The 144,179-nt window shown below is 40.8% G+C and overlaps 1 protein-coding gene across 1 annotated transcript; it reads left to right on the top strand.

The window, feature by feature from the left end:
- Positions 1–24,449: 24,449 nt before the first annotated feature.
- hs3st4 (heparan sulfate (glucosamine) 3-O-sulfotransferase 4) lies at positions 24,450–116,252 on the top strand (the record flags this gene model as incomplete). The annotated part of the gene is made up of 2 exons (XM_080044025.1): positions 24,450–25,087; positions 115,592–116,252. Exons 1-2 carry the CDS (start codon positions 24,486–24,488, stop codon positions 116,250–116,252), a joined length of 1,263 nt encoding a protein of 420 aa, XP_079900151.1. The 5' UTR covers positions 24,450–24,485.
- Between the last annotated feature and the right edge of the window lie 27,927 nt (positions 116,253–144,179).

Consider the following 144,179-nt stretch of genomic DNA (forward strand, 5'->3'; position numbering starts at 1 on the left):
GGTACACAAAATTGTAGTAGCTACTACATACCTACTACATAGTTTTTTTTTTTTTGTGCTACCTATGTGTTAGGTAGCACAAAAAAAAAACCCTATGTAGTAGGTAGCACATAGGGTTTTTTTTTTTTGTGCTACCAATGTGTTAGGTAGCACAAAAAAAAAACCCCCTATGTGTTACCTACTACATAGTTTTTTTTTTGTGCTACCTATGTGTTAGGTAGCACAAAAAAAAAAACCCTATGTGTTACCTACTACATAGTTTTTTTTTTTGCGCTACCTATGTGTTAGGTAGCACAAAAAAAAAACCCTATGTGTTACCTACTACATAGTTTTTTTTTTGTGCTACCTAACACATAGGTAGCACAAAAAAAAACCCCTATGTGCTACCTACTACATAGGGTTTTTTTTTGTGCTACCTAACACATAGGTAGCACAAAAAAAAAAACTATGTAGTAGGTAACACATAGGGTTTTTTTTTTGTGCTACCTAACACATAGGTAGCACAAAAAAAAAACCCCTATGTGCTACCTAACACATAGGGTTTTTTTTTTTTTGTGCTACCTAACACATAGGTAGCACAAAAAAAAAAAAACTATGTAGTAGGTAACACATAGGGTTTTTTTTTTGTGCTACCTAACACATAGGTAGCACAAAAAAAAAAACCCTATGTGCTACCTACTACATAGGGGTTTTTTTTGTGCTACCTAACACATAGGTAGCACAAAAAAAAAAAAACCCTATGTGCTACCTAACACATAGTGTTTTTTTTTTGTGCTACCTAACACATAGGTAGCGCAAAAAAAAAAAAAACTATGTAGTAGGTAACACATAGGGTTTTTTTTTTGTGCTACCTAACACATAGGTAGCACAAAAAAAAAAAACCTATGTGCTACCTACTACATAGGGGTTTTTTTTTGTTGTGCTACCTAACACATAGGTAGCACAAAAAAAAAAACTATGTAGTAGGTAACACATAGGGGTTTTTTTTTTGTGCTACCTAAAGGTGAGAACACACCGGGCGCGTTGGGTGTGGTGGGCGCGTTGAAAAATCCTATTTTTGCATAGGGAACCATTGGTTGGGGCGCGAGGATCCGTTGGCCGCGGCAAAGCGTTGCTTTGGGCACTTTGGGCGCGTTGCCAAAGCGTCACCGCGCCGGCAAAGCGTCAAAAAGCGTCACCGCGCCGGCAAAGCTTAAAAAAAAAGATGAAAATATTGAACTTTCAACGCTCCGGCGCGTGACGTTTAGCCGCGTTGGCCAATCAGCGGTGAGCTTGACCCTACGTCACTGGCAGAGAGCCGGAGGACAGAAAAATCTGAGACAAAATGGAGGCGCAAATAATCACCGCTGTGTGTGCGAGACCGTGACAACACAGAGGCAAACACCGAGTAGGAAATGTATTTACGGCTGGCTGCCTGGTGCTGTATGAAGCAGCTCGGGGTTACAAGACGTGGGGAAAGTGAACCAGGAGCAAATAATCACCGCTGTGTGTGCGAGACTGTATAAACACCGTGGAGTTAATGCGGCTGGCTGGTGATATGAAGCCGCTCGGGAGGGGAAAGTGAGCCAGGAGAATGGGCTTCCTGGTTAATTCAGTGAATATGTGTGGCTGTGCTTAAGCCGATAAACCAAGTTAGCACCGGTCGGATAGCGTTAGCTAACTCACCCGGCTGTGCGCGGCCACCACCTCCATATAATGAACCCAAACATAACGGCTAAATCCGGGGAACTTTCACATCGAGTACAGCGAAGCACCGGTGTTTATGCCTGCCCTATAGGCTATCTACGCCAGCCACGGTCCCGTCACAGCCAGGTAATGTAGGCTACTTGCCTTTATTTTCTACTGCCCTGTGCACAATGCTGCTGTAAATGTGTTTGGTATGGTGCTGCCTTGCTGTTTGTGTTCATTTCCGAGTGGCGTGAATCTGCAATGCTGTTTTAAGGCTATTTGTTCCGTTCACTTGCTGTTTATTTGTTTTTTGGCACAATTGTTGGCCGTGTAGGTGTTGTTTTTGTGTGGACATGAACGCTGTTGTGTCGGGTCGGATCTGATCGCAGCCATGGTTGATTAGGGGAATAAATATATCGGGGGAGACTAGCTGCGTAGCTCCGTTCCTCGGACTCCCACAAAAGATAGAGCGCAGCGATGGGGATTATCTCAGCCATGGTTGATCAGAATTAGAAAAAGCGGGGGGAAATAAGTTTCGTGCGGGCTCATCTTCGTAGGCCATGACGTAGGCGCGTTGCTTTTGGGCGCGTTGGACCATTTTTTGACACAAAATGACCACGCGCCAGATCGGGCGCGTTGGTCGCTTTGGCCCAAAGCGCCAACGCGCCCGGTGTGTTCTCAGCTTAACACATAGGTAGCACAAAAAAAAAAAAACCCTATGTGCTACCTAACACATAGGGTTTTTTTTTTTGTGCTACCTAACACATAGGTAGCGCAAAAAAAAAAAAACTATGTAGTAGGTAACACATAGGGTTTTTTTTTTTTGTGCTACCTAACACATAGGCAGCACAAAAAAAAAAACCCTATGTGCTACCTACTACATAGGGGTTTTTTTTTGTGCTACCTAACACATAGGTAGCACAAAAAAAAAAAACTATGTAGTAGGTATGTAGTAGCTACTACAATTTTGTGTACCTTATTGTAAAGTGTTACCACCTTCCTGGTTACACTTTACAATAAGGGTTCATTAATTATAAGCTAATAAGCAATAAGCATTATCTAAGCATTAACTAACCATTAACAACTGCTAAGTTAATACTTAATAAGCATTAATTAAGCATATACTAACTTCTGTGCTTAAATAATGCTTAATTAAGCATTAGTTAACTAATCATAGTTAATGCTCACTAACCATTAATAATGCATTAAAAGTTAGTGGATGCTTAAAAAGTAGTATGCATTAACTAACCCCTCCTAACCTAAGCATCGACTAACAGTTACTTAATGTACCCTTATTGTAAAGTGTTAGCACATTTCCTAACTAGCACTAAAAGATAAGCTGAAGCTAAGGATAGGATTGTCATTAGTTTTGCAGGTATATGCCTATTCAGTCATGAACCAAGGATTTGAAAAAAAATTATACATCATTCATTAATATTAATAATTTTGACCAGATCACAGCGCTACATGAAAAGTCAGGGGATCAGGGATATGAAATACATGAATGAACTCATAGACAAACTAGACATACCCACTTTAGCAAAAGCCCAAACAGAAGCACTAGACACTCACAACAGAAGAATTCTACACACAGCACTGAAGTTAATACCCCCCAACAAAGCACCAGGACCAGATAGCTTCCCCGCTGAGTTTTAGACATTTCTGGACCACCATTTCACCACTTCATCAGAGTCAGGGGTTGTCCATTGTGAAATAAAACAAATTATATAAGAATGCAACCCTGTGGTGAACACAATTGTCTTTACCAAATTGTTTGGCAGTTCATTTAATAGTTAGACTGTTAAACGTCAACCTCATGGTGGCGCTAAAGGAAAACGTATACCACCAAAGGATCTATTGCCACCATCATTCAAGTCATTGGCTTTTTATCCCCTGGGCACCATGAATATTTGTAGTGAATTTAAATGAAGACAAAGACCAACCGACAGACAGACAAGCACACAGTCATTTCCGCATCTTTAGGGCATCTTTAGCTTGTTGCATTACATGTGCCAGCAAAACATGTTAAACGCCTTTATAAGCTTAACATGTATTCTGAGCTTTCGGGGCTGCTATAAACCATGGCAACAGCAGGGTAGTAGGCGGTTAAGAAAATGATTATCCCAAGATAGCTTTTATACCACAGTAGGAAATTCATAAAGCATTCATAAAGTTATACAGTACATTATAATGGAAGCATTGGTTGGGAGCAGCTGATTTGATGGGCCACACTGCACCTGTTTCCAGCAGAGAGCATTTTACTATCATACTCTGCAAGTTGGCTGTGTGCTGAATATTAGGTTAGAAGGTAAAATGATACAGAGTAAGCGGATGTTTAACAAGGCAGTCGTTTTTACCCTTGTTTGATATTTTTAATGACTGTGGACACGTAGACCAAGTTGAATTGATGTTATATAGAAAGGTCAATCATGAGCAATGGTTTAAAGCTTCTATGAAAGTATATGGCTTGCCCGCTCTGCCTGTGGCTGAGAGCAGTTACGCCAACCATTATGAGAAGCCAAACTGATTTCCCTGTGTGAAGAAATATGACTCAACAGCATCTTTCAAAATATATTATTAGCGCATTAATAATTGCACGGGGTTATTGGCCAAGTTGTGCTGCCCTACCTACAAATCATCACTTTGTGGAGGGGGAGAAACGAAAATACATTTACATATGCATGACCAGCAGAATGCAGATGCGTTTCCCTGCCAGCACTATTAAGCGGTGTTCTCCATTCATCTCACATGGTTTGTGAACAGTGTGGCATTCTAATTCGGTCACTTCAGAGGAGTGGTGCCCACTCTATGCTGCTCAAGCCCTTGGGTCAGAGTCTACATCTCTTATCCGCTGCAGGAGTTGAGGGCACCGGAGCGATTTGTTTGTAAAAACCCAACTGGTACTATAGGCGAGGCAAAAATAGTCTGACACTCAAATAAATGATGGAAACATGGGGTGTCATTCCCTATTGCTGGAATGTCAAACTTAAAAATGAAACAAGGTTCAGTTTAGTAATAACATGCAGCCACGCTGTAGCCCATCCAACAGAAATATGTTTTGTTCTAATAGCAGAATCATATAGCAGGAATAAAACGGGTGTAACAGATCTGTATGTAGTTTTACTTTCCACAAAGTGAGAAGCAAAAGGACTTCAATTTAACAATCCACTTAGCAAACAATGTGGACATATTCCACATGGCCCTCACCCACATGCCCACACAAGCACAGACATATGAATACAATCAGACACACACACACACACACACACACACACACACACACACACACACACACACACACACACACACACACACACACACACACACTCTCTCTCTCTCTCTTGGTTGTCCATCGATTTTGATGATGACGTCCACTTTTAACCTTTTCGTAAACATTTTTTAAATTTTAAATAAACAAAAACATACTTCTTCACTTACTTACTTTACTTTCCCTATCCTATCATATGGCTACCACAGCCCAAACAGCACAGCCACCTTCAACAGACCCAGGCTCTGTACAAACAAGCTCCAGGTAGTGTCAATGCTTATTCTACCTATCCTATACTACTACAAGGCTATCACAGCCTAAAAAAACAGCAACGCACCTTCAACAGACCCAGGCTCCGTACTAGTAAGCTCCAGGTAGTGACAATGCCGATTCTACAGATCCTATCATATGGCTAACACAGCCTAAAAATAGCATAGCCACCTTCAACAGACCCAGGCTCCGTACTAGTAAGCTCCAGGTAGTGACAATGCCCATACTACCATCCCCATTTTTCCACATCTATCTATGAGATTTAATGTGGCTAGACCTACATAACCTCTGACAAGTAGGACATGTAAATGTGTCAGTAGACACTGTGGGCTCCACAGGAGTTTTCCTCCTGTCCCTCTTCTGCTGTCTCCTGGCTGTCCTGTCCTCCTCCAGCCTACGGGTCCCCTCCTTACACACCTGCCGCCATGTGGTGCGGTCAGCAGCAGTAACTTCAAGGTCCTCAGGGCTGATGTTACATTTCTTCAATGTGGTCTTCATCTGGTCATTGTAGCGCTTTTTCTGCCCCCCAGCCGAGCGTTGGCCATGAGTTAACTGGCCGTACAACACTCTGCGGGGCAGTCGGTCCTGGGGCATTCTCACCACATGTCCAAGCCATCTCAGCTGGTGCTCGGTGACCAGAGCCTCAATACTTCTACAGTTGGTCTTCGCGAAGATTTCAGAATGAGGAATATGATGACGCCAAGTGATGCCAAGGATACGCTGCAGACACCGCATGTGAAAGTTCTCCAGGGACCTGAGGTGGCGGCTGTAAGTGACCCAGGCCCCACAGCCGTACAGCAGAGTGCTGATACAGACAGCATGGTACACAGACACCTTGGTGTGGAGGTTTAAGTCCTTGTTTTGAAAGACCCGGTGTCACAGTCTACCAAAGGCAGCAGACGCTTGCCTGATGCGGTTCTGGACCTCTTCATCAATGCTGCAGTCATCAGAGAGCATACTTCCCAGGTATTTAAATGACGGTACCACTGATAGCTGTTCCTCAGCAACAGTAAAGACAGGCATAGTGGAAGGGGGGCTGGCACTCCATTGACAAATAACCTCTGTTTTGGTGGTGTTGATGATTAAACCCATCCTGCTGTATGCTCTGGCTGCAGCATTAAGGACAGACTGGAGCTCTTCTGGAGAGTTAGCAATAAATGCGCAATCATCTGCATATTGCAGTTCAAGGATCCTTTCATCAAGCAGTTTGGTGGTAGCTTGGAATCTCCTGATATTAAAAAGGTTTCCATCCAGTCTGAAGTCTACATGCACACCACTGCTATTCTCAATCTCCTTATGGAGAAGCTGAGTAACACAGAGAAGGAATATGTTAAAGAGCACAGGTGCCAGCACACAGCCCTGCTTGACGCCTGTACGAACAGGGAAAGGAGCGGACTCTTTTCCTCCCATGGTCACTCTAGCAGTCATATCATCATGGAACTGACGGAGGATGAACTGACGGAGGATGTTAACACATTTTTTGGGACAGCCAAACTTTAGGAGGATGTCCCACAAAAGTTCTCTCTGAACAGAGTCAAATGCTTTGGAGAGGTCGACAAAAGCTATAAAAACATCCTGATGTTGTTCCCGGCACTTCTCTTGAAGTTGCCGTGCTGTAAAGATCATGTCGACCGTACTCCTGCTTTTTCTGAAGCCACATTGTGATTCAGGCAGCATTGACTCTGAGATGTTACTTACCAATCTGTTCAACATAACCTTAGCCAGGACCTTACCAGCCACAGCCAGTAGTAAAATACCCCTACTATTGCCACAGATAGCCTTATCACCCTTGTTCTTATAAATTGTGACAATGTTGGCATCTTTCCATTGTTGAGGAATTTTCTCTTCAGTCCAGAATTCAATGATATACTGATAAAGAGTTGTTGTACATTGGAATCCTCCCTGCTTAAGGAGCTCAGCTGGGATCTTGTCATTTCCAGAAGACTTGTTGTTCCTGAGGGAACAGATAGCTGACTGAACCTCCGAAAAGCTTGGTGGCTGATTAAGAGTGTCAATTTGGGGGCTATCAGGCAATTCTTCTAAAACAGTGAGGTCCACATCAGCCTCCTGATTAAGGAGACAATCAAAATGATCGGCCCACCTCAACAGAATGTCATTTTGATCTTTCAAAAGTGTCAGACCGTCTGCTGACTTCAAAGGAGTAATAGAGCGATTTGTTGGGCCATATATAGTTTTTAAAGCATTGTAAAAATGATGCATGTCATTTATATTGGCATAATACTGAATTTCTTCAGCCTTTTTCACCCACCACTCGTTCTTTGCGATCCGAGTGGTCCTCTGAACTTCCTGCCTTGCTTTCTTCCATTGCTCCCTTGCAATACTGCAGGATGGATTTCTGAGGGCTTTACGATGCAATCTATGCATATTCTCAAGCATGTCATGGATGGTGTCAGAGTTTTCATCAAACCAATCTTGGTGATTCTTACTCTTAAAGCCGACTGTTTGGGCTGCTGCGTCATAGAGAGCAGAGCTAATGGAGGTCCACTTCTGCTCCAAAGTTTCTGACTTTACTGACAACTCCATGTCCTTCAGTTTCCCAGCAACAGAGCTACGGAAATCATTTCTGACATGTTCGTTCTGAAGGCGGGTGCAATTCAGCTGCCTCCTGTTACTTCCTCTTCGCCGCATGGGAGGGCGAACTGTCATGCGTATCTTAGCCACAATCATACGATGATCTGTCCAGCAGTCTGCACCCCTCATGGCACGGGTGATGATTACATCACTGATGTCACATCGTCTAACAATGACATAGTCAATCAGGTGCCAGTGTTTTGAGCGGGGGTGCATCCATGAGGTTTTGTATTTGTTCTTCTGTTGGAAAAGTGTATTTGTTATTGTTAAGTTGTGCTCAGAGCACAGAGTGAATAGTCTCATGCCATTTGCATTAATCTGACCGATACCATGTTTGCCAAGTACTCCATCCCATACCCTGTCGTTCTGTCCCACTCGAGCATTAAAGTCCCCAAGCAAAATAATCTTATCAGTTTTAGGGATCCGACCAAGAACTTCGTCAAGGGACTGGTAAAACTTATCCTTGTCTGCATTCCCAGATGGGAGGGTTGGTGCATAAGCACTAACAAGTGTGGCAAAACGATTTTTGACAAGGGGGATACGGAGGTTCATAAGCCTTTCACTAATGCCAACATGTGTTTCAGTGAGTCTTGGCAGTAAACTGTTCTTAATGGCTAAGCCCACACCATGCTGATGCTGACCACCTGAGGGGTAGCCTTTCCAAAAAAATGTGTAGCCCATCCCTTCCTCTGTTAAGGATCCATCATCCAGGAGCCTAGTCTCACTCAAAGCGGCAATAGAGACAGTGCATGAAATAGGCCACGCCCATCGTGGGGGAAAACATTGAACAGCGCTCCATCCACTTTGTATTGAAAGAGACCTGTCTTCTGCAAACAAACTTAATCAAACATCCATTTAAGAAAAAAACTTTACTTTCTTGAAAGCCACGACTCTTGTCTGTCTATACGAGCTGTTTTTGTGAAAAATAATTGAGTAGTTTTCAATATTGAGGTGTTTTTGTCCGGTCTGACCGGGTCGGACCCATAGTGGGGGAAACCGTTGAAAACCGTTCCATTCTCTTTGTATTGAAGGAGACCTGTCTTCTGCAAACAAACTTAATTAAAACGTAATCGAACATCCATTTAACAAAAAACCGTTACTTTCTTTAAAGCCACGACTCTTGTCTGTCCATACGAGCTGTTTTTGTGAAAAATTATTGAGTAATTTTCAATATTGAGGTGTTTTTTCCCGTCCGTGAGGGTTAGCCTATGGTTAGCCTACAGCAGAAGGCTAACATTAGCCTAGCATTCAGCATACATTAGTTAAGAGTTTTGTCTCGATATTGAAAATTACTCAATACTTTTTCACCAAAACAGCTCGTATAGACAGACAAGAGTCGTGGCTTTAAAGAAAGTAACGTGTATTTGTGAAAGGCATGTCGTATTACGTTATTTTTCAGTTTGTTTGCCGAATACGGGTGTCATTCAATATAAAGTGAATGGAGCGCTGTGTATTGTTTTCCCCCACGATGGGCGTGGCCTCCGATTATGACGCGTTCCGCACTGTCTCTATGTCTATATCATAGCGCTTGAGCTCAGCAGCAACTAATGCTGTTCTTCTATGGGGTCTGTCAGTACCTATTGTATCAAGGAGAGTCCGTACGTTCCATGTAGCCAGTTTCAAAAACACACACACACACACACACACACACACACACACACACACACACACACAGACACACACACACACACACACACACACACACACACACACACACACACACATACAGTATAGACAGACAAAACCACAGAGGGAGGGCCTCTTCCAAACCTTGATGCCAAATCTGATTCTATGGCTGCGTATCATATAGAGCACATCCTTGTAATTATGTTTATCTTAGTCACAACATATGCAAATGCATCATATTGGAAGATGTCTTCATACTGGAAGAAGACATTTTGATAGACAGCCAACAGGGGGAAAAAAAACCTGTGTTCTCTTGTTGCCTTTTATAGAGTCTCTAGTCGTTTTTACAGATCATTCAGATATTTTAAAAGTACAAGCTGCAAAATGCTATGTTTTATACGTATTCATGCGGTGCCAAGTTTCTGATGTGCTCTGCTGCGTACTTGTTTACGTCTTGGAGACAGAATATGTGATTTATAGTTAGAGTGGTGGGGGTGGCAGCAGGGGAAGCTGTTATGTTCTTCCTTTGCTGCTTGTCGTGCGCCGCTGCTGTTCTCTCCAGCTTGCTGTACGTTCACCCTGATATGCACCCTCAGGCAGTATGCCTTTCATTATTAGGGGGCCAAGCCCGAGTAGGGCTGGGACCGCGTTTTGCACAGCAACGCGGTTCCCAAGCCCTGCGGGGCAGGGAACCCTATTGTTCTTGCTGGGACTTTTATTAGGGGGCCAAGCCCGAGAAGGGCTGGGACCGCGTTTTGCAGAGCAACGCGGTTCCCAAGCCCTGCGGGGCAGGGAACCCTATTGTTTTTGCTGGGATTATTCTTTATTCTTTATTCTTTATTCTTATTCTTCCATGCGTAAAAGTGGTGCTGCAGCCCAAACCGTAAAGGGTTGGGACATGCCACTTGCATGGCTTATCCAGGTCCATGGTACGTACGCAGACAAAAAATTTAGACATCCCGGCCACTAGGTGGCGCTCCAACAGCAGAAAAACACGTTTGGGGCTATAACTTCCACACCGAAAGTCCGACAGTCAAAAACTCTATATCCACAGATGCCCACAAGTCAGCTGCATCTTTTGAGATAGGCCACGCCCATTTGCGTATATATACATTTTTTGCTACATCGCAAAAACTGTGTCAGTCACCAAAACATACTCCTCCTACAGTTTTCGCCCGATTTGGACGAAACCAAAAGCATTATGTTCTACCGACTCCCACGAGCAAAAGTTGGTCAAATAATTTTTCTACGACCATCGGAAGACCAAACGGTAGCGCTTTAAAGATTTACGAAAATCCCTTAAAAAAAAAAAAAAAAGGGATTTTCTTGAAACTCAAGGGAGACTATCATGGGGCATACCTGAGCCTATGGCAAAAATATGGGCAAGAAATTCCTATGTGGGCCGGACTTATTAAAAAAAAGAGTTTTTCAATTTTTTTGCCTGTTTTCGCCATTTTCTAAGTCTTTAGGCGGGAAAATGGGAAAATTCAAAAAAGTGTCTTTACAATGGAGAGGTTGACAATTTGATTTTGCTATAACTCCCCAACCGAACATCGCACATTCAAAAACTTGACATCCACTTGTTTGGTACATTGAGCTGCATCTTTCTATCTAACGTAGTTTTGCGAATGTCATCCATAGGGGGCGCCAAAACCACAAAAAGCAAAGAAAACGCGTTTGGGGCTATAACTCCCACACCGAACATCGCACATTCAAAAACTTTACATCTCCGGATTCCGTGAAGCGAGGGGCCGGCGCCGCGGACGACAACGCCCGATCCCGAGTCGCGTGGGAGGCTTGGCCCCCGTTCACAACTGCTTGCAGTTCTAGTTATTCTTTATTCTTCCATGCGTAAAAGTGGTGCTGCAGCCCAAACCGTAAAGGGTTTGGACATGCCACTTGCATGGCTTATCCAGGTCCATGGTACGTACGCAGAGGAAAAAATTCAGACATGCCGGCCACTAGGTGGCGCTATAACAGCAGAAAAACGCATTAGGGGCTATAACTCCCGCACCGAAAGTCCGACAGTCAAAAACTTTATATCCACAGATGCCCACAAGTCAGCTGCATCTTTTGAGATAGGCCACGCCCATTTGCGTATATATACATTTTTCGCCACATCGCAAAAACTGTGTCGGTCACCAAAACATACTCCTCCTACAGTTTTCGCCCGATTTGGACGAAACCAAAAGCATTATGCTCTACCGACTCCCACGAGCAAAAGTTGGTCAATTAGTTTTTCTACGACCATCGGAAGACCAAACGGTAGCGCTTTAAAAATTTGCGAAAATCCGTAAAAAAAAAAAAAAAGAGGGATTTTCTTGAAACTCAAGGGAGACTATCATGGGGCATACTTGAGTCTATCGAAGAATTATGGGCAAGAAATTCCTTTGTGGGCCGGACTTATTAAAAAAAAGAGTTTTTCAATTTTTTTGCCTGTTTTCGCCATTTCCTAAGTCTTTAGGCGGGAAAATGGGAAAATTCAAAAAAGTGTCTTTACAATGGAGAGGTTGAGAATTTGATTTTGCTCATAACTCCCCAACCGAACATCGCACATTCAAAAACTTGACATCCACTTGTTCGGTACATTGAGCCGCATCTTTCTATCTAACGTAATTTTGCGAATGTCATCCATAGGGGGCGCCAAAACCACAAAAAGCAAAGAAAACGCGTTTGGGGCTATAACTTCCACACCGAACATCCCACAGTCAAACACTTTATATCCACAGATGCCCACAAGTCAGCTGCATCTTTTGAGATAGGCCACGCCTATTTGCATATGGGATTTTCTTTCGCTACATCGCAAAAAGGGTGTCAGTCACCAAAACACACTCCTCCTACAGTTTTTGTCCGATTTCGACGAAACCAAAAGCATTATGCTCTACCGACTCCCACGAGCAAATGTTGTGTAAATAAATTTTCTACGACCATCGGAAGACCAAACGGTAGCGCTTTAAAGATTTGCACATTAGCTACCTTTAACCAAACTGCTCCTAAATCCAAAACGATTTATCCTATTAACACCAAACTTCACACATGTGTTTGTCCTATGGTTCTCAGGCTGGTTCTACTTTTTCCTTAAATTGCTCCAAAAGGGGGCGCCAAAAACACACTTGAGCATCTTTCTCTGCCATTATTTTTGCCTTTTGGTCTATAACTCCCAAACCAAACATCCCACATTCAAAAACTTTACATCCCCGGATTCCGTGAAGCGAGGGGCCGGCGCCGCGGACGACGACGCCCGATCCCGAGTCGCGTGGGAGGCTTGGCCCCCGTTCACAACTGCTCGCAGTTCTAGTTTCTTTTGAAACTTTCATCTGAAGTCTCTGAGGGATTAGCCCTCTTGATTCCTGACACAGTCAATGAAAAACAAGCCTCATATACAGGGAGGCTTACAGCCAGAACAGCTGTGCTCAGCCCTCCCCTCGCCGCTCAATGTGAAGCCGTATCATGGTTAACACAACAAGTTTTATTGAGCTTTACAGCAACGTTACAATGGCAGACAGACAGACACACTATGCAAATAGCTCATGAACATTAGCGGAACATTTAGCAGCTATGTAGCCAGATATTTCCCTCAAGAGTTGGTAGCTTTGTGTAGTGAATAAAATATAAATGTTATGTTAAAAGGAAAGGGCTGAAGTAAATTGGAGCTGATAACAGGAGATAATAGCAGCAAACTGTAGGCTACTATTGTCTGACTATGTTTGTGGAAAACTTTTTTCCAGTGTTAGATGAAGATGCAGTTTAAATGGCCCCTCATTAATACAATGTTTTTTCTCTGCAATCACCAGTTTATTATAGTAGGAACACTTTACACCGAGAAACACTGTCTGACGTAAGGTCAAACTCTCATTTCAGACTCCGTCTTTTTGAAGTCGCAGCACATGATCATCAGCAGGATCAATGTTAGCTTTAAGTGTGTTTGAATGGTGAAATGTTGCAATATGGGCTCCTCACACTGTAAAATCTGAGTTATTAAACACCTGAGTCCCCCTGGGGTTTTACAAGCTGTGTAATGACGCACTTCCTCCCCGTTCTCCTGTGAGCTTACTTTTGTCAGCACTTTCATTACTTTGCACTTTGCCACTAAGCAGGTGGAGCTAATCTATCTAGTTTGCCCTTCAGTTATGGTTTACTGTCCAGGGGACTGGACACAAGTGTCTCCAATAATCCCTTAATTAGGCAATGATGGACTATTCATTTAGTATGCAAAGCTGCAAATCTCCCCCATCCACTGAGCGGAGCCCTCTGCAGTCATACGGAGGCCAACGCTAATGATCTCAGCAAGTGGCAGCAATCCATTGGAGCGCTGCAGCAAGCGCACATTAATCTTGCGGGTGATCCGGTTGATGAATGACCCTGGCCCAGAAGCCCTGGCAGATCCCACCTTAATTATGCTGAGGGAGCCACACCTGGGAGGCACCACGGGGACGTCTTGCTAACTCAGGGAACAACGACTCAGGAGAAGAAGGCCTGCAGTCCACCGGCAGCTCGCTCCACACATACAGCTCCAGACGTCACGCTGATGCCTTGGGAACACGGTGACATGTCATCATCAATTGAACAAACTTTTGATAGGTCATTAGAGGAAAGTTATTTTTTTTTGGACAGCTCCAAAAAAAAAAAAACTCAAGCTTTTTGTGCAACCCTTGCAATGTGTTTTCTATGATTCTGTGCTTTTGTGCTTCGGAAAGAACATTTTCACCCCGGCACTAATTGCACTCCATTATTTGGCTGAGCTATGTTATTAGAAAAAAACTTACAGCAGGTCAAGTGTTGCATCAGTCTAACATCAACTCACTCAAGATAGCACAATGGCACAATGGGGGATGAATAAAAAAAAAATTCATCAAAGCGCCGTTAACAATACATGAAAAGGCATAAAAACACTAATTCCTCTGCAAACTATTTGATCCAGCACAACAAAGAAATACATGGCCACCCTCCTCCAAAACAGAAATTTAAATCTACAAAATCCCTGATCTTTTAGGGAGCATTCCAGGGTCCCTTTAAAATGGTTGTTATCTTCCCTTTTAAAAGGATCAGATTTCCCTTAAGATTTTCATAATGCCAAATACTGTTGTGTAATAACGACATCCTTTTTTGGTTTTAACTCTTTGACTCGGGAGTAAGGTGTTTGAATCGTGGTTGCTGAGTCACTTGTAGTGTGTGGGGAGTAGATAAGAGGTGGAGATTGGGCAGAGTCTTGAAATTAGTTTTTGGTCCGAAATAGAGTGTCCATCATTTTGTGCTGTTAAAAAAGAAACCTTGCCTGGTCCTTCTTTGATAAATCAAAAGTGTTGAAGTTTGAAGACATCTATTTTTAACTACACTTAATAGGCTTAACATGTTCTGGATTTTACCTTGATGGTAAAATGGGCCACATGGATATAGTTCACTAAGGTCCTTCTGGTGGAATCGCACTGGTCCTGTTATGGAAATCCCAATCCATGTGAACTGAGAGCCGCCTCGATTTACACCTTCCTCATTTTCCCTCCGGTAATTGTCGACTGTTCCTCAGATCCTCATTGGATGCTATTAAACATGTGACCCATCCATACAGGTTATTGGATTATCTGGCACAACAAACTCCAACAGGGATAATTTGTCTCTTGTCTTGCAGCAAACCCACTGGGACATACCTGATATAGCAAATTTGTGAAATCTCATTATTTACTGTTTGAAACAAGGATCAATACAATGCTTGGTTTTATTCATACATGTCGGATGTGAGGATTGTTCCTTTTCCAAACGTCTATCTATCTATCTATCTATCTATCTATCTATCTATCTATCTATCTATCTATCTATCTATCTATCTATCTATCTATCTATCTATCTATCTATCTATCTATCTATCTATCTATCTATCTATCTATCTATCTATCTATCTATCTATCTATCTATCTATCTATCTATCTATCTATCTATCCAATATATGTGTTTTTTTTGTGTGTGCCTATTTGTGAATCGATGCAACATAGGCCAATCGCTGCATCACAAACATCCAACAAATTGATACAACTGCATTCCCGCACAATAAAGTTAGGATCCAAAAGGTCAGCTGGAAATGGGACAAAGCCCAGAGGAGTTCTCTTAAGGGCCAGCAGAATTTAATACACATCCATCACTTTTTATCATCTAATTAGTCCACAGTGTGGCAGCCGGGACAACATTGGAGGGAAGCAGAATTATTGATCAAGTAACGGATAGTATCTATCATTTCACCTCCCCATCGACACTCCGGCCATTTAAAAACAGGGAAGACAATATAACCGCGGCAAAGTGCGATGAGAACCCCGAGTGCCATTCAAACCGGAGGCTATTTGTTTGTTCTCCTCGGTTAGACCATCAATGAATAAACTTGTTGTTCTGACTTTGAAGTGCAACAACTACTGGGAAAATAAATAGCGCAACTAGAAGGAAAATAGCAATCTGCATTTAGCATTGTAATGTTAAAGGCGCTCAGCGGAATTTTCAGTTTTTGTTAATCCTTGCACCCCCTTTGGATAAAAGTGGTAGTGTTTTTACAAGGCCAGCTGTCCTATAAGCATACCCATGACACAGGTATAAAGAAACACTATTTAAAGATAGCATTCTTTGCACTGATCGTCTCGTTTTTTGTTACATGTCATTTCTGATCATCTGAGGAAAAATTTGACTTTTTCCAAAATATTTAAAAGTTCCTCGTAGCACAATATAAAAATGTAGTTTTTCGATTCAAATTCAGGATATCTAACAGTTTGCACTGTATGTACTTTAGGTTACTCAACTACAAAAAAACAATAATAACACTTTGCCTCGAGGGGACAACTCATAATCCATAGGTAATCATTGAAGGTTGATATATGTAACTAACTTTTATACAGAGAATAAGTAGATATTTTATTATTAAAGCCATAAATAAGAGACTTTCCATTGATGTATGTTACACGGTCACATAGTGGCAACCACATGAGATAAAAAAATTGTTGTTTAGCTTTGTTTGGATTGATGGCTATTGTGTTGCGGAAATATTAACACAACTTAATACATCAATTTTCATAATTCATCACAATATACAGTATGATTTCATTTGTTCAGTAAATACGACCTATGTCAAGTGTGCATTTGGCCATAACCACAGGGGGAACACATGCTGTGATGAAACAGGAAATGGATGACTGGGTATGTTATTGTTGTATTTTCCTAAATTAAGGCCTGCATCAGAATCAACAGCAAATTCCATAGCTGCCATCTCTAAAGAGAAGGAAACATAATATGACTTTTAAGGTGTGTCCCATCTATAGGTGAACAACAGTGTGACCTTCAGAAGACTGAAGGTTTGTGGTTGAACCTCCATCTCTCTTTCTCAAAAATAATTGTTGAGCATCAAATATACCAAACTTAGAATGGAAAATATGATGTGATTCCTGGATACTGAAATCATGCATCCTCCAAATGTAGCCAAACAAACATTTAGCTGCCTTTACCGGTCCCATTTTGAGCAACCCTTATAATTGGACTGGCCCTGTCAACACATTATAACGTATATTGTTTTGGAATTGCAGATTTTGACGGACTGAGCTTCAGAACTGGGGCACAGCTACACATATCTCCAACGAGACTTGTAATGTTAGGAGAGACAGATTGATATTTTCAGTCACTACGCACATAAGTCATTCAGAAAGCTGACCCTGCTTAGTTGAGCAAAAAAAGTTAGGCATTTCAAAAAACAGCTTTCTTGCAAGAATAATAGGCTAAAGTCAAAATGAACTAATCCGGTTTCAAACGGCCCATTTAGAAATAGAGTGTTCGCACCTATAGAGGGATTACGACAATAGGACGGTGTCAGAGTATGAATGTTTTTGAAGAATGACCTCTCAATGAAGACCGCTCAAAAATCAAGGCCAAACATCTACAAACAATTTTTCTTCATTTACAAAATGATCTCATCAGGGGCAAATGATTGTAGTTATAAATCACAATCATGCGAAATTGTACATTGCACAGGAACAAGCCTAATGGCTAACCAAATCAATAGCTGTCAGCTCCCACAATTAACCATAATTATTATTACTTTAAATGTACCAGTTTTCTCCCTATTTGGCACCTCCTTCCTTTCTGTCAACAAGATGTGCCTCACTCAGAACAGTAATCCAAAACATTCAAACATTTTATTAAGTTGGCCTCAAGTTTGTGAAGCAAAAGAGAATTTTTTTCAAAAGCTGCAATATTAAATCTGTTATGCTATTATGCCATTATGTTCAAATCTTATTTTGTTGCTGAACTTTGCAATTGTTCGAGTTCAATAGCAAGGCCATTGCACCATTTCATCCTTTAACATAACAAAAACATTCATACTTACATACCATACATACAACATAGTCAAATGAACCATTAGTTATCCCTTGATTTTCAAAAAAAATTTGGGTTGCAGAGTTTAAAATCAATCAATATGATTTTAGCATTTGACCCTCGAGTGAATTTTGGTAGCCTGGAAATCCAGACCCATACCTAAAACGATAGAGGGTCTGGCCACGATCAACAGTAATTCACAACTCAAGGGGCGGCTCCTACTCGTGTATTTCAAATGCTACTGCACGCAATTGGATAGCACTATAACCAATCAGAGCAATGAACAAGGTGACATATTAAGCCCCGTTTGTTTAGTGAACGGCGAGATTAACTCTTAAATTAAACTTTTGCTGTGTTCGGTCGGCAAAACAGAACATTCCTCTTACTTGCTTATGAAAGATTTGAGTGCCGTCAACCAAATCGTAAAGGGTTGAGGCCAAAGCCTTCTAAAACTCAAACAACATATCCGCAGCCATCTTTGATGTTTATTATCACAGCTTAAACGGCGTATGTCCAGCACTGTTGTCATGCAGTTACGTCCACCCCTGAGCACGCCTGAGCACCATACATAGGGCTCTGGCCCGCCCATATCAGAAAGAACAATTTGATTGGTAGCTCAGGATTTCTTGACATATTTAATGAGCTTCAATGGAGAGTGTCAAGACCAACAGGCACAGCAAATTTTATTTGCCAGCGCCTAGTGGCAGGTCTGGATTTCCAGGCTAGAATTTTGTTGCATTCCTTAAAGCTTTAGTGCGTACCTTCTGTCGCCCCCATGAGGAATTCTGAGCAATTACAACAACACTGTTGATGCATCTACATGAGGTAAGCCTTCGTGATTGCACATGGATTTTATACCTTCTACTCTGCGTCCAGGTTTTTTCATAGCAGTGAATCAACAGCTGAAACATTTTGTTGGTGCTTCTTGAGCTCCTGAGCCAGTGTCGGGTGGATGACACCAGTTTGTAAATGCTGCTATAACGTGAAACACAGAGTTAACTTTGTTTAGGGAACAGGCTTGATCAATGTTGTGTCAACTCATTTGGCAATGGCTTTAATGTAATGAACATTCATTTATAAGCATAAAGTTACATATTACAGCTTTAAGGTCCTGAGATGTGCCAAATGGAAGAAAAAGAGAAGTCGTCCTCGTACTATAAGCGGCAGAAACCTTTGGATCAGGTCATCATTTTTTGTTCCGGCCGGGTGATGACCTAAGCATGCTGCTAAATCCAGGGCTGCAGACTGGAGTTATGAGCTCAAAACACTGAGTGTAACTCCGGTCTGCCTCCACCTTATTCCCATTCTCTCTCTGCCCTTACTCACATAACTCACTGCACTGTTTACAACTATTCAAACACCCTGTACATGTGTTGTATTTCCAATAACTTACAATCATAGGGAAACATTTTAACAGGAAAATCTGTTATATTTTCAGAAAATCCATCTGTTTGGAGTCTGCAGAGGAAACTAATATGTTCATATTATATTTATAGCTTAGTCTTACTTTTTTACTGTATATCTGATCATTTTTTATATATTTAAAACACTATTACAACCATGAATTCAAGTACAATTAAGTACAATCTTTTTAAGGCATTTGTACAGTTTTTAATTACTTTAATTGTCATCGAACACACCCAAATGAACAGCACATGAGTGCACAGCAGTAGAGTGGGACACATACAGTATTTGCACATTGTGTTTGTGTTTATACATCCCAGGTTTTGTTTATACTCTATGCATGGCCCCAGGCTTTCAGGTCTCTGGATGCATGAAATGCATGTCATGGCTCATTATGTAGTTCGGCTTGCCTTCTCATATGCATTAACTAGATTTCTGATTATATTTGGTACGCTAATGAAAACCAAATGTTTCCCTCAGAGGTTTGCGTGTGCTGATCCAGATGCATTTGCTAGACCCAGAAATACAAGGAAGGGGATTCTCACATCCCTCATTGGGTGGCAACATGTACATGTGATTGGTCGTGAAAAAAATTTGGTATTCTTTTTAGGTGTTTCTATAGAAATTCTGTCTTTTTCTCAGCAGTTTCAAATTATGTTCCCCACAATATACTTCTACATTAAAATGTAAAACAAAAAATATATACTATATACTTGTTTTTTATGTTTTGTGTGTTCTTTTTATGGACCTTGAGTCTGACAATAAAGATGATGATGATACTACAAAGTGTTTTAAACATTATTTGCTGCTAATGGCCCACTACAGATTGAGACATCTTTGTCTCTCCAGTCTTCCTGCAGATACATTCTTCAAAGAAATTCATGAGGAAGCATGCCTTCAAGTATCACTCGCAGACATTTTCCTCATGAATTTTGTTTTCTATATTAAATGCAGAAAAAACAAGACTGTAGACTCTACTGAGCCTGAGCCAGCACAACACAACACAGTCTAGACTATAGCTTTGCCAAGTTCTTTTATCCAATAGTTATTTTACATTCGATATATTTCTTAATAAGAGTAAAACATATCTCCGGGACTTAAATGTGTGTCCACAACTTATTCAGAGGTCTCACATTTATAATTGTGCAGTGTAGCGGGTTGAAAGCATTTGGGGCTTTAGAAAATGTTTTGTTTGTTTTATTGTATTTTGTCAAATTCTTGTATAGTGGTACCTCAGTAGTCGATTTCCTAACTGATGGAGGGATGGCTGCTTGTATCCATTCTGTCATCATTTGCCTAATTGCAGCCTGATAAACCATCTCTGCCGTCAGCCTTGGTGAAACAACAGAGTGTGTTAATGGGCACAGTAGTACTCTGACTTAAATTACACTGAGCACTGTTAACGGTCCAGAGACGCCCGTACCTGCCAAAACCTCCCCGCAAAGGCCGTTCATCTCAGCTCCACCAGACAGGCTCAGAGTTCAGAATCAAGTCATATCATGTGAGATAGCTCCAAATCCCAAAGTGGTGCAGGAGCTCCCGAGCTGTGACTGTATATCGAGAAAGTGCCATGGGAAATGACAGCACAGGAACTGTATGCGTTTTAGGATTTTTTTCCGACCGCAATTATTTAGCAGTCTCTTGTTTTGTTTTTTTTGCACACATGAGTCTCTCCAAAGTTCTTTGTGTTGCACCTTGTGATGCAGAAAGCTTGTTGGCCACATTAGTTGACCAAGAAGCCGTGACAGTTTGGTGCTTAACCACGTCCCTGCTAACTCCCTCCAGGCTGTCCAGGGCTGCATCCCCATAGACAATGCACTGACCAGCAGTTACTGGCATAGGGCTGCCTAGTCTGATTTTGAAAGCTTAAAGTCCTGAAAAAAAGGCTCATTATCCCTATACCTGCACATTATTATCTAAGATACTTTATCTCTTATACTGATATTAAGGAGAAGTTAATGTTTATTCATCTGGAGTTCCATTAAATGTGGAGTGGATTTGCCTTCTCTTTGTGATATCTCTTTGAAAACATGGTGCACCTGATGTGTCATATGTGCATAAAAGACCTACACCTGCCCTGCACTAGAATACAGTAGACTCAGTGCTGCAGCCGCCTCTGAAGCCTGTGCGGTTTGCTCATAAATGAGATGAATACTTTTCCATGAACTGTGAGTGGATATGTGTCAGGATTGAAAACCATAATTACAGTAGAAGTGCGGACACATTGCATAGCCAAAACATATTTTTAATTCCAGGTGTAAATGTATTATGGATAATTCATATCTGAATACAATCTAGGCACGGGGTGGAATGCTAATGCAGAGCTGCAAAGAGGGCCACTATGCTTCACTTGGCTCAGCGTCTCAGTGTTATGCCGGTAGATTGTGACCACAGTGATTAGCTTGTGTCGTATTTTAATGAAACAAGGAGATTGGGGAATCGTGTTCTACCTCCCCGAGTGAGTAAATTACTGATGGTTCACTTGAAATGGAAGACAGCAACGTTTTCAAAGCTTAAGTACTGCTTTAATCCTGTTAGGACCTGTTGACCGTACATAGGTAAGGGAGAAAAGGCTCATTTGTTTCTTGGCCTTTTGACACCAGCGGTAAATTATCTTCTCAACAAAGCAGCTGCCTGGACGTAAACTAAACTTCAATTCACTCCATTTTCTCCTGAGTAACTGCCTGTTTGTATTTGCAAATAGACACAATCTGAGCAGTGAGCGCCGGGACAAACAGTGTCTGAGCGATTTATGAATGGCTCAGATAACAGACACAACAAAGGGAAGATGAATGTGGTCAATATATTTCCTCTGGTGCACTGATGATAATCTGTCATCAGCGTTTGAGTGGCAGCAGCCATCTTAATACCACTTCACTTGTGTTGTTAACACTGAAGCGTTCCCGTGTCCGAGCATGCTCAGAAATCTCTGCACGGTGACCCTTGGACAGGTATAGGGCGTCTGATGACAGTGGGGATTTACGAACGGGGTAGTTCGTACAAGAGAGCTCTCTGCTTTCTCCGAGTGGCAATTTACGAATACAACAATTCCAACCAACCCATTGAGCTCTCCTACGCTCTCTTGACTGCCAAACTCCCAGTAACCATTGTCCTCCATAAACACTTGTCCAAGCTTTCCTCCTCCTCACCCAATCACCTGTGTTGCGTATGTGCAGGCCCTTGTAAGCAAATAATTATGGATTTTGAAATTGGCTGGAACATAGCGGAATTGACCGATCTTTATAAAATATCATCAATTTCAGCCACGCAATAATGTTTTGAATCCCATCAGGATACACAGTACACACAAACTGCATCTCTCAGAGGTTTGAGATAACTCAGCTCATTTGGCCATGAAAATATAAATGATGGATTTCTTCATGTGACTGAGAAAGAGCGGTCCTATAAAGAATAACGATAATGTTATTTTTTAACATTGTAATCTAATACATTTCAATTACAAAAATAAATTTCTCTCTGTTCTAGTAGCTCTCATTGGAAGACATAGATTTTTCTGAAATGCACCGGCTGAATGCAAAAGAGCTCCCTTTGTGTTGTCCATTAGTAACACTATGATAAAAATGACTCTGTGTCATCCCTGGTTTGCATGTCACGTCGGCTTTAGACGGTTAGAGGAGCCACATTTGGTCAAGCAACACATACATACGTATATTTAACGTTGTGTGTTAGAGATGTTGAGAAAGAAATATCTCTAACGGTGGCTTGCTGTTGTGAGAGCCAGGCGTTGCAAATTATGTGGGACCGGGCACTTGGTGTGACGCTGGCTCTGCCGGTGTGTTGGAGGTGTGTGATGAATGGGATTCTCTAATACAGGGAGACATTTCGGTGGCGTGCAATTTTAAATCCTCATATTGCAGCAACAAAGTGCACGAGTTAAGGTCTAGTGAATATTCTCATCAGTAATTATAGTCTGCACCCATGTATAATACATTCAGTGTATAATACCTCTAAGCAGCATCCCTGTCCTCAGCATAATGCAAAACATAGGATGTTCTTTTTTCCAATTTACTCGCATTTTGAAATATGTGGAGAACTACACCCCCCATGAATCACCATTCTAACTACAAACACAGTGTTCCTCCTTAACCAGTTTGATTCATATAACCTGATTTTGTGCACCAGGATAAACTTATTCTGTTTTTTATTTGTTTTTGTTTTTTTGTAAATTAACTTATGCATTGCTCCACAGAAAACCAGCAGGGTGCAGACATGAGCCTTCTGTAAAATGTAATCTCTATCAAAATAATCTTTTTGGCGATGAGGGTTTTTTTAGAGTGAACTTTACACAGCATGAAACAATTCACAATGTAATAAGCCCCTCACGTATTCCAGCACTGCCGTTCCTTCCTCTGCAAGTAGTCTATAGTCACACACGAGTGAGGAGATGCAGCTTTCCAACGAGACTATTTCAAATCAAGCAAATCTGACGTTCATAGCTCTACTTGTGCACGGATAGAGGAGAGGGGGGAAAAAAGTGGGTGTACACACTAGTTGTGCTGTGTGGCTCCACAGTGATTCAGTTCAGATGAGCTCACCCAGCCGATGCGCACACAAACCGTAGGATCCGACCAATCTGAGAAGGCGCAAGGACGGCAAGCAGCAGCAGAAGCAGCAGCCTGGTGGTTATAGTGGGGAGATACAGTGGATAGCTTTGTGCGAAAAGGGGCTGCCGACTTTCTACTACACGAAGTAAATAGGGAAGACGCGTAAAAGGTGTGTGCGCCCATTCGTCTCCTGTTTGGAAAGATTAAACGGATTTGTATTGCCTGGATGGATGAAAATTCACTCTTGTATCGCACGCTGGACTGGACTTCGGGCAGATGAGAAGAAAGCCTATACTTTAAACAGTCTCCTGTTTCAATTTCTTTCCATGTTTTCTTTCCCACATTTTTCATACAATGCCAGGATTTGGTCCATCATACTCCATGTCCAGTTCTAACCGGGCTGCTCAATTGGAAGGACGCCAGACCTCCAGCCTCTCAAATCTGCAAGTTCAGTCCAATAAATTGTGACATTGTCTGTCAAGCCTTGGAATAAGAAATCGATACTCAAGGGGGAAAAGAGAGACGCGATATTCATCCGGAATTGTTAACGATCTATTTACCCCTCTCTATCCCTTATAAATATGCGACTTGGTTGGATTGGGTTGATTTGGTTCGCCGGCTTCACGCTTTTTTGAAGCTGGAGCGGCAGCGCTTGATAGTGACTGATTATTGCTGTTGATTTTTGTGTCCATGCAATACTCGGGGTGGAAACATGTCTGGCCACTTCTTTGAGGGGATCACTGCTATCAGAGATGGCATTTTGGTCCAACACTTCGGTCTTCACCTCTAAAGTGCCCCGGAAAATCTTATTCATGTTCACCCTCTCCCTCTCTGTCACCTACTTGTTCTATAGCTTGATGAGCTGCTACAACTCGCTGCAGTTCCCGCTGCAAGAGAACTACGTGTATCAGGGCAGGCTGGTGACGGAGGAGACAACTTTTGGCACATTGAGGGAGAAAGTTTATTCCGCTTCCCAGGGCTTTACGCAAGTGACCGGGGCCGAGAGAAGCAGCACCGCGGTGCCGGGCGTAAAGGACCATGCCGAGGCCGAGCAGAGGACGGTGGAGTGGATTAGGACTCAGGCGTCTCCGACTAAAGAGGCGGCGGCGGCGTATCGCACCACCGCGCTGGAGAGGGAGCACCAGGAATTCAGCACCACGGACAGCGAACTCAGGGTGAACTGCACCATGGATTACGGAGAGAAGAAACTTCCCCAAGCCATCATCATCGGGGTGAAGAAAGGGGGCACCCGAGCCCTGCTGGAGGCGCTCAGGGTGCACCCGGACGTCAGAGCCGTGGGCAATGAGCCACATTTCTTTGACAGGAACTACGAGAGAGGGTTCGACTGGTACCGGTGAGTTATCATTTTTTTCAGTCGTATTTCTTGTTAACACTGCGTTAGTGTGATGTGTGTGTGCATGTGCATGTTTTAGCCATTACCATTCATTCAAAACATGTCACTGTGGTTTTAGTGCTTTCCAGTAATCGGCTTCTTCCTGTCAATAAGGTTTGGAAATCAACTTGCGGTAGACATGCACTTTTGAGAGAGAGAGAGAGAGAGATAATCCATCCCCATGAACAATATTTCAATTGAGTGTGTTGCATGGCAATCCAAACTTTTCAAGTCAATGTGCACATACTATGCCAAAATAACAATGCCACAAAAAAAGTATTAATTCCTCTTACTGTAATGAATTTTCCCAATTCCCCAGTATGATTTGCATAAGATACACGGAAATGGGAGACGATGGCAGCCAGCTGGTTGGGGTAAATCAATTTAAAACAACAGCAGTGGAAAAACCAGTTCAGCAGAGATGCACACTTGAGGTTGAAATATCTAAAACTGGATAAAACTGTGTATGCTCCTTTGACAAACTGAAATAATCAGACTCAGAGTTGGGAGTTTAACAGACCTTAAACAGTTTCCATTGAAGACTTTTTTGAAACATAAAGAACTGAACCCCATCTGAAGATCTGCAGCGGCCTTAAACTGAACTTTTTCCCAGTAAAGATATTACACTGTGGGACAGGTCTGTCATTTATCAAGTGATGTTCTGTCAAAAAGTTAGTTGAAGCTTGGACCTTCATCAAACAGGGTCACACAATATATTTCCAACTCAAGTGTGCAAATATGTTATTACGTTTTTTGGCCAAATGAGGCACAGTGAGCAAATAATCATGCGTTGGTCATTTTTCATCATTAACGTAATGTTGGTCATCATTTCCAGATGCCATTTTTGACCCTGATCAAGATATGTTGGCTTATTATTCAGTTCATAGCTCAGTTTTTATCAAACACGTGCACACACACACACACACACACACACACACACTCACACACACACGCACACACACACACACACACACACACACGCGCTTACAGAATATAGCAGGAAGACAAGGGGGTATTTTTCATGTATGTGCTATATATACTGCAAAAGGCATATATTATGTTGAGGGAGCATGTCTGAGAACTACTGAAGCATTTCAGTATTATATCCTTCCTCGCAAAAGAACATGCAACCCATCAATTACCAGAGCTCCCGCTTTCCTGAAATTGCAAATAATCTAACATGTGATAGCGCTGCATTCTTTCCAACACTGTTTAAAAAAAATGCATTGCAGCTGGTTCTCGAAGGAGTGCGAATCGTTTATACCACATTGTGTGTGATGTTTGGCATTCACTTTGAGCATTAGCCAGAGAAGTCCTTGTTTACCATTGTTAATGAGAAGAAGGAAAAACAATTTGAGAGTTCATCCATGGTCAGTTGGTCACGGCTCAGTTAGGTGCTGTTCTAACATAACGGTGTTGTGACCAGGGGAATGTTCTGATGAAGTCAATGAGCTGATGGCAATGACGCTGACTCAAAGTCCCCCTTCAGCTTTTCTCTCTCGGCAGAAGCCGGGTCTGTCACGCCGGTGTTTGGGTTTGCGGTAGCATCTGCTTCTAGCTCGCTGCATAGACACGGGAGCTCTCGGCTGTTCATTTAGCTTGTGTTAATGCAAGCTGTTTCATTACGCGTACGGTGGAAGGCTCATTAGACAGGAAGATGGCATGCTTACATAAATAATAATAAGTGTGCCGGTGTGCTTTAGGGCCCCTGAGCCAACCCAGAACCCCCAAAGGAGCCTTAACTCTTTTATATCTTCCATCGCCCTGGGTTGAACAGTCACCTCACAATGGTGCATTCAGGAGGAAACATTCAGGCCACATTTTGCACTAATGGGTGCAACCATTTAAAGTTAATTGTTAAATGGTTAAAAAAAACTGAGTTATTATTAGAGTTGTAGCCACTATTTCAAAACCCCGACACTGATGTCAAAATTAATTCAGGCCAGGGTTGTTTGTTTGTTTTTAAATGATGCATTATACTGCATCTCTCCTCTCTCTCTCTCTCTCTCTCTCTCTCTCTCTCTCTCTCTCTCTCTCTCTCTCTCTCTCTCTCTCTCTGTGGTGCTCTGGCTAATGTGCACTTAATGGAAGTGAAATTATGATCAGTTACAGATGTTTGCAACCCATTCCACATTGGTGTAGTTGAATGAGACCAGTAACCTCGTAAAATGTGATTCATAAATGTGGGCCTGTCTTCAAAACACCTGCTCCACATTTTGATGGGTATGATAGAGAAACTATATTGGGCAATATTGTAACCCAAAGGCATCTTGTAAGCTCCTACATTTACGCACATGCTCGTTCTGTCTGATATAAACACAGTGAATCCAATGATGTCTGTGTGCTATTGGACGAGATGGACTGGTATTGACTGGCCATATTTGTCCTTTACAGTTGATCCTACACATATTCAGCTCTAGGGATCAGAGGGAATTGGGGCTGAGTGTTTGTGTTGTTGATTACTTTTCTGTTACTTTGTGTGATGCTCTGGAGGGGGGGGGGGGCAGCCATGAAGTGATAATATACAGTGTGGATTCATTCAGGTTCGCCTGCAGCCTTTTGCAACACTCAGTGGTTCACTGAAGGTCATGTGCAGTATGGATAGTCCACTTCAATAAGACGGTTCAACAAAAAGCAGACTTTGTTTTTTTGTTTTTTTTAAGATATATACAGTAGGCTATATATATTTTTTTAATATTTTTTTATTTTTTTTACTAGACGGTTTTGGAGTGACATAGATAAAATGGAGGAGGGGGGGGGGGGGTTAAGCCACTACACTACGAGCGCCCCTCAGACTTGACTTTGATTTTTTTATATAGAGAAATGTGAAAACACTGAATATTTTAATGCCACCCATTATTTCAATCTTGACACTTTCTAGACACTTATTAGGGAGCTGTGTGATAAATGCTTTTTATTTCCTCTTTGCTATGGCTTAGGCAAAGCATTCAAAAGAATCAGCTCCTCCCTGAATATGATCATTATCCTGGCAAGTGTTTGACATGGTCAAACGTCAGTGACAGCGGAAGAAAGAAAAAAAAATATATGTGCTCTTTTATGTAGGCAGCAGTGAACGCCCACTCCTATCCCACAGTCAATGTGTTGAGAGGTAAAGAGACCGCCAGGCTTTCACTGGAGTAAATCCAGGCAGCAACTTGTCTGTAAATGGTTATAAGGGATTTATGTTTGTTACATAAAGGACTAACCCTACTGCAATTCATCACGTTTTAAGAGTAATTAGCTATTGATTTTGAAAAAACTGCAAGTGAAACATGTTCTACTGTTATGTTGTCATTTTATACTCCATATTTATTTTAGAATACTGACCCATTGCCGACACCAGTAAAGCTAGAAGCTGCAAGAATTGATCCAAAATACAAAAGTTACTCAAAATTTGAGATTAAATTATAAGTTTTCCCATTTCCCATTAAGGACACATGAAGGGAGACGATACTTTCAGCCCCTTTGCTTTTGTTCTGTTGCATTTTGTTTGAAAACATTTAGGCTGTGAAGTATTTTCTCCACGTTGATCCCTCCTGGATTTGGCATGAAAAAAGGTTTTTAGCCTTTTATATAAACACAGAGTTCTGTGTCCATAAAAAAGTTCTGCACAAAATGTGTATACGCATCTAGTATTCACATCAGGATTCCAAGTTTTATAGCTCTGGCATGAGTCTTCATAGACGGGCACAGATTGGCGATTGGTGCTGTACTTTCCGGTTTTTAGCACTCTTGGACAGTTTCTCCGGTGCGTTTCGGGGCTGACTTGAACAAGCAATAAGCAATGTAGCGCCACCATTACCACTCACAGTGGACCTTCAACAGCCAATTGGCGCTTCTAATGTTGCTTCTATTTCTGAGTAAAGAGGATGAGCCACCAGTGTGAGGATTTAACTTATCCATCTCTCTTGAGCAACTCTAAACCTGGTGCACACACACACACATCCTGGAAGAGGGAACGTTTGACGCATGATGACCAATACAGCAAATGCTACTTCAGCTCTGTGCCAGTGTTCCTTTACTTCAGCGGAAATACTATGCTCATCATAAATTCCTCTAAACAATGTCATTGATTATTGATCATTCACAAAGATTTATGTTGGCTGGAGATGAGCTTTTTCAACCGTAATTCACACCATTTAGTAACTGTACTAACGAGGGCTTATTAGTGAGGTGACTGCTTGGTATTTTCAGCAATTTTGCAAAAGGCCAAACAAATACTGTGCACATTAGTATTAAGAAATAGAGTCTGACAGGGGCAACTGCCTGCACGAAGATAAATATCATAAACATTTTGAATTGCTGTCTGAGGTAGAAAAACATTGTGTGATCAATTAGAATGGAATTTTGCTGTGCAGTTATCTGATTTGTACAAATGATTAATGATAGGAAAATATAAAATGTTTAGCACCTTTACATTTGTGTTAACTTGCAGACTAGAAGTGGCAGTCTTATCCACCCTACCTACTTCTTAAAACATAAAACCTTCCTGGAAAAAAGGGAGCATTGTTCATTTTAGATTAATTCCAATTGAAAAGCATTTGTGACCGGATCAAATAATACGGCACGAGGCACAGGGTTTCTCATCTGCTGAGGCTCAATGGAATTCTGCTTGGCATTGATGTGTGAACTGGACAGTCAGCAAAGTGCCAGCAGTTATGTCAGTCTGTTCAGCAGGCATAAGAATGGCTTTATTCTCGCTGACAGAAGCCAGTATGGGCCAATTGTGTTGAGAAATGTGAAGTGTTTAATTATGGAATTATGTAATAAATATACAGTATATATTAAAATATTTTAAATGTTGAAGCCTGCACAACTCTTCAAACATTGCTCTAATTTATATTTAAAAGCTAATATTATGTTATATTATATTATAATGAAAAGTGCCTTTCATAGTATATGTGTTTGCATACTAGCTTAGTATCTGCATTCGTAGGGGTGCAAAGTTGAACTGATACTTATCAAAAAATCGATTGAAGAGTCAGAGAGGCAACTACATCGACACAGACCAACAGGTCTGAACAACATTCTGTGTAAAATGAATCAAAAATCAATATGGCTGTGAAACATACAGTATATCTAAACAGATTCAAGTAGTTCTATGTTCTGTGTCCTTGTGATGCTGGTGTGTGTCTGTTTGTGTGCATGTGTGCAACTCCATCATTCAGCTATATCGCTTAACACACTGTAAGACATCTAATACAAAATAAATAAAAAATATTACTTAAGAACTGTGTTAAGCAAAACGTGCAACAACAATGTACTATACTACTGGTGGCACAATACAGAATGGTGGTGCACCGATGGATACATTCATTTATAGAATTTGATTGCATCAGCTTTGATTTGCAATGAAATGCATCTGCATTGGATTAGATTGAGCATGTAGATACACATTTGATCATCTGAGAGGGCAACAAAACACACACACACACACACACACAAGACACACATCTACTTCACATCTAATCCACTAAAATGAGTTCAAATACAATCCGCAGAAATCAGTTGTCCAGCCATTTAATATGGGTGGATGAACGAGCCTGTTTTTACAAATTACGTCTCGTCCTATAATAATTGGCCCCAAAACCATAAATTATCCTTCTCTAATAAAGTCCCTCAATAAAAGACTTAACAGGATATAAAATCAATTTATGTACTGCACTTCATCAAACAACTGCCACGCTGGAGTATATACCTCAAGGTAACGGCATGCCCCAAGACAAGACAATATACAGGCATGTTACGAAGGGGCATTTGTCCCTCTCTCTGTAACATGAGTGAATATCCTGCAAAGCACAAGTAGCCATCGAGAATAAGTTATCACTCTGTCTGCCAGCCCTCTGCTACACCACACTACAGCTGCCACCTTCTGGAACACTGAGTTTCACCACAGACTCGATGGATTTGACCTGCAGTGTTAGAGGACTTATTGCCAGGCTTACCTGTTTATGAGGCGAATGCATCATCTATCAAAATCATAGCCTCACAGTCGGGGACTTGGGCAGCATTTAATTAAAAGCACATTCTGAGAGGAGAAAAAAGACGAAGCAACAGCAGGTCATATTCTAAACTAACTTTAGTGGGAAGCACTCAGGTGACTTTCAATGCACTGCAACACAATCCGGAGCCTGATTTACCAGAAACAATGAATACAAATTAATGTGAAACTATTCCAAAGAGATGATGCTTTTATCTGGTCAAAATGTGAGAAAAACAACTGGTTTAGCAAAGGTCTGCATCATGTGCACAACGCTCCATGGGTATCCTTTGTTTCCCCTTGAAAAAAGTATTTACACAAAAGATAAATCAGCCATTTGTGAACCGGAAGCAAAGTTTAACCGAGTTGTGCAAGATGTAATATTGCCGCGTTATTAAAATGACATTTTAACCCCATATGCAATAAAGTTGAGAGGATGTGCCTATAAATCTTTAGAGTGGTTTTCATCCTTTCAGGAACGAGTCAGTGATTGCCTCCAGATAGGTGATGATTACTCCCTGTAGACAGTTTTTCGTTTTTCATTCTAGCATACTCTATACTATTTTACTTTTGCCGCTGATTTCTTCCAATCATCTTTTGTTGATGCTTCATAAGACGTGGTCCATTCAAAAGGATGTCACAAAGAAAAAGCCCTGCCATTGCCAAGGACTTCTCTCAATGTGCAAGCTGTAATGTCTTCTAATCAATAGATCCCACGCAGCTACAACACTTTTCCCTTGACCAAGGTCATCCTGTTTTTCAGTGTGTTCACTTCATCACCTTTTTCAAAGAATCTGACCCTTCTTTTGTGAAGACATGACATTCAACTTTTTTATATATAACTATATATATACTGTATATAACGGCTATTCATGGGAGCAGTGTCAGTGTATCACATCTGAAGCGGCTACCATGGGACTTTGAAGGAACACAGTTTACTGCAGCACAAGGCTTTAGTGTATATACCTGTAACCTCCGGTCATAAGAAAAGGGACCCGTTGACAGGAAGTGTGTAATGGAGACATGGATCCACTGCAGAGCCCAACAGCAGTAAAGCCCAAATCCAGTCTGTTTATCCCTTGTTTAGCCGCGCTTTCCCTTCTCTCAGCTGCTCTGTGGGCAGCTTACAGCCCCTGTCTCCTGCCACCTGACTGTGAGCCCGCGTGACTCCACTCGGCTTGGGAGATGGTAGGGAGAGCAAGGTGGGCCAAAAGATCGCAGAGCAGGCAAGATGCCCATGCCCTCCAGCTTGGGCCCTGCGTGCGTGCGTGCGTGCGTGCGTGTGTGTGTGTGTGTGTGTGTGTGTGTGTGTGTGTGTGTGTGTGTGTGTGTAGGTAAGTGTGTGTATGTGTGTTTGTGTGTGTGTGTGTGTGTGTGTGTGTGTGTGCTGCAGTATGCCTCCCCCCTGTCCCACGTCTATCCCAACATGGGAGGATCTGCCCACGCCTGATAAGACAGCGCCAAGACACTCACAAGGACGCCATCTTCCGAGTGCTCCGGTGCCAGTGTGCTGCTGCAAGTTGTGGAATTAAACTTTTTTAATTAGCAGCATATACCCCTGTGCTATATCACTAGTGAGAGTGGATCGCTAACACACAGCACAAACGCCTCTTTCTCAGTCCCCGCCCTCTTTTCACTTGATTAAACCCCGCCCCCCACCCGCCCCCCCGAGGTTTCCAGTCACCGCAGGAGCAATCATGTTTATTTTTCTCTTTCGAGCATCTCTTTAGATACAACAAAGCACAAAGAAAATTGCTCATTATAAACCTACATCTAGAAAGGGCTAACCTTTTCTTCTCCTGCTCTGCCATACACACACACACACACACACACACACACACACACACACACACACACACACACACACACACACACACACACACACACACACGCACCGTGTAGATCAATGTATTGAGCAATAAACCTTCTATACTTCCATGTTGAATCAACCATATGATGAAGTAATCTTCTCCGTGTGTAGGAAGTGGCTCCTTAGTGTAATAATAAGACACTCCTCAGTGATGATCAAACACGCAGCTGACTGTTAAGTTTAATAGTGGAGTACCAGTGAACGCCTGTGCACAAGCCCATCTTTTACCCATGATATCATTCTAGAGACATAGCGAATTGTCTCTTCTGTTGAAAGAATTTAAACATAATCCATCCTGGTTTCAGTCATATGTGGGATATGGAAAGGCTCATGGTGGAATGTTGGATCTGTGCCATACAAAGATTATGATCTTGAGCTGCTCTATATAAAAACAAGAGATAACTTCTGTTATATATTGGCACTGTATAACTAAAATGGACTTGATTTTACCTGGTTATTAATATGATTCTCGCTAAAACTTGGTTTGTGAAGGTCTGTGCAGTATGGCATTTAACCTTTAAACATCTCGGTCTCATTTCTATGGACTTTGCCTCATGGATGTTCACCACATTTTTTTTGGAATTATTGAACAATCAGGTGGATGTATTTTTGTAATACACTGCAGATTTGAATTGCTAAGCTGCAACTGCTTCCGTGCTGCTAATTAGTACAACCATTACAATACTATTCTCTGGGTTCTCACATTTGCTGCAGCAGATATCTTAATGTGGTGGGTAAACACACACTGTGCCGATGGCAGGGCTGAATATGCCTTTCAGAGGGATTTTCCCTTTCCTCTCTGTGGCGTTTTGTTTTGGCTGAATAGAGGCTCCTTTTATCATTCCATTCCAGGATTTCGAATTGGTTTGATCTTATTCGAGCAATCTCTATTGTGACATGGGAATTATGGAAGAAGTAATACTGCTCCATCCCGTCTGCATAAGGAGAGAGAAAACCTCTTGAGCAGTTAATGGGTATAGCCAATTTCATCCTGCCTTTGGTCCTGTTCAGAATTCATGTGCATTCCTCCTTTCTCTCTCTCTCTCTCTCACACACACACACACACACATTCATCTCTTTGTCTTGCCCCGCTGTAGCTACACTCCAATGCTTTCAAGTGGAAGTCTATTTTACTTATGGTTAGAATTTAATTCACATTTTTTTTACCCCATTCCATTGCTATGAAGTGGCCGTGGGTGATGGTTCACCATCAAGGCTCATATTCACTTTATTTTTGTGTCCAACAAAAGAGCCAGATAACATTCAGAGCAGCCTTCTCCTGCGTTGTTAGGGGGGAAAGAAAGGAGGGCTTATCCTTGTGTTTTTGTTCCGCAATATAGACAGATTACCTGAAAAACTATAGCTTCGTCTCTTAAATGATTTATTTTGGACCCATAGTATAAGCTCAGTCATTTTATGCTCAAAGGGATTCATCACTCCAAGAAGATGATTTGCATGCAACAGAATTGCAATGATGTGCCTCTACTCTGGAAGAACAATTGTTCTGTTCTGCAGAGGCCTGGTGTACAGACATCTTTAAATCTCAGCAAGTATTCTACCTAGGGAAAAATACGTGTGTCAATCATACTTGTCAAGATTCCAATTTGCCTTCCACATTTCCTGAAGCGCTTGCGCAGCTCATGCTCCTTATTGGCTGCAAGGGATGTGGTCTCATGACACAAGCTGATGCATTCTGTTCAGTCAAAGGGAGAGACCCTGACAGAAATGGTCATGGAGCCAAGATACGGGGACTGCTGGGAGTATGTTTCAAATGTGTGTCCACATGAGCTCAGGTGTCTCTGGGTTATGCCGAGGAATGGAAATGTTAGCTTCTACCACTAGCACAGGCAGCATTAACATATGACCATTATGCAGTACACATGCAGCAATGTGCAGTGTATGGCTGTTTTTCTTTTTCCTATCAGAAAAAACCTTGGACATTTTTTGAAAACTGAAAAGTTAGCAACCAACAATGACTGATAAACAAATGCCATTTCGGTCATTTTTGAAAGTTCTAATTTTTCACCAGTTACCTTCGAACCCCCTCCCCCAAGGATTTGAAAATAAAAGTTAAAACCATTTATGGAGGTGTGTTTTTTCTTCTTTTTTATTTATCCGGGCCAAGTGCATCATGGTGCTCTCTGCAGTATCACAGTTCAGCAGTAACCTGACAGGCTTAATTCAATTACGGCCGTGTGATGTGTCGAGACTCCGGAGGTGCGAGCTAATTCCTCTGTTTACACCCCTGAGTCACTGTCACAAACAAAGACAAACACATTCATTGGCTTCCAGGATCTTGTTTGCTGTGATTGTCCCATCGCCTTTGAAGTTTCTCATCGCTTTATGTTGTTTACTTATTCATGCTCTTTCTTTCCCTCAAATCACCATGGGGTGTTCCGCTTGAATAATCTTAGCGCATGTATGAGCTTATTAGTAGATGTGTAAACTGAATGCAACACCCGTCTTCCATACAATACAGACCCTGGCATGCTTGGTTGGTTGGCGCTTTGAGGAGGATGTCTACAATAATAAGGAAAAATAAAAAAAACAGGTCTCATAACTCTGGGATTAGTATGTTGGAAATCGTTAACACATGCTGTGGCATTTGCCAAACTCCCCTGAGACATGGATTAAACCACTGAAATTAAAAAAGGTCACTTTTAGGGATTATGATAATTGTTAATGGCTGTATCAGGAGGGGATTGTTTTCCCCGGATCATTTGGATTACTGGCAATAGAGATTTAGAAGAGCGTCGACGTGTTCTGCAATCCTAATGAGGTTGTTACCTGCCCTGGACCATGAAGACCACTCTTCCACATGTAGGGCCTTTGATATGTGTGATGTATTGTCTTCTATACACCACGCAAGAACACACGATACATTCAGAAATAAATTGTGATACAGACAAAGAGACAGAGAGATATTTTTTAATATTTTAAACAAGTATTTTTAGTTAACATTTCTTTGGGTCTTTTTTTTCATAAGGGAGTTCATGTGAACTGCACTCAGTTAGTCATTCCATGCATTTTAAGTATGCCCATGGCAAATCTCCCAATAGTCGCTTTCTACTCTGATCGACCTCTAGTTTGTTTCATGTCTACAAGACAGGAGGAGGCAGAATTCTAAGTATGAATAGATTTTTGAATGAGCATACATTTACTTTTAAACACCTGCTGTACACACATGGGGGCTGTGCTGTGCAGCAAACAGGCTGTCTTAATTGATTTGAGTAATGAACAAGGACATGCTTTCTGTGTTCTGACTCAAGGTCGTTTTGCCATCACAGTCTTCAGCTGTGTCCTCTGGTCTCTATAAAAGGACCAACTTACCATGAAAGTGTATCTGGGCCGAGGTGAGAAGGTAGCTGCTGTGACTAATGGGTTTATTTGATTTAATTTATTGCCTCTGCCGCTGCATCATATGAGACATGCTGGTCACTGTGAGATTGAGGTTTCTTCATGAATGAAAGAGAGGATTAACCCCTTTTCCAAAAGGGCAAAATACACTCTCATGTCATGGTGGATTGCCGTGCCTGGATAGCTGGATGTATAAATCTGCAGAACTAAATGAATATAGGTTTGTGGTGAAAAGCGACTCTCAGGCTTATTTAGTACAAGCCTTCTAATCAGCGTCACGCTGGGACTATGCTTGCCGGGCTGGGAACTTGTAATAAATGAGGGATTTGTCAACACCGTTGGATGCAGGAAAGCAGTGTCTTAATTCCAGCGTGTCAGCCGGAAGGCACTTCAGCCTATTGGTCCGAAGAAATGTTTAGCTTACTGCTATCTTTTTCATCTATTATGCATTTGTATGGATTGAGGATGGCATTCTGTTTTCACACTCAGCATATTGTAATAATGAATTCATCCTTAATACAATTATGTTGGCTACATGTCAGACCATATCTGCCTCTTAACACATTGTCTCCAATTAACATATTCAAAATTTCTGATTCTATCTTTGGAATACAAATGAAGCCGTCCCAGCAGCTGCCGGCTCTGTGTTGCCTCTGTTCAGAGCTAATGGCTTTCTCTAGTAACTTTGTTTTGTTACACACCTCAGTTTCTCAGGAATAAGCACGTGCGCTCTGCACATTGGTTGGACTCAACAAAGGCTTCTGGGTTTAGAAAAACTAATGTGCCGTGATAATTAGTTAAGCAACGGAGCAACGCCAGAGGTAGGAATTTCACACCTTGAGTTTAATAAAATAAAGTGTCATTTGCTTTGGTTGTACTGTGCATATGTTTCTTCATGTCATTTCATGGTCATCATGTTGTATTATTTGAACATATGCTTATTCACACACTGGAACAATGGCAGCTATTTATTTTGAAACATATGTATATGATAGGATAGTGTAGACCATAATTCCCATATTTGATAATAGGATTTTATAGGATTTATGCACAGATTGTACTTCATATTTTTCTAATATGTGGTTTGAGGAGTTTACAATATCCTTGTTAACTCATGGAGGAACACATTAGTTTTTACATTTTCAAACAGGCATCAGCATGAAGCAATAATGCTTTCTCTGAATTTCTCGGAACACAACTAAAAGTATGGGTAACACTTTACAATAAGGATACATTAATTAATGGTTAGTTAATGCTTAATAAGGGTTAAATCACCATTAGTTAACTGTTAACTAATGTGTCCAGAAAGTGTTTACTAATTGTGTTCATGTTAACTAAGGTATTAATTAATACATTATTTATTTTTTATAAATATCCTATATTAACCTTAGTTAATACATTAATTAAGCATGAATCAAAAGTTAACAAATGTCATTTTTGTAACATTACTTAAGCATAATTAACGATTTATTAATGCTCTTTGTGACCCTTATTGTAAAGTGGGAACAATGTATCCATTTTACTAAAGGTTTTTCAAAATCCTGTGGGAAACACTGTGTGTGTGGTTTTTAAAAGTCATTAGACTGGGTTTTGTGTTCAAGCACATGTAACCTTTAAACGTTTAGGTCATTTATTGACATAACTATTGTGGGCTTATCTGGCTCAGAGAGGGACCAGTCACTAATACGTTTTCCGCTCTAGTCAAACAAAGCTTTTACACATTTATATTGTAAGACCCCTCTCAGGGGGCTTAGAACACCTTTAAGACCCTAGAGATTCTATCCTTCAATGTTGTTGGTTGCAGGTAATTTCCTTCACCTGGCTTCCCAGGTGTAAAGTACTTCTTGATGTTCAGAGTGAAAACCAGCAGGCATTTAGATCCAAACGGCTTGGATTTAAAACTACCCCCACAAATACTTAACTACTTCCAAACTGAGCTACTCTAATTGCTCTCCATACATTCAGGAAATTACTTATAAAAAAACATAATTTAGTATTACATTTCTTTATAAAAGCAGCCAGAACAATGTGAGATTAATTTTTTAATCTCACATATTTTTTTTCTAATGTCCTTTGGCATTCGTTGGTTCACAAAGGAATGTCAGCATAGGTACGGTGGCAATTTATTCTGACTACTAATGAGACCGTGGGTTGCACAGACACTTTGATATCACAGAGGCTATGCCCCCTGCCCTGGATAAGTGCTAACCCACGGAGTCAGACATGGCCCTTTTTCTCAATAACTTGATAGCCATTTCTTTCGTAAGTCTTTCTTTTCTTTCGGCAAAATCTGAAAAGCACAACAATGTCCGTCGCACATTCTGTCACTTTTTTGAAAGAAGCCAGAAAAACCATGCAGTGAAAATTAATGCAATCATCCAGCCTCCCATTGTTTTGACGCTATTACACAAAAGAAATGTCAGCACTTAGAGGTATGAGTATTAAAAACAGGGAACAATTGCTCACCACTAACTAATGTGCAATATGTGGTAGAATATCTGTAAGTGGAGGAAGTTTGGTGAATAAGAAGCATTGTTTTAGGAGTATGTAATAACCTTGAACCATAAGGTTTACTTTATCATTTTCAAAAGGATTAAACAATGTACCAACATGTGCATGTTCAGCATTGAGTCGTGTTCCACTGCTCTTCCATCAGGCCAAAGTTGCATTGCATTTTTCAAGAGTTAACTTGATCTTCACTGAAGGTTTAAGAAATATCTGGATTCCCTACAATGTGCCTCAGAAACCGTTTTACTTTAGTAAATGCATGGCTATAATATACAACAAACTCATTAGCTATTGGTAGTTAAGCATAATTCCACCATCACCGAATTAAAAGGAAACAGCCAGTTGTTGTTTACATCGCAGGAACATGTTGATGAAGCATTTCAACTCACATACACTGAGTGCATATGAGCTGCATGGAAAAGTGGAAGAGTCTGTGAGTGAATAAAAAAGTGTAAAGGCTCAGGGGCACGTCGTCAGTTGACAAACGGATCAAGTAGAGTTGAGTGGAAGTCAAGAGAACGTGTGGGGGCTGCATTCCATAACTGTTGGTTGCATATTGCAAACCGCTCTGGGGAATTACAGTAAGTGATATGATGCACTGCTTTGGCCATAATGACTATTAAGTGAGAGGAAAGTTGTGGAGCAGATGGTTGCTGGGTGTGAGCACACCACTGTTGGCATTTTACCAAATTAAGACAACGTCACTGAAAAGTCTTGACGATTGAAAAACTAATTTGCATATTTGTGATCTTCGGGGAATTTGTTCTAGAAGTTTGTCTAGAACTTACAAATATGTTACCTCAAAGGTTTGCCAGATGGTATCAACTGTGTAGATCTGTCGTCATCATAGAGTGGTGACTGACTAATTATTGCTCCTGCCTCAAGTATAAAACGTGTTCAACAGACATGTTTTCATTCAGATGGATTAGATGTGATACACAGTGGCAGTATCATATCCAATGTTTAAATGAGCAAAAGTTATTGTTATAGCCAATAGAGTTTCCATATTGCCCATATTTTTTTTAATAGATAGTTGATAGCAGGTACCTTGTGTATACCTGCTGTCTAAAAGTTTGTAGTTATGTAGTTCCATAAACAGTTAGCTGAACTTTGCATGATATGTTGGTCATTTTAGCCAAGCTGTCCATATAGCTTCAAGAATTGCTGTGCTGGTCTGTTAGGTACTCGACCGCTTTCATAGACGCAGGTATTTAGACATGCATGCTCCCCAAAGGGTTACATTGTAATTACTCTTTTGATCCCTGAACCTTTCTTCTAGTGGCATCATCAAGAATATAATTACTTCGGTGCTCCTGTATCTTTTCCACCAGCACCACTGTGAGGTTGACATTTGTAGTTGTATTACTTTATTTGACACAAACATTCAGGTTATCTGCAAGATGAAATGTAGTCACTTTAAAAGGTGCTCCGAGGAACTTTAAGTTTGTGTTCATTCTCGCACCCCCTTTGGATAAAAGCGGTAGCGTTTTTACTACGCCAGCTGTTGTTCATGGGTGAGCGTACCCACAAACTTTAATAACAATAACAAAACTTTTTAAAAATAGCATTTGTTGCAATGATCGTCTCGTTTGCTGAAAGATTTGAATGATTCGGAAATATCTAAAAGTTCCAAATGTTATCACTATCCTACTAACATGCAAAATTAAGATGGTAAACACCTCACTGAGCCGTATCTGTATAACATACACTGCTGATATACTGAGAACATTAGCAGGAGTTTACCTTTGTGTCCAGTTTGGCAAAAGAATGAAACCAACAGAAATAAAAATAAAGTCAGATGTTTTGTATCACATGATGTCTAACCTTAAAACATCGGGAATGAACAGTTAGAAGTTGCTGTTTTTGAACTGACACCCGGTGCTGGAGTCCCCCTTGGCCTTTACTGTAAAGCGAAGCCTCTGGGTGTGAATTCAGCCTCATCTATGCCAGTGTTATGGTTGCTTTGTTTGTTTTGGAGCAAGTTCAGAGAATGAGCTGGCCTCTGTATAACTGCATTCCCTAATGCCTTGATTTAATGCACTCTCAGAGGTCAGATATTGTGCTGGCAGCCACAGACCACTTCCTTCAACACCGCCCCATTAATAACAACAAATAAATCAGAGCCGACTGTGGATTTCCTCACTTGCATATTGGAGCTATTTGGGAGTGCTATTGGGACATCTTTATTACGTAGAGGAGGTATATTTCCAAGCATATGTTTACTCCTCAATCCGCAGTCTAAAACGTGTGGTCCATGTCCAAATTAATTAAAGGTACTTTTCCCTGCGGGATACTTACACTTACTTGCATTCCATTAAAAATTGTCAGAGGGCCTCAAATTGATTTGTGATTCATAAGACCATTTAATGTTCACTCACTCAGCAAACTGTTCAACGCAAAACAACACAACTTTGTTTTGTTTAAGGTGATCTCATGAAAGAATGCAGACAAACAAACAGTACACACCATATTGATGCTTTGATATAGTTTGTAACATGATGGTACATTTTCTCATATTTGACCAATTATGTGAGATTCAGGTTTGTAACTAACCTGTTTGAAGTCAAACAAAGGCTAAAATGAAATTTAAAAAGGTGCTAGTTTTGCCATTACAGCCACCTAGTTTTTGCACATACATACAATATGAGATTTTTTTTCATCATTTGATGACAGGTGTTATAATTGTTGTTAGCATGTGTTTATCTTGCTCAGTATAATCAACAATATCCAGGTAAACACATTTTGTTTGGATGAAGTGCAAAGCCTTGCATTTCTTTTGAGAATCACGTTTGAACCAGCCAAATGTCTCCTCTACTATAGATAAATAAATAAAGAAGAAGAAAAAGCATTCACAGAACGCTGGTTCTATGCATGCACAGTCATTTGTATTGTTTATGTACCATTAATCTTCCACAGCTTTCTCCCCCTGTTACTTTTCACATGAAAGCATAAATTGCTTCAGGCTACTCTCATGCAACAACGGCTCCTACTGTCCACACTGTAATAGAGAAAAGCAGGCATCATAAGTGCTCCCCGAGAGTAAAAGAATCCATCTCCAAAGGAGGAAATAAATTGCAATAATTGCACAGGTGTGTGTGTGTGTGTGTGTGTGTGTGTGTGTGTGTGTGTGTGTGTGTGTGTGTGTGTGTGTGTGAGCATGAGGACAGTATATGCTCTATATGGAAAGTCAATGATTCTGTGATGACTCCCCACTTTTGTAAAGGAAAACTAAATGTGTTAGTCTGCCCAACGGTATGATCAACATCATTAGCCAGTCTACTGTTTCTCCCCTTGCCATTAAAAATGAACAAACCCACTATGGCTTCAACACTTGGCAGCAGGGACTTCGTCTTGACTTGCAAGGCAGCCAATGAAATGTTTTGGGCGGGGGCGGTTATTCTCTCAGATGTTAAGATGTATGAATAATGCAAAAAGCTATTCCAATGTCTATCACTATATGTGATATAATTCATTGCATATTTGAAATCAGGCCTGATAACATGGGGGGCTGATTCTTTCAAACATTTGAGCAAAAAATAGATGTGTTTTTTTTCAGTTGTTTTCGATCACAATAATGTCATTGCAAAACTACAGTCAGTTGAAGTTGACGCTAAGAATACAACTGAGGGAGTGAGAGCGAATGGATTGTTTGCTTTTACTTCCATGCTCAACTAAATTATGCACTGGAGCATTGTTTATCCATCAAACCAGGCCCTGTTCCAGCAATTCAATCACAAAAAAAAAAAAGAAATCAGAATTAATTGGCAACACCAAAGTGGAGACACAGCAAACAGATAACTTTCTTCCTCTGTCCACGATGCAAATAATATGCAGTGTGGGAAAACGCAGCGCCAGCCATCTTTTATGTCTCGTCCCCTCGGTTCCTATGCCAAAACTCAGTTGCTCTGTGGAGTCTTTAACCTCTGTGCCCTCGGCTCCCCACGGCTCTGGCAGGAATATACCGACTCAAATGAATGCGGTAGTGGAGCAAGCGACTGAGGAGCTAAATGAAGGATTGTGAATGACGGTCTGATAATTGGGGTCTGCTGTAGCGCCCCGTGCTCTCTCTGATCTGGGGACATGGAGAGAATGGGAGTCGGAGAAGAGAGGGAGGGAGAGGACGGGAGAGCTTACGCAGCAAAATAACCCCATTTGAAGTAGAGAAACACTTCACCCTTTACCTTTTGCTCTTATAATAGCCCTTTAGAACGCCCTTAAGTGGCTTGCTTAGATATGTTTGGTGTGGCTTACCTGTTTTTGAAAGTTACTCTTCGACCATGCTATCGGCGGTGGCGCTCGCGGAGAGTGCTCGCTCTCTTCTGCATGCAGGGGAGGGGGGTGGGGGGGGTGGTTGCTAAGTGGTGCACCTTGGCGAGGGCCGTGTTTACCCATGAGCACTCAACGCAGTGACACATGCTTTCACTTTGACTAATAAATCATTGAAGGTCTGATGTGCATCGATGGAACTGCGTTGTCAGTTTTGATTCTTGATTAGCATTTCTGTCACTTCGCCTTACGTTTAACATAACTCCAGCTGTGCTTGCTCAATTCACGCTGCCCATGGGCCACGGCTATGACGAGCCATTCCTCAAACTGTCAAGCCTGCCGTGGCAACACATCGACAAATGTGCAAATTCACTTGAGTATCTGATATACAGTAAATGGAACGCTCTGCAAGGGGTATTTGAACGGTGTATAGAATAAACAAGAATTGGAGTCTACACCTGCACCCTTTCCCTTGTTTTCAAGCAGCAAATAAATCCTTGAAAATGTCAGCTTTTTCTTTTTGCATATAGCGGCAGTGCTTGGGTAAGCTAAGCTGGGATGTTCACATGGTCAACTGAAACTTCTTAGGAGCGTATAAAACGTGTGCTACAAAAACATTACTTGCACCAGTTCATTCATCACGCTGCATTGACTGCGTGTTTGCTTTAGTTTGTCACGCCATTCTCGGTTAAATATGGCCTCAAACCCCTATAGATCTGCGGTTTCCAAGAGTCTTAGGTTCCAACAGTCCTAATGTAAAACAGTTAAAAAAATCACACGTCCTGCCATGTTGTAGTGCACTGTCCCATGAACTATAGCTAAAGCTTTTAGCCCCTGCTGCATGTATGCTTTACATTCATGCTTTATTTATATACAGTATGACTCACTGATTAAAGGGCGCTGTTTGCATGCCCAGTAATTGCTGTGTGTATGATATATAGAGTAGCATGCAGTATGTGGTTCACAGCTCCCCTCAGAATATTATGTAAACAGTGTGTCCCTGCACAGATATGGGAATTACCGGCGTGCCTCAGCGTATGCTAACCTGCGTTGGGCTCAGTCCTCCCCATCTGTCAAGCTCTGCTGTTCAAAACAGTGAGAGGGACCGATCTGTCTGTGACACCGACTGTAGAGCAAAAACATTGGGTTGTCTTTTCTCATATTATATATTGTTACATCCCTAACAATAAGACATCCTCTCTGTATGCTGACAACATGTAATAGTTGGTTACACTTTCATTGTTTTGTAAATATTATTCTGTTTTAATCTTGTTGTGTAAATGTTTCGGGAAGGAGTTGTGGTGAACATAGTGTATTCTGCTCTCAGCTCAACCAGACGCTCTCTCACTCACAAACCCTAACCTAGCTGATAAAAAAAACACCCCGACATGTTTTTTTTCTCCAGCGTGAATATGTATTACACATTGTGCTTTGAGAAAGTGATTTTTTTTGGCTTTTCAAAGGATCTGACCTAATGTAGCAGTGACCCTGGAATTCAACTGTCGTTTAATTGAAGTACCGTAGGTGCTTGGGGCAAATATATTTTGCACACTGTTTAAATGTTAATCAACGACCGCGTATGTTAATTTCCACCTTCACTCTTGTCCTCATTCATCCTGGCTGTAGTGATACCTGTCTGAGAAAATGCCCGCTGCATCCCTCCTGATAGAGGCAGGCCTGTCCCTTCACTGTTAACAGTTTAAAGCTATCGGGACAGAGCCTGAGGTGGGATGCACTTCACTGCAGTACGTGGGGGGAAATCGCAAATAGTAGGTCAATAAGTCAGTTAGCCTAAACTAAAATCACAAACTAAAAACTATCCATGAATGGTACAGTATGGCAGTGGATATAAACAATAAATAATTGGCAGACAAGTGTTGATATCAGTGCATTACAGGTATGGTATGCTGTTTATTTTCTATTTATTTTAATTTTTGTTACGCTTATATTGCAAAGAGCAGACCTTGAATAAGGCCAAATGAAAAGGAATTATGGATCACCGATGAATTTAAAAAAATGTTACCTCAGAGTGGGATGAGCACTTTACTCACAGCTCTTCATGAGATGATTCTGTAATATTATGGATTGTTTGATTGTTATATATGAATGAGCACAGACAGTTAATACATTTGTGACAAAGGCACGTCTTTGCTTCTTCTTCTTCATTTTCTTCTTTTGAACCAGAGGGCATCTGGTTCTTTCATGTTTTGATCACTTTGATTCTGTAGTGTTGGGACTTAACTGGAGCGGATTCTTCTGTACAAACGGCGTGAGGATCAATGCGTGATACATAGGTTTCCATGGCAACGGTAACTCCTCTTTCTCCCTCCACTTGCCAGCTAATCAAAATCAGCTCTTGACACTACACAACAGATTAGCCAAAGAACTACCCTCCTTGAATCAAGGAATGCACATGCAATTGGCTATTCTGCGATGGCAGGCGAATTTGGCGAGGAATATGAATAAATAGGAATGCAAAGTTAGTTTTAATCTGCACAATCACCTAGTGAGCTTTTTGATTGCTAAAATCAGCCATGCAGAAAAACAAAAGGTGTGGCTGTGCCTCTTGAATATGCTTAACTAGCTTAACTAGGGTTTCATTAATACGACTATCACTGTGGTGACATCAATACTGCTCAGTAATTAATGATTTGACATAATTTATATGGAAATGTACCTCATAATGGAAGGATGGATGGACGTGTTGCTTAATCTATTTAGATTTAGGCTGTGAGCGCCTCTAAATGTGTAGACAAGCTGATATACTGTATGCACAGCAGTCCTACTGTGAAAGTCAGCACTTACTGTAGGAAATTCAAAGCAACGTATACCCACTCAGGTGTGTCAGAGACATACCAGTTGTATTTAAATGGCTTATATTGCTATTCACTTTTTAATTTTACAGCTACATAAAAGGTAAACAATTCTCATGTCCAACTTATTAAGGAATGAAACCAATACTATTCCACCTTTGTCTGCAGTATATATATACACTGTATATAAATATATAAACAGTATATAGGCCTACGTTATTATTTAAGAAGAATACATCACATAATAGAAGAGAGAGGACCAAATAGAGGTATCGTTTCTTACATAACAACAACAAAAAATGTTGTATTCATTTGTGGTTGTGTTTGATATACTTGTCCATATACAGTAATAGCAGTATTACCTCAACAGACAAGTTTAGGTTTGGTGGTTTTCTCTGATTTTGTTTCCAAGGTTGGTCAGAGAATAATCTGTGGGCCTTGACCCGTGCTTACAGGCTCATGGCCTACATTGTATTGAACAAATTAAATCATCTTTGTTTTCCCCTCTGAGGGCCTCTGAAAACTGAAACATAATGGATAGAAACTGTTTTTGAGGAAAACAATTATCTTGGGTATGGTGTCCTCTTGCTGTAGCTCCTGTCTACATTACAGTGGTATCCTCGTGTGTCCATCTAAGCATAGGGTTGGATCTATACACTAAATCACTTTGTTTAAAATGCAGCAGTATTCGTGGAGACCGGCCCTGTGAAGTCAGTCAGTGAGAGATGAAAGCGTGACATAGCTTTCAAATCGTCTCATCTTTAGAACAAAGACACATCATACTGCAACCAAGAAGTCTGCAGTCTGCGGTAAACGTGAGGGTCTTTACAGACAACAGCAGCTCGTGCTGTCCAGACATTATACACGTGATTATCATTACATCATTAATCTGAAAATCTTCAAAGTATAAAATCAGCAAAATTACATAACTGAATCTAACATTGATAGAAATCAGCATTGTCAGGTAAAATTTTACAATTGCATTATTTTCCTTCGTTGTATTATGTACTTATGATGGTTTATGGGAGTGTATTCACTTGAATGACTAGCATGTAATAGAAATGTATGGATGCCTGTGTATGAATGTATGTGTATATATGTATTATTCATATGTGTGGGTGTATGTATAGTTAACATTTTTATGAATATGCATCCAATTGGGCAATTGAACATACCATTATGAAATCGCATAATAATGGCAATGTCAATGAGTTTGAGTGGGTGTGGATAAGAGGTTGTATTACGTAGATATGTATTACAACTCCTTGTCTTAAATTGTTGAAGAATGTAGTTGGTTTATTTATCAAAAAAGAAAAAAAAATCTTTGTTTGGTTCATTAATTCACAAATTATTATTTTTTCTTTATTTATTTTTATTTCCCCCCACACCCACCACATGTTGAAATAAATAAATAAATAAAGTGTAATTAAAACCACTTCCGACAACAGGTAAAATTGTCCACAGCGAAAAATAGTTAAATGTTAATTGTACTCTTTTTTTTATTTTTTTACCATCAGGGTTTATGACTCTGCCTTCATAGCTATATACAGTGTATGGTTGTTGACTGTATAGCTCCAGTAATATAATTTCCAGGGCTTGCAGCTGTACATCTGCCCTGCTGTTACAGGCTCTGACAGGTTTAGTGGCACAACTGCATTAACCCATAGCTGAGGGGAAAGAGCTGAGTCGGCCAGTCTCTCCCCCTGGCATTACATTCTCTCAGGCTGATCTCACACTGGACACAAACCTCACACTTTGATCTGCTGAGTGAGTTCTGTCAGAGTGTCTTATAGCTGCTCCCCAGTCTGCTCTTGAGCTCACATGTTTGGCTTGTTTTGATGGGAACAAAAGAAAAGAGTTGAAAGATTTGGGTTAAAAAAAAAATCTCTGCCACTGTGAGGAAAAAAAATTATTCCAAAATTGCACTATTATCAATAATGTAACTTGTATTATCGTCTATTTTTCCCAGATTAACATGTGCTTATTCCATTTATCAGCAAAGGTGAGAAATATGTATTAGCTCAGTCAGATCCCTTTCTATAGAAAAGTGTGCAAAGCATTTTGGATAGTCATCTCCATTTCAGAGATACCGTCGCAAAAAAAAACTCACAAAAGTTGCATATCCTCTCCATTCTTTAATCTGGTAATTGTAATGTAGGACTTTTACACTTATTTCGAGGTATGATACAAGAAAAAAGCCCTCTCTTTGAAGGAACCAGTCCACCAGGGGCGTCAGCTCACCCAATACCATACAGGGGCACAATAGGGCACCAAAAAAAAATGCGAGCGCGCGAAGCGCGCAAGCTAAAAAAATTTTGGGCAATTATTTATTTAAAAAAAGCATGGGCACAGATAATTAATGCAAGCACGCGAGCAAATATTTTATAGCACTTATTTATTATCATAAAGCGTATCTTCATTAAATATCTGTCAGCAAACATGAACTTGAAAACTGAAAACTTGAAATGTGCAACTGTAAAAGGAAAAACAAAAAAACACCTCTACATACATACATGTCTGTGTTTATCATTTCTATTTCAGACCATCCTATGATGGTGTGATGGTGATGATCCTATGAGGTGTGTATATCATGGCCAGAAAGATAGGGGAGCTGTTCATTTTTTTAACAGTAAACGGTAGCGCCTCTGCTTCATTTTTGCGAAGCTGTCGATCAATTGTGACTGGCTTAATTTGGAGAGTTCTCCTCGCTCAACCGACATGATGGCAAGATGATGAAGCCTATCTTGCCCCATTGTGCTCCTCAACCAAGTGTGAAGGCGTCTCAGTACGCTGAATGTCCTTTCACAACTGCAGCTGTTAGACATTCTATGCTTCCAGAGGATAAAAATGTAACGCTTACGGCCCCCACACACATCCTACCTCTACTGCGCGTCTACCTCGCGTCTGCGTCTGACTTTTTGTCACAGAAATCAACGTAGAGCGGGCACACATCCAACCTCAGACGCACTGCTGAGGCGCGTCGGAGGCACGTCTGCAGCGACGCTCCCCTTCACCTCAGGAGGCTCGCCTATTTTTTTCTGAGAGCAGCGCGTCTCTCTCGCGTCTCTGTGCTTTAACTGATAGAGAAATACTCTGCTGACAGTCATACCAGCAGCATTCATAGTTACACGTTTACCCGGTGTGTTTATTTCAAAATAAAACATCCCTCAGTCGTATACGCGAATAATCCCTTTATTTCACGATTTAATTGTGCAATCAAAATCCGAGGGATTTAAAACCTAATTTTCAATCAGTTCTGGCATTTCATTTTTGGATAAATGACACATATAGAGATCCAATATAGTGAAGAAATAAAAAAGATCATGATGAGCGCAACAGTTTTCCGTTGCTCTATCTGTGTCTACGGCCTTCTTCTTCCCCGACCACACCCCCCTCTCTCTCTCCCGTATAAATCAGTAAAGTGATTTTTGAAATACTCTGCTGAGAGTCATATTGACTTCATACTGGCAGCTTTCGCTGTAGTTTCACCATTTCCTGGTGTGTCCCCTTCAAAATAAAACTTCCAACAAGCGAAAATATGGCAAAAAAAATTTAAAAAATGGCAATGGGGCGAACGGATTACTGTCCAGACTCAATATAAATCATATGCATCATAGATGACATGAAATAACTTCATTTTTAATGGGAATTATCTATGAAAACTCTATGTAGAAAGATAGGGCTTTTAGAAGCAGCGCTGCAGCAGCAGCTGCTGAGACGTTGCATGTGTGTCCGAGAAAAATCCGAGAGAGGCAGCAGTAAGGTAACGCGACGCGCTCCAGAGGTAGACGCAGGATGTGTGTGGAGGCCGTTACTGTTTACTTCACTTCACGCCGGCCGGAGTGAATGGTCGCTGACGCTGTGCTGGACAGGTTCAAAAAGTCGATATCAAGGAGAATGATTCTCTCCTCAGTGTGTGCAGCGGCCGGCCAATGAGGGGGGCACCATGCATATAGGCCTATTTTAAGAAAAAAAAATGCAAGCATGCATTCTGTAGATTGCCAGATGAGTCAGACTTAAATAAAAAAAAATTAAAGGTATAAATAAATTAATTAATTAAAAAATCAGTGCCCCAGGCATACCCAGGCACCGCAGATCCACAACAGGGCACGTGCCCCGGTGAAAAGGGTCTGCCGACGCCGATGCAGTCCACCAAGTTCCGGTTGCAGGTATTTGAGCAGGCAAAAGGAAAGCTAAGTCGGAGAGACGCAAATGTAATATATTCAATAACAATCCCTTTTCACACATTTGCATATTCTGTCCTTTTATCATTTGAAATGAGGTTTAATTTCATTATTGGATGATTTTTTTCTACTGACGCCGCAGCTATAGAGTTGCCATGCCAATTTGGTTACTGTTAACAGCATTGGAGGTCATATATTTGGAGCGATTGTTACTCAAAGTCTGTGTAATTATAGTGTTGAATAGCCAATTAAAATTCCTGTTAGAGGTTGAGATGGTCCTTTATTTACCTTCTCTCAGTGGACTTTCTTTTCTTTCGTCATCTTTAAAAGCTTTGTAAGACTACACCCATCTGCGCAAGAAACACACACACACACACACACACACACACACACACACACACACGCAGTCACTGCTGCCACGTCTGCGCTTGTCATGCTGGTTTAATAAGTGATAGCATAGAATTAGAGGAAAGACAATACTGGGTGTTTGCACTCCCCCATACTGGGGTAATGGCACGGGAAAGCTGATTAAATACCAGGGGAGCTTCCGTCCAGCCAGCTTAATCTGGCCAATACATAATGTGGGTGAATGCTCTTCCATAGTGTTCACACCCGCCTATAACCAAAGAATGGAATCAGCCACACATCCCACACACGCCAGTCTTTTCTTTCTCTGCAATTTCTTAAAACATTTCCCGTCACACACAGTAATTACATCCATTGGGGAGAGAGCTTTAAGTGTTAACATTGCACTTTGTGTTATTTAGGGAAACGCAGCCAATAGACACCTACATCTACAGGGACAATCCCTCCAAATGCGTCAAAGGCCTGCACCTATACAGTAGTATTATCAGCGCTGAAAATCCAGTCCCCAAGGTGGAACTGTGAGAAGGTGGGAGGGGGATGTGTGGATCTCAAAATAAATCGGATGAGTGAAAAGACAGACCGAACAAATGTGAGGGGCTCACTCAACATATGTGCCTTTGTTTGTGAGATTGTTGTGTGTGAAAGAGGATTTGTTGTGAATTTATAATGTAGATTTTAATGTTAGGGATAATTTGGTATTTAAAGCAGCTGAAAACATTGCTGTATAACAAATGATTTACTTCATAGCAGTACTTTATTATTGCTTTCCATTACATTATTGTTTGTAATTTAATACATATGCCTACTCTATTTTCTTTGTTCTTTATTTGCTTTATTAACTTATTATTTTGTAAGGGGGGATCCTGAATTCCATAAAACATAAGGCACAACTAGTTGTCAATTATTATAAAGTTACAGTAATTAACAATACTTTGCAATTGTACCACACACATCATTTTAAAAGTCCCATATTTGATGTGAATTTAAAAAAAAGTTATGATATATAGGCTTCGCAAATGGAATGCCGCATTGGATGTCACCAAGCTACTGCTGGAACTGCGTCAAACCCTCTACACTTTTAAACGTGCACTGTCCTATTTGCCTGGCTTTAGTCAATAACAGCCACAGTGTACGTGCACGGTCCCAGTGACCCCCAGGGGTTCTCCCAAAGATGCCACACCGGGCCCCTGATGCTATAGAAAGAGCTAGAAAGCCACAGCTGAGATCTTTTCTCATTGCAGTGCACTCAGCACGTTGGGCACATAATGCCTTGAGTGCTTGCCTGAGCTACATGACATCACTCAGCTCAGGCACTCTCCAATTCTACTTTCTTTTCTGTTAGCCAAGATAACGAGAAGAGAATAACTGGAAGAGGGAGAAAAAAAGGTGGAATAAAGGGTTTTTTGTAGGCAGGGCGAAAGCAGGCACAGGCTGGCCCGGGGCAGAGCACACTAGAGAGCTCTCTCTGGTACACACTAATCTGACCACCCACTAGTCGTGACCTGTGTATTCCCTGTGTGAGCAGCATACTCCAGGACAAGCCCACCCCTCCATCACTGTCACACGCTGCACTAATGAGTGCCAGAGGGCACAAGGTCAATGACTAAGCTGATTTGCCTGCTGATAAGTGATCGCCACTAAGGTTCCGTGGTGAAACTGAAAAGAAGCCCCAGCATTTGTCAGACAAGCAAAATCTGTCCACCCCCCCTTCCCCTTTAAAAACATGTTGGTAAAAAGTGATTGCCCACCTCGGCCTCATTCCATATTCTCCACAGTGGGACATAAGCAAATACCTACTATTACTTCTACATTACTTAGAGAACACAATGTTACCGTCGGAGTAATCACACCCCAGACGTTTTTTTTTTAACCTTTAAGTGTTTGGTGCATTAAATCCCAACTCTTTATCATTCTCCGTATACAGGAGTCTTTGTTATTCCTAGTGACAGAGTAAGTGATTTAAGAGTTTAATGGCTCCTCCGTGATTTCAGCATGCCATTCACATAGGTAAGTGGTAACAGCTCCCCCCAAACTCATTTACATGTGATTATGCAGCTGTTACTGTAAAAAAGAAAGAGAGCTTGGGCCGTAATTGTCTAACTTTTAGCATGTAATTACATAGCAATTTGATTTCTGTAATCTGAGGTGCTATATTGAGAGCTACGTGGCAAAATTAATTAAAGCAAGAGGTGTGCTGTCTTCATGCACACCCTTGTTCTGTGCTCACATCCCCACCACTTCTCACATTTGTCTTGTTAATGAAGTCTGTGTTTCACCTTTCTATGTAACACTAAGGAAGTTCTTAAGGGGGCCAAAGGTATGCATTCTATAGCTCTCCTTGAAGATGTATTGTACACCACACTGTCAGGGGACGTGCATAGAAGTAGGAGAGGGGGGGGGGGGCTGGAGTAATTATCGTATACCAAGAAGAGCTGAACACATTATCTTTTTCTTGTTGCGTTCTATAGATAGCTCCTTGTCATCATGTTTCCAGCTGATCTTGTTTCTCTTTTAACTTCAACAGAAAACAAAGTATCAAAGTATTGTTGACTTATCTATCCTTAACAAATGAGGCCCACATTCCAGAGAAAAGTCAGAGCTTAGTATATCATTGTACATTCACACTGGATGCCTTCATTTTGGCAAGACATTGTGGGTGTATTGGCAGTTCTCGGGAAGACTGGCAGTAGCCGTAATCGATGAGGTCATCCGGTGTCAGCGGGGGAAGACAGATGACGAGGCCCAAAAGGCTGTCTGTCCATCAGGGGAGCACGCACGCCTAATGTCCCAGGGCCCGAGACTGTACCTGAACTACACATATGCATAAACGAGAAGGTTGTTTGAATTAATTGATGCCTCCTAGAAGTTAATTCAATCATCACGGAAAAGCTTAGTGTCATTAGAAGGTGGTTAAATAATGCAGCACGTACACAAGGAAGAGCAGGTATGCTGTAGGTTATTTTGTGCTACCACTCAAGAGGATTTCTGAAAGATGTATCAGTTTGGTCTTAGGCGTTTTACATCAAAACAGTTCCAGGCCCACTTCATAGGAAACTAACGCAGATATCAGTTTCAGTAAACGGTCAGTGAAATAAGTTTATATTCTACTAAGGAGCATTAATAATATAGGGCAAGCTCTAGGTAAAAATGTTCTCCTAATAGTTATCTGAAGTCCCACAGACCAATAGTCATCCAGCAGTTTTTAGTCAACAACTTATTGTTGCTAGACACTGTTGTAGTGTAGATAATGTGCAATTAAAGTCATGTAGTGATTCTGGATTTATTTTGATATCATGGCACTTGATTTATTCTAGTATGAGGACAGAGACGCCAGCATATGCTTCTGCAGGTGGTGTTGATTATGAACCAAACAGCAAGACTATGAAACCTCAATCCATTGCAATTCCTTCTTAATGTTGTCAGCATTGGAAGAAACAGTGCATACAAAACACCTTGTAGTTACAGAGGGGAAAAGAAACACTGCCAATATGAAAAATATATACTTGTGCTTCACAGATTCTGTACACTTATGACTGGATCTTTCTTTCAAAATCCAATAATAGACGTTTTTTTTTTTACATTTTATTACATCCCAAAAGGGCATGCAAAATTCATATGTGGTCTTAAATTATTCATTTAAGTTGAAACGTGTGTCTTGGGAAAAAAAATACAAAATAAATATACTGACAATTTAATACTAGTGCTTGTGATGTTCCAGTTAGGAAATGTGTTTTCTATTGGACATTCCTTCAACTCTTTGTGCCTATCAATTCCTACCACTTGGGTAGACAAAAAGGGGACTGGTTTGTGTCAGTTTGCGCATATTTATTCTGAAAACCAAATCTTTAAACAGCCAACATGTTGGGGTATTTAGGAAGTGTGCCTACATCAAGGGTCCAGGACATAAAAATAACAAAAAACAACTATAGTTTCAGAAAACTAACATAGTAGGGGAGAACGGGGGAATCTGAGGCATCGGGTAATGTGAGCCACCCCCTGTATCTAGGCAACGGAAAACATTTGTGGTCATGTGAGATATATGTTTTCAAGCCCCTCTCATTTCTCCATGGCCCTGAAAGAGAGGACCTCATGGTGCTGTAGTAAGCATGTTTTTTTTCACCAAAATAGGTATTTTGCATGTAAAAGTAAATTGTCTTGCTGTCAACTTAATCAACTGTTGTGCCAAAGCAAATGTATTCACGTAGAAAAACTTCTATCATACGTGTTTATGAACTACCAACATATGAAACCATGTGATGCTGATAACTGAAGATTAGCCTGAAATGCTAAGAGAGGTAGTTTTTTCTCAAATTGTGGTGGTGGGGGAAAGTGAGCCAAATGCTGTGGGGGAAAGTGAGCCACTGTCTCACTTCCCCCCGCCCCCCCATGAGGCACAAGTTAAGTTTAGTCTTAAACATAGTAATATTACATGACATATGTTTTATTTTAATGTCATACACATTGTAGAAAAGCCATCATGCCAAGGAAATACACCAGGAAGACGACCTGGGGCAACCACACGGAAAGAGCATCTTCTCATATTTCCCTGTAACCTTCAGGGCTGGAATGTAGAGTAGGCCTAGTTGTAGAGTATGACAGGCTGATGTTATAATCCAGTTGGGTCTTCTCCTGTGTTCTGAGTCTAGGCTGTTCTTGCTGGTTCTGATGTTCCTATGCTTTGACCCCCAGACACTAGCTGGCTCTAAGGGTCCTGTGTTCTGACCCCCAGACTGTGTTCTAATCTAACTGGTTCTATCTTTCATTTGAATCTTATTAAAACCTTTTGAATTATAATATGTTGCATTTGATTTTGTTCAGAGTTACTTTCAAGTGTTTGGAAAATTTGCTTTGCCTAATTGACCAAACCCCATCATTCTTTTACTAGTCCGACATTAGTTCTGGAATGTGTGGCTAGCTTTCAGGATTCTTACTGTTACAATATGTGTTGTTATGGTAGTTTCAGAGTGGAAAAAGTAAGTGGATCAGTTTACCCCACAGCTGGGGTAAAGTGAGCCACATGACAACTTTTTTTAAAACAATCATATTTTCACTGCCCTTTATCTTGAAAAAATTCTGCTAATGCCCATTTCTAGGAAACATCCTGAATTAATGGGAAATGTGTACATTTGAGTGATAAATCATTTTAGCTCGCTTAGAAGGGAGCAAATGTAAAAAGTGGCTCAGATTACCCCAATCTCCCCTATATAAACGTTATTCAAATTTAAACATGCCAAAGCTCTTTTCACACACTTTTTATTTTAAATAATTTTCCTGTTTTCCTTGAAACCTTTTATGGTGTGTGCATATTGTTGCCAGCCCATGAATGATGCATGTATACAGGTAGGAGCTGTAAAGGGGGCTTTCTAATAGTGACCCGAGCGTCACCTTGCTCGCTCCCAGGGACTGAAAGGCGGGGGTGAGGGGGCTGTTGAAGTGGCAGCCTGAAAACCGCGCTGACATTTCGGAGTGAGTGATCCACAACAAATGTCCATTAACGGTGCGTTTGGTTCCATTGCAAGTCTGTTGTATTCTTTCAGCCGAGCACAGGTCATCCCGGCTATGCCAACAGAGGCGATGCTTCACCAAGCTGCACAAATTAGCTTTCCATTTTCACTCTGTGGCCGTGTCTGAACTGCCATACTAGCGTCCTACATCCTACATACTCATGCATACTCTCTACTCAAAGATCGATTGTGTATGCGAGCTGCGTCTAAACGTTCTCAGTTGAAGTATACTCAAGCAATGAAGAATTTATTCTTCTTCTTATAAGATTCAGGCAGTTTAGACATTGTTAAGCTTATAACCGCCCTCTACAGGTTAGATATTGAACTAGATTTTTACAGTCCTGTGTTCATCATCTGTGTTTTAGACCTCTTGTTTTATAATAATGATGTTTTGAGGCGGAGGATCCCTCCGACGCTCTCTGTCCGGCTCATCAGCACTCAGCTGTCTGTGAGTTGAGCTGGACGAGCCGCGGTGTGTGGGACAGCGATCTGTTCTGATCTCTCTCCACTATCAGACTCACAACACTCATTTCACTTAGTGACTCTAATGTTGTTAGGTATTTATCTTCATCTCTTATCTATTGTAAGAGTGTATGAATGACTGCACGTACAGTTGTCAGATCGCGGAACCCCAAACAATGTTGTTGCCTAGCAACTTGCTCGAAAATATTTCATTTTCCTGGGCGGGTAGAATTGACCCAGTGCATTGTGGGGCGGTTGAGTAGGAAAAGTATACGATCGATTCATACCCAAAATCTTCCCGGAAGTTAGTACTCATCCGGGAATTTCTCACATACCCAAACTCGCATACCCAACCGTCACATACTCAAATTGAAGTCAAAATGAGTATGAGTAGGACGTTAGTATGGCAGTTCAGACACGGCCTGTATGAAAGACGCTGTTTAAAAAATAAATAAATAAATAGTTTCACGTTGATAAGTGGCACAACCACATGGGTATAGTCTCACATTGTAGTGATGGTGAATTAATGCCCTACTGGTGCAAAGTATACACTAAGCATACCACCTGTGTGTTTGCTAAAAGACTGGAGGAATAGGAAACTATTAAATGTGGGTTTAATAGTTATGAAACACAATGTTTTTGCAGCTCCCTCTGCCTCATAAAAATTAAAGTAAATGTGGATATGGCCTAGGGAATTTGTTTTTCTTCTGCAATGACTGTCCCTCTGCTTATAAAAAGCTTTAAGTGGACGACATGAGATCATTTTGGTGCTTCTTAATCCAAAGCAGTGACTTAGGGTCCATGTCTCCATAATGATTGAATCAATTGTTTTGCTAAATTAAATGTGATATACTGTGCAAAGATCTTGCAAAATGTATGTTATTGCACACAGTATAGGTTCCATCTGATGTGTGCTGCTGTTAAACCAAGCATGGTTCTCACAATGGTGGTGGTACTGTATCACACTTTAGAACCGTTACCATAAATGCACAGACAACTAAAGCTGAAACAATAAATTAGCTAATCAATTGATGGTGTGACAAAAAAATTAATGAGCGACTGTTTTGATACTCGGTTCATCGTTTCAGATGCAGTTTTTTTCAAACTAAGAATGCGTTGCTCTTCTTTGACATATTGAATAATAAACTGAATACATTTGTGTTTTTTGACAGTTGAAAAAAAACAAGACATTTGTACATTTTATCTTTGCCTCTCGCAAATTATAATAGGATTTTTTCCCCTATATTTTATGGTCAAAATGATGAATGGATTATTTGAGAAAATTATCGGCAGGATATTTGATCATGAAAATAATCATCAGTGCAACAGACTGAAGCAAACGTCTAATTATGATGATCATGAGGCAAGATCTGAAGTTATCAAAAGTGACTATTTCCCCCGATTTTTCTAAGTGGATTAATGGATTTTTGTACGCAACGAGGAGCGGAGATACTGCTATCTCTGTAATAGTGCAGGCTGAGTAGAGTATGCGTATCATATCTGTGTATTCAGATTGGACTGATTCATGACCTTGGGAAGCGCCAAGCCAATGTGCCATTGTGCCATTTAGTCTCTGGGAGAAGAAAAATTAACCCATTGTATATTTCTTGGAGACATTCAGAGAAATCATGATAATGGGATTAACCTCTGCATATAAGACTTAGGGTGTATTCACACATGCCGTGTTTAGTTCAGTTGAAACGAACTCAGATGCACTTCTGCCTTTGGTGCGCATCTTTCAGACAGGTGTGAATACAGCAATCGCACACGGGGGCGGACCAAACAAACGCTCCGAGACCCAGTTGAAGAGGTGGTCTCGATGCGCTTCAAAACGCACTCTGCTGCAGTTCGTTTGTGGTGTGAATTTGGCCGGACTCGATCCGACCCAATTGCAGGAAGCACTGTGCCTTTTCTTTTTTAATAAATCGCTGTCAGCTTCACATTATAGGAAAGTGTTGCTGTCGCCATTGTTAGGAAGATTAGTTGTTGTTTGACCGGGAGCCCCGAGCGAATAAATTACATTTGATAGACAGGACGCGTAAACATGCTGATGTGTTCAGCGATCAGATGAAGGAGAGGGGAGCGTCTCCCGAACAGTGACAACAGGTTCACGCTGCGCTTTGTATGAAGTGCGTGTTTTTACTTTGCATCCCATGTTACGGTACCGTCAATATCATCCCCGTGTCAGTTTGGAGCTGAGCCGCGCCGAACTCACACCCAGCTGACACACTGTCAGCTTGAGCCTATTCCTCGCGAGCCGCGCGTCCAGCAGCAAAAATACAGTAAATATTATGTTTCACATCGTAGGCTACAAGCCACACATTGACACAGGCCTACATATTATAACCATATGAAACAACACTAATTTTATGTTTTTTTTATTTTATTTATGGGCTAGATGTAGGCCTATTTATTTATTTATTATTTTTAACCCCATATCGTATCAGTTATATATTTCGCAGTTTTTACTTCGTTTTTCCTGCTTCTCTCCACCCCAGAATGTCTGTCCAATGAATGAATGACCTCAGATCACGTGTGGTTTTGCTTCGTGATGCTGGTTCACTTGCAAAAGGGGCAATATGAAAGTGGACCACACCAAACTAAAAAAATCTAAACTCTATTTGGTCTGGACCAAAGCAAGTGAACTAGCGGACTTTCCCAGTGTGAATACACCCTTATATTGCTTTTCAAGAGTTCCAGCACAATGAGGCTTGTCTTCCATGCAACACTTCCATTATCAAGACAAACATCTTTTCAGATTGTTAATCTGACTGGCTTTAATTGAAGTATCGAGTATTCTAATTTCTCTTTGTTAACATGTTTGGGGGGGAGGGAGGTGGGATTAAATGAAGCTCCGTGTATAGCTGCTTGTGAGTCTAGTCCCAGTTATCTTGGTGTGTGAAAATAATTCTTATGCTCCCTGCTTCCATGCATACAAATAAAAAGCAACACAGGACATTACCCTGCCAAAGGTCCAAAATACTAATTACCTGCTGTTTATTTGGCTTTGTGTAACCCACCTTTCTAGGGACAATCAATAATTACACACAAAGGCCAGGGGAATGAAATCACCCTTTTAACCATTAGCATGGAACTGGATGGAGCTCATTAGTGATTCTGCGAGCATAGTGTGTAATATCCAATATCGGAGGCAACCGACTCTCTTATCCCTCTCTGTCTTTTGTTCTCATTCTGTGTGGAAGGCTCACAAGTTGGTATTCTGTGACAATTCATTACAGCCATACACAACATGAGGTCTATTGCCTCATAACAGAGAGATGAGCTGTTTTTGATACATGGTAATGCTGTTTGAACATGCTCTCTTTCAAACATTCATTGTCTCAAAGGGCCACACTGACTGAGGGTGCAATTTCTGTGACCTAGAATGGCGTGATCTTTCCCCATGGTGTCACATTTGAACATTATGGATAAATTGACACATGCAGTGATAGACATGCAGTGGTAGCTTAATGAAATAAAATAATCATGAAGTTGTGATCGCAGTGTGATACTGGTTATCTCTGTATACCTCACTGTTATGCGAGTGGCTTGTGCGTATTGGCTCTATATTTCCATTACGACATGACAAGTTTTATGGTCACAATTACCAGCCATTTGCATCCCTGTCAGAATGCCTTCTTATGTATTTACAATCATTTACAGTGATTCTGATTGACTAACATATTAGCATATGAACAACATGGAGGCTGAACATGAGCTTTTAGCCTAATTTACCTAATAGTTTAATGGTTGCGGGCATCTGCTGTGTGGCGAATAAACAAAAGAGGAGATTATTTAAATGTGGTAAACAAGAAATTCCCATGTCTCACCCTGGATACTGTGTAGTTAGTTATCTGTGGACATGTTAGTGTGCGTCACATGAGCACACTGCACTGCCCTGATATTACACTGCATGACTGCTTCCTTACGGCAGGGCACAAGAGAGATGCTTTCAAGCTGGAATGACACAAAGAAGCCTTGCATGCAGAAAATAAATAAATGAAGAGATATGTTAAAAATGTATTATCTCTGCTCCCCCCCACCCACCACCCCCAAATGACCAAGCTGCTTAAACAAGCAACAACTCAATGAAGTAGGCCGCTGCTCAGTATCATTGTTTGTGAGCCTCACTTGATCTTAGTCAACCATTATGACCCCAAAACCAAGTTGTACACCAGCTGTGTGACACTTTCTGATTGGCACGCATTGACTTTTGAATTTGAATTCAATCTTGTTAAATCTGGTCAAAATATCTTATCAGTGGGTGTAATGTTATGCACACGTTGCTCATTAAGCCAAGTAAACTGATTGACATACAGTTACCAAGCAGTATAGAAGTCTTAAGATACTGGAAAATGCGAGTTGAAGTAGTAGTTAGGTCCTTTATTAAAGTAAAAGTATGGATACTGCAATTAAGAAATACACATTACAAGTAACATTTGGATATTAACTTGGTTTTAAATACTTTATATCCAGTTAGGAAGTATAGTTTATTGGTTCCCAATGTATAGATTGGATTCCTCCAAAGGGTTGCAAGATAAAAAGTAAGGTTGAGAAATGATTACTGGGGTAGGGGAAAAACAACTAACATTCCTAGCCATTATGTGGATCATATTTGGTGAATTATTGGATCAATTTACGTAAATGAATCTGTATGAGGTGAGTTGTCAGTGTATAGTTCCACCAACTAGACACCGTTTCATTGGTAAATTAGTTACAGGCTCAAAGTCTGCATCAGTTTTACATTGATTCAATTAGAATTAGTCTCGGATGGAACCAAACAGGAGCATTCCCACACGTATCCTGTGACTCTCTATATTCACTGTTGCCGTACGGGGTGAAGACATTTATTTGCTCTACGTGTGCTCGGCTGCTATTCCTTTTCCCCCCTTCACTCCTGGTGTAACCAATTGGAAACCACAGTCCGTGTAAGGTGTAAAAAGTACAGGGCGCTTGCCACATCACCACTTGTCAGAAGCAGAGAGAGAGAGAGAGAGAGGAATCTTAATTTATCGTAGGAAGGCCTTTCCACCTCTTTATCACCCAACTGAAGGAATATTAAAGAACCGGTACTTTATAACAAGAAAATGTAGGGAGTGTATAAATCTTTATATCCGCGGTTAATGTATCTTTTATGTCCAGCTATTTCTTGGACAAGATTAAGACTTCAACGTCGCTCACTGTCACCTAGATGTGTACTATACAGATCTAATTAGTAACCGGGCAGTTTAAATACCCTACAAGGAAATTGTAAGTACATGCACACAAATGGCCCCGCTCAGTGCACAATTGAGTCTCAGACCTTTTACTCGAGGGGTTTCTTATGGCATCTAATGAAAGACTTGTGGAAGGCAGCAATGAGCTTTTAAACCAATAGAAATGTCACAACAAAAACAACACCGCTTAAACAATGTAGTTCAAATAAGACTGTTTAGTAGCAGTTTTCATTAATGAAAACTAGCAAAAGCAGAGACAGTGAGATAATCAATTAGGGTGCTGACAAATTAAGCTTTAAGAACATATTTTCCTAAATGAAACAACACTGTATTGAGTTCAATGGGAATTCGAAGACATTCAGTATAATACATATAGTGACGGTCCACATTTGAACAATAATGTTTCTAACACAAATATTTCACTCTTAAAAGATGTCCATCTCTCCCCCAAAAGGCTGTTTGCCTGCTTCTAAGTGTGCTTTCAAAGTTTTGAAAAAAGATAATCCACTGCATTCTAGGGAAAGCCTTGCTTCACTCTAGTAAACCTGTTTCTTTCAAGTGTTTCTTCTTTGCAGTCTCACAAATGATCGCGCTACTCTTCTTCTCCTCTCCTGAGACATATTGTGTTTCTGCTGCTTTCTGACAATCACACAGTGTATGTCGGGGGTTTGAGGGTGTTGTTTACTGCAGTCTGGATACACTGCTTAGGAGAAACGCTACGATGAAACCAAAAAAAAGAAGATTTCTGAAACTAAATGGGTTGGTAGTTTGCTCTGTATTGCGCACACAAAACAGCTCTGTCGCCCAGCTAACAATGGTTGAATGGCAAAGTGTGCCGGCGTTGTTATCGTTAATGGTGGCATGCGATGTCCACAGATAACCTTTGCGCCTGCTTGTCCGTGTCTGGCTGGATACTTGATGATAGACAAGGAGTGTCTCAAGAACAGAGGGGACGTTAAAGTGCTCGGCATACCCTTCCACTGACACTATCTCAAGTGCGACTTACTGCAGGAGAGGATAGAACAGAGTGCAGAAAACATTGTGGAAAAAGGGAAAGATAACATTGATCAAGGGGAGAAATAGGATAGGACCCTCCTTCAGAGTCGTTCATCATCACCTCGCTGTGCTACTTAAAAAGTCCAGCCAGCTCGAAAAGGGACACGTAACGCTGATTACTGGTTAGAATATCAGTGTTTGAAACCTGCTTTCTCCATGAAGCTTAAAAAAAAAGAATTAAATGATTGTATCTCTCTATCTCAAAATCTCTTTAATGTCTCCATTACTGCAGAGCCACTGAAGTATAACTAGAGGGATGGAAACACACTGGAGTCTGGTCCTCCCCTTTTGTTGCATCTCATACACCCCTTACTGTGTTCTGTGTCTATATTTGCACAGTGTCCGTCAAACAAAAGGGGGCAAAAGCAACTATTTGGTGTTGTCAGTGTGAAATCTCCAAAACAACTACAACATAATGTTTGCTAGATTGTTTCCATGGTACTCTGGTATTCAAGTGACAAGTGATGGCATTACGATTGAATCGTGTTGTGATGTATCTGTATCCACATGTATTGATTTAATTCAAGCTGTTACATGCCTGGCATACCGTCTTGTTGCAGTTGTGTACATTACAGTAAGGTTGTATCTAGGGTGAGACATGGGATTTTATTTTGTGATGATGATGAAGCTTAAAATGTGATATATCTTCACGGGAAGTTTATTGTACATTAAAAATTCACCATCAGTTTAAAAAAAAAATAATCTTAAGGTATACAATTTGAGGTGAAGAGATGCTATTTTCCTTTATTTTGAACTCTCAAACATTGTTACCCTCAGGCGTTGATCCTGTGACCTCATTAATTACTCGAGCACATGTAAGTAGATATGCTCAAACCATTACCAACACAAACATAAAGAAAAACACCAGCCGTGACCTTGTGTGTTTTCCATGCCATTAAGCCCACTGTGGATTAGACAGGATCTTTGAGCAGACCCTATAGCTTTTAGAGTTGTTTTCGCCCAATGGCACAGCACAGTCCCTCTCTTATTCAAGTGATATTTTCAGCCATTCTTAGAGGACGACTGCTCTGTAAAAAGGCTCCCCATTCTAAAACAAAACATCAGCGCAATAAATAAATAAAAACCCCTACTGGGTTTTGAAGTTTACCCTTTAGTTTGAAGTAAATCCGTTGCACTACATCCTCTGTTTTGAGGTATGGCAATTTAGGAACATCTCTTTGATGGGGGGTGTTTACTTAAAGACATGCTTTAAACATCAGCCGAAATTGTTTGCTTGCTCAGTACTATGCAGGGTTTATCCATCCAGTCTCCCTCTCCCAGCCGGATTAGCTGGAAATCTATGTGCCGGTGTAGAGAGGCAGGGTTAGCCCTACTTGACAGCTTTCCCTATCTCTCTAAAAATGACAAATGTCATCAAAGAATTTGGAGGCTATATGGTAATACTGTTTGGCTTGCAGTTTCCCAGGTAATTAAAATGGGAGGGCAAGTACACTCCCTAATGTCGGAAGGGATTTTGGTTATCAGCCTCGCAAGATGCAACGGAGTGTGTTTCTCTGCGCCATAGTCTTAACCACTCATATCTCTCTCCTCAAGACTTCGGCTTGACTTGGCAGTTTTTTTTTCTGCAAGGTTGCCATGATCCAGGGCCTGTGACTGGATCATTAGAAGGTCAGAGACACACACAAAAGGAGACAGATTGTGCAGCCACCTCTCAACAGGACCCGTTTCATCTCGTTTACAGCACAGTGGGTCGCTTTCACAGTGCGATGCCCAGGACTATGACAAGAGCTAACACTGACAACTTGAAATGTACATACAACGCAGCTAGAGTCCCCCGCCCCCGTAGAGAAAGATTTGTTTCGAGATGCAAATTTTCCGCTAAGCGCAGTCACACCTCACATTTCTGACAGCGTTGTCACACGGCCGAGCTCCACTCCCACAGCTTTTCAGCTTAACGATGCCGCAGCTGATGAGGCAAGAGTTCAATGACACGCTTTTGTTAACGTCCACTAAAGGCAAAGCACTGTGCGTATTCAATTCACATGCAGAAAGCCGGGTTGGTAATGATGAGTGAGGAAAGCTTCTCAAGCATACTAGAGAAAGACTGTTGTGACAGCCTTCACCTTGTATTTTGGGTGGAGAGCACACTGCAATGTCACTCCACAGGACAATAGTTCATCAGCTGCAAATCTAAGTCGTGACAATATTTTGATTAAGCATGCATTTGGAATATCAAATATTTCCATGACACTTCCATTTCAGAGATGAAAACTGGAGTTTAAGGTGTTTTACCCCGTTGTAACAAACTCTATTTGTGGAGGCAGAGCTGTGATTGGCATGTCTCCATGTTTTGCTTTCCCAAATCAGAAATGTCAATTCGCGCACACGCTGCTCTCAACCAAAAATACCCTGGCACTTAGTAATGCCTCGTAACATCTCGAGTAATGGCTTTCTCAACCGATCAACTTCTAGCTGACGGCTGCGATGGTTGTAATTTACACCGCAGGTTTCTGGATCTCACTCATATGCTAAAAGTGACTCTCTGTATGAGGTGCACACACACACACACACACACACACACACACACACACACACACACACACACACACACACACACACACACACACACACACACACACACACACACACACACACACACACACACACACACACAAACACACAACACTGTGTGGTGTTACGTGGTGGTCACTGGGCCCCCAGCCAAAGCTGAGCCTCACCCTCAAAAGTGCTACATCACCACAAAAAAAAGAAGAGAAAAAAAAGCTGTTCTCTGTTCATCAACAGCTTTAGGGAGTAATTAAACCTGCTGTGTATGAGTATTTAATGACATCGGTTTGCCAGGCACCGCTCCCTCTGGCTCAATTGATGTTTAAACAAAATGATTGTCCGGTGTTTAGCAGACACTTTGTGTTATTTCTCCATCCCTTTTGTTTCTCATCAATGTTTCATACGTGTGTCCTATATTCCTCTTCTATCTAGAGAGGGGAATTAGCCGATTTTGACACAAACTCTCCAAATAAATGAATCACCCATGGTTTCAGTAAAATGAGGATATAGAGATATATGGGTGGGAAAGGGAACACATGAATGGCTCCTCTGTTTCCAGTTGCTATTCCCTAATGTTTCTTCTTGTCCCGACCCTCTCTCTAATAGTTTTTTTTCCTCTTGCTTTTAGTTGTATATGACAAACCCCCCTCTTCTGCCTCTCCCTTCGTACAAAGCTTTTAAACATTGATAGCGCCTGCCGAGGGCTTGGGAGCCCACATGGGAGGAGAAGAGTTGGTGACCTCAGGTGATTTTGAGCACCTGGCTCTCACAGGAGACGTGCTATAGGATCAGCCCGGCGGTCTCTCTCCTTTAGCTTTCAGACAGACAGACGGGAGCAGCAGCCAGCAGACCCACTTCCTTTTTCGACTGCAGATGAATTCTCTTTCTTCTCAGCAGTCCCACATATGCCTTTGATCACCGTGTCTATTTTTACAGCCCTCTCATTGTCACCATGAGTAATACTAATACTAGCACCCATAAAGAGACCTGTATTTGGCAGTATATAGATATCTGAAAAAAAGGTGCATCTCAGGCTTCTCCTCGGGATGTTTGACAACAGGCCCCTGTAAATTAGTGGGAGTATTTTTCATCTTTCTTTCCCTGTGTGTCTGACTGCCTTCAGCGCTTGTTTGAAGCGTAACAGACAGCCCATCCACGGTGTAATGAAAAAGACAGGCAAACACAGCACAAAGCTTATTTAGGATTTCCATCATTGTCACAGCGCATTTAAAAAAAATCATGGGGTGGTTCCTTGGCACTCGATTTTTCTGCTGACTTTATGCTGTCTGGCACAAAAACCAGATCCCCTCTGCACGCTGCGGCATTTTTGGTAAGACAATGCAATGACTCTTTGTTTTCCAAAACCTAATGCAGCTTCCTATTTCCAGGGATACATTTAGTCACACCTCATTTGGTTTTAGGGACGCTTAACACGCGCAATTAGTTGCTCTGTCATTCATTTAACCCTCTGAGGTCTATTCACGCGCCGGCCCGTGCGCACATATCTTTATCAATATCTTCCTGAAGATATGGCTGAAAAATAAAATTAAAACATCATCTCAAACTAGAGATGTTTCCAGGGAATGTTCTTGTGATACTGTCAGTCCCTTAGAGGCTTAGAAAACACTGTGAGAAGCAAGACCCAGACGCTCCCCAGCTACCACTTAGCTTGTAAATAGTGCATAGAGTATATACATGGTGTGAAAATAGTTTGTTATTATTGTTTTTATATTTACTTAATGGTTTGTTTGAAAAATGTTTTGTGATGCTTCCTCTTTTATTAGTGTACATCCCATGAATCATCATATGTGGTTCAAAGTCTTCATTCAGTCTAATTTCCTAATGTTTTTTGAAAGTAGAGACAACATTTCTACCAAAAAGCGTCTGGATCAAATGTTATATTAGTCATGTTTTGTGCACTCCCCTACTGTGTTTTGGAAAATTTCCACTGCATTTTTGAAGCTAAGGCTTAGGAGAAGCAATGTCAAGAGCCAAAACAACTCAACAGGATGACCAAAGGTTCTTCTTTCACAGAAATTTCCAGGTTTTTCAAAAATCGCAATACATTTTTCAGCATTTAAGCCAATTATTTATATACACAATGGTCTAGGACATAAGTAGACCTCAGAAAACAAAGGTCTAATGTCTTCTGAACATTTCCATATAAAACACTTTGGTATAATTTATCTTCTTGCACATTTGAAATAGGTATTTATAGAAGTATGTAAAATCGGAGAAAATACCCCTAGACCTGATTATTGTCTGTTTCCTACTCAAAATAGAATTATTGCAGCTAAAACAGAAAAACCTTCCCAGCATCCATTGGGAGAATATTTCCTCCAATAGAATGTAGTGGCTGCAAATTTGATGGACTGTCCCCCCTCCTCCTCACACATGTGCTGATGGACAGTCATTTAGCTGTCACCAGCTCTGGACTCTACTCTGCATGTGCTAAAGCGGGCATTGGCATATCAAAGCGGTCAAGTGTGGCATTATGTTTTTTATTTTTTTTAATTCCCTGAATTTGTTGGGTTTTAAAGGATTACCAGGGAATACACAGTTCAGTGCTGCTCTAAACATTTCCGGATTTGTTTTTATTTGTAATGATTGATATTTGAGGGCCCTTTTTTTAATCTGCTTTTAAAGGCCTGTTAATCTATCCGGGTCAACAAGTATCAGTCGCAAACCACCACTACCCAAACATGTTAAGCAGTGCCCTGAAAATAAAACATGTGATTAGGAAAAGCAACGTCAGCATTCATATTGTGTCTCTACTGTCATTACAGACGTAAAAATAATATCCAAGATTAATAAGAGACTCACACTAACTGGTGATTTGATGGGGAAAAGGGTTACCCATAATTCCATGACAAGATTGTCTCCATAATAATTTCCCTTTTGGCCACTGGAATAAAAAAACATTCACTTAAAAAAAATATAAAGACATTTCCAAAACGTCTTAATGTACATTATCATTCATAGCCACACACTCATACATAAACTCATGAAGTTTTATAATTCAACAGTGATCCATTAAAAGCCTTCTCTAAGTCATTGCTCATTAACTGTTCCTGAAAAATGCATAGTGTTAGCATTTAAGCAGCCATAAGCAATTAAGGGCAACAGTCACTGTGAATTAGCTTGAGGCTATGCAATGTGGCTTCACTTTAATAAATTGTTGTTGCCATCAAAAATAAATAAACAATGTATCATTATGGCCAGAGCTCCTCATTAAGAGAAATAACTGGGTGACTTAGTATCAAACTGGTTCAAAAGGTCTTTGCACCGACATTCTCAGACAGGAAATTCCTTGGGAGAAGAGACACCTTCTTTCCTACTGAATTTTATAGTTGGAGAATTATTAGCGTGTGCTGTTGCTCAGTTCCGGTGGGTCAACACTGCCATCTTTGTTACACTGCTCTTCCCAAAACGGCTGTAATATCATGTAATTTCACAGAGCTAATGTGTCGCATATTTGCACAAGTAATTCAATTATTGTTTTCTTACTTGTTTGCAATTTGTTGTGATTTTTAGTCCAAGCAGTGGGCAACAAGCTGAGAATGTAACAGTGGCGACGTGACACCTGAAGTTTCAGGACGGATGGTTTCAGTAAAGGCTCGTTGAAATGCCTCTCAAAATTGACTTTTTACATGATTTGTTCACCATTTTGTGAGTGGAGCTTTTTCTTTTATACTGTGATTCTATATGACAACCATTCTCACTAACATTTGCTATAATCATTGACAAAAGGTAGTAAATATGTGGACTGTGTGGAATCATGATATTTACATATTATGCAAGCTGTCTGTTTACTGCATACTGTATAACTAGAGGTTAGCTACATATAAATAATTGATTCTCAAACATTATAAATGCACATTTTCAAGAGTGGTTATAGGCCTAATCCCTAAATTAAACTATTCGTTATCTTTTTACTTTTTTGGTACTTTTATTTTGAAGGACATTTTTTTGTTTGAACCTTAAATCCGTTGAATGTCCATGGCCATAAAAACCCACTCGCGTTTGAATCTGTTTTTGCTTTCTTTCTTTCTTTCTCTTGGTGTCTTTGTTTGTTGTTGTTCTCTGTCAATAAACAGATGGCCCGGTTATGATCCTTTTCTTATTGTTACCATAGTTACCAACACTCAGTGCAGGTGCAAACATATCCCTCACCCAGGTCTTGACTGATATGAGCAGGTGTATATCTATTGCTCACACGTATCAGTGCTGTGTATTGTTATCATCATGCGTTTTACTTTTTATTTTCACCCTGTCATTTACTCTATCCTTTGCCAGATGAAGTGATAAGAGTTCAAAAGTGCTGTTGACATATAGATGATGGACAGGAAGAACAAATGAACACTGTGTTCCACTGGGATGAAAGAGGCTATATGCTTAATACACAAATTGTCACTACTTCAGCCACAATTTAGTTTTTTGTCACTTGTCTGTTCCCATATTAACTCTCTTGTCATTTCAGACCCGGCCACTCCCCCCTGCTCTGCACTCCCTGCTGATTACTTCCACCTGGTCTAACCACACTCACCTGCTCCCCATCAGCTATTAGCCCCACAGTATATATACCGGTTCATTCCCTCAGTTCCCTGCCAGATTGTCTTTGTGTTACATTGCTCTCCAGCCATTCTGAATTCCTGCCTGTTTACCTGCCCGCCTATTCGTGTTTTGACCCAGCCTTTTTGGATTTTGGATTATCCCTCTGCCTGCCCCTCTTGGACTTGTTGCCTCGCTACCACCTGGTTTGATTCCTTATTAAACTTTGTTGCAATACCTGAACTGTTTGTTGTCGTGCTATTGGGTTCTGGCCTGCCATTTTGGTACAATCCTGACAGTACAATCTGGCCATAAGATGAACCCAGCCGACACAAAAGCTCTTAAGGAAGAAGTGGCAGCACAAGGTGCCGCCCTACACCAGCATTCGAGACAGTTCACCGCTATGGAAGTGGCTTTCCAGGAAGCGTCGGAACGCCACAATCAGCATTTTGAGGTTCTGAGCGGCCAGCTCCAGCAGCTCACGCTGGACAGTCAGACCCCAGCGGTTCAACCACCCACCAGCCCTCCTGTCCCTGCTGTCTCCCGTCCAGAGCCCCGCTTAAGTGCTCTAGAGCGCTTTTCTGGAGCTCCAGATACCTGTCGCTCCTTTCTGACTCTGTGCTCATTGACTTTTGAACTACAACCTCTCACATATCCCACGGAGAGGTCGAGAGTGGCTTTCATGATCACCCAGCTTACTGGGCGGGCCCGGAACTGGGGTGCCGCCGAGTGGGAGAAGCAGTCGGCTCTCTGTTCTTCTGTGGCTGCCTTCTCTGAGGGTCTTCGGAAGGTGTTTGATCATGCTACCCCTGGTCGAGAGGCTGCTCGGGGTCTGTTTAACCTGGCTCAGGGGAGCCGGAGAGTGACTGATTATTCCATCGAGTTCCGGACTATCGCTGCAGAGAGTGACTGGAACTCTTCCTCCCTGGCTGACGCCTTTTACAACGGACTTTCTGATGCCATCAAGGACGAGCTGGCGGCCCGGGATCCTCCAGGGGATTTGGACGTTCTCATCGCCACCGCTATCCGCATCGATGGACGTATCCAGGAGAGGAGACGAGAGAAGGTACTGACCAGCACTTCCCGTAGCCTTCCACGTCTTCCAGTTTCACCTTCCACTTCAACGTGTTTTCCTACCGCTGCTGCCTCTAGTGACCCAGTTGAACCCATGCAGCTGGGCAGGACCAGGCTGTCAGCTGCTGAACGACAACGGCGCCAAAGGGAGAACTGTTGCATGTACTGTGGAGAGGGAGGCCATTACGTGTCATCCTGTCCAGTAAAAGACAGGGCTCACCAGGAATCCAGAGGGCGCTGGTGAGCCGCATCAAGAACTTTGAAGGTCCCTCTCGAGCACTACTTCATGCCCAGCTCAGCTTTAATGGTCGGTCCCATACTGTCGCTGTCCTCATTGACTCGGGAGCTGACACCAACCTTCTGGATCGGGGCCTTGCCATGCAGCTGGGTGTTAACCAGGAACCCTTGGCCGAGCCTATTGAGGCTACTGCTCTCGATGGGCGCCTCCTCTGCACTGTAACCCATCGCACAGTTCCTATTCATCTGGGCATATCAGGTAACCACACTGAATCACTAACCTTTCACCTGATTAATGCACCTCAGCAGCCAGTTGTCTTGGGGTATCCTTGGTTAATTAAACATAATCCACACATTGACTGGAGAACCGGTTCCATTCTTCAATGGAGTGATCAATGTCTTGCGGTCTGTCTGAAATCTGCCTTGTTACCTGCCTGCAGCACCTCTTCTTCTAATGAATTCCCAGATCTCTCAGGTGTCCCGTCGGAGTACTACGACTTAAAGGAGGTGTTTAACAAGGTACGGGCCACCTCTCTTCCCCCACACCGCCCGTATGATTGTGCCATTGACCTCCTCCCTGGCTCATCCCCACCCAGGGGGAGGCTCTACTCTCTGTCAGCCCCGGAAACCAGGACCATGGACGAATACATAAACAACTCACTGGCAGCAGGCCTCATCCGTCCCTCTTCATCACCTGCTGGAGCAGGGTTTTTCTTCGTGGGTAAGAAGGACAAATCCCTCCGGCCCTGCATCGATTACCGCGGTCTGAATGATGTCACCATTAAGAACAGGTACCCCCTCCCACTCGTCTCTTCTGCATTTGAACTTTTGCAAGGGGCCTCTGTGTTTACCAAGCTTGATCTCAGGAATGCCTCACCTAGTTCGCATTCGGGAGGGGGATGAGTGGAAGACGGCGTTCAATACCCCTAGGGGCCACTACGAGTACCTGGTAATGCCTTTCGGACTCACAAATGCTCCTGCAGTATTCCAAGCCTTAGTGAATGATGTGCTCCGGGATTTTCTCAATGTATTTGTGTTTGTTTATCTTGATGACATCCTCATCTCCTCGTCCGAACAGGACCATGTGCAGCATGTCCGCAGGGTTCTCCAGAGACTCCTAGAGAACCAGCTGTTCGTGAAGGTCGAGAAGTCCGAGTTCCATGCCACTGAGGTGTCGTTCCTGGGATACATAATTTCAGTCGGAAGTATTCACATGGATCCCACCAAGATTAAAGCGGTGGTGGATTGGCCGGTCCCCACCACTCGTAAGAAGCTTCAACAATTTCTGGGGTTTGCCAATTTCTATCGTAGGTTTATCCGCAACTATAGTTCTGTAGCAGCTCCCCTGACAGCCCTCACCTCCCAAAAGGTAGCCTTCCAATGGTCCCCTGCTGCAGGAAGGGTGTTCAGTGAGTTAAGGTCACGGTTCTCTTCTGCTCCCATCCTCATCCTACCAGATCCAGAACGCCAGTTTGTCGTTGAGGTGGATGCGTCAGACTCCGGGGTGGGGGCAGTCCTGTCTCAGCGGTCAGGTAAAGACCAAAAGTTACATCCATGTGCCTTTTTCTCCCGCAAATTGTCCCCAGCGGAGAGAAATTATGACGTTGGTAACCGGGAGCTATTGGCGGTTAAGATGGCTCTCGAGGAGTGGAGGCACTGGTTGGAGGGGGCGAAGAATCCGTTTGTGGTGTGGACGGACCACAAAAACTTGGAGTACATCCGGTCAGCCAAACGGTTGAACTCCCGTCAGGCCAGGTGGGCGTTGTTCTTTAATCGTTTTGATTTTACCCTGTCTTATCGCCCAGGTTCTAGGAACGTCAAACCAGATGCCCTGTCCCGTCAGTTCCAATCCGAACATGTTCCCACACATCCTGAGAGCATCCTCCCCACTAAGATGGTCATCGGCGCAGTTACCTGGGACATTGTGGACAAGGTAAAACGGGCCCAGGCCGACCACCCGGCCCCCAGTGCTTGCCCTGATAATCGTCTGTATGTGCCTGTGAATCTCCGCTCTCAGGTCCTCCAGTGGGGACATTCTTCTCGTCTTGCCTGTCATCCAGGGGTTAGGCGCACTCTAGCCCTGCTGAAGCAACGGTTCTGGTGGGCTACCATGGAAGAGGACGCCAAGGAGTTCATCGCTGCTTGCTGTGTTTGCTCCCAGCACAAGATCGCTCGCCATGCCCCTGCGGGCCTTCTTCAGCCACTGCCTGTTCCTCATCGTCCGTGGTCCCACATCTCGATCGACTTCGTCACCGGACTGCCTCCCTCCGAGGGTAACACCACTATTCTTACTATTGTGGACAGATTTTCTAAATCTGCTCAGTTTGTTCCGTTGCCCAAGTTACCATCTGCCAAGGAAACAGCTGAAATTATGTTGCATCATGTTTTCCGTCTGCACGGCCTTCCCTGTGACATTGTCTCCGACCGGGGGCCGCAGTTCACTTCTCGTTTCTGGACAGAGTTTTGTCAGCTGTTGGGGGCCACGGTCAGCTTATCCTCGGGTTTCCATCCTCAATCCAACGGCCAGACTGAGCGGATGAACCAGGAGATGGAGACTGCCTTGCGCTGCATCACATCCCAGAACCCGTCCTCCTGGTCCAAGCAGCTCCTATGGGTGGAGTATGCTCACAACACACTTCCAAGTTCAGCAACAGGTCTTTCCCCCTTCCAGTGCTCTCGAGGATATCAACCTCCATTGTTCCCTGAGCAGGAGCGAGAGGCCAGTGTCCCGTCTGTCCAGGCGTTCGTCCAGCGATGTCGGCGCACCTGGGTGCGGGCCCGTGCTGCTCTCCTGCGCTCGTCCGACCGATACCAGAGATATGCCAATCGCCGTCGGACCCCTGCACCCGGTTACACTCCGGGTCAGAAGGTTTGGTTGTCTACACGGGACCTTCCGCTCCGGGTGGAGTCTAGGAAGTTGGCTCCCAGGTTTGTGGGTCCGTTCTCCATCAATAAAGTCATCAATCCTGCTGCAGTCCGTCTCCGTCTTCCTCGCTCCATGAGGATCCATCCCACCTTCCATGTATCCAAGATCAAACCCGTTAAAGAGTCCCAGCTCCAGCCCTCCTCCAGACCCCCGCCGCCCCCCCAGCTCATTGATGGAGGGCCTGCCTACTCGGTTCATCGTCTCATCAGGTCGCGACGACGGGGAAGGGGTTTCCAATACTTGGTTGATTGGGAGGGTTATGGCCCTGAGGAGCGCTCGTGGGTCCCGGCTCGCCACATCCTGGACCCCGACCTCATCACCACATTCCATAGGGACCATCCTGATCAGCCTGGTGGGACGTCAGGAGCCGTCCCTAGAGGGGGGGGTTCTGTCACTACTTCAGCCACAATTTAGTTTTTTGTCACTTGTCTGTTCCCATATTAACTCTCTTGTCATTTCAGACCCGGCCACTCCCCCCTGCTCTGCACTCCCTGCTGATTACTTCCACCTGGTCTAACCACACTCACCTGCTCCCCATCAGCTATTAGCCCCACAGTATATATACCGGTTCATTCCCTCAGTTCCCTGCCAGATTGTCTTTGTGTTACATTGCTCTCCAGCCATTCTGAATTCCTGCCTGTTTACCTGCCCGCCTATTCGTGTTTTGACCCAGCCTTTTTGGATTTTGGATTATCCCTCTGCCTGCCCCTCTTGGACTTGTTGCCTCGCTACCACCTGGTTTGATTCCTTATTAAACTTTGTTGCAATACCTGAACTGTTTGTTGTCGTGCTATTGGGTTCTGGCCTGCCATTTTGGTACAATCCTGACACAAATATTCCATACAACTATTGTTGATCATTACATTAAAAAGGTGCTACGAGGAACTTTTAAATATTTCTGAAACAGTCTAATTTTTCCTCTGATGATCATAAATAACATGTAACAGCAAACAAGATCATCAGTGCAAAGAATGCTATTTTTGTATAGTTTTTTCGTAACGCCTTTGTAATGGGTACGCTCACCCAGGAACTACAGCTGGTGTAGTTAAAAACACTACCGCTTTTGTCCAAAGGGGACGCTAGAATTAACACAAACTGAAAGTCCCTCGGAGAAACTTTAAGAAATGCAAAAAAAGGAAGCACCATTGTTTTATACCTGTGACCTGTCTACCTCTCTACTGTTGGGAGATAACAGACATACTATTTATGGATACTCTTGAAGAGTTGTTATTGTATATAAGTGTGACATGGAACACAAATAACACACATGGAATGTAGTTGTAGTAACTGATAGCAGATAAATCCATATTGTTGTCAATCACTTTTGACCCGCTCACTTAAAATAAACTGCAGACGGGCTCAGTTGTGAGAGGATTTAAAGGATACCTTAATAGCTAAAGGCACAATATTCAATACTGCTGAAATACAATCAAGTGAGCAGATCTTCTACCGAATAATTACACAGATTTACTGTCATCCCAATAACTGAAAATCAATACGTTCACATCTATTTTTCATTGGTGCAGTGGATTATTCTCTCATGCCAATTAGCAGGCTGAGAGAGGGAAGTGGGAAAAAAAAGCCCTTCATACAAAAGCACATGTCTAACAGTGTCAATCTCAAGGACTGTAAAATATGATTTTAACTAGCAGGCTTGATGAACATCGGACGTCAGAATAAAACATCAAAGACACCCGTTCATCACTGTAACAGCTGTAGACAAACCTCATCAGACTTCCAAAACCTTGTGTGTGTGTGTGTGTGTGTGTGTGTGTGTGTGTGTGTGTGTGTGTGTGTGTGTGTGTGTGTGTGTGCGAGTACGGCATCCTAAGCTCTTCCACTACTACAGTATCTTCCCACTGCTGCGTAGTAACCGTCATGTTTAAGCAATGCACTTTTTTTTCTGCGATCATACCCTCTCAAAGGGCTGTATTGTTTTGCCCGAATAGACTATGTCTTTGTTTTTCTCAATCGCTATGTGAACAATCCATTACTTGGTCAGATGCACTGTTTTAGAAGAGAAGACAAACATCCATATTTAATGATATTGTTTGTTTCCAACTCTCTTTTTCCCTCCAGAGTGCCTGAAGTTCCCGGCTCTTGTACGTTCACGTACAGTACAGCATCCCATGGTCCAAATTCAGGTGTTTTCTATTGCGTCAGTCAGTCAAAATCGAGGCCTCCACAGGGACGAGTTATTAATTAACCTATTAAACTACAGGCAAAGCAGGATGTCTGCCTCACAGAACCGACAAAGGTCATCAATTATTTAGTATATGTTGTGCTGTATATGCTACAGGCTGGATATTAATGTTGCATTATTTGTTTAGTTTTCCCCACTGATATCGCATGAGGAGGAACATCCAGTTTTATTAAAGAAAAATATTGCCTGTGGAGCGTCACGGCACGCATTTGTAAGGGGTGTAAAAACTGTCAAAGCAATGACAATCATGAAGAAAATATGTAGGCCAAATAACAAAATAGTCAGGTCTAGATAACATGCATCATTTTCAACCATAATGATTTGATCAAAGACAGTAAGAAGCCAAGAAAGTAAAGCGGTCAGGCGCAGTAACAGTGAGAATGAGTGACATGTTTTAAGTCAAAGCATTTCAGCAGAACTGTCAAATGAATCCTTGAACCGGTTCAATCAAGTTAACACTTCATTTAAATATCCATCACTTTCTACTAAAACATCACGGTTTAATTGTATTCACATTAATCTTACAATGTGCTGCTTATTATCTAATCAGATTAATTCTCAAAAAGGCAGCATCCCCACAGTTTAAAGTATCACCCAGGCAGATGGGCGATTTATGACAAACTGCCAGAATTGCATTTCCATCAGGTGTTTGTTGTCATCACTGCAGTTGTTGCTTTGTGTTTGTCTCCTCTAAAGACAAAGCACTTTAAGTGGAGTGTAATTGTCTAATTGTTTGATTTTGTTGCTTGTTTTTCAATTAGCCTCTCCTGATACTAATGGAATTAGCAAAGACTCCTTGCCGCGCTAATTTAATAATGTCACAGAAGTGTAAAATATGTGATCACTTCAATTACATGCATTATTCCAGAACTGTGCAAAACAAGAACAAAGGGTGCATGTTACATTGGCCTCGCTACTCTCTAGAAATTGTACAAATTCCATTCACCATTGCTGTGTCTATATTAGTAATAATGTTAGCCTTTAATCTGAGCAAAGGTTAATTGAGTGCCGCCAAGTATGGAACAAGCTCCAGGTGAAACTGAACACGCTGCCTGGCTCGCATGTTGATATCTGATAACAAGATTTAATAACTGATTTCTGTTAAAGACAGTGAATTAGTTTTTTTTTGTGTGTTTTTTTACAGATCATTTTAGGCATTTTTTTTTCTTTATTAGACACATTTTGGAGAGACAGAGTTGAAATGGGGCAAAGAGGGGAAGACATGCAGAGAACTGACCCGGGTCGGATTCAAACCCTGGTCTCCTGTGAGGCCTGAGCCTCTAGGGGGAAGCTCTAACCACTGTGCCATGAATTAGTTGGTTTCTGATGGTTAACAACAAGTGAAACAACCAAATCGCTGTTGTTGTGCATTGATTGACACAATATCCCCCGGAGTTGTGTACGTTATAAGCCCTTAATGAACTGTTTATTTGCCAGTATAGTTCTGTGTGTGTTGGAAAACAAGGGAGGCAACACAAAAAATAATGGCACCACAGGTCAATTTCAACAGCGGTGTTAGAACATTCAAAAGGTCACCCGAGGTATTTCTTTGTTTTTTAACCTTATACAGGGCCCTGCGTTGTACAACATAAAGGGCAAAAAGCCAGTTGTAAATACTGGCCCTGCACATTGGCCTAGAGGTCACAGGGTCTGCCCTCACTGTGATACGAACACGCTACAATAGAAGGAAGCACTGCATGGAAGAAAAAAAAACTCTGCAATCTCCGAGGCGGAAAAAAAGGTCAGATGCTTTGATTCAAAACAAACTGATGTCATGTGCCAGGGTCCGCGCGGCACACTCCTCACACTGTGCCGAGCAGCTCAGCCTTCAACAGCTCTGACTGTACAATGAGCTCTAATTGCTATGAAAAAGGAGGTGACCTGGTTCCGCCTTGAACGTGACACAAGATGGCTGCTTGACTTCTGCGCTCCCCGACTTGTTAAGAAAATAGCCCTAAAAACATTGAGAATATCCCGAACAACGAACTGAAACAAATATGGCAGAGGGCAGAGCTAGTAAGAAAGCAAGTAGGAGAACTCAGGTCGCAACAGAGACACGGAATGAGGAAGAATGGTCTCAGCTAACGCAAGCTAGCCCGAGTAGCTCCCCTACCCACGGGCCTAGTGAGGATGATGGGGCAGAGCATACTACTTTGAGCTGCATATTGCGGGAGATAAAAGACTTCAGGCGCGACAATAAACAACAACTCTCAGAGATAAAAGAAGAACAACGCAGAACAAACGACAGACTCGATGAAGCTGAAGGTAGGATTGAAGAAGCCGAGACAGCACTACAGGCTATGGGCAGGCTCATGAAAAAGCTAATGCATCGCCAAGCTAACACCGAGGCTAAGCTAATTGACCAAGAAGGGCGAGCCCGCCGGGATAACCTACGGATTTATGGTATACCCGAGAAGGATGAGGGCGAGAACATGTGTGGCTTCCTAGAGAAACTACTGAGAGAAACATTGGATATTTCGGAGGACATGGAGGTCCGGATCGAGCGAGCTCACCGAGTTCAGGCAGCTAAACCAGGGGACGCACGGTCTAAGCCCCGGTCTATTGTTGCTAAGTTTGCTAGCTACAGAGTAAAGGAAGAGGTGATCCGCCGAGCATGGCAGAAGAAATCTGTTTACTACAACAACACCCGCTTCTTCATAGACCATGACTATCCACCCGCGGTGCTTAAACATCGCTTTGAATACTTTGAGGCGAAGAAGATACTGAAGGAGCGGAAAATCAAGTTCCAAACCCCCTACCCAGCAAAACTTCGAGTCTACTATAACAATGGCATCCAGCTGTACCAGAGCGCGGCGCAGGCAACGGAGGACATGGCTTTGCGGGGACTACCGGTCACCGTCATCACGGCACCACTCGACCAAGATGACCGGGAGCTTCAACTCATTTCGGCATGGCAGGTGGCCGGGGACCCGAAGGTGACAGCGGGCACAGCCGCAGAGACGCAACGAGAAGGGAGAACCAGACAGCGGTCCATCAGAGAAAAACTGCAGGAATTCAAACGAAACACACACTCCACCAAGTAAATATTAGCCTGATTTATGTGGTTCAAGCCTAGCAACCTGATTTAATTGAACAATATAGTTTTTTGTGGACCTATTAAGAGCTAACCTGGAACTATAAGACTGTTATAAGCAATGTGTATTTCCTAGCTTGAACTGCGAGGGCTGAGATAGTTCTGATTTGTTTTGAGTTACAAATACTGAGGACTCCTACAGATAACACTAGAAAGTAGTCGGGACACAAAGATGCAGTCTGCATGTCAATGGACGATATGCAACCATCTTTTAGGGCTCCTCTCTCTGGAAAGAGAGGATTTTCCCTTCATGAGTGCCTTAACACCAGGGGCACTAGAAAGGCTCGATTAGACCGAGCCTCACCAAAGGAAGCAACGCACGCTAAAACAGGTAGAATGGTTCTAATAAGATTGAAGTTCATCTTATTTTTGTATATAGTTTTGTTCTTAAGGTTCATAAATGTTTTTGGGATGCATAATGTTCTTAAAAAAATAACAACACCACCAAGAGGGAGAAGGCAGGAGGGGATCAACGTAGCACAAAAAGCCTATGACAGATAACCAAAAAATTAAGATTATTTCATATAACATAAATGGACTCCTTAACCCAATAAAAAGAAGTAAGATTCTGAATAAATTGAAAAAAGAAAAAGCACATATTGCATTATTACAGGAAACTCATCTTAACTCAGTTGAGCATGAAAAACTTGAAAGGATGGGATTTTCAAAAGTATTTTACTCATCATACAAATCAGGCCATAGAAGAGGAGTAGCCACTTTGATATCCAATAGAGTCCCGTTTGAGAAAACCTCAGAGATAAAAGATAAAGAAGGAAGATATGTGTTGGTCTCAGGGAAGATAGAAGATACTGAAATAACAATACTAAATGTTTATATTCCTCCAGGCAGTCACATTTCTGTTTATAGGAAAATATTTGATTTAATGTCAGAAGCAAGAGGCATCCTTATATGCGGGGGTGATTGGAACATACGTATCAATCCGAGGTTAGACTCCTCGAGGATGAATACTCAAACCTCAACTCACAAAAAAATTAAAATTCTTATGTCAGAACTGGGGGTGATAGATCTCTGGAGAGAAATACACCCGACAGGGCGTGATTATACCCATTATTCTCATCCTCATGACGTGTATACAAGAATTGATTATATTTTTATTTACAAGAGAGACCGTCATAGAGTGGAACAGTGTGAACATGGAAATATTGATTTGTCAGACCACGCCCCAGTTATGGTAACAATTCAAATAAACAGCCAAGTAGGAAATACTTTATGGAGATTGAACTCAAGTATCCTTAATAATATGCCATTTAAAACACAAATAAAGAAAGAAATAGAACAATTCTTTAAAGAAAATAATAATGGAGAAGTTGCCTCAGAAATTGTATGGGACACTTTAAAAGCTGTTCTAAGGGGGAAAATAATTTCTTATTGTGCAAGGAAAAAGAAAGAAAGACAACTGAGATTAGCAAAATTAAACGAAGAACTGGGAGAGCTTGAGACAAAACATAAAAAGGACCTAAACGCAAATGTGGCAGTAAAATTAAAGGACATCAGGAGGGAGATAAATACCTTATATACTCAAGAGATACAAAAAAATATGATTTATACAAAACAAAAATACTATGAAGCTGGTACAAAATTTGCAAAATTTTTAGCGAGAAAATTACAAAAACAAAAAGCAGACAGTACTATCTATAAAATTAGAGACCCGGATACAAAGACCTTGGTATTCAAAAGAGAAGAAATACAAACAGCCTTCCAAAAATATTATAATCAATTATATACCCAACCACAATTGGAGGGGGAGCAAAATATTAAACAATTCTTAGATTCTCTTAACCTACCCACCTTAATCGAAGACCAAAGTAATAAATTGATGGCAGACATAACAGTGGAAGAATTGGATAAAGCGATTTCTAAGCTAAAATCCAACAAGTCTCCGGGACCGGATGGATTCTCCTCCGAATGGTACAAGACTTTTAGGACTGAATTAAAACCAAGCCTCCTCCATATATTTAATAAAGCATTAAAAGAAGGCATTGTCCCCCCTACGTGGAGAGAAGCTACTATATCAGTAATCCCCAAAGAGGGAAAAGATAGATTAGACTGTGGATCATTTAGACCAATTTCTGTCCTTAATGTCGATTATAAATTATATACATCAATCCTAGCAAGAAGAGTCGAAGCAGTCCTTCCCATGCTTATTCACACAGATCAAACTGGATTTATTTCACAGAGACAAACGCATGATAGTATAAGACGCTCACTAAGTATATTAAGCCATATTCAAGAACAAAATTTACAGGCCTTATTGGTTAGTCTAGATGCGGAAAAGGCCTTCGACTCAGTAAGCTGGGAGTTTTTGTACAGGGTCCTTGAAAAATTTGGCTTCCATAAAAATTTTATCAAAGGTATCAGCTCTCTTTATAATAACCCATCCGCCCAAATTAAAATAAACGGACATCTATCAAAATCTATTAAGTTAGAAAGAGGTACTAGGCAGGGCTGTGGATTGTCACCACTTCTTTTTGCATTATATATTGAGCCGCTGGCTCAATGGATCAGGCAAAGAAACAGTATCAAAGGAATTAGCATAAATAATGATGAACACAAGGTGGCGCTATACGCGGACGATATTTTGATGTTTTTAAGTGAACCTTCTGAATCTCTACCTGAATTATTCGATTTGTTAGAAACATTTGGCAAATATGCGGGATACAAATTAAACATCCAAAAAACTCAAATTTTAAGAGTAAACTATACTCCACCAAGAGCTTTACAAGACAGATTTCATCTGAAGTGGGACCAAACGGCAATAAAATATCTTGGGGTATTATTACCAAAAGAAATTACAACTATTAAAAAAATTAATTATGACCCACTCCTGAATAAGATCAAATCTGACATATTAAGATGGAATTCTAACCCTTTTATGAGTTTGACTCAAAGAATAGAATCCATCAAGATGAATATTCTTCCTAGAATTTTGTTTTTGTTTCAGGCTCTCCCCGTGGAAATTTCCAAAATGCAATTCCACGACTGGGATAAAATTCTTTCGAGGTTTATTTGGCAAGGGAAAAAACCGAGAGTGCGATTCAAGACATTGCAACTCCCGAAAAAAGAAGGTGGAATGGGAGTTCCTCATTTGAGAGATTATTTTTACTCAACCCAAATTAGGCCCTTATTGAATTTATGCAATCAGGACTATAATGCAAGATGGAAGGACATTGAAAAGAGTTTAATTAAAGATTCCCCTATTCAGGCAGTCTTGGGAAATAAAGAGTCAGGCCGAATAATGGATACATTGAAAAACCCATGGCTTAAGTTTCAACTTAAAGTTTGGAATACAATCAAGACAGAATATAAATTAACGGATAAATTATGGATAATTAGGTGGAGTGCGTATGACTCTGACTTTAAACCCAATCAATTAGATCTTAGATTTAAAACATGGATAGACAAAGGGATTACAACCTTCTACTCACTTACAAAAAAAGGGCAATTGAAAGATTTCCAAACTCTAAGAAAAGACTTCTCCTTAGAGCAACAAGATTTTTTTAGGTATTTACAGTTGCGTAACTATTTTGATAAATGTAGAAAAAAAAATCCAATAGATTTGGAAGACCCGGTGCTGAAAGAAATTTTAAGGGCCTATTCAGGTGAATCTAACAAAGGTACAGTTTCTAGATTATATAAAGGTTTCTTGACAAAAAAAACATACTCTACAGAATACATAAAAAATAAATGGGAAAGAGAGGGAAACTTTGAGATGACACACTGCAAAAACTCGGCCTAAAAAAACAAGAAAAAAAAGTAATAAAATGAGGGATATTTTACTTGAAATAAGCAAAATTATCTGCCAACAGAACAAGAAAACTGGGCTTGCCAAGACTTCTTAAAACAAGATTATATATCTAGCCTCAAAAAACCCATACATTTCTTAAAACAAGTGTGTTTATACTTAAAACAAGTACATCTGTCTAGATACAAAGAACATATTTAAGTATTATTTTCTCAATATTTAGGAAAATGTGCTTAAATTCAGAATATGCTAGTGCCATAATCTTCAAATAAGGCTATATTTTAGGCAACATATCTTAAAATTAGTACAGCTACACTAAAAACAAGTACATTTGTCTTGATACAAAGACAATATTTAAGTATTATTTTCTCAAAATTGAGGAAAATGTGCTTAAATTCAGAATATGCTAGTGCCATAATCTTTAAATAAGGCTATATTTTAGGCAACATATCTTAAAATCAGTACAGCTACACTTAAAACAAGTACATTTGTCTAGATACAAAGAACATATTTAAGCATTATTTTCTCAATATTTAGGAAAATGTGCTTAAATTCAGAATATGCTAGTGCCATAATCTTTAAATAAGGCTATATTTTAGGCAACATATCTTAAAATCAGTACAGCTACACTTAAAACAAGTACATTTGTCTGGATACAAGAAAATATTTAAGAATTATTTTCTTAATATGTAGAAAAATATACTTAAATTTATCATTATCATCCAATGTTATTGCAGTATTCATGGAAATTAAGAAAAAAATAATTTATAATCTGAACTAAATGTGCCGTGGTGATTGCTTAAATAAAGATATGAATCTGAATCAATTTCTTTTCACTTCTTTATTGGTCTTCATGCATATGGGAAGAACCAGCACATGACTCAACAACTTATCTTAAAAGGGATATACAGAAATATGTCACATTATTACTGTGTGTTTGTGTTCCTAAAAGAAAAGAAATGTCACATTGCATGTGCAACCCTACTCAGTGAACTTTTTCCACTCTGCCATAGCCCTTTTGTAGGAAGAAGTCATATCACGGCCGTGGATCGTGTCCAAGAGGACTTCGGTCTGCAGCACAGACAGGAGTGTTGCGATGCATTTAGGATACGTAAGGTGAAAGGCATAATAACATGCCATGAGATACATTACACAGTCATAGATGTCCTCTTTTGTGAAGATTAGAACAGGCGTTGTTCCAATGGCCAGGATACAGTTAGTTTCGCAGACAACGACGACAGGGCTGGAGAGCGGTCTGGTCTGAAGAAAGGTGTTGGGGTCTTCTGCAGACTGACAAACACAAAAAGAAAAAATATGCTTACAATTCACTCTTTGTATCGTACGGTAAAATAATTGGAAAATTCTTAGGGTGTATTCACACATGGAAAGTCCGTTAGTTCACTTGCTTTGGTCCAGACCAAATAGAGTTTAGATTTTTTTTGTTTGGTGTGGTCCACTTTCATATTGCCCCTTTTGCAAGTGAACCAGCATTACGAAGCAAAACCACACGTGATCTGAGATCATTCATTCATTGGACGGACATTCTGGGGTGGAGAGAAGCAGGAAGAACGAAGTAAAAACTGCGAATTTATCATTGATATGATATGGGGTTAAAAATAATAAAAAGGCCTACATCTACCCTTTAAATAAAGAAGAAAAACAGAAAATTATTGTTGTTTCATATGGTTATAATATGTAGCCCCATGTCAATGCCACGTTATGTGGCTTGTAGCCTACGATGTGAAACATCATTTTTACTGTATTTTTGCTGCTGGATGCGCAGCTCGCGTGAAGTATAGGAAAAATCGATATAGGAAACTATCGATAAGATAGCGATTGCTGTATTCACACCTGCCTGAAAGATGCGCACCGAAGGCAGAAGTGCATCTGAGTTCGTTTCAACCAAACTAAACACGGCATGCGTGAATACACCCTTAAATACATGCAGAATTGTCTTACCCCGAGGACGTGGAGCATAGCCTCACTAGCATGTCCTAACTTCTTGGGTGGAACCACAGGTGATGGGAACATGTCTGGCAAAGCCTTCAGCAGGGCGAGTGACTGCTTTACTGTTAAAAACAAAAAAAGTCTCATTGTTTTCCTGCAACCAGTTATTAAACAAACATTAATACTTTTATGGAATTCTCCATTATCAGTATTCATATAACCTTTATTTATACACGTGCGATAAATGGAGGGGTGACCCTCATTTGCAATGATGTCGAGTCATTCACCTTTGTCCAGCAGTGGAGTTCTCATGACCCTTTTGAAAACTCCATAAAACTCTGCCTTCGCATGAAAGTCCCTCCACCGGGTCTTCATTTCAGTTATGAAGTGGGAGTTCCCTCGATTCAGGATCCGCTGGAGTTCATCCATTAGCTAACACACAGACAGACATAAGACAAAGAAATATTAATATCTAAAGTATAATTAAAATCTGGCTATAAAACTTTCTATGACAGTGAAAATATGGGGACCACAACTAAAAAATTTAATTGAATAGGTACAAACCATTATAGAATCTTTCTAGACTGAGATCTGTAAGAACAACCTGAACGAACCAAAACATCAAACCACTAACCAGGCTTAAGAAGCATATACATTGAATAGATCTGCTTACATGATCCAGTTCTCTGAAGCAGGGATAAGCTTGAAGGATATTGGTAGGCCTGTCCTGCTCCTTAGCGTCATCAGAGTCAATGAAGGCCCGTCTTGCTTGGAATTCAAGGTCCAGGAGCTGAGAAACATCCTTCTTGTTGGGTCTGGCCTTGGTTTTGTACATCTCCTGTAAAGTTTTATAATGTCTTGCCTGGTTCTGTGGGCTCTCGGTAGCTTCTGACGCTAGAAAACATAAACCCCACCAATTAACATTTAAATGTAGCCTATCATTAAGACCACTATTACCATTTCTAGACATTACAGTTTAAATGGGACATTAACAAACAAACACCCACAGTGATTAAAATAGGACAATAACATATGAGTAATCTAGAACAAGAACGGTTCAAAACAGCATGATGACATTGTAGAATTTTCTTAAAAATATGAAATTGTCCCTTGTTAAATATAATATTAAAAGTTGCATTTATACTGAAACGCAATCTACTGTTTCAATGTGTGTACTTACAATGAGACTGTTCAAACTCTGGGGAGCTGCAACTGGATGGTGGTGATCTCTCCAAGATCAAAGTTGAGGAGGTGGACTCGTCAGTGTCGGTGGACATCTCCTGGCTTTGTTGAAAGCTAAGGCTCCGTGGCCTCTTTCTTGAAGGAGTCGCCCCCTGCTTCTTTTTGGGGGTTGTCACATTCTGGACCCTTTTCTTAAGCTGTTTCTTAAGATTCCTGAAAAGACAGACAAACGGAGTGTTTAATAAATCACATTAAACAAAGTCGTATCTGGAAATTAAGCCAAACCAGTACATGCACGTTGCCTTGATTAAACTAGATGAAACACATCCCTCCCATTTTAATTGGCAAATGTTTGCATTTTGACTGTCATGCAGTGGAAAACAATGCTACCCACAAGATGGACACCTGAATAGTGACTTACCCACTCAGCTCTAGTGGTCACAGATCTGTCCCGAAGCATTGGGTAGTAGTCAATGAGACGCTGAGCCATTACAGTGAGTTCACGGCTGCATGGATACTGGAAGTCATCACCTGCTGCTCTCTTAATAGTATTCATGCTTGTTACTGTATTCCTGATTAATCGACAGCGAAGCTCTTTGGAAAGCATATATTCTCCCTCTTCTCCAGTACGCTGTTTTTCAAAAAAGGTGCTTCTTGCTTGCTCCAATTCTGTGTCTGTGTATACAACATACTGTGGGCTGACAAGCTGTACGATTCTGCCGGAACCATGTTGAGGCCTTGGGCTTGGAGAGGGGAGGGAGGGAGAGGGAAAGGAAACTGAGGGGTTGGGAGTGGGGCTGAAATCACTGGTCCCAGAGGAGGTGCCTGGTGTGCACAGGTCTGATTCCTGACCCTGTATGAAATATACATTTATTTTGTGGTAATATTAAGGCAAAGAACAGTACACTGTGACAACATACAAAAAAAAACTCAATTGTTAAAATGTATCATTACCTTATCTTCATCATGAGTGAGTCTCCAAATGGTTCGTCTTCTTAAGAAGTGCTCTGGCCCAGGAAAGAGATCACGCAAATCCTCCTTAGAGAGGCAGGGCAGCATGTCTGTACTTATATTAGCAGCTGAAAAACACATTTAATAACAGAGTAAATATTTAGGTTATTATGAAAGTTTTTTTATACATGCAAACAGTCAAAAGTTCAATTGTTTAACATAACGCACTCCGAGCTTCTTTAAACGTCAGTGGCATTTTAATAGGCGCGCTGCCAACACATCCTACCATAGGAAATGCATTGCAGACAGCCTCTCCGCCTTGAAAAAGCGCGTTTCATGGACACTAGGCTAAGGTTACAAAGGTGTAACTGATGTGTTAACTGAATCAGGATAACAACTCACACTGGGAATGGGAAAATAAAATGCATTTTTTTTTAAAGATATCAAAACTAGCCCCCCCCCCTCCTGATGTGTACATGCATGCACACTCGTGAGAAAACATAAAAACATTGTATTTTGATGAGGTTGTTATCCAAGCCATAGTAAAGACCAACTCAACCCAGAATGGCGAGGAAAAACTCGCTCCTGATGTGGCCATGGACGTTTTATAGAAGGATGTGGCCTGTCACTACACGATTTGAGGAGCCTGCACGATATGAGGACCGCATGTGCAGAACGGCCGCCATCTTGGAAAGCCCGCAGTCGCCTAGGCAACGCACGTCAGCGTCCTCACCCCCGCCCCCTCCTAAAGTTCCCCCGTGAGCACAAACTCAAACACACAAAGTCCGTGGGTCAGCGGCCCCTTAACTGAATTTAATTCCAACACGTAATCAGTAGCATGATTAATTGTTCTATCTTCATAACAAACTCAATTTCATGAAAATCGGTTCAGAATTGAGCGAGTTACAGTCTGTTTTTAGTGCAGTCTGTGGCTGTGTCTTGATTCAGGGGTTGCGGTCTTGGAACCGGCCTCGTAGGCTGCATTTGAAGACCGATTGCGTCATAGCGGCGCGCAAAGGCTGTCCCATTTGCAAGGCTCCTTGCAAGGCTCCTCATATGCGGTCGTGAAATGCAGCCTTCGTTTCACGGTTTTGAAGCAGTTTTGAAGGCTGCATCAGATGTATCCTTCGTGGCCCAACATATCCCAAGATTCATTGCGTTTTTTTCAGAGATTGCATAAAATAAAATAAAAAATAACAAAACAGCAACGTGTTGCTCCATCTTCTTAACTTTTATCTTCCTTTCTTTTTTTCTTGTACTTTTTTTTCTTTTCGTCTGGTAGACAACTTATTTTTCTTTTTTCCTCCGCTGACAGGGCTGTCTCCGTTGGCAGCAATCAGGGTTGCTAGGCAGCACAGGAGCGGCGAGTCGTCACGCAAGGTAACGGCTTGTTACGTAAACCGGAAATGCTCGTAAACGGAGACCTGCGGAGACTGTCTCGTTTAACAAGGCTCGTTGGCCTTAAAACCGGCCTTAAAATCGGCCTTCATAGGCTATAGCCTTCATAGACCGCGAGACTGCGTCCTACCAAGTGCGTGGTCTCTGAATCAAGACACAGCCTGTGGCTCTCCAAAACACTCTGAGCTAAGCAGGCTGTCAACGATGGCGGCCATTTTGCGCACGCGCACCTCATATCGTACAGGCTCCTCAGATCGTGTAGTGACATGGCCAATGGACCTATAAAGAAAGATATGGCCGACAAAAAAGAGTTTGGGGCGTTTCGCGCGCTTCCGCGTCCTGTGTGGTCCATGGTGTGACCCACGCACATTAATTTTAAAAGTTGAGGACGGCTTTTGCCTTCAAAAAGGGAAAGTTAATTGTTTAGCTTAATCGCTAAGCTAAACAATTCAATATATATTTAAGACCAATTTAAAGCTCATTTGCATACTGTGTCTGGCACTAAACCACTATTAACTAAACTGCAATTGGTCGATAGTGCAGTTATTAACAGCTTACGTCAACAATGTAACTAAGTAAACTCTAGCTAGCTAGTTTAGCATGCTAACGCAACGTGTTGCCCTCTCCCCATAGTGCATTTTTTTAATGGTTAAAATGTCCATCGTGTAACCGTTTTGTAAATGTGCACTCCCCCCTCCCCCCAATAACTTGCTAGCCAACTTTCAAATTCAAATAAATGTTATCTGAGAGGTACAGATATAAACAAATATATAATTAATATGCAAGGATACAATACCTTTCAATACTGCAGTTGTTATATGATCCATGCCCGGATATATGGCATCTCCTCCACCGTCGTCCATCGCGTAGTTAAAGCTAATAACAAGATGAAACTCGCGGTCGTGCAGCATAGACGGCTTCTGACTGTGGAGTGTGGCGACGTGAAAGCCTGCCAACCAGCCACCAATGTATGTGCTAAAGCTAGCTACGTCACGTGCACCTGACCCCTGACCGCTTGCCCGCGCTTTCCCATTGGATGGTACCATTTCATAAAGAGGGGTTACGAGAAATTTTAAATATTGTTAATATAGAGAATATCATAAACTGATTCAGTCATGGGTGAAATTACTTCAATATATTTGAATATGCACTCATTCCACAGGTTATTCACAGATGTTATTATGGCGTATACACCTATATATAGAAAAAACTTGACTCACTGGCTTCCCCTATATAGCTAGATAATGGATAAACATCCACATTAAATAGTTGGGCAATAATTCACCTTCTGGTGTCCTTGGCAGACATTAAGAAAACAGAAGCCTCTTTTTTTTTTAATGTTGTCCCTTAATTTACACTAAAATGAAAAAAAAAAAAAAAAAAGTAGATCAGGCAATATAACAAGTTGTGTTTTAAATGTGGTTTTGGCTATATCTCCTTTGTCCCATGGTCCAGTTTTGGACATTTAACCCTTCTTAATTGAAAAAATAATATTGATATAATAGGCTATTACTTTAAACATTTAATAATACAAAAAAAGTCTATTTTAATTAGATGTATTCTGTGTTGTTAGAAATATTGGTATTGTATGTATTATTTCACTACAAGAACACCTGTCCCTTGGGTTCACCATAATTTCCAACACACTGAACAAAATGTGAATTATGGAAGGTTTCTTATATGTGTACTAGGTGATCACAGCAGTCTTTTGACAGTATAGAGTACATGGCTAGAAGAGAAATTCAGCTCCATAGTGGGAACAGACAACCGTAGAAGCCAAGGTAAAGATTGGTTAAATCAAGAATGTTTATTGTTTGTCATTTCCAAACAACTAATATTTCCTTTAAATGATTAAATAATAATAAACATTTTATGATGTGTATTCTGAGTACATTTAATGCTAACTCTAAAAAAAGGACATTTCCAAGCTGATACAGTATTAGCAGATATTTCAAATAATGTGACAACATGTCATTTCCACCACTTTTCAATGTAATGAAGGACCTGTGGTGGAAATGACAATGGCGTTGTTATTAAATGCTTTTCATTTGGCTTATATAGGCTACCTAGAAAATATGCATAATAAGTTAAAGAGCAAAACAAATTTATTAGCTAACTCATATAGGCCTACATATTTTTCAACATTACTGTTTGTCACATGTAATTTCCAACACATTCTGTAATTTCCACCACACAGTCATTACCAACACAACACATATTTTGAAGTAAAAATCATAGACAATAAAAAAAAATAGCACTATTTTGTTTTATGATTTTTAAAATTGTTCAGCTATTGTTATGATTAAACTATACTGGTCTAGAAAAATCATGATCATCATGATTTTGCCACGTAAGAAATTGATTGAAGGTGCTGTAAACGAAATGGTTCTTTTAGCCAACTTCCTGTCAGTTACTGCAGTTAGCAGTCCCCTCGCTCGTCCCTACGTCACCACATTAATGCATTGCGGTCTTCAAGCAGCGAGTTATCTAGCATCATCTCAGATCCATAAGTGTGGATCTGGATGCATTGGGAAAGATTTTTACCTGCTCCGCCATTGTAGGCGCATAAACATTCACCCATCTGTCGCTCTGCACGTGCACCGGCAGTGAGACGGGTGCCGGTTTGTAGCGTTCTCTCTTCTGATTGGTTATCAGTAGTGGGATCCTCGAAAAGTTTATTTGCCGATTAGCCTACATGCAAAGCGTGTGACTGAGAGATCGGCTCTATGAAATGCGCACATATAAGTGATCACTGTATGAATAAAGAGCTATTTAACACTTAAATTAACATAAATAAATCGCTTACTTTACCTTTAAGTTGATTAGCTAAAAGCATCTTCACAATGGTAAAATGTTAGCTTTAAAACCCTGAAAATAAATTATTTATACATCTGGTCACATCTGTCTGTGGAACTAAGATATTTTAAAAATGCGGGCTAAGTTCATAGTTTTGTTTAAAAACCACATTTATGCAGTGTGGTGGAGATGACGATTTCCTCTGAACAAGATGGAAAAATGATATATTATTTAAATAATTTCAGCAGCCACTATCAGGATATGTTTACACAAGATGGAGAAGTGAAACATATCAATACTTTCTCAAAATAACGTTTTCGATTTCTAAAACTTAGAGCAGTGTGTTGCAAGATTGACAATTAAACAATCAATTATTTGATTGTTATCTGTTTTTAAAGTTAAGAGATATAATGCTTGAAATAAGACATTCAGATTTTGACTTAGCACTTTTGTACTTATCAGTATTGATCTAACACCTTTAGAATAAGGGTAATTCTCATTTTAAGCATTAACATACTCAGAACCAGTGAAAAAATCTCAACAACAAGTTATAATGCCTTATTAAGATAATTAAGGAATAAAACACTTAAATCAAGTGAAATGCTCTTACGCAAAAACTGCCTGGTAAGCAGAAATATCTTGACAGACAAAAAACAAGAATATTTTGCCTAGATTTAAGATATTTCATCTTGGCTAGATTTTAATTTTTGCAGTGCAATAGAGGAATGGCATAACTACTGTGATTCACAATGGAAATGTACTAGTTCATACACATGGAGGGAGTTCGCATGGAAGTGCTTAGTAAGATTTTTTATTACCCCAAAACTAAAAGCCCATTACTCTGGAGGAGACTCTAAATGCTGGAGAGGCTGTGGAAATCGGGATGCAAACCATTGGCATATATTTTGCGAATGCCCAGGGTTAAAACATTTTTGGTCAGAGGTACATAAAACAATGGAAAAAATATTCCACACGAAAATTCCTAATAACTTCGAAACATTTATTCTAGGTAAAGCTGATTTTTTTATGAGAAATATTGATAAATATTTATTTCAAATAATGATAACAGTAGCTAAGAAAAACATTACTAGACATTGGTTGCATCCCGATCCTCCCACATTAGAAGAATGGGCAGACACAATTAATGACATTTATCTGATGGAAAAAATAACCTTCTCACTTAATTTACAAATGGACAAGTTCACTAAGATATGGGAAAATTGGACTTTGTTCATGAAAAAGACGCAGACAAATTATATAGCTCCGATGGATTAAGGGAAGAAAAATCTCCCAAACCGAACCCCTACATGTGATGGATTGTTGCCCTTTTTATTTGTATTTGTTTTTGTTCGTATTCTTATTTATGTCTATTATTTCTAATCTAGAAAAAACATGCTACGTTTTTCCTATTTCTATTTTTCTTATTTATTTGATGTAAAAAATACACCCACTCTAAAAGGTGCTAGGTTATCCCCCTTCAAAAGGTGTCTTTCTTTCTTTCTTTCTTTATTTTTATTTTTCTCTTCTCTCTCTTTGATATATTGATATATTATTATTGTCAATGCATCCCTGTTACATTGTTCTAGAAAAGTAAAAAAAAAAAAAAAACAGAAAGGGGAGTATTAAGGTTTTGCTGGTTACGATCATTGATTGTTTCACTTGTACTGTTTTTTATTTTCAGTAATCAACAACAAGAAATAACTTGTAAACAATGTTTTGATGTATGCAATACTCTATAAATAAAAAAAAAAAAAGAAAAAGGAGGTGACCTGATAACCTAACGTCTCTCGTATCACTCCGTGCAGGCCCGGCCCTGGGCATAGGCAGTATAGGCAAATGCTAGGGGCGCATCCATCCGCAGGGGGCGCCGCTACAAAAAATAAAAAAATAAATGGGCTACCAAAACTTTATTAATTTTTTTTTTACTAATACTGTTAATACTATAATTTCAAAATGTTTAAGTTAAGCTTAAAATATGACGACTACTGAGGATAGACAAACTCTAAAAAAAAGAATAAGCGAGTTTGTACTGCTATCAAGATTGTACTGCTATCAAGTTAAATAGCAGTACAATCCAGAGGTCTCTGTCATTTAATTTTGTAAAAGAGCTTTTGTGTGGAATTATATTCAATGCAAAGTTATGATTTATTTAAACTATACTTGTAATAGATTATAATTTTAAATTTTAACGTCTGCATTTTTCTGTGCGAATCGTAATATTGTATTAATTTTTTAATGTTATGACACTTGTTTTGTAATATGGTTTTTATTGTGTGGGTTATTTTCTATCTAAAATAAAATGAAATGTCAAAGACAAAGCTATCCAGTTATGTGTGAGTGTATGAACAGTGGTGGACCTGACTGCAATGCAATGGGGGGCGCCAGCTAAAATCTTGCCTAGGGCGCCAAATTGGTCAGGGCCGGCCCTGAGTCTCCGTGGCATATTCATCTTTAATTGGCTGCGATGAATGTTTTGGGGGCTCTGATCTACGATTTTTTTCGAGATGACATTTAACTCACTTTGACTGACATTTTTTTTCTCACTTTTTTTTATTCACAAGATTTCACAAGAAGACCACCCTATCAGGACAGCTATCGAAAACCCTTTCTGCCTACACAAGAGTAATAGTCTCGTCGCCTTTGTGCAATCTTTGTGCAAAAAAAACGCCTTTGTGCAAAAAAATCTCGGCTGCGGATGAATGACAGTCGTTTAGACACGATTTATTCCAATGTTAAAGTACAACAAGTAGTTCATGCAAGTGCGGGCAAGAAGGGGGAAACGCAAGATAACCTTCTAGAGCATAAAGACAGGAATTCAGACTTATATTTCCTATGTGGCCGGCGGATATGGGCCTTAGGCAGGATAACAGTATGCTAAACACATGGTTATAAGACAAGCATAAGCATTTACCTTTTCATCTCTCTCTCTCTCTCCCCCACCATGTCTTGACAGATTTAAAAATACTCTTGGAGTTATAATTGTTATGCAGATGAAGACGGCCATTTCCTCTCTTTATGTGAAGGATTGTTATTCCCTATAGAAAACCCTGAGTCTGTTGATCGGTCTCTGCTGACTCTTGTTCTAATGACTATGAGATTGTGTGTGACATGTGCAGTCAATCCGCCGAAATAACAAGGTATAAGAAAGTAATGCGCACAACTCTTTGCGTTGGCAGAGCAAGCTTCACCTAGGCTGTTACTAATGAGAGTAGATATTTCTCTTACAGAGGCAGTTGGTTGGATTTGAAAATCAGCAATGAGTCTGGTCTGGAAGGTATGGTCTAAGTGGCAAGATGGACAGAATATCTACACATGACACAGAAGCTACACATGTAGCTTTGACAAAGCAGTATGAGTCATCAACAGAGTGACTGTAATGGTTTCTAAAGGTGTTATATGTTTGTTTTTATGTGCCATCATTTTCTTCAATTCAACTTTAGACATACAGTTAATAAAATGTGTGGAGAAAAGGTTCTATATTTTGAGGAATATGCAGATTGTATTTCTTGCTGCAAGTTAAAAGGTGCTACAAGGGACTTTTTTATGTTTCTGAAACAGTATAATTTTTCTTCTGATGATGTTAAGTAAGTGCATTGACAGTGTTATATAACAGCAAACGAGACCATCAGTGCAAAGACTGATATTTTTATAGTTGTTCTTAATGCCTTTTCTCATAGGTACGCTCACCCAGGAACAACAGCTGGGGTTTTAAGAACACTATCGCTTTTGTCCAAAGGTGTTGCTAGAATTAACACAAACTGAAAGTTTCTTGGAGCACCTTTGAATGAGATAATTGATACAACTCATGTCTGCACAGTAGTTAATATGAAGCCACAGCCTTGGCTCTGGTAGCTCAGCATAAAGACTGGAAACAGCTAGCCTGTCCAAAGGTAGAAAAACCCACCTACATTTTAAAACCTGTTTGATTAACTCGTACAAAAACTGAAGTAAAAATGATACGGTTTAACAGGGGATTATTTGTAATCCTTAAACCACACCTTTTTAGTTGTTTACAATGTAGTTTTAATACAGAATCAACAGACAATATGAAATACGTTAATGAGCTTAGACTGTACTTTTTAGACAGTTTGTGTCAGTCATACTTATGTTAGTTCATGTGTCTCCATGATCCTGTTAGTTTAGTTAGTTTGTTTCAACCTGAGACAAAAAAACTCATATCCATATGTTCGTGATATAATGTCTGTGTGGTAACAAGGATGCATTCTCTCAAGTCAAGTTACTTATCTTTAAATGATGCAAGCCATTACAAAATGGTTAAATGAAATAAACCAATTTCCTGTTTGTTCTCTGGAGAGATGACAAAGCTAAACGGTTTTGACACAGATGATGAAAACAGTAAAATGCCTCTTTAAGTATCAGCACAGCTGTTAATTATTTGCTTTCCGAGGCATTGCCCCTGGGGTGGTTTTTGAAGACTAGCGTTCAGCATTTTTTGGACAGCGTATGATTATCGAAACAAAACAGTGCTAGCTCTAGCTCAGTGCTATTTCCCTGTCAAGATTGGCATCTGTCTTGGCAAAGGATGTATTGAATTCAGATCAAATGTAAAGGTCACTAGAACAGCTTCAATGATGTTAACACACTTTGTCGATTTGTTTTCTCATTCTCTACTAATTTCTGCTTCAAGAAAAAAATATTATCTTTGATGGTGGTTTCTTCCAGTATTTTGTTGCCTGGTGTCTCTAATGACCCCGTCAGTAGTCCGTGTCTGTAAAATTCGGTGGAAGGATGAGGGTTAAAAAAACACCAAACTATGAGTCCGTCAGCTGTGGGGCATGAGGCATGTGTCGGGCTGTATGAGCTTCCATTGTGTTTTTCATGTGTTGCTGCTGTATTGGTAAAATTGACAAAAGGAACAACAAAGATATGTCTTGAAACGTATTCAGGGCCAGTTTAAATTACTTATTATACCAACACTAGTGTTTGGCTGTCAGGGGCTGCGGAGATAGAGTGTCAATGTTGTAGTCAGACTGGGCTCAGAGGGCTGTGTGTATATGCAGCCTGTAGCCATGTGCTTTCCTGTCATGGTCTGGCCAAGATGACAGACAGACGGGCCATTCTGTCACTCAGCAGAGGTGGAGGAGTGTCTGAGGGCCAAGACACACGCATTTGAAACACGGCAAGAGAGTGTGTCATGTTGTCAAAACACCACAATACTCCTTGCAAGTGAAAGTGACATTTTTGAAATGCACAACAAGCCTTTTGTAAATTTGAAATATCTAACTATAATGAATGAAAAAGAGTGCTTTGTAACAAACAAGGGTTACAAGTCATTAAAGTTAAGACAATAAATTATCAAAGTGATAATTTACCCTGCCCTCAGATAGTGATCGTCCAATCGCAACTCTTGCTGGCTGTTAATGTCAACATTGAAAGCTTAGCATTAGCATAAGCTAGCAAAAACAAAACAAACAGAGAACAGACTGCTTACATTTTTTAGAGTTTCACTTAATATAATGTTGCCTTGCGCTTAATCATTTGGGGCAATACTGTAAGTTAGGACACTGCATAAAGAAAATGGCGTTTATGGCTATACTTCATTATCTTGAAACAGTATGTGAATTGTTTTTAATACAAATTAATTTAATTACACCCAATTAATAGGGAGCATATAGAGTAGCATCTTAATATTTGTTATAACAGCTTATTTTCCATACCCTTGAGGCTCCGTCAGATTGCACCAAAACATCTGTTCTGAAAACAACAGAAATATCATGGGTACACATTGTTGCTAAATACACATCAAATCAACATAATACCTGTCTCTGATCTGATTACTGGCATGCCAGGAAACACACTTTGATGTATACAAATGCAGTAGTTAGACATTTTAATTACCTTGGAGCAGTATGAGTAAGTCATAATGCGAGGCGTTTTTTTTAGTTCCCCACGTCAACATCTTTAGAGACCTTTTGAATTGGAAAAAAGACACAGTTTGGATGTTTATAAAATATTCCAACCGTGTATAGAAAGAACAAGAAAGCCCAATTTGCAAAAAGCCAACTGCTTTTCTTTCTGAAGGAAGTCAACCACTTTTTTTCTGCTCTTAAGCACTTAAGCCACATGAATAATTACAGGCTTCGGGAATGTCTGACAATGTGGTCATGAGATTGCTTGTCACACGCTGCACGTCAAATCATCGTACTAATAGAACACCGAGCTGTCCAAATGGGACTTGTACCACATCTTTATCAGTGATATAAGTCTGTCTCTCGGGTGTCCCCATTTTGTCCCAGAAATGCCCAAAGCAGCTAGAGACCTTACAGTGTCTTCTGCTTTGCAACCAGGTAAGACAAATATCAGTTTAAGGAATGGAATGTTTAAAAGCCTGCTTGTTCGTTATCATGATGGTGGTACCTCATCATTCTGAAAAAAAACTGAATGCATGTGAGGCTAATCTTAACTCCTTTTGACAGGCCTGAAAGCCTGGTCACTTCAAGGTTTTTTTTTGTGTTGTTGTCGGCATCCTTAGCTGTGAGAAATCACAAACAACCAGTAGGCGAATAAAGGATCATTTAATCGCATTCTGCCTTGCCGAGGTAAAAGTCAATGCGGAGACCATTTATAATGAGGCAATCATCAGGTAGACCTCGTGATTATATTGTTTTTTTTATAATATGCCCTGAAATTCTCCAGGCTCACAAATCTTCCCTCAGACCAACAGCAGCAGAACTCCTCCTGAGCCCATTAAAGCTGTGAGAAAGAAGAAAAAAGCAACCAGCAACACATTACATGCTTCCGTAGAGTATGCATATTAAAATGAATCATGCTAAACTGCAGAAGGTTTTGCACCCAACATTCAACCAGGCTTGTATAAGATTAGTAGTGAGTGGCCTGTTGACTTGAAAACGTACATTTGAAATATGACGTGATCATGTGAACAACTAAGCAGAGGATTAATTGAGGAGCAAATTCTGTCCTGGGGGCTTTTAACCGCTCTGCTCAGATATAAAAACCTGTCTATTAAAAGTATTAATATATATATATATATACACCCATTTAAGTTCATCTCAGATAATCCCCGTTGAAAGCACTCTTTTTATATATTTTCTTTGAGACACAAGTGGTGTGGGGGGGGGGGGGGGGGGGTAAAATGGTTTGAAATACTCATGTTCAAATCATAAATCCTTGTTGAGTGAAATAAGGCTGTGGTGTGATGTATTAACTACAACAACATATAGTGCAATAACTGAGGGTAATGAATGCACTGTGAATTTGACGAAAACACAATATTTAATGTGTGCATAATCATGGCATGAAGAAACTACTGGAATAATTCCTAATATTGCCTTTATCTTTTGAATTAAAGCTAGGTGAACACTTTAACACCCCATATGTGATGGTTAGACATCTCATTCCAAAACCATAGCCACCGATCTGCTGCCACAAAAGTCTCTGTCCGCTCTCTGGATAGGCTTTCAGCAGGACTTTGGAACCTGGCTGAAAGGATTTGGTGCCAATCAGCCACAAGAGCATTAGTGTTGCTAACCACGGATGTTTGCTGATAAAAGTCTGACTCACAGTTGTGATGTGGGGTTGACGTCTAAAAAAAACACATTTCTTAATGGATCTCTGCATGGCTTTAAGCTTGGAGGCATTGCTTGTTGAAACAGGAAAGGGCCTTCCCCAAAGTGTTGCCACAGTAAAATCACTTAAATCCACTGATACAAATTGTTCTTAAAACAAAAACAAACGTGAGTTTGCTATCTGTGTTTATGGACCTAAACAGTGGAACATCCTTCCCTTGGATCTAAGGACAGAAACCCTTGGAATTATAAAACAAAAAAAATTAGTTGAAGAAATATAGCGCTTTAATTTGGCTTTTATTTTGGGCTAGTCTAACATTGTCAACTTGTTGTGCTGTTGCATTAACACATTGAAGCCCAAACCATGTAAACAATCATACAGTGTAGAGACATATTTATGAGTCTAGTTTTGGAAATGAGCACATACAGTACGGTTTATCATAAGTGATGTAATTACCACTATTCCCGTAATGCTGGAAATAACACAAACAGTTGTCTTTCTGGCAACAATAAAAATGTAAAAAAATAAATAAAGCAGGTGTAAGATTTAACACTTAAATGAAACAGCAGCTGTATATCCCTGCCCTGATCTCCATACTTTACTCTGGAGGCTCATTTACACTAAATATCTGACTGGCAGAGATAAGAAGAGAAAACAAACTGTTTCCCTTTTCACACATTTCTGGTGTTTGAATGAGCTGGTTGGCAGAGAGGTTTTGAGTTTTCCTTGTTCATGTGTTAGCCCAACTCATTAAAGTAAACATAAAGTCACATTGTGTGGTGAATGAAATCTGAACTGCCATTACAACATTACAAGCTAGCAGGCAGCTACAACTGGCCCTTGTTCACTGCATTTCTAAGCCCTTGACTAAAGCGTGAGCCTCTTTTCTATCACTGCTATCATGAGAATTTATTGCTTCTATGTAAAAGAGTCATTAGGCAATTAATTTATTGTGTAACTTCACACACCCCGGTGTCCAATTCGATTTATGAGAGTGGATTGATGGTGAAATTATATTGTTCAAACGACTAAAGCATTAACTTCATACAAGGGGAGGGGTCTACTGCCACTGCAGCGGAACACAGGGAGTTCAAAGATAGGTCAGCTGGCTGGTGTACACACTGACTGTTTTTCTGGGATGATAAAATCCGTAAAGAGCTCACGGTGGTTAATCATGTACAGTATAGTAACACAGGACACACAAACCTGGGCCCTGGCAGAGATACACAGAGTTAAGAGACCGGTTTTCAAGAAATAAAGCAACACTTAAAAGCAAACACAAAATTTGTGTTATTGTTTGTTTGTTTGTAACCTTTATTTAACCTCGAAAGATCAATTGAGGGGTGACCCTCTTTTACAATGACGTCGAGTTAAAAAATAGCAGGTTTCAAATAGCGGATTTTCATGACTTTGCGTGTGTGCCAGTATCTAGATGTGACCACGTTTATTAGAAAACATTTCCTCTTTGTAACATATACCGTCAGTGCAAGACATATTCTCAAACGTTTCAGTGGGAGAGGCACCAAAAAGCCGCACTGCAGTTTGCTCTGCCAAATCATATGATCACAGCGCTTAATTGAATACTGATGTGGAATGGAGACAGCGGTGAGGGTTTCACAAGTAATTAAAACATGCTACTCAGCCCATATGGATAATTTGCTTTAACTCATTTATCCTCTGTGCTGGAAGTGTACCTGCTTCAAGTGCTGGCAATTGACGAGGGCTTTTTCATGGTCAGCAATGGCTATGCTCCTCAGGAAAGAAATTAATGCCCACCTGTGAACATATTATTCTGCAGGTTTTAATCAGGTAGAATTCTGAAATATATGCCATCAGAAAATGAAATTAGAGCCACCCAATTATGAATACAGCACATTTTCAGGTACAAAAAAATGTATGAATACAGTGGAAGAGCCAAATTAAACAGGGCATTAACATTTTAAAGGTGGTGTCAGCAATTATGAAGAAAGCTTGTTGTCAAAATATTCTTTTGTAAAAATCTGTGAAATTTCCAACCGTTCTGCTACCTGTCCGTACTGTGTGTGCACTTAATAGAAATTAGTGTTTAATAAACAACCTAGCCCTTGTAACAGGGTATCTAGACAAACGGTATGTAAACAAAGGTGCTCGGAGAGACATGCCAGTTTCCAGAGCCTAGGCTGTGTGTTAACAATTTATTTTTAAATCAGCGCACATGAAGTACAGGTAGCAGATCGTGAGGAGATTTTGAAAAGAAGTGATTTTGACAACAAGCATACTCCAGAATCACTGACTCCACCTTGAACACAGTAAATACTGAAAAACATGGTACAAGGACAACCGAAACTTAGGCTCAACAGACCATACAGCTTACATGTTGCCAGCATTTATCAGTTAATAAGTATGGGCAGGGGAATACACAGCAGGTCTCTCATTGCATTATCCAGTCAGCACATTTTTATTTTCTGGGAGAGATGAAGGCCAAATAAACAGCCAAGCTGGTACAGATTTGGTACGGGGATGATGATGCTGCCAAGTTGAACCATAACAACCATTGGGAATACCTGGTGTGGCAATACACCTGGGCTTTCATCCTTCAACCAGAGAAAACTGGTAGGAGATGCTGTTTGGATGTAGGTGCATAGTAGTAATCCAACAGCATAGTTGAGCAGGTTGAGGTTCAGTATGGATTTTTATTACCATACGTTCCAGCCTCAGGTGCAAGTGGTGCAGCTGCAGTAGACTGCGTTGTTTCCTTAACATCGACCATATGTTACCCGAGAGCAAGTGGTGTCCATGGTGCTATAACTACACTATATACTACATGGCCCTTAGCTGTTAGTTCTCATATCTTGGGTGTTTACTTTAATTCCGTCTAATTCCTCTGTCACTGCTAAGGTATTGTGAAAAATACATTGTGATGGCGCAAATATGTTAAGCCGCTCCCATTTCTGTGCCAAAGTATCTCAAGTGGCACAATGTACATGCCATCATTTCAGACAGAATGGTTTTCTGGTCTCAGTTGCAGACGGCAGGCAAAAAACAAGATTTTGTTTTTATTTCTCTGACTTGAGAAAATGTGACTTTGTGATGCTCAAAGCAGTTTGTGGGAGCGATCAAGTGTGACTGCTCCGGCTAAGGAGGTAATCATTTGCTCTATTTTGAAATGTGTTCTTCCCCAATCCATCCCCCCTCCCCCCCAAACCCCTCTCCCAAATGGTCTATCCATAATACCAAACAAACAAACCATCATACTGACTAAATGGCGTTATTATACGGTGTATGTTATATAAATCCCGTTCCCTTACAATTTAGCTTACACATGAAAAAAAATGAAAGCAACATCAGAGGTTAAAATCACAATCACAATTTGTTAGGGTTAGTGTGTGCCTTGTGCGACTACTTGAGAATTAAAATTGATGAATGCCAATTTTTTATCACTTTGCCCTTGTCTAGTTGACACTGCAGCAGGGAAGTGGCTGCACGTCTCCCAACAGAGTATCTTCTGTTTATGTGTTGAGGCCGGAGGGACATCTTTTTGTGTTTAACACCCTTGTCGTCGTAATTAATTGCAAATTGCCGTGTGACACTGAGGCACTCTGTTATTCTACAAAATGACTTGGAAAAAAAAACCATTTGGCTGAAAATGATTCAACATCATTCACCCGGTTATGCTTTCATACCTTGAGATTCTTTTGTTGTAGTATTTTTCGTCTTCTCGGCCGATTTAAAAATGAATGATATTCAAAACCGTTGGCTTAATAAGAACTTTAAAAACTGTTTTTCTGACAACGTTTAAAGACGATTTGATTACAGTCTTTGAAAACATTTTTGAAGTAGTTTATTTAGCCTACATAATTGCCGTTTGATGGGATCATAACTAATATTCTCTTTACTCCCAGAATAGAACAGAACATGTGAGGACAACAATAGAAAAAAGGCGTTTACGAAGATTACGATTTAATAGTTTGCTTCTATTCTATCCATAAACATTTGACACATTTCTATGTAAGCTCTTCCCGTTGGCAGCCCTGGATTACACAAGTTATCTCCAACAAAAAAACGTTATCCCTGCATTTGTGATGTGTGTTTATGGCAGATTCACATGCTGTGTCAAACTACCTCTGCTGGGGAGATTAAGGGTGTGTATGGGGGTTTACTGGAAGTGCTCAAACAAGCTCCTCACAGGGCTGAGGGCTATACCCAGATCCATTCAAGGATTACAACCCCATATCTCCTCCCATCGTGAGTATTGAAAACCAGCGAGATGTTCAACGACTTGCGACAGCCATTTCACAGTCGAGGTGTTGTCTGTCCATTCTCTGAACCGATAAAGAGTATCTTGCCGCTGGTTTTAGGGCTGTAACCAGGAGAAATAATGTGGAACAGCCGCAATAAACAGGTTAAAGGTCCTGCAGAGGTTTTGTATGCAGTCTTATATCTTTATGCAGGTTTTATATTATGGTCTATGCTTGTTGTCGAAATCAGTGAATATCTCCTCCCGCTCTGTAAACTGGTTGCTAGCTAAGTTGGAGCATACCCTTTGTTTACGTACCAGTTTACAAATCAGGCTGTGTTATAAAGCAACATTTTAATTTTTCAGCACACCGACGGACAAGTAGATTGTGAGGAAATATTCACTGATTTTGACAAAAAGGGATTTTGAAAACAAGCATTCTCCAAAATCTCTGACTCCACCTTAAATGTGTGTGGTTGTCTATACACCATTTTGTTTTACCGTTTCCTTTTTGACAGTGCAGTGAACACACTTGTACATGTCGTATGCGGTCCTTCTTCACAGCGGACTCTAATCCCCTTCACTCTTTTGCAGGTAGAAAACTCCAGGGAAGAGAAGTGACCCGCTGAGATTACGGTGTTAGATTAAATCTAACTGTGATTAAATAACCAACCGTTATATGACTGTTGCAAATTAATTTCCCCAGTGTCATGTCAGCCCGATTTACGCAGTGTGTCTGTGGAGCCTAGTGTGAGCTGCTGCATATTAGCTGTATATAGTCAGACCATCTTTGGAGACAAGAACAGCTAGACAAGACGAGTAGTGGCTGGCTTCCGTATTGAAGTCAAAGTAAAACTTACAAACAAGAAGTTAAGGATGCCAAAGGAAGCACGCCCCCCCCCCACCCCCCCGCGTGACACCCTAAAAACCTTTAAAAAGTAATGTACTTCCAAAAAAAAAACATTATAAATCTTACATTAAAAAATAGCTCTTCTGTGTGTTCCCCCGTCTGCGGTCGTAAATATAAAAGTCACTCAGCACATTTGAGCATGATGTAAGTATATGGCAGCTGGGGCTATTAAGCTTGTGTCAAATGAAAGCACGCTTAAGGCACTCCGATCTGGTCCTAGCAGACATTTATATGGTAAGGAAGAAAAAAAATCCCCCATGAAAATGAGCTCTTTCTAAATGAAAAAAAAAAAAATCTCAGCTTTGCTGCGCATATGACACTGGTGGAGATAAATATCTTCTAAGTGATAGCAGCTCAGGTGAACTTATTTTAGCTCTCCCTCTTCCCCCTCCCCTCCCCTTCCGGCATGAATTGAGCAATCTCTGCCAGCTAAAGCACAATTTGGATTAGTAAAAGCCCCACTGATAGGTCAGCTTAGCCCGTAATGGAGCAGCTTAGGCCTTGTGTGCGTGATTATTACATTCTTAGCATCCTATACTAATGCATCCAGATGTTATAATACAAACATCTCTTTCGCCTCCCCTTTAAGCCCAACACCAATTGAGATGACAGTGACATAAAATGACGTACTTCTAAAATATCACGGCCTATATGATGTATTGGAACTGCACTGCTGCCCTTTGAAATCAATACACTTTTTGTAGCTGTACAAAATTTCAAGCAATGCTCATTCATTTGCCACAATTAATTTATTGTACAAATAAATAAGCTATTATCTTGGACATGATTGTGTTGTCTCATCCGTTTACTGAATCAAAGCATCATGATGTCAACTTTACGTAACAACCTTTTTATCTAGATACAGCAGACAATTGAGCTGTGAGAAATGCTGACGGATGAAGGATGTGTCTCTCAGTGAATTGATATTTAGCATCTCAGTCATTTGTTCTCACACTTTGCCATTAAATTCCCAAAAATGTGCCAAAATATTTTTTCCAACCATTCAACAATTTGGATTTTGGCATGAATTGCCTTGGCTTGTGTGTGTGTGTGTGTGTGTGTGTGTGTGTGTGTGTGTGTGTGTGTGTGTGTGTGTGTGTGTGTGTGTGTGTGTGTGTGTGTGTGTGTGTGTGTGTGCGTGTGTGTGTATGTGTGTAACCTCAGTGCACTCACCTACATGAAGTATTCAAGGCTGTATTGTTTATAATAACACACAGTGACTCTCAGCAGCATGTTTTAATAAGCAAGAACAACGGGCCAAGAGAAGGTTATAGGTTTTAACGGTTCATAAGTGGTGTTGTCAGTGATGGAAATCTCTTGAACTGGAAAATCTATAGTTGTTTTCGAAGTGAAGTCGGGCTCTTCTGATCACATTTTCGACCCTTTGGACTTTTATTTTACCTAATCATTTTCAACGGATAAGGTATCGATAAAACTTGTATGGGTTTTTATTTACCTGCTTCAAACAGTAAAGCCTGAGTTTATGAGCAACAAACGCAGACAGCAGCACTTCTTACCATCCGGCTTCTGCTTTTACCAATAAAGAAACACCGATTACTGGATTCCTCCCAATGGGAGTTTCACCACGTTTCGGCCATTTTTCCCATATTAAATCATCTACTAAGGAACCATTCCAACCCCTTTTCTCTCTCCTGTCATTTTAGCCAACTTCATAGTGAGGTGGGCTAACCTCTACCAGAACAGCTGCCATAGTTGCTGAAACTAATCTAGTGTGCACCACAGTTTTTGGGGTGCCTTTGAAGCACACTGCCCACCACTGTGCACATTTTCTTAGAGTATTAAATATATTTGCAAGATATTTGGGCAAACATGTAGAGAGACAGGGAGCTAGTAATAGATTTATTTAATCTCTTTTAGTCTGTTGGGAGCTAAAAACTTGGCTTTCAGAATGCAAAAAAGACTAAAGTACGACGACACATTCCCAAGCAGCAGTCATATGCGGGAGATATATTCTTCAGTGTAGGAGTATAAATAAAATACCTGCAGCCTGGATAATACTTAAAAGGATTAACACATACCTGCTGTGTTCTCTGAGAATGCAATAACAGCCCGACAGCTTGCTGACAGTATCAAGGTGCTATACAGCAACTTATCACACATGATTCACGCCATGTTTAAAATGAAATACACTGTTTACAAAGGGGCTATCAGCACGGGATCATAAATACCATGGTGGATTGTCTGAAATGATCTAAAATCACGCACAGCAGGCAGCAGGCTTCCACTATCAGCCACAAGAATAGACCCACAGCCCCTCCCCTGACAGAGAGAGTGGAAATCATTACCGTTACTGTCACATTCAGTTGCTGACCGGTCGCAAATGTAAATTGCTGACAAAAAACTGCACATACATTTGGCTTTTTCTTTATATGCTGAATTTAAAGACACTTCAAGTAGCATCACAATCTAGATAACAGGATCAATAAACTTTGCACATGTGGCCATTATAGTGAGGGGTCAAGCATGAGTCACAACAAGGCATTGGTAGCACCTGTGTTGATGTAGGGGTTAGTGCAGTGGGCAGAGATACTTAAACGATATGTTCAGTTCATCAATGTATCCCCTCAATGATTCAACTGCCAACAGCAGCGTGGCACACTGTACATATAGGCCTATAGGGTTATTGATCTAAATGGGTAGTATATATTACCACAAGGTAACACATACAGTATGTGATACATTTTACACCATCGTAATTAGTCCACTGAGGATTGAAACAACAATTCACACCTCAAACCGGAGGCTGTAAACTGTAACGTAGAAAGAGAGTCTTGACTCTTAATGCGTTCCATGTGAGGTGGAAATCAAAGTCATGGATTGGAATGGTAGGATAGCCAAGCTTTTTCTTGCAAATCATCATAGAAATATTTCAGCGCCACGGATACAATTTGTCTTTGTCGTCATCATTTGGCCTTTTTCTCATTTGAATTCATGGCAAACTACAAAGACTCCCACACCATTTATTCCTGTGGATTTCACGCTGAGCTTGAAAATTGTCGGTGATCGAAAACTGCCACTGTTCAAACTGTAACTATTTTATTTGCTAAACATGTTTACATTTTGGGAACATTTTTTCATATTGAATGAGGAAGCTTTTGATTTATAATATCCGGGAAGGTTTCACACATTCTGATTGAAAGGCTGTGCTTCAATTACAATTTTGCTTATAAATAAACACACAACTTATTAACAAATCAAGTTTCGACTGATTTCCCCCCAAAATATTCAGACAGTATCGGCCCAAAACAAATCAAAGTTTGGCTTGTACAAGGGGAGACATTAGCTCACTGCATCACACCAACATGCCTGTCTGGCTCACACTGTATAGCTGGCTCAGAAATGGATTCTGACGTGCCCTGAACAGCACTGTTTAGCGTTTGACAGCAGCATTGAGACAAACTTGAGTAGACAGCGAGAAGTGAGTTTGAAATGCTGCCATGATAAGACATGAACTCACAGCTACCATTTTTGATAAACTCCTGAAAGCATCTTGTTTTATCCCAAATGAACCCCGGAATATGTATAGTCCAGCTGGTTTTATATTTGCAGTATTCTGTGTTCATTAGATTTTCTTTGCATGATGTGCAGGAGCTTAGATGCTACATTTTGAATTGTCGATTTATTATTTTTCCTATTTCTATAGCTTTAGATATTGATGTGGCCTCACACACACGTTTTTCCGAACACATGACCATCAAAAAGTCATCTTCGAGTCCTTCCATTCCTTAATGGAAAGTGCAAATACCTAAAGGTTGATCAAATATGTTGACCCAGAAGTAGATTTGGCAATTCTTTGTGCAGACAAAGATCAACTTGACATTTCCAAACAGTTTCATTCCACGCATAACCAATTTCTATCCAAATGAAAAAATTGTAAAAAAAAAAAAATGCTATAATTGTATTCCTACATACTCAACCTGGCATTTTGAGAGTTACCTCAAATTTCTAAAAAAGGGTCTTGTATACGCAACAATGTTTCGCACTGAGGACGGAGAGAGTTTTTGCAGCCTCCTCCTTTTGTGGTGTCACACTGACCTACAGCTTCATAATGAATTGGAAAAAAAGAGAGAAAAAAAGAGTGTGTGTGTGTGTGTGTGTAGGTCATTTCCTGGAAAGGTTCATTTTCAGGTATTTAAATGATAGTGCTGCCAAAAAATAATGTCTTGGTTACAAAAAAAAAACAAATAAAGAACACAAATGATGGGTTGGGGGCAGATAACCTCTTTTCTTTTAGTTTTCTCTACACCAAGTTCAACATTTCTCTGGGAAACAACAAGGAAGAATCGGATATTGTACCAACCGATCATATTCAAAGTTAAACATTTATACTTATTGCTCTCCGTTACATAGAATGAAATCCGACACAGATGCCGTTTAATTTAGAGTCTTTAATGACCCGTTTTATTCCATTTTGTTTCTGATGATTGCTTCAGCCATATGGCTTTGATTTGATGAAAAGCAGTTCATATCTTCTGTAGCCACGTGTTTATCCACACAGTAATTGATGCCCTTCAACCTTGTCATCTTGTCAGCTGCTGTGTTCACTGCCGGCTTTGTGCACAACAGTGTGTATCTGAAAATGTATAAAAAAAAGGCCGAATACCAGGATTGCACTCACTATTTGGTTATTTTACTCGTGCTGCTGGCATTCAGTCACCTCAGATGAACCTCAGATGAAGATTTAATAAAAGTACTTTAACAAATAAACAAACAAATTTAAATAAATATGGCTTTGTGTGCTGCGTTCAAGCGGTGCAGTTTTTTTGCAGTGACTTTGTGATTCGATCCTGAAGTGTGGGGCCATTTTTTATCTCAGGCACGGATTTCTATCATGTTTAAACTGTCATATTAATTGGTTCTGCTTAACCGAAGCGTATCTGCAACATTTCCGGGATGTTAAATTGTAGCCTTTGACTCTGACGTACTCAGGTGTGACTTCCAATTACAGTTGGCCATTTTGTGCTTTTCTTTAACTTACAATACATTTTAAGAGGACTTTTGGCCTTGTCTCGATACCTGGCCGCAATGTGTGTTCGCTGAAAGAGAACACTGGTGTTAATACACAGCCTAGGCTCTGTAAACTATTAACTGATTTGACAACAAGTGTTCTGTAGCACTGCTGTCTCCACCTTTTAATACAAAGAAAAGTAAAACCTAAGCATATTAGACGCCTACTTTGATGTATGCTGACTGTTGATATGGCTATGTAGATTGGAGAGGCATGTCTTGAAACTGAACGTAGCATGTTCCAACTGTGCCAGTACATGACACCGACAGTGGCTCAGTTCTTCTTTGGGTGTGTTTATTGCTGTTGCAGAGCAGGGGGACCAGCATTTCTCAACTGCTTGTTTTTGTAGAGGCGACATCAATAACAGAATATTGAGGGCAATTGTGATCAAATTGAATGAGCTCGCTGCCTGAAGTGCTCTCATCAGCTCATCAAGAACGCAGATAAACAAACAGGCAAAGAACAATAAAAGCAGACAGAAACAGTCTTTCAGAGTGGCAGTCTGCTGATGTTTTTTTGGAGCGCAAATTGAGAGCCATTGTGTGTAATCATTTTATTTTTGGCTTTAGGGGTTTGTACTGTAAATGTGTTTTCAATGTTTGTGAAGAGAAATTAGCATCTTTCTATAGACAGTTAAACAACAGATAATAAAGAAGCAATATCCTTGTTTGAGTTTCCCTGATTTGAGAAAAGATTGGTTCCTTTTTTAATCTCCCCCGGGACTTTAATACAGTTAAAAATAGACCAATGTTCCAGCTTGTGTGCACTGTTTGTTATGGCGCTAATGATGCAGAATGCTACAGCAAACCACACATCGTCATCGGCACCACTTTATCTCATGACGTTTTTTTTTTGTCCAAAGAGCACCTGAACACATCGTCAGATCTCGTATAGCTGCAGTCTGGTTGTGTGTATATAGAGAAGAACCTGGCTTGCCCACTGATGGAAGTGGGCGAGCCGCTCTTTAGGGGGATGTCTCAGGGAAGAGAGAGTGGGGAATAAGGTTTTGATCAGGACCAGCTGTCACTTCTGTCCTCCACTGTTGTGTTAAAGCCAGCAGCCCTGCTGAAGTACAACTATAATGGGCTTATATAGAGTGGGGAGGCTGTGTTGTGCTTTAATTAGTTTACTTGCTTTACTTGTCACCAAAACCCACCAACATGCATGCTCAGGAGAGATCCACAATGATGATGCAGATTAAGAACTTTATTGATACATGACGAGATAATTTGGCTCACATGCTAGTGCCCACCATGCCTCACAATGTATTATTATATTATTATTTTATTGTTATATTATAATTTAAAATTATAAGATGGACTGTTAAGAAACCCCATATTTGTATTTACCGGACAGGAATCTCTTTTAGAAATGTGAAAGTTGTGAGTGTTGTCTCTCAGAGGCGGTGTGAGGAATATGTAGTACACTAATTGGATTTTTTTCTGTGAAGGATATGGAGAGGTAGGTGGGAGTGAGAAGTGTTGGGGCAAGGGCGGTCTTTGTAGTTGAATTCCATCAGACCTTTATCAAAGGTTGAATATATAATTGAAAAAATGTGAAAGATTGAAAGGGATCAGACAAGATATGAGGAAAAACGTTGCTGCTTAGTGCCCCCTTCATGAGCCTTCTATAAGTACTATTTGATACTATTGATTGTAGTCATAAGGTTTTGCCAATGCATGGAGAAGCAGGAGTCGGTTTTTCAAAATGTGCTGTCGGCCAACGACGTGCATGATACCAAGGGAAGGAAATCTACCCTAGGTCTATGTATATTTAGATCCATTAGATCCAGTGCAATGCCAAAGCATGCTTAGCCCACCTAGAGGATCCTTTCTCTACACACCTGAAGGAAGGTTAGATTTTGGGGTTGAGAAAAACAAAAACAAACTCTCCAGCATCACTTGAGCCTGATCGGTTCACTGGGAAACGGCAGCGTTCTTCTGTGCTCGTTTTCCTCCTAAAAGTTGCACCTTTACCGTGACAAAACAATGCCTCCCACTCCGTAAACAGACTCACTAAGACCCTCTGCTGTGGCCTGTGGGCTTGTTTCTATGTGTGGCAAACATGTACACATCCACCGCTCAGTGACTCATTTGACCAAGTGTTTTTGTTTTTCGTACTTTCTTTCCTCCACTTCACAGTAAACCAATAATACCTCTGTTCTCTGTACAGCTGTAATCACAGAAATGTCACTCAGGGTGTAATAATGGGATTATTCATTACAGACGTACCACGGTATCTCTCTCACTTCAAATGTCCAGACTGACTGTTTGTTGACGAACAACCGCTTGCACTCTGGATTGATATTTGCAATCGGACTCGGGAGTAACACCACAACACAATTACCGTCTGTGATCCTCGCAATTGTCTGCCTGTGCAGTGCACACAGTTAAAGGTGGAATCAGCAACCTGTCCGTGTGCGCTGAAAGCAAAAATCCAGTGTCAATACACAGCCTAGGCTCTGTAAAAAGGGTATGTAAACAAAAGGGGGCCACCGTAGGTAGCAAAATACCCGTTTACAGAGCTTAGGCTGTGTATTAACACTTGGTTTCTTTTCAGCGTGCACACAGTACGGAGAGGTAGCGTATCCTGAGGAGATATTCACTAATTTTGACAGCAAGTGATTTTGACAACACGCGTTCTCCAGAATTGCCGTCTCCACCTTTAAGATGTTGGTCTACTGAAGAAAAACAACTGATACAGTAACTTTCATCGTCCATCATGTATTTTATAAAACTACAGAATCTGCAAAGAATCCTCCACCTCCCTGTCATTGACATAGCTGACTCTCTGCCGTCAGTATTGACAGAAAACAAAAGCAAAACAACAAAAAGAGGATGTTCTACCGTTCACACCTCCAAAATCATCATATTATTGAACTCTAATGGTAGCCCTGCTGGCACCGTCTCCCAAAAAAAAACGTGTTACTCAGAGGAATCAGCAGCTTATTATGAGTGGACTAGTTTAGAATAATTGATTGTATTCGACATGACATGAAGCAACCCCGTTTCGGATTGATACTCTGCAGCAGCGGAGTCGTTGATCAATCCAAATGAGAGACCGGGGGAGCTTTGATTTCTCTGCCAGAGTTTATTAGAAAGAACTTCTAAAGCTTCTTCTCCGGAGGACGGCTATTCCTCAAGAAACAGCTTGGACCTATTAGTATCTGGAAATGTAAATTAGCGTGATCCCCTTCACCTCATCATGTCTGGAGATATTCCCACTACACTAGTTTGATGGAACATTTTGAAACCTTGTGTTAAATGCTTGGGAGGGTTCCAGCACTTTTTTTGTTTTTTTGTTAGGGGGGAGGGGGGGTTACTTTTTTGTGCTAAGATTAGTTTTGGTCTCGACAAACACAATGATTTTCTGTGATATGGTAGAAGACTATACGCTCTGAGCTGGTGAATCAACCTTTAGAGACGACTGGACATGCTCCGGATCGGAATTTCACGAGGAATAGGTGTGAAATGGATTTCCTTCGTAAGTTAAAGTACACAAATTCAATACATACAACTGGAGAAATGTAGCTTTAGAAACTTGATTTTTTTCCCCTGTATACTAGTTGTATATTTAAGCAGCTAGGTCAGTAGGGAACACCACTGACTTTGGTACAGGAAGACTGAAATAATCAGTGAATATTTCCTCACAGTCCACTACCTGTCTGTAATGAGTGTTTGCTGAAAAAGAAAATGGGTAATGCTAACTGTATACCTCCAGTTTTAGCTCGCTTTGGATAAGAGCGTCTGCTAAATGCTCATTTTATTTCGACTTGGATAATGCAGCTACATTTAATGGATCTGCTTGCGAGAGATTCTGGCAGTATCCTTTTCTAGGAATAATAGAACGGTAATGAGACTGCATTCAGGTGTTTTTTTTCAAGGAAATTTAATGACTCACAAGAATTTTCTGTTCAGTAAAGTATCACAGGGTCACAATCTGCACAAGCTGCTATTAGTCTGCGTCCTTTACTTGTATTAACCATCTCTCAATGCAACAAAGGTAATCCCCTATGCAGGCATATAGTAGCATGCATGCCTATCAAAGTACAGATCATCAAAAAGTTACTCTATATCCTCCAAGTAAGAGACACCTTTATCTCCACGTTTATGTATTTTTTTTCATGTGAATAAAGCTGTGGACCTGTATAAAAATGTAAGAAAGTAAATGTTGTGTTACGCCTCGGTTCAAGGCAGTAAACAGCAGATGGTTGGCAGGGCCTCTTTAGCGCTATGGATTTTATTTACCTACCCACCTGAATGACCTGTGTTGAGCTGTGCAGCTGATGTGTGAAGAAAAAATAAAAGCAGAGAAAAAAAAAGCGAGCCTTAACAGTTTGCTCTTGTTTACTCCGGTTCCACTAGACTGCTGCAAGGCCAGAGGAGTCATTTGCCATGCACAGAGAAAATCAGCTTGTTTATCAGCATTTTGATATCCGTCCCGCATTGCCGTCCCACTGACATTTTAGACGTACATGATCCATGACTGATTTCCAATCAAAATGGAGCCTTAGTAACACACTGTTTGGCTTGTGCCGTTTCCTTTGTTGTAATTAAATGTACCACGATTAGTGCTCAGCAAATGAGGACAATAGCTTGTTATGTATGTGCCCGCCGTTGAAAAAAAAGCTAACCTTGGACATTGCACATCTGTCCTGTCGTCAATTGGATATGCTCCAAAGATGCACGGCACATTACCAGAGAGAGACAACTGTCGCTAATCTCCATGCAGTAGGAAACTGGTTGTTTCAAGGTGATTTTCTGTGGTATATATTTGAGGTTTTTCTTTGTTATGACCATATAAGGCGATGCTGCATCCAACCATATGGTTTGGAGTCCAGGTAAACGGCGGACAGAGCTCGAGTCCTTGAAAGGTTACAACAATCCTTAGCCATTCATTACTATAAGGGAGGACGTGTGGAAAGTGATGGGATATAATGAAAACTCATAGCCTTTTCAGGTCACTATACTTTCTGTAGATACGTTTAATATCCCATTACAGGGCCCCATAGTAACCACAGTTCTATACTGTCAAGAGACAAACATAATCCGGAGGGAAATTACCCATCAGGAAGGCAATACTGTTACTGAGATGCAATTACCAGGCCACTTGTGAGACTTTCAGCCCAGTATCCATGGGTGTGTGTGTGTGTGTGTGTGTGTGTGTGCGTGTGTGTGTGTGTGTGTGTGTGTGAGGGTGGTCGATATGTGCATAACAGCTCTTATGTTTTGCAGAGTAAATTGGATTCTTTGCCGGAGAACAGTTCATTTAGAATATGTCCAAGATGCAAATGATTGATGTGACTATATCGTTACAACTGTAGGTTTTGGGTGCAGGGCAGCCCTAATGGGAAAAAAAATATAACATGGAAAAGGAAATAGCTTTTATCGCAGAATTATGGGGAAGTTGTCCCGCAGTAACTGTGAGTCTGCAGATGGAATCATTTGGATTTTGGTTGGCTGTTTACACATTAATTTTACTAGCTAACGTTGCTTAATTTCAGTGAGGGAAAGACTGTGTGCCTTGCTTGGATTCTGTTTCACTTTTACATTATTCCGTAGAGCTCCTGGGCTCATAATTTTTTTTTCAGCAGTTAAATGCACGGTGTGTCTCACAGAGGATTTAATGTACCAATTTAGCACTGAATCACATAGCCTACGAACAAAGAAAACAGCACGGAAGGAATGAACATCAGTGTAAACATTTGATAAGGATTTGCTTGAGGCGAATGCTATGCTTTATTATCGATACCAAAATAGAAACTGTAGAAACAAGACCTGCCCCTGTGCGTATGATATACTTGCCTCTGCACTGGCGTATCCTTACAACTCATTCTCACACACCAAGTTGAACATAATATTTGTGGCGATGGCAAATGGCTTCGCTTTATTCCCCGGGATAAATTGCCCAAGTCGGGGACATTTCTATTGTACTGCAAATTATCACCTTGAATCAGAAAATGAATCACTGCTGCCTGTAATGAACAGCCCCCCTAAACTTAAAAGTGGTAAAGACAAGGGAGAAGAAAAGAAAGAGCTGCCTGCACCCGTTGCATTGGAAGTGCATGTGCACTGGAAATAAAAAGTGCTTGCACAGAGTGTGAGCCCTTGCATGCATAATAAATGTATGACAAAACAATACCCCAGGCACCCCAGTATTAATGATATGCAGCGATCTCATTATTAAAGTTCCAAAACAGCTCCTGGAGTAACACAGATGGAGTCAATTAAGCAATGAGCATACTTGCTTGCCTGCCGTTTCATCTTCTGTCTTTTATCTCTCGCATATTACTCCGTGGATGTAATTAGCTGTAAGTTTCTCTTCACAACATAATGTCCAGTGATGATAACAGTTATTTTCACTTGTAATTTCGAATAATGTACTGCTTGATAAATATACCCAAATTTGCTTGCACTGCCGTGTCCTTGGGTATTTTCATTTGCACTGCGAGAGAGAGGTGTCGAGGATAATACCAGCCATATACTAAAGCTGCTGTTCTCTCTCCTTTCCTGTTTGTGTGTTTTCTCAGAGACCTGATGCCTCAGACGCTGGAGGGGCAGATCACCATGGAGAAGACACCCAGCTACTTTGTGACTAACCATGCCCCCAAGCGCATCCACTCCATGGCCAGGGACATCAAGCTTATTATAGTGGTGCGCAATCCCGTCACCAGAGCCATTTCAGACTACACGCAGACTCTGTCCAAGAAACCCGAGATCCCCACCTTCGAGGTTCTGGCTTTTAAGAACCGGACTCTGGGTCTCATTGACGCGTCGTGGAGCGCGCTGCGTATAGGGATATATGCCCTCCACCTGGAGAGCTGGATGCAGTACTTCCCTCTCTCCCAGATGCACTTTGTCAGCGGGGAGAGGCTGATAGTGGACCCGGCCGGAGAGATGGCCAAAGTGCAGGACTTCTTGGGCCTCAAACGCATCGTGACGGACAAACACTTCTACTTCAACAAGACGAAAGGATTCCCCTGTCTGAAGAAGCCGGAGGACAGCAGCACTCCCAGGTGCCTGGGCAAGTCCAAAGGGAGAACTCATCCCAAAATAGACCCGGACGTGATCCGCCGGCTGCACAAGTTCTACAAACCCTTTAACATGATGTTCTACCAAATGACCGGACAGAACTTTGAGTGGGAGCTGCAGGAGGACATTGTGTCTCGTAGCTCTCAGGACAAGCAGTAGTACTAGTAGACTGACTGCAGCATTGGCACGGCGCAGCCCACACCACCAGCCTTCTCAATAAAAATAACTACTATTGTCTCTCTCTGGCACCGGACAGAGTGCTTAAGCACGCCAACCAATCATGGCTGTCTTTGCAGTGTCTGTATCCATTAGCAAGAGTTTACTGACATGCTTTTTGTTCTCCCCCTTCAATACTAATGTTGTTGATGATGATGGCGAATCATTATTGTACATACTAAACATAAAATATATTTATATTTGTGAAAAGGAGATGATTTTATTCACTTTGTTTTGAAAGCATAGAGCTGATATAAAAATCATGTTGACAATGGCAATGCATGTGATGAGTTAAGTGTCCTTACCTCATGGGCCCTAAGGGCGATCTTTGCCTGTTTCTTCTCCCTTTACTTTCCTGCAGTTGTGTTGCCCTCACACCCACTCACCAGCATTCAGGACAAATACTATATTCTATTTCAATGGCTAAGGCCATGAAGTATTGTTTTATCACACTGTCCTGCTGCTTTACAAGAGAGAGAGAGAGAGAAAAGAGAAAAATTATACACATACAGTATACAGTAGTACAATAATCCTATGACATGTGCTCATCTTTTCAGTTGCCAAGAGAGTGTAGACAATCTTTTCTTTGTCCCTCTAAGTTTACCAAAGTGTTAATTTACTCAGTGTCAGTGTTCTCGTCGCTCTGCACTCATTAATTGCACACATATTCAATGGGGGAGCTGATGTACAGTGGCCATCCTTCAATAATTGGATTGTTTCACTGCATAGTTGGACATTTGCATAGTGATGACCGCGCACTCAGATGTGGTGCAGTATCAGTGGTTCTGGCATCAGTTGACAAATGAATCCGTGTATTGCAAATAAAATAGGCTAAGCCATGGATCGAACAATTCAGCAGCGTGACAAAAACTATTTCCTGTTGCCGAAACACAACCAAATAAGTCAGTTAACTCCTTCAGTCCAGGACTGTTGGCCTGGTGACCCTCCTCTTGTCACAGTAATACATGTCAATGAGGGTTAGGAACACATCATCCAGCAGAAGTTTGTTAACAAACATCTGCTGCCACGCGCTCTTCTGTCATTAGAGATTAATGGCGTGTTAAATAAGCCGCTGCCTCCGGAACAATGTCAATGTCATTGAGAATGTACTGTCAAGCAAAAAGCTACACATGTGCCCAGGTAAATTGCCAAGCCATTACTTTATGTACTTCACTAGAATGGGATGATATCTGCCAGGGAAATGTGCTGTAACCATAGGTTTACGACCAAACACTTGTAATCAGCAGGGCTAACTGGACGGATGCTGTGTGTCGAAACTAACAGGGTTTTTTTGCTGTGAAATGCTCCATTAATCATGCAATGAAATAACGACATGACCCACCACCATCGTTTATTTTACTATTTTTCTTTTTCTTTTTCATTTTGCATAATTTGCTGTGCCGTCTGTTTGTTGTCTCTGGACTTTTCATCAATTGAGACAATCATACAGTCAATGAGTCAATAAATACAGTCTGCTCCACATGACTTGGTTGCCACAGCTATGATGCATTGCTCTGTTAATCCTGCCTGTTCTCTGTCCGTGGATGGCTGGATTGGTTCACTCTCTCGGCAGACCTCTCCGTCACCCTGGGGAGGCCCGGCGCCAGCAGATTCTTACACAGAGCAATTGATTCAATCAAAGAAAGCACTATGCTGCCTTTTGTAACGCCAACCCTAAACACTTACCTCTGAGTCTCAGACATTCCCACAGTCACAACTTCCACTTTGAGGCTTTTTCTGTACAGCCATCCCTTGGTGTTTCCTTGACAATTCCTCAGTCTCTGCACTTTTACTTTTATCTCTCTCATTCTCTCTCTTTCTCCCCCCTCTCGCCCTCTCCACACGCGCCACCCTCTTAAACCGCTGCAGTGTGGTTATTGAAGCATTTTCACAAAAGGTGCAACACCCTGTGTAAAGATAATCCTAACCGCTAGCAAGACATGCTAATTATACATTTAAAGGAATAGTTCAATATTTAATTGATATATTCTTTTTTTTTTTTTTTTTTTTTATTATTATTCTTCCGGACAATTACACATAATACATCATTTTCTCATTGCATATTCATACATATTACTTTGTGTTATCGTCCGAAGGGAAGCAGGAGAAGCCAAAGGCTTATCGGGTCCCGCCCCCACTGCCATAAGATTCAGATACACAGATACACAGCTACTACAGTAAGAAATTTTTTTTTTCTTTTTTTTTAAGAAGATTCATTCTAATACACAGATAATTTTAGGTCTCTATTTTCCTCTCTGCCTGTGACAATGCAGATATGGCCTTGTCCATTTCTTCTCTAGTAGTCTAAACACATCTGCAACAGTATTCAAAACAGTCAGTGTGTCTGCTGACCTCGACTACAGTCCCATAACATGCAGTGTATTTACAAATTCTTCAGTCAGAGAAACTCTTCCAATTTTGAATCGGTTGTTCTGAACACACAGCTGATATTCTTTATGTCATTTTAAAATCAAATACATACTAGAGGGAAAGTAGGAAGTGCCCCGACGGCTGGTTTCCTTCCAGTTTGTATTTGATCCTAAAATGACATAAGGTGTAAGAATATAGAAGAAACACAACGTGGTAAATAAACAAGTCCCAACAAGCACACAGGAGTGTTCAGTGATGTTGTACAGTTTATCTTTCAACTGGCTCCACTTGCCTACCAGCGTTTGAGCTAAGCTAAACTGAATGAGCACATGCCCTTTATCAAAAATGCAAACACTCTTACACAAACGGTTTCTGAGAAAAAAATTACAAATGTTGAACTATTCCTTTAAGGAAAGCCCTTATCAAAATATCCAATTCACACTTTTTCCCCAAGCTTTATAACAAGTATTATCCACCTCCCAAACCCAGAAGGTCCCTCCTACTCGGTGTAGAGACAGTCAAATAAAATCCTACAGTATTATTAGAGCAGATGAGGACTTCATTCTCCGTCTATGAATATGCACTTTCGCTGTCATTTGCATTTCCAGGATCAGAACGCATGAAGGGAATTCCACTCCAAAGTGGAAACTAGGATCCAACCTCTCATTAACAGAAAACACACACACACCTTTTTTTTCTGGGTACAGCAGGCGGAGTTCTGAGACACATCCTGAGAGAGTTGAGGTACATGAAAGACATGCTAAGATGTCCTTCATGTGTCCCTCCCGGTGGGGGTCACGCAGCGCTCTCTGCCTCATCAGTGTTTCCAGAATCAAGTAAAAGAAGAAGACTGCTGTGATGAGCGAGCATCGTCTGCTCCCTCAAACTGTCACTGCTTAAGTGCCAGCACTTCAAAAAAATTGGAGGTACAAAATTCACTTTTTTCAGTCATTAATGGAAATTTGGCAAACGAGTAGAAACGATAATTCATGGCGTGAAAAGGCCACCTGTGTATATACCGCCGAATGATTTGCAGTTGCAGCTAGTGTGTAAATTTTTTGGTTGAAAGGATATATTCTCTGATTGAGAGGTGCTTTAAAAAGGCATTCAGTTTTCTGTTATATGATCTATAATTATATACACCTATAATGAAAGGGTACAGCAAAAAGAAAATTAAGTTTTAACCAACCACCAGTGTGAATAGTTTGTCTTTTTTAATTGGTTTAACTGAATTATTCCACGCTCTGTGAGGAAGACAACCTCTACAATTAGTCTACTGAAATCCATATTCCTTAAAACAATTTTTTTTTAAATCAACAAAAATAGATAGAAATTTTGGGTGTCTCAACAGCTGGGAATAATTGCAACACAAAGTATCAACATAATTAAATAAGCTGAAAATGAGATGCAACTGTTCACTCTCACAACGCGCTCATCTTTTTCAACCCGATGAAATCATTCATTTATCCAGACTGAAATTGTAAATGCATGGCAATGTTCCTAAAGTGGGCTTAGGCACTCATTGAATGAAGCTGCTATACCCATGCACCAAAATCGTATTGATCACCAAATTTCGGGATTAAGCACAATCCGTGCCAGGTTCTCCACACTCTCTCTCCATTTTAACCGTTTGTTCTCTATTTTTCAATATCTTTGTCTTCAGGTGTATAGAGGAGGAGCAGGGGGGGGGGGTGCATTGTCAGAACATGAGGACAATGCATCCACTGGTTGCCATGGACAACCTGCACATTGGTGACTGAACATATTGAGATTCACAGCCCAGACGTCAAATGTCTGTCTCCTTATGTTTTCTCCAGAGAGACTCCTCATTGCCGCATTCACTAAATGTTCCATGAATCTTAAATAGATGTAAGTGTTGCCCTGCTTTGTGGATTATAAATAATAATATGCCCCATTTCAGAGCCAAAACTAATGTTGAAACGATGACGGAAGTTTGCTGTGAAAACCAGAAAAAACAGGGCTAGGGAATTTTTGTATTGAAAATGTCTTCAATCACACACGGCATCCTGTATTCTCAGATCAACAGTTCCATGCCATTTCAATGGACTGGATTCGGTTTATCAGGTGTCATCATTTCATCTGCTGATGCATCCTAAACCAGGAACTTCCACTTCAACCATCTCAGGAGAGGAGAAGCATCCTCATGAATCTTGACTCAAAGCCTACATCCTGTCCTCTGTGCTGATTTTCACTTCCACATTATGCTCTGTGATCCATCCCTTGTCTCTCACACACACACACACACACACACACACACACACACACACACACACACACACACACACACACACACACAGTTGCGTGAAGTCTATTCATTTGAGTGACAACAATTTGAATCAGCTTGTGTGTCTTTGCAAATGCCTAGCTGTGGCCCAAATGTTCCAAAATACCTTTTTGAGCTCTCAGATTGGAAAATAAATACCAATTGACAATGTTGATGTGAAAGGTAAGGTGATTGCAAAAGTACATTTTACAATTACTAATTACTAATTCCTACTAGCTCTTCATACCGTCCTTGTGTTGTTTACTATTAATTCATTTATCTGTGGTCGGTTAATTAATGAGATGCTGTGTGTTCAGTGAAGGTATATTTTGAGAAAAAAGGGAAAAAAATTAAGAATCGCCACTCACAATCATCATCTAATCACCAATTAAACATTAATCACTGAACGATAAACCTGTTGATAATGTAGACCAATAGATTAGGCCTACATAATGAATGTTTCTTCAATGCAATCTGCAGAAAATCACATTGGCTGCTCAAAATGTGCTTTGATAATGCACAGTAATCCAATCGCATCTGAATAGTATTAACCCAGTAGTCTCAACCCACCTCCTGTATACATCCCCACATCAACTCTCTCTCTCACACACACACACACACACACACACACACACACACACACACACACGCCGATTCTGCTACTTTGAGTTTACTCTTCAAGATGTGATTTTAGACAAATGTCATTCTGATCAGATTTTGCATATGACTGCTGACAACTGACACACTTCTGGGATAGGAAACTCTCAGTAGTCTACTCTGCCTCAAGGACCAGGATTTGGAAACACTGATCAAATCATTCTCACAAAATCCTTGAATCTAACATTGATGTTTGTAGTGATGTATAACTTAAAAGTAAAATGGTTTTACAATTGGACATATTAGATTTTCGCACTGAAAAAAAGGGTCAGTCCAATGTGTATTTTTGGCTCAGGTTTTGGCATAACTACACATTATTTTCTCCAAATGAGTGGGACATTTTACATATTAGATACATATTTTTAGACCTCCTCACCTTTTGATCTGAACACACTGCAATCAACCCTCAAATACATACAAATAAACCCAATTCAGCTCCCAGGAGCAAACTTGTAAAGGGTAAACACATAAGGCTTTTCAGCTCTTTTATTTTATTGCAGACTTTTTTTATTATAACTAAATTCAGATTATGAGTAACCTAATGATGATGGACCTACCTACTGACTGTCACTGTCATTTTCTCCATGATCTCAACAGTACAGCCAGTCAGACATACGCGTTTGTTCCTTTCTTCCAACCTAAGAATTCTGCTGAGAGAACAATTAAGGGCCGGTATATACGAAGCAACAGAAAAAAAAGCTTGACGCAAGATGTGCTCACAGCAGATTCATTTAGCACATCTTGTAGAGCAAAAGGGTTGTAAAAAATAGCCCACTTATAGGCTTTTCTTGAAGTTTAAAAGTATCATTTAGTTATGGTTATTATGTTGAGTCAGAGTGGATGAATGTGGCCTTGAACATGGGACATTCTTTTCACTTTTCTTTCTTTGTTTTAACATTATTTTTTTTAATGTTCAATTATCACTCATCTGATCAATTGATCAGTTAGTTAGGCGTTTTGGATATCAAACAGCACATTTATCTCAAAATAACTATTAAAATACAGAGAACAAATGGAATACGGAGTGTGCACTGCAGATAAATAAAAACAAACAAGTCAATCCATTGCATGATGATCTTAATTATATCCATGGATTCAGAATTGTTGTTTTGTTTCTGCCCGGAAATATAATGCTCAATGTCTCTGTGATTTGGCCATGCAAAACAAGAGGCAACTGGTTTTGTGAATACAAGACCAAAAAAACACATTGCATTCAATTTGCCACATACTATTTTGTGAGAAATTAAATATGCCTAGAGCTCTAGCCCCTAGGTACTTCTATCTGGTCCCTGTAGGGCCAGGCTAACCCTAACCCTGTCCGGCAGATGTTTGCTCCTCCTGACAGTTAACAAACCCCACCTGCTCCGTATCTCCTTGGCGCAGAGTGTGGCACATTAACTACCGAGGAGGATCAGAAGGAGGATCAGAGACCTGAAGGACACCAGCCCCGCAAGGTGCACAATTGACTGTCTAGGCTGCAGGCCAAACCGGGGGGCTTGTCATCAAGCCCAGCACTCCACTGGCAGAGAAAAGCTCTTCTTAAAGGTGCTTCTCTGTCACCATGAATTGAGTGTCTATACATACAGCCGTATATAGAACCAGGGCAATAGTGTGTTTTTTTTTCTTTCATGGTCTTAAGTAAATACAAGTGCACTGCAGACACTGAAACCATGGTGTAGATGAAGGCTTGGCACCAGCAGGCCTCTGCGGAGAATATAAAGTGTGGTCTCTGTTTATTTTATGTTCTTTGAGAATCCTTTTTCCAACATTCAAATGTGTGTAAATATTATAGAGGTCAGAGTGAAACGTTGAGGAAATTAAAACATTTAAAATCCTTTTCCATTTACTGTAGTTTAATTCTGATAATGATGAGCCCTCTGCAGGCAGTGTGAACAGGCCTGAGGTGACTATACGTCATAGTTAAATTCAGTCTTTATGTTTAACAGAGCCAAGCCTCAGTTAGTGAGCATAGTCAGAGGCTTAAGAGATGGCTAATGGACAACAATATGTGTATGATCAGTGCTGGTAAGCCACAAGCCAGAGAACAGACAAGCAAAACTCTGTGTCATTAAATAATCAATTTTGAAGCTACTGCAGTGCTAACATACTACATACACTCAACAAAAATATAAACGCAACACTTTTGTTTTTGCTCCCATTTTTCATGAGATGGACTTAAAGATCTAAAATTCATTCCAGATACAAAATTGTACCATTTCTCTCAAACATTGTTCACAAATCTGTCTAAATGTGTGATAGTGAGCACTTCTGCTTGGCTGAGATAATCCATCCCACCTCACAGGTGTGCCACATCAAGATGCTGATCTGACATCATGATTAGTGAACAGGTGTGCATTAGACTGTCCACAATAAAAGGCCACTCTGAAATGTGCATTTTTTTGCTTTATTGGGGGTCTGGGGACTCAGAACCAGTCAGTATCTGGTGTGACCACCATTTGCCTCATGCAGTGCAACACATTTCATTCGCATAGAGTTTATCAGATTGTCAATTGTGGCCTGTGGAATGTTGGTCCACTCCTCTTCAATGGCTGTGCGAAGTTGCTGGAGACGGCTTATGGTGGAGAAATGAACATTCAATGCACGAGCAACAGATTTGGTTGACATTCCTGCTGTCAGCATGCCAATTGCACGCTCCCTCAATGCTTGTGGCATCTGTGGCATTTTGCTGTGAGACAAAACTGCACATTTCAGGGTGGCCTTTTATTGTGGACAGTCTAAGGCACACCTGTGCACTAATCATGATGTCAGATCAGCATCTTGATGTGGCACACCTGTGAGGTGGGATGGATTATCTCAGCAAAGCAGAAGTGCTCACTATCACACATTTAGACAGATTTGTGAACAATGTTTGAGAGAAATGGTACAATTGTGTATCTGGAATTAATTTTAGATCTGTAAGTCCATCTCGTGAAAAATGGGAGCAAAAACAAAAGTGTTGCGTTTATATTTTTGTTGAGTGTAAGTTGGATGTATGTGTTCATAAACAAAGGACAATCAGTGTATGAATGCTGAATCCTCTCTGGGGTTGTGTTGTTTGGGTGATTGTTGAAACCAATGAGTGTAAAAACATCTGCAGTCTGGGAAGAAAAAAAATTGTTTATTTCTTCTAAGAATTTAAAATCTAGCTGACATTCGCTGCATACTGAAAAGACAGAACGATACAGGAACCTTAAGGTTTTCACAAAGTTTGTGTCACTTAAACCTGCAGTGTGTAGAATTTTGGGTTTTATTTCCCAGCAGATTTTGTAGAAAGTAATTATATCCATAAGTACGTTTAATTTAGTGCATAATAGCTGAAAACATTTTTTAGAATTATTATTTTTACCTTAGAAAGGGTCTCATATGTCCATATTTCTCCATACCTTGGACCAAAGCCTAGTGGCCGCCATGTTGAAAGCGTCATAGTTGGAATATTATCAGGTGCATTGTTTAAAATTTAGAATTGTTCTTGTCCTTGAAGGCCACTGTAGCTTCTGTTATTATTCGAAAGGGGTGGGGTTACCCAGGGAGCATTGCATTCTAGAACTTTCTTGATGATGTCATATTACACACTGCACCTTTAAATAGATAAAATAAAAGTTAACGTTTAAAGGCAATACAGGAATGCATCGCTGTGATTGAGATGAGTCGAGTCAGGCATTCCGAAAAGGGAAATATAAAACAACCTCTGCCTGACCTCTTTTTATTATTATTTTTTCAACTTTTGAACCTTGTGTTGAACCTGTTCCTAACACCTTTTGCCAGCTTAACTTTTTCTTTCTCTGAAAGCTTTTTTTATTATGTCACACTACTTAATCCTCTTCTCTCTCTGTGTGTGTGCTCCCTATCGCCACAGTTCACCCACTGCTCTGCCAGGGCGTCTGTACTGGGATACATTATTTACATAAATGCGCACAATAGGATGAGATGCAGCCGGAAAAAAGGAACCAGCGTCTCCATATTACAGAGTGGATTTCTTAAATATTTTAAACTGTTAAAATGCACTAAGTAGACGTAAGTTCACATTGTTTTCAAGCTAGACTTTACTTATGCTGGGGGTGTCCTTTTTGCAGACATTTGCTTGACTTTTTTAGAATTGTGTGGACACTGTGAAGCACAATCCTGCTGCTGCCTCGTTCTAATAGTTCAGTTGCAGATTCAGTTTGACTGGTTAACTTTGAAGTGCAGTTCAAATGACGAATTTATACATGAATCAAGCCATCTCCGGAGTCTCCCCTAAGTACTGTCTGACTCCCTGCCAATTAATAACCCAGTACAATTTTTCTGCAGAGACATATTTCATTTGTATGAATCACTCCTGGAATTACTGTGGGGACCTGCTAATAGTTTGGCTCCTCGAAACTGCGCAAACAGGGGCGGCGCGAGAAAGACCATGAATCTCTCTGGCAAGACGAAATGCTTCAGCCATTTTGCACTGGAGGAAGAGCCACATTTGTGACCTTAAAAAGCCGAACATTTATTATTGACTGAGGTCAGATAAATACTTAGAAAATACTGCTTTTTCTTCTACTATTTATAACCAATGTTACCTGCAGTTTAAAGGACATTTTATCCCAACTCTAAACCGATCTATCATTGGCTGCGACCTCCAACAGGCAGGATCGCTCATGCCCAGGCCATCTGGTCAAGGGCTTCACCAGCAGATGCATTATTTTTTCAAATCAATACCTCTGCATCCCAGAAAAAGGCCCCTGCTTTGAAGGGAAGACTAATTTCATTATCAATCCATGCAGGTAATGATCTCATTAATTCACTGTTGAGTCATTTTCAGCTGAGTGGATATTAACCTTTTGCCAGTAATCATTAATTTTCTGTGGGAGAGGTGTGGTATGTTTTGATTGGAGCTGCATAAACAAAACAATTAATAGGCCGGCAAGACATTAGAGGTCCCTCATGATGTCCAGCCGAGTTCTCATACTCAAATGATCAGTTTTCTCTCTCTCTCTTAATCTAAATTAATCGCATACTTATATGACACTTTTATGCCTGTTTATAAACCTCTCTCTCTCTCTCTCTCTCTGGCCATGTTTTGCCCTGGAAGTGACAGGGGGGATTATTTCTGTTGTTTTGTGTGGCCATGCATGAAGTTTGAGGACAATTATCATGCTCTGAATACTCATAACTTTGCAGCAGCCAATCGGGGGATTACCCAAAGCATCTGGTCACTGCTTCCCAGTTCGCCCCACAATATGTTATTCATTAGGCACTGAGGGGCTATTATTGATTACATTTAATTAGAGTTTTAATTGATCCTTAATCTGTGTAGATATATTTTATTTCTAAACAGAGTCCATTTGGTGGAAACATATCTGCAATGGTTCTGTGGTCTATTTTGTGATTGTGATTTGGGGTTCAGGTTAAGTGTCACGGTATTAATACTGTAGAAACACCTTGTCTTTAGTGAGGTGCCAATTAACCTCACTAATGAAATGATGTTTGGGCTTTTTTAACACTTGAAGTGATGAATCCACTTGCAAATGATAAGGATGCAATGTAAATCATACTTCGGTGTTACCATTGTACCTCTTTACTTGAGATTGCACCTGATTTATTTTCAGCATGCACCCTGTATACGGACAAGTAGAGTCCTTGTTATCTTCAGTCTACTGAAGCTATCATCGCAGCAGAATGAACCGAATCGATCACTGACAAAGCTCCCTCTTTGGACTTTGATTCAAAAAGAAAAAGTTTCACAAGAAAGTTTGTGTTTCTCTGGGAAGTTGCCACCAACCTCCCCTTTAATCATCTTGTTGCAGTAATCCAATAATCCTTTGCTCTGAAAATTGCATTCAAATGCTGTCAAAACGACAATAACGAACACTTGCTGTCACTACCTCCGTACAAAGAACACTGAATGTCTCGCCAGTGTTTCCATAAAGTCATTGTCATCACAAAGAGTCACTATCACAAAATATTAATTTGTCCACATCCATTCCTCGCTGACAACTCAGTTCACTCTATAAAGAAAATTTTAAAAAAAGTCTGTAACAGAGTGAATAAAAGCTTGCACTGTGTGGCTTTCTCTCGTAACCTAACCGCCATTTGAATAGGGAGGATAACACGCTACCCGGTGCTGTGAATTACTTTTTACTGTCTTTCCTTTCAGTACTGCTCACATGAGGCTCACTTCAGTTTATGGGCTGACACACCAGAATATCACACTCATTCAACTTTACTGACTGCTCTGAAAGACACCGACAACAGGAGTCCAGTAAATCCTCCACCAAACGGGGGACTTTCACAGAAACATGACAACTAGAACAGAGGGGCATGAAGTCCATGTGTGCAGCATGGTAATAGGGGTATATGGTGCAGTCAAGTTTAGAAGGCAGTGGTCATACGTGGAAGAGGGACGTTTTAAATCCATAATGAGACCAATAATAACCATATAAATAATAAAATAACTTTATGAATAATAATATATAATATTCACAAGCAGCAGACAAATTAAAATCAAGCAAAAATAAACAAATGCAGAAATAGCACAGATATCCTCAGAGACAACCGACCAATGCACCTTGAAATACTAAGGAAATATGAACATGGATACACAAAGCATTATATATCAATATGCCTATACAATTGAATGGAAATGGAAACAACAAAGGACACATCGAGTATATTGTTATGCGCTCCCACCTTTCTGCTCCTCCCTCCTCTTGCTCCTCCACACTCTCTCTCTCCCAGGTGTCCTGGGGCCTGATTGGCGGCAGGTGCTCCTGCTCCTGTGGAGCTTAAAGGCGTGGCCTGTGCCGGTCTCGCTCTCTGACTGACAGCAGACGGCTCGGCTGCTGCTTTCTGTATTATGACTTAGTTTATGGAGGGCTGTTAGGTGGTGTTATTTTATTTTGATCGTAGTTTTAGGGGGGCCGGGATATAGGTTAGTTGGAGGAAGACCTGGGCTGTAGTCCAACTGTGGCTGCCCCAGGCTTCCTCCCGTTTTCCTTTTTCTTTTGCAGCCTCCGGTTGAGTTGAGTTGTGGGATTGGTTTAATAAATTACCTTATGGTTTAAACGTTGATTCTTGGTTTTTGTCTGGTTTATTTAATGTTTACTGGCCGGTTAACGAGCCTGGTATGGCCGGCCGTAACACTACTGAGAAGTATCACAATTCATGTCACCATGGAGCATCAAATGCTTCAAAAGTTTAGAGTTGATTTGTTTGTCTCAGTTTGAATCAAAGTCTAGTTTATAGCTTAGAGAAATCAGATACAGCAAGGTTCCGGTGGAGGAAGGAAACCGTGCGTAGGTAGAAGAAAGAAGAAGTGACTGTGTTGCTTTTACAGCAAGACTAAAAAGGAGGTTGTACAGCAAGACTAAAAAGGAGGTTGCCAGTTTCACACTGAAAGGGAATTAAAGGGGACATATTATGCTAAATCTCGGTTTTAAAGGTGTATTTCCAAGGTCTACTAGGAGAGGTTTTCATGGTTTATTTTTCAAAAAACCCAATAGTTTTCTACCATTTCCCATTTCTTTATCGCCTTTTCCAGCCTTCTCTGCCCTCTATCTCAAAAGGTTGGTTTTGACATCTACCCCCCTTCGCAAAAATCCTAGTCTGCTCTGACTGGTCAGATCTACATGGGCGTGCATGTACTGCCCTGCTCATTTACTCTATACCTACCTATATGGGCATGGCACACGCCCAGCTGTCAGTTTTGTTTACTTTTGGCCAATGCAGCATGGAGATCGATGTTACCATGTTTAGCTTCATTTCTACAGCAAATGTCAGCACACTTACCACTTCTAAACCAAAAGCTTTACAACTGAACCTGGTCAGGCAGGAGTCTGAGCTGAAAACTGTGAAAATTGCATCAAGATTTCTGGTTTCACTGACATTATCCTCAGGTAAATACAGTTTAAATATGTCACAGTCAGTAACAGAATATGAGCTAAGTATTTATGCATAAACTCTCTAACCTTGTAACATACAACGTTTTATGTATGTCTCTACAGGTTAAACTGGGGAATGATCTACAACCCAGTGGAGTTAAAAAGCTTGGGTTGTGAAGCCATGCTGAGGTAACATGTAAACATGTACAGTAACGAGGCAGGAAAGGAATGTATCAGTATAAGTATAGAACAAATTAAAGTCAGAGCTGCAAATTATCTGACACCCTTTCAATATCTAGTAGGTAATGTATCATTTGTATTGTGATCACTCATTTATAATAAAGTTGTACTGTTAAAACATGTATTGTGTTGCTTACTGTCACTGTTTGCTTCGTGTAGTAAAGGATTACTTGAAACTCACATTTTCATAGTCAGGATGTTGGACTAGTTTTCTGACCGATCTAGATGCATTGACTTATACGTTTTTTTAATTCAACCCTTTATCTCTCTGAAGATTTTTTCTTTGAAACGGTATCATTACATTTTAAAAAGACCAAAACCATCCTTAAAAATAAAGCAGTTTATTCATAGCCAGTGAAATGGAAATATAAAGTGTACATAATTCAAACAGAAGCAAAGCCATGACTTGTATGTAACTGTCCAGTTGTTGCTGGTGGGCCCTGAAGGAGACCACCTGTCCCACCCAGTGAACAGTCCTCTGATGGAACAGATAGTGTGACGGTCCTTGTGGGTCAACGCTCCGTCAGGTCACCCAGATAGCTGTAAAACATGGCACATTCAATGTTACATCATGTAGCCTACATACATCATACATCTGTAGTTATGGCAAAGCTACAAACTAATGAAAATATATTTTTCTTCCATTATTAAATAAGATAGGCTACTAATAGATTCAGTATAGCCCTTGCTCAAGAAGCAACGAGTTCTGAGTGCTTTTTGAAATATAATGGACAGGAAAAAAACAGCAGCAGAGGCAACTTACAGTATTCCTGTCTATTATAGTGTACATGACACTGTAGATGTAATAGGCCTACTGCTGTACCACGACTGCTTGCATAACTACACACTGTCAACAACAAACAAATACTCTTCAGTTTCCAACACACCATACAGTTTCACCGTCTGTTTTTCACACAGGGGATGTCACGGACAGACTCACAGATCTAACCATTAGCATAAAAGCTAACGGACGCTAACGCTAACTACTTAAAGGCCTATTTCACCGGTGGGAATATGAAGGTCTATTGAATTCTGAGATCCTATGTAGTATAAATGTGCAAAAAAAAAAATTGGTTCATCCTAGCCTGACATTTCTCTTTCTGTGATGTCACAGAAAGAGAAATGTAGGGTTAGACAGTGAGACCATAAAACACTCTTTCTGCCTTTTCTCAGGCTAGGATGAACCAATTTAATTTTTTTTGCACATTTATACTACATAGGATCTCAGAATTCAATACACCTTCGTATTCCCACCGGTGAAATAGGCCTTTAACCCAGAGACATTCTCTCGTTTCAGTCGGCGTTGGTTATTATAGGAGGGATAAATTAAAGCACATTACACACATTGAACTCATAAACGGACAGATTTGTTTTTAAATAGGACTACTTACATTTCCAGAGGAGAGATGGTGTCTCTCAGTCTTCGAGGCACACAGTCTCCTTCACACTCCAGTATAACGGCAGATCACACTAATAGATTGCCAACCTATGGGCATAGCCTAACAAAAACATTCAGCCCTAGTGTGCTTCGAGGCTGGGGTGTGATGGTAGCTTGAGGATGAGTTCACACTGCAGCTTGCTTCTCCTCTGTTGTTGCATTAGCAGTGGAGGCTCAGCTGTGTGTGGTTACCAAGGGGGCGTCTTGATTTGCCAATCAACTGCCGAGTTTCTGGCGAGCTTTCCCGTGGGAGTATTTATGTTAATGAAAACCGACCAATTTCGTCATCAGTCTGTGTTTTTTGGAACAGACCATCAAATCCCCCCTTTTTCGAAATAAGTATCCCAGAAGAAACTGACATAGTTGTCTTTTATAAGCTTGTGTGTGCTGGTAGGGACCCCAATAACCTAAAAAGTGTGCCCAATCACCGGAAATGTTTGGTTTTTCATAATATGTCCCCTTTAACACTCAGTGGCCCATTGTCTGCCACTAATGAGGGAACTTTGTGTGTGGAAGAGTGTCAAATGTGTAGGCATTCATTTTCAAATGAGACTTTCTTTGTTATTAAAACGTGCAGGAACGCTTAGGCTACATATTTCAGAAAATTAATGGAAGTTTTAAAATTGTTTGTGAAATATGTGTTTGAATCTTGATAGTTATTTCCGTGTATTCTGTCACAATTAAAAGTCACAATGGAATGGCGCTTTAAAAAAATCAAAATACAGGATAACATTGGTAAGAAATAACCATTAGGATGGATGAAATATGTCATGCTATTCCCTTTGTTTCTTTCATGTAATATCTAACCCCCAGTCCAAAGCTTCTGAGGAATGCTGACAGCTACATATTTTCATCATGTTTGATTGCTCACCCCTTTCTGCTGGTCATGACAACGGTTTACATTTGCCATCAACATAAATTCCTGCTCCTAAATGTTACTAAATGATATACTATGCACCGCTGCACCACCAGCACTGCCTCCGTCAGCCTGGAGATACAGTTTGAAGGAGCACACTTGACCCTCCGTGTGGCAGGCATAAATCTCCGGATGATGGAAAGCGTTGCGGGCCTGAATGCAAATAAGAGCCAGAATCATGACTTTACGCCGCCAGCCATGCAGAAACTCCACATCTTGACACGCCGTATCTTTCACACCAGACATTTTGCAGTGATGACCTTAGAAGGAATTCATTCCCTTCGCCCTTAAACTAGGACAACTTCCTACATTTTTAAATGTTAGTGTCTTGTTATGTCAAAACTTAATATTCTGATCTGCGGTCTCCAAAAATTCAAGTTTGTCAGAAGTTAGCCCAAAGGCTTATTTTGATCATGTCTTCACTATGCTTCAACATCAGAAAGGATCAAGGGTATTTTTCTTAACTTTACATAAATTATATATATTTGAAGAGTGCAGTTATTACTAATCCCCAGGACTTCTTACAACTCTATTGTTTCTCCTTCCTATCTTGAAAAGTTTTATTTCTACATTTGACTTTTTGTGATGTGTTCAGTCAATGATGTAAGGGATAAGGCCTGACAAGGTGTCCATTATCAGAAACCTTAAACCTTAACCGAAGCCTATGACCCTAAAGCCTCTTGAAGGAGCTAGTGCCTGCAAAAATAGCATCACTTTACAAATAAAGTTTGTATAATGATTATTAGGGCATGCAGCTCAAATTTGCTCTTGCAAACAATAAAAATAAGAAGAACAAACAATGAGAAGCCTTCACATCATGCTGTGTTCACTAAACATGCATGGATGCATTCATGTGCAAGTGTACTGCACATAATGTACACACAACTAAACTGATTTATTTGTACATTTTCGCTGTTGGCATCTAACCTATTATTGCTCTTTATTATACCTCTAACTGCCCTTGTATTACTAAAACTGGTCGCCCCTTAAATGAATTCCTTTGTCTTCAGTCTGATGTGGACGAACTTGAGTGTGAAATGCACTTTATGCAAAAAATTTGATTTGTTTTCACTGGAACGAAGTGAAGCAACCAATTGCTCTAAATTTAATCTTTAGTGGATGGCAACATGTCAATATGTTTGTTCACTGGACTGAGTCTGTTGCAACCATTGCATCCTGATGCTGACAATGCATAAATGATGCAGGACTCAAAGTCATGCCAGGATTTTGCCTCAAGCAATCCAGCTCCTAAGCAAAACAGTGCACACCCACTCTGAAGTTAAAAAAGATATGGTAAGCGCACAAACACATCATTAGTCTCTTCCAGATAACCAGGACCCCTGCGTCTCTGAAACACATGCTGGGGATTGTTTTCAATGTATAGCCCCATACGTATGTCTCAACATGAAGTAAGAGACAGCGAGAGGAAGACACCAGAATAAACAGTAAAAAAAAACAGGACAGAAAAACTCCTGTAAACAAAGGAAATATAAAGACAACTTCACAAATCAGGCAGTTGTGTATGCGCGGCTGTATTTCTTACACGTTGTCCACTCGGGAATGAGGTATAAGCAGGTTTAGTGTAATGAACCTTTTTGGGATTACACTGCTGTATACAGACAAATTCCCAGCCTGCTCTCTGTGCTGTCAAAACTACAAGCGATATGTTTATGTCTTCAACAAATAAGACAATCTTCTATCTGCTTAAAAAACGCCAATTTGTGTAACAGAAAGCAGCTTCCCAAAGACCTAGTATACAGTCCTGGAAGTGGATTCATGTCTGGAGAGTTGCACACGAGTTCTGCAAACATATTGATTATACTTTTTCCTTCTTCTTGGGACAACAGGAATAGCATCAAGGGCTTTGACAGGTAAGAGAAACTAAGAAATGCTTTTTTCTGAGGTTTCAAGTTTAATATTTCTTTTTAACAAAAGACCTGAAACTGTAGTTGAATAACCTCTGTTACTGGAAATTGTTTGGACCATGCTACGTTCATTTGAAAAGTGAAAAAAGGCTTATCATTTAATTGAATAGGAACATTGACAGCATATGAAATCACAGCAGATAGTAAGACGCTGGTGCAGAAGACACAAAATAACCACGTCCGGTGAAGGTCTTATTTAAAAAGACAGAGCAGGTGGGGATTCATTGTGAAGAAGGGATGAAGTTTAGTTTGTATAATCCAGATGCGTGGCCCTCTGTGTCTCACTGATCTGTTTCAGGAGGAGGAGATTTGTTCTGTGTATGCTAGCAAGCTAAAAAAAAAAATCCTCATTCTGGGCATACACACTATGTCGTTCCAGTGTTATAGGCAAACCAGACACACAAACAGGGACAGCCTATCTCTAAATTGAGACAAAAATTCATTTTGAAAGAGTCAGTCTGCCGTCATCTCAATATAGCCTCCCGTCACGTCCAAATGTCCAAAGGCATTCACAGTGTTGTGACTTGTATCAAATGGGCGCCTGAGGCCATGCACAGACAAAATAACACATTTTGAAAAAAACATTTCAGCTTTTAAAAAATGAAGAACCCTTCAACATCACACCTTCACATTTCCCTTGACCTACTTTTTGAAAATGGCTAAAACAAAACAACTTGATGGCTGTGGCGATTTGGATTTTCTTTTGTATTTCACATCAGGTGTGAATGCAGAAAAAAATCTATGAGGATATACATTAATTATTCATTTATGAATGTATGCACCCTATAGGGCATGATTAATATTCATTATAAATCACTCTCTGTGTCATGATCCAGATCATCCAATTAATAGCCAGTATGTATTTTGGCACCGCAGGTAAACAAACACTAAACCAGGCCAACACGCAGCCCTTCACCTTTCTATTTTAACCCCGGCTCCCAGGCAACAGCTTTCTAATTAAAAAGAAAAATAAGCGTTTGGCTAAAAATCAAACATCTATGAATCCTCCTTCAAACATCCACCCACTGCTGTTCCTTCTTATGTGTGTTTGGTCCAAGTGATAGTATATGTCAACGTAACTGCTCATGCAGAAATTATCCCGTGTTTTGTTCTTAGCATGCACCGACCGTTCACCTCCAAAGACAATCTCTCATACCATATTAACCTCCGATGTGTAGAATTGATGTTATAAAGAGGAGACATGTTTTTTTAATTAGCATGCATAATGCCAGTGTATGATTTTCTGTCAGTCAGGGTCGGCAGGAAAGCTTAAACAAAACATAAAAAGGTTTCCAAGTCCTTTAGGGGTTAACGTGCAAGTTCATAACATAAAAAAGCCAATACAAGTTAATAAACACAATAAAAATATGGTCAGGAAAAATTACAGCTCAAGGTCTCAAAATGTTTAAAGCTCAAATTCTGAACGTCTTCTAATACTCCAAATCAAAATAGACTTTGATTCAAATAATTTTCCATTTCGATTTAAATGGAATTAAAAAATCTGAAAACTGCAGAAGCTGATACATTCTACAATAAAGTTAGGGAAGATAATTATAATAATTTATCAGATATCGCGTCCACTAATCAAATTATACCAACGATCAGTCAAAGATAATTATCTTTGCACAACATCCCTGTGTCTCTGATGAACACTGATGTTACCATCGCAGGCGTGCATCAGTGGACATGGATGGATTTAAATGTTTAAATATGCCTTGGAGCTAAGATCAAATGTTTGTGAAGGAGTCTGTCTGTTGTTAACAAGGCTTAAAGAGATACCAAGTGCAAAGCTTTTCAAGAGTCAGAAAAAAAAGCACTGTACACTCATGTGCATAGCATACAGGCACGTGTTTATACTGTCGCTGTAACACAATAATATTTGATTTCAAGACAGGGAGAGGGGTTTTTTATCTGCGTACCAAATCAAGGTTATACCGAGCGACAGGGGATAACTCATCCAATTTCTGTGGAAGAAGGCGTTCGCCCGCCGGATGACACAAAAATCAACTCCCATTGGCTGGGGTGTGATATAGATGACGAGGTCAAAAGGAGAAGGCAGAGGAGTCTTAATTAAAAGTCACTGGTGATACCACCCAAAAAATCCGCCCTGCCCAGTCATTTATTTACTGACAAAGAATCATTACATTAGATGTCAGAGTGGATCAATATTCTGACAGGGTGAGGTAGCCTCATTCCCGTCTCCCAAACCTGCGTGTGCGTCGACTGCAAACCTTAAGCAACAAGAATGGATGAGGTCAAAGATTTGTTGAAAATCAGCACCTCCATCCCCGCAGCTAGAAGACAGGGGGAATCACTCTACGTTTGTTGAGGCAGTACTGTTCCAGTGAGGCATCATTAAATTCCTTCTCGCTGCTTATTGTGCATAATTCATATTCTGCCGTTGAAATATGAATGTTGCTGTGTTGCCGAAACTCTGCTAGACCGAGGCAGAGGATGAGGGCCAGTTCCAAACCTCGAGTGAGACTCGAGGCTGTATAGGAAATAAAAAGTGAGGACTTTTTTGGACAGTTCTGGATTCAGCAAAATCTATTTTGAATCTTATCCTGGGACACACACAGGGTAACCTATAAACAATGATGGCAATTTAATTGGTCATTAGGTGAAGTCACAGACTGGCAGGAGTTCATTAAAGTGCAGTGAAAAGTGAAATGTGTCGTAATCATCTTCGAACTGCGGGCATGCCGATGAGCAGTTTGCAGGCCTTGTGTTGCAGGCTTTTAGAGCAACACTTTAATTTCCTTAATTTTAACAGTCTCAAATATCAAAAAGGGAAAAGATTACTAGTGGAATTTGGTCGTATTTTTATTTATTTTTCCAGTGTCATGGATTGGGCAAAATAGTGCACACACTATTGTTATAGTCTAACTGTGGATGAAGTTCACATTCCTGACCTTAGCAGAGACCTCAACTTAATTAAAGGGAGAAAAAGCAATGCCCCCCCCCATGTTGAAGGGCCTGCAATTAAGCAACACATATTCAAACATTGAACACATGAAACAACAGTCAGATACATCAATATTAAATGTTTCTGCTTAAACCTTGGATTATTATTGTGCAATCTGGGTTTACACTTCACAACTTTTCACGCGATTTGACAGTCGCAGACAATCTTCCAATGTCGGACTGAAATCACAGAAGTCGTGCTGGAGTTGTGGCGCGCGCCCGTAATCTCAGTCGTTTGGTGTAAGGTGGTCATCCGACCCGATTTCAGCCAGTCTTCTTCCCGTCTTGATGTTCCGACATTATCAAACATGTTTGATATTATCGTTAGTCTTAAGGGGTTGGCTCAAGCGAAATGACGTAAACACTGCCACACTCTCGCATGCACCAAGCACGACACAGGAGGAGCGGCATTAGTCGCGACCTGTGTCCACCTGTGCAGGCGCTTATTTCGGACACTTTTTCCTAGCAGCCTCCGCTGGAGAACCAGGCTGATAGCCGCGCAACCTTAACACTTTACCGTCAAATACAGGGTTAGGAGTTAAAGTTATTGGGGGACGAGATCAGCAAATAAAGATGGTCAAATAACTAAAGGAAGTCCCCCGCTCGGAATATTGAATGAACTTTTTTTTTATTAAATAATCACAATCGCGTTTGCGGAAATAATATTAATCTCAAAAGGAATCTAGTTGTAGTCTTGCAATATGAGACCCCCTGTCTTTTCAAAATCTCACTCTGTGACTGAAAACTAATGACTAGTTGTCTTCAGGTGTGAGTTGATTGTCTTTAGATGTAAGAGGGTTTCAGTCTTCAGTCTTTTCAAAGTCTTTTAAAAGTCCTCTAGTGTAAACCCAGCATTAAGGTTCAGTTCTAAATGATTTATTTTTCTGCAGTTCCTGCACCTACAGTATGGGACCAATTCCTATGGCAAATACACTACGATTACAGCTGCTCCAATCAATACTTTTAAATTAACAATGGGTTAAATGACTGTGTGTTGTGGAGCTCGTTCGTATTGATGAATGTAACCAGAATTATCCCCAGACATTGCAGTTCCCCCATAAGCTTTATGGAGCGTTTTTAGTGTCTTTCAGCTAATTTTTGGAGGGTTTATACAGCTCGACACTTTAGTGCTTAGGTTCAGACTCACTGCTCTCGTCAGCACCAATGGCAGCAGGAATGGGACTAGCTTGTGAACGTATACAGGACCATTTAGCGGTTAAAGAACCTGATATTTCCCTCAGGAGTACGCAAAGCAAACCAGAGCTAAAAGGAGAGTAATCATTATTGGGCTTACATTCACCAGGGTTGATACAAACGCAACTCCTATTGAATGCTGATGTTGTTCTGTGTCTACTGGATGTCGAAATAAGCAACTGTTTTTTTTCAGAGGTTATTATAAGTCTGTGTTGTTGTGTTTACGGCTCGTTACACAAAAGCAATAAATACATCAATTGCTGCAGGTTTAGGGCTTAGGGCAATTAAAATACGGGTTACGATTATTTAAGACTATGCTGCTAACTATTAAATACAAAGAAAGTGTTAGTTGCAGGTCTAGAACAGGAAGTGAACTCAAGTTTGCCATATGAAAGCCAAACACAGTATACTAGCCAATTGCACCGCCCAGAACTCAACAGCCTTACTCTGCACCAGCCTACATTACATAAAGGGATAGGCATGATGTCAAATGTTGATGTGCAGAATAACGGGCTGCATTATGCATATGCAATATATGTTCTAACACAGTATAAACTGTATTTCACACAGAACTTTTGTCAAATATCAATTCAAGGTGGAGTGAGCGGCTCTGGAGAACGCTTGTTTTGCAAATAATTTTTTGTAAAAATCTGTGAATATCTCGTCAGCATCAGCTACCTGTTGTAATCTGTAGGGCTGGCCCGAATGCCATTTTTCAGGCTTCGAATATTCGTTGGTTTTTCCGAGCGAATATTCGAATATTCGTTCCAGAAAAACACACCATCAAAAACAACATAAAAAAAATAAAATAAATAAATATTAAAAAAAAAATGTTTTAATTTTTTTTTTAAAAAAACGTTAATAATCCCTATATAGTCCCTGGAACCGATTTTGACAGTATCTGCATATTTTGTTGAAGATTTACGCGCTCGGAGGTGAAGTAATGGATGCGCTATGACACTTAGTGATGTAATATCCTCCTAAATGAGCAATACTACTACTACTACTACTACAATATTACTAACTTTTATATCCAAATATAAAATTATTTGATGACATTATAGTGCAGTACTAGCTTCTTGCAAAAAAAAAAAGAAAAAAAAAAAAAAAAAAAAAAAAAACGAAGCTCCGAATACTTATTTAACCCTGTGAAACCCAAGCATTGATTTTGTTGATGTAGGATTTTTTTTCTCCTTTTTAAAATTGTTTTAGCGAGCCTCTGATCAGGAAAATATATATATATAAAAAAAAAAGGGGTTAGGGTTAGGGTTAGGGTTAGGGTTAGAGGGATAGGGTTAGGGTTAGGGTTAGGGGGTTAGGGTTAGGGTTAGAGGGATAGGGTTAGGGTTGGGGTTAGAGGGTTAGGGTTAGGGTTAGGGTTAGAGGGATAGGGTTAGGGTTAGGGGGTTAGGGTTAGGGTTAGGGTTAGAGGGATAGGATTAGGGTTAGGGGGTTAGGGTTAGGGTTAGAGGGTTAGGGTTAGGGTTAGGGTTGGGGTTGGGGTTAGTTTTAGAGGGTTAGGGTTAGGGTTAGGGTTAGAGGGTTAGGGTTAGGGGTTAGGGTTTGGGTTGGGGTTAGGGTTGGGGTTAGGGTTAGGGTTAGGGTTAGGGTTGGGGTTAGGGTTAGAGGGTTAGGGTTAGGGTTAGGGTTAGGGTTAGGGTTAGGGTTGGGGTTAGAGGGTTAGGGTTAGGGTTAGAGGGTTAGGGTTAGGGTTAGGGTTAGGGTTAGGGTTAGGGTTAGGGTTGGGTTAGTGTTAGGGTTAGGGTTAGGGTTAGGTTTGGGTTAGGGTTGGGGTTAAAATGACATCTTGTGTTTTGGGTGCACAGGCCTACTGATCTGATGCTGTTGTGTTATGTGAAAGTGAAATGATAGGATGGTTGAGTGGTATAGTCTGTGGCTGGTGCTATCCAGGGAGCCAGTTCCAGTCCAGGGGTGGTGGCTCCCATCGGTGTGGGAGACCAGGACCCAGACTATTGAGCAGAGGAAGAGGCAGCAGCACAATGGTCAGTAAAATGTGGTACTTTTGTGGGATTAAAACAATAAAATAAATAAAAATAAAATAAAATAAAAATAAAAACCATAAAAATGGACATATATCAATACACACATACACAATTCCAATAATAGAAAAATAAATATGTGTACCTATTATAAAATTCCATAATCATGGTGCTAGTATAAAGTATATGGTGAGTGGCGGGGATGGGTGGGGGGGAGGGGAAATATGGGAAGGTGGGTTATGTGGTAGATGGGGATTGTTTTTTCTGGTGCTAAATTTAGGTTCAGGTGTGAGGGGATGGCTGGTTAGGGTTAGGGTAAAGGGTACATGGTTAGATAGCACAGATGGGAAAGCCCCGCTCCCTCCCCCGGGAGACCCGGGTTCAAGCCCCAAGCCCGACAGTGCCAAAAAAGGGGGGGGGGAAGAAAAAATAAAAAACCTTTTGGCCCATAAACATATATATGTGTATGTGTAAAATATCCAGATAATTACTTAAATACATAAATAAAAGGCCCTAAAACATTAGCTAAAATCATCCTAAAATTAGTGCTGTACCATAAAGTGTTATTAAAACATCATTTGTCATTAAAACCAAGGGGTACCATTGTGCCGAGTTTGTCAATCCATATTTTTTCTGCTCTCTTCCTCTGCCCAATAGTCCACCTATTATTTGATTCTAGACCAGAGATGATGAGGTTTGTCGGTGAATGTATTTGGAAATGTCTGACTAAGGGTGTTGTAAGTCTACCTTCCCCAATGTTGTATGTGTGTTGTTTTAATCTGGTCAGTAATGTATGTTTTGTTTCCCCAATGTAGTGTTTCGAACAGGAGGTGCAGGTGATTATGTAGATGATGTTGCTGGAGTGGAGTGAAAATGTGCCCAGGGTGGGGTGTGATGCTCTGCTGTGTATGTTATGTATGAATTTCCGGTTTTTGTACATACTGTCGTGCTGTGTTTGTGGTGAATGTGAGTTATCTTTAAAGGTTGACCGGACTAAAATGCTTTTAAGGTTATTATTTTTTCTGTGGGCTGAAATGACTTGACAGTATTGTAATGCTGGATGGTGTGTTTGTGTGCGGGAAAAGTTGTGTTTGAGGGTGCGGTGTAGGTTGGAAGTCCTGTGGGAAAATGTGGAGATAAATGGGATTAGCTGCGGCTGGTGCGTAGTCCGGCTGTTGGAAAAAGAGGGGGGAGTGCCTCCAAGCACTGCTGTAAAGGAAGGGGGGTAGGGTGGGTCGGGATGCAAACCCTGGTTAGGGTAGGGGAGGGAGGGGAGGCAAGGGGGGTTGGGATATAGACCCTGGTTAGGGTAGAGGGCGAGGCTTTTTGAGGATCTAGTTGGTGCAGTGGTTGGAGGCCGTCCCCCGCCCTCGGACATCTGGGGCGGAGCTTCCAAGGAGTGAATGGGAGCGAGAGCGGCCAAGGTGCTGTTTTTAATTTGGCGGAGAAAACGTTTAGAATATCCTCTGTGTCTGAGGCTACTGAAAAGAATGGAGGTGGTGTTATGGAAATCTGAAATCAGGGATGAAATACGGTGAAACCGGATGATTTGTGATTTAATTATTCCTTTAAATGTATGTTTGGGGTGGTAGCTGGATTTATGCAAAAGGGCGTGAGTGTCGGTGGATTTAAAATAAACCTTGGTGAGTAGTTTGTTTTGCGTGGGGTTTATTGCTTGAAAAAATACTGTGGTGTCTAAAAAGTGTACCTGATGTGGATCTATTATGTATTTGAGTTTTATTGACGGGTGGTGACTGTTAAGTGTGTTGATGAAATCCGGGAATAGAGCGACATCATGGGGCCAGGCCCCAATGATGTCGTCTAAAAATCTGAAATAAAAGAGGGGTTTTAAGTCACACTTGGCCAGTGCTTCTCGCTCCCATTCACTCATGTAGAGGTTGGCGTAGGATGGGGCGTATCTCTGACCCATGGCTGTCCCATTGACCTGTAGAAAATGTTGATTATTGAATGAAAAGTCATTATTATTTAAACAGATGGTGAGTAATTGTAAGAGTTCTGTGTCCGGTCTAGTGCTGTCTGGGTACTTGGAGAAGATGGATTTTATTTTATCAAGTCCCAGTGGTGTGCTGATGTTGGTATATAGGCTGTCTACGTCAATTGTAAATAGTTGTGTATGGGTGGGGACAGCCATGGGTCTGATGATATCTAGGAAGTGGTAAGTGTCCTTGAGATAACTGGGGTGTCTGCTAGAGAGGGGGCCAAGGTAATGTTCAATATACTGTGAGATATTGTAGGAAGTGCTGTTGCAGTCTGAAACTATAGGTCTGCCGGGGGGAACTTCAGAGGGAATGGTCCAGGTGTGTGGTTCTTTGTGTATTTTAGGTAGTAAATAAAATTGCCTGGTGCGTGGGTTATCTGGTCCGAATAAAAAATCTCTTTGTTTGGCTGTGATATGTTTCTTATGGTATAATGAGTTAATGATGGTTCTGAGTTGTGACTGTGTTTCTAACTGAATGCTGTGTGGTATTGGCCTGTAGTGTTGGGTGTTGTTGAGTTGTCTGTTTGCTTCCAGTACATAATGCTGTCGGTCCATGATGACTATTTTTGATCCTTTATCTGCCGGTTTTATGATTATGTTGGGATTATTGTTCAATTGTGTAAGGGCTCTGCGCTCGGCCTCCGGTAGATTATCTGAGATATCCACCGGAGGCCGATATGAACGCAGAGCCCGCCTGTCTGACTTAATGAGTGATGTTATTTTAGCGTCCAACTGGGAGTCTTTGGGTTCCCAGTTGGAGGGGTGTGTGAATGGGGTGTACTGAAACTTAGGTAGTAAGTGAAAATAGTCATGTATTTTGATGCGTCTATGGTATTTGTGAATGTCCCTCTGAAGTTCCTCCCAGTCGTAGGCTTTGGGGCGTGGGATGAATGACAGTCCCCTCTCCAGCAGCGCTATTTGGGGGGCAGAGGGAACAAATAGTTGGGATAAATTGAGAATGTTAGATGATGAGCTCCACCCCAGGTCCACACCAGCCGCAGGTTCCTGTACAGGGGGGTCAAGAGAGGGAGATGTATTAATTACAGGGTTATTGGTAGACAGTTGTGGGGGTACAGAATTATCGGATACGGGAATTGACAGGATGCTAGTTTTATTGTTACATAATTGTTTGTACGATGGGGGTGCCGGGTTGCTTTCTGTTGAAATTATAAATTTAATTGTTTACACCAGTATTGGAATATGTCAGTTGCTGTTGATTTGGTCCAATGAATGTTATCCTGTACTGTAATGAAGGTGTCGTGTGGAATTTCTGCAAGGAAGGGGAAGTATGTGGCAATGGTGTTATTAATGAGTGTGAGATTGTATTTTTGTTTTGGAGTGAGGTTGGGTGAAAAATTGATTATGGGATAGTATATGTCTGCGTTGGGGAAGGTAGACCTTGCCTGCTTATCAAGTGCCTTAAGTTGTTTGATGGAGGTCTGTTTCGGGTCCTGGTCCTTGTTGTTTATCCCCACCGAGAGAACCACCACCTTAGTGTTAAGGTTAGGTGTGGTTTTTTCACACATTTTTTGTAAATGGTAGAAACTGGCTCCCGGGTAGCAGTCCAGTTGGATCTGTGGATTGTTGTGGGCTGGGATCCGACTAATATTGGAATCCCCCAGGATCAGGACCGGTTTCCGTGGTGTTATGAACCAGTCTAATAGTTTCCTCTGAGGCCTGGCTATGTGGGTGGTGGGTTTGAACATTGGCAGAGAAGTGGTGGTGGGGTGTGGGGTGGTAATTGGTGACGGAATAGGACGAGGAGTAAGTTGGGGGGAGAGAAGGGGGGAGGGGGAAGAGGGGGGAGCATAGGCAACCTGCTCTCCCGCAGTAGGGGGGGTGGTAGTGGTGGGGGGAGGTGGTGACCCTGTAGGGTCCCGGCCCAGGTCCGTGGACGCATCAGCCGCCGGAGGGACCCGGCGAGGTGACAGAGCAGTCCCATGCTCCCCAGTGCCAGGCTCAGATAGGGCTTTAAGGTCTAGTTTGACTTTCAGGGGCCCGCTCATCATATTTTGAGATGCCTTAGCAGTTTT

Source organism: Ammodytes marinus (genome assembly GCF_949987685.1).
Source record: "Ammodytes marinus genome assembly, chromosome: 16".
NCBI lineage: Eukaryota > Metazoa > Chordata > Actinopteri > Uranoscopiformes > Ammodytidae > Ammodytes > Ammodytes marinus.